This window comes from Populus alba, chromosome 12, assembly GCF_005239225.2.
Source record: "Populus alba chromosome 12, ASM523922v2, whole genome shotgun sequence".
NCBI lineage: Eukaryota > Viridiplantae > Streptophyta > Magnoliopsida > Malpighiales > Salicaceae > Populus > Populus alba.
In genome coordinates this window covers 9,082,194-9,195,479 of record NC_133295.1, presented here as the reverse complement: position 1 = coordinate 9,195,479, position 113,286 = coordinate 9,082,194, and the positions used below count along the sequence as shown (strand labels likewise).

Here is a 113,286-nt window from a genome sequence, read left to right as displayed (position 1 = left end):
GAACATCTGCAAAACTCATCATGGATCTTGAACCTATATATTGACACACCACAAGTCAAAGGCCATGTTTTCAATCAATCACAAGAGCTACATGCAGAAATCAGCAATCATTTTGGTTCAATTGATTTCCATCTTGAATTCTTAAAAATAAGAAATTATCAAGAATTCAAGAAAAAGCGGAAAAAACAAAAATACTATAGCCGAATAAGAAGGCATCCATTGAGCAAACGTTTAATAAAAGATAGGATATTTTACTGCAATCATATATAAAAAATCTTATAGGAGATAAATTAGAGAAATCTAATTTGATATTATGAGCATCAACGAGTTAAAATAATAATCATAAAAAAAAAATCCTCCCTACTCATCAAAAGATAAAAGAAAAACAAATCACCAAATTAAAAAGCAAAGAGAGGATGATATAGAGGTAATTGAGGTTCAAAAGACCTGAATTTTTTATTTATCCATGAAATCATAAGTTTGAAACACCAGGAATTAACAGAATTAAAAAGAAAAGAAACAAGAACCGTTTTTTTAATACAGAAAGTAAAGCAAATAGATAATTAGAAAGAATACCAAGAAAAGAAGGAGAAGAGCCAGAGAGGAAAAAAGCTTCAAGAGGTTGAGAAGCAGCACAAGGGCCTCTTTGGCTTTGAACTAAAACAGAAAAATTGGGGATTAGCACCACCACCACCACAAGCCGCCATGATTTTTCTAAAAACTTTCCTGCTGATACAGGTTTAATCAAGCTGCCATCGCAGCTATATTATATAAAGTATCTGGTCAAACACTGAAAGAACCAGATTCCAGGACTGAATGATCTCTATTTAACGTTTTTATCTTAATTAATCAGTCTTAAGATTTGTGGCGAAAGAAACTGGTGATGATGATTTCTGTGATGTGGGAAGTGTGGGAGCACCGGGAGCAGCTCACACCCATCACTCAGAAGAAGGAAAGTTTGGTTTCAGAGGGAGAAAGAAAGAGGAGAGGTTTGAATTGTTTTTCCAGTAGGAGAGGTGCTGACAGAGAGGGAAGCAGGAGAAGGGACACAATCAGATGTTTCACTGTTTTTTTCTCTTCTAATCTTCTTTTGAAGATTGAGGAGGGTTGCGAGACAGAGGAGACGGAGTAGAGAAATGGAATCTGAAAGAGAGACTCTTCTTTCTCTGCGGGGTTTGATGGGATTATAAGAGCCCAGAGACAGACATTGTGCGCTTTTCTACTGACATGTTTACCCCTCCCATCACTAAATCTTGTTAACCTTGCACGCTGGAAATAATTTTATTTTGGAAGGTAATTTAAATGAAAAAAATTAATTAAAAATTATATTTTAATATTTATTTATGCTATGAAAAATAAATTAAAAATAATTTATTAATATTTTTTTTTAAAAAAAATGCAGATCAAAAACTAATAAATAAAAAAATTAAAAGAGAATAAAATAATTTTTTTTTATAATTTCAAATAAAAAATAACAAATAAATAAATAAAAATCAAATCTGATAAATTAAAAAATAATAATAATAATAAAATAAAAATTAAAGATGTGAAAATCATATAATTATAAGAAATTATTTTTTTTGTCTAAAATAAAAAAATGTTTTAAAAAAATTAAGCTAATTTTTTTTAAATAAAAAAATATTTTGTATTAATTAATTGTTTTTAATCGTAAACAAGCACGACATGACAACGAGGGACATGGAACATTGTTTAGATGGGGACATGGAAGAGAATTGTGATCGTAGATGACAACGAGGCAGAAGAAGGCAAAGGGTAAAACCATACAAATAAAAGTCACTTTCTAATTGGCGGTGGCAAGCTTGACATTTTTTACTTCGAATAAAACCAAAAATTACATATTAGCAATTAATACAATAAAACATTTGGGAAACTTGAAGGTGTTCACTATATGGCACCTCTCATTCTTTCTTTCTTTCTTTCTTTTCTTATTTATTTAAATTATTTTATTTTATTTTTTAATATTTAATTAATTTCAAATTAACCTTCATAATTTATAATATTATATTATCAAATCTCATACAATAAAGTATATATAATTTATTTTGGTTACTTTTGAATTGATTTTCATAATTGATTTTTGTTTGTTTTTTTCACAAGATTACGTTATACTTAAATAAACGTGTTATATATTTGATTTATATTTTAAATATCTATTTTTATTATTGTATAATTAAGTAAAAATATTAAAATAAAAAAAGTTATCAAAACCCAATAGAGGTCCATGACACGAGTTTGACTAGTTAAATTATGAGTCCAAATCGATTTAATATATCATTATCTCAATATCTCTAAACACAACTTATTATTTAAACTGAATTTAAAATAATAAGTTGTATTTGGTGGTTTAAAAATTAACCTGTTAGATTGAATTTAATAATAATATCAAATAATTTCTTATATTTTTAATATTTTTTTATAATAATAAAAAAAATCAATCTAACTCGTATTGTAGCGTGCAGCTATAAACTGGTCTATAATATAAATCTCTTGCTTACAAACATATTTTTAAAGAAATGTCTTCTAAACTTTGTAAAACATAACCATATTTATATACTTCGGCTTGCAAACTGACCCTTTTTGCTGTAAAGATTTGTTGTTATATTGCGACATCATTTAACACACAAACGTAAATTATTAATTAATATACAACAAAAGACTTTAATTATATAGTTATTAATTGGATAGTGGCCTGCATTTCTATACGATGGGCTGGTCTAAATTTTTTCTATTATTTAAAAACAAAAGATGTTAATAGTGTTTTCAAGAAAAAAAATAGATATCCAACTAATTAATTTGATTGGGTTTAATAAGCTTGTATAATTTTGATAATATAAATAAAAAAAATACAAAGATAATAAATAAATTAACAAAAAAAAACTCGAACTCATTCAAGTTAATATACTAAATTAATCAAGATTCGTCTATAATACCAGGTTAACCTTATTAAAAACAAATTAATTAAAACAATGAAATACAATTATCAGATAATTTAATGTTCAAAGGCATAACTAAAAAAATAATGAAAAAAAGAAAAAAAAACTTCAATTCGACTTAGATTAACTCATTAACCCTGACGGACATAGAATTGAAATAACCCTGTAAATAGAAAAAAAAAATGAATACCAATTCATAATAAATTAAACTTTGAAGGATGAGATTGGTAAAACAAATCAAATTTTAAAAAGAACATAAAAGAAGATTGAAGCTAACTCGTATTAATATCCAAAACTTATAATCCTTGTCTTTAGCTCATGACTAATGTCGTAGAAGAAAAACTAAAAAACAATAACAATAAAAAAATACTAAGAGATGAAATTAGAAAAAAAAAGTAATTAAAAAAAATTTAAAACAAAACAAATTGTAATAAAAAAAATGGAGATCAAATTTATCATAAAAATAAATTGAAATCAAATTCTAAAGGATATAATTAAAAACAAAATTCATTTAGAAAAAAAGATAAAAAAGAAATAAATAGAAATTAAAAAATAAAGATGAAAAAAAATTGATATAAAAACTAAATAAAATCAAATGATGAGAGGCTAAATTATAGAAAAAAATTTAATAAAAATAAGACAAATAGTAATTAAATGAATAATAACCAAATTGGATATATATATATATATATATATATATATATAAAGACACTTTTGTGTTTGCCAAAGAAAAGAGAGAGAAAAGAGGGAGTAGAAGAAAAAAAAAATTCACTATAATCACATCATTAGTATGTTATAGGCATGCACTCATCTACTATGAAAATCTTAGTGTGCCGCTCCCAATGCCATTGTAAAAAGAGGTGTAGAGGTGCTTAAGAAGCCGACAACATTTCTTAAAAAGTGTGGGCTCCTTCTATTTGTTTCGTGTGTATAACGCACCAACAATTTTTTTTTTTCATTTATTAAAAGACTAGATTGCCTACTTTACTTTATTATAACAAAAAAAAAAATTGATGAAAAGACTAAAAAGCTCCTTGATGTATGTTAGGTTTTTGCTTTTAAGAATAATTTTGTTATTTTATTGTGCTTTTAAATAGGATAATCCAAAAATATCCTTGTCAATAGTTAATCAAATTGTTATTTTAAGGGTATTTGAGATATTATATTATGCAAATAATAGATTAAAAAACCAATATGTCCTCATTAAATATAATAATGACAAATAAAAAACGTGAGAAAAATTATTTTTTCTCATGGAAGCAAGTTTTTTGGGTTTTGCTGTGGAGGGCAAAACATTCATTTTATTTGTTGAATCCACAGTAAAATAAGTGTTTTTGTAGAGAAACATTTATCTTGTTTAGTATTTTTTATGGGTAAATGGCTTGATAGATTAAAATTAAAACTTATACATTTAATTGTTAATGTCCAAAAAATCCAAACATTTAATACACACTGAACCAATAAAATTCTAAGATACCTCAAATTCAAACCTCTAATATATAATAAAATATATAATTTTATGTAGGGAAAATTACATTTATCATTTAGATAATTTTTCATTTACCTATTATATTTTCTGAATTAACATAAACTCTCATATTTGATAAAAAGATGCTAAAGAAATCATTCCACCCATCCATTGCCGCAAATCCCTGTTCCGCAAGGACTTAATGTTGTCTCCACCTACAACATTCATGGTGACTGAACCATACCATGAGTCTTTTTAAAACACAGTGTAAATAGTGTTTTTTTTTTTTAAATTTTAAATTGTTATTTTTGTTAAAAGTTATTTTTTTTATTTTTAAATTATTTTAATGTGCTAATTTTAAAAATAAAAAAAGTATTATTTTAATATATTTTTTTTAAAAATATTTTAAATAACAACCATTACTATAATTACAAATAATATGGAGACAAAGAAGGAACAAGTGGCGGAGTCCAGCCAGCAGGAGGAATTATGGGTCGCAATTGCTGTCATTGTAATAGAAGTAAATAAAAAATGTATCTAGCTATAAAATACTTCTCATAAAAGATTGGTCCTCCACTCAAGGTGGATCAGCCTTGTCGCCTCCATTTTAATTTCACAGTTTCTTTTACTTTTTGTGTACAGAGGTGGCGTTGACCTATCACCGGCGAATTTGGACCGATCCTCTAAAAGAGTTTGTGGGTAGACTTGGTTTAAGATAAAACCAATCTCCATGTTTTGTTTTTTGGATGCTTTAAGGGGATAGACTTGTGGTTTTGGAGCAGGATCCGAGGCCAATTCTTATTTCTTTTAGAATTTACTAGTTACATGTTCCGCGCGATACCGCGGATCAATTATTTTTTGTATTTTAAAAGATCTAAAAGTGTTAGGTTTTTTTTGTAAAGTTATACTCACAAGTCTTAGTTTTGGTTGCATCGCCTGATCCAAGAGTAATGTTTATAATATTAATAATAACATTAAACCCTTAGCATAAAAGTGTCTGGACTACAATACCAGATCTAATATCATTGGACACGGGTCTGGCTGCAAGGTCGTGTCATAAAAGTGTGATAATTAAATAGATTAGTTAAAAAAAAAAACACTAACAGAAAGAAAAAAACTAATGAAAAAAAAAGAAAAAAAATATATGAATTAATTGGGTTAACCCTTCAAATCAATTTAACCCGCCATACCTTGAATTCACATCATGAAAGTTTGATAATTAAAAAAAAAAAAAAACAAATTAATGGGTTAATCCAAAATTAACAGCTAACTCGTCAAAACCAGGTTAAGTTGTCAAACCTGGAATCCGTGTAATGAAAGTTTGATAACTAAATAGAAAAAAAATTTAACATTAACAATTTAAATTAAACAAAAAAAATTAATTAAAAAAAAGGCATCAGCCTTTTCACTGTGGACTGCACTGTGCATTCCACAGTCAAAGGCATAAAAAAAAATAAAAAGGGATCAGCCAAAAACTACTTAGAAAAAAATTTAATATTAATAAACTAAATTAATTAAATAAAATTAATTAAAAAGAAAAAATAAAAGAAAAAAAAACCTCTAAGAAGAAAAAAAATACTAAATAGAAAGAAATTTAACATTAAAAAACTAAACAAAATGAAAAAAATAATTAAAAAAAAAAAATTCAGGTTAACTCGTCAAACCAAGTTAACCCGTTAAACCCGGGATCCGTGTCATGAATGTCTGCTAACTAAATAAAAAAAAAAAGTGAACATTAACAAACTAAACTAAACAAAAAAAAAATTAATTAAAAAGAAAAAAAATCTGGATTAACTCGTCAAACCATGCTAACCCGTTAAACCCAGGATCTGTGTCATGAAAGTCCGATAATTAAAAAAAAAAAATTAACATTAACAAACTAAATTAAACAAAAAAATTTATGAAAATATTAATAATAAAAAAGTTAACGGGTCAACCCGGAATTAACTGGGTTCACCTGTGAAATCAGGTTAACCCGTGAAACTCGGGATATGTGTCATGAAAATCTAATAACGAAATAGAAAGAAATTTAACATTAACAAACTAAACTAAACGAAAAAAATTAATTAAAAAGAATAAAAAGCAAAAAAAAAAAAAAAATCTATTTTAGCTTGTCAAACCAAGTTAACCCTTTAAATCCGGTAAACGTGTCATGAAAGTCTGACAACTAAATAAAAAATTAAACATTAATAAACTAAATTAAACAAAAAAATTTTGTTAAAAAAAACAAAGGAAGAAGCAAAAAAAAAAATCACAAAAAACATAAAAAAAAAAGCTAAAAAAACTAAGACAACTTTAAAAAAAAAAAAACGCCTAAGGAATCAGTGTTTTATTGTGGAAAATGAAAAAATTAATTAAAAAGAAAAAAAAATCTGAGTTAACCCATTAAACCTGGAATGCGTGTTATAAAAGTTTGAGATAGAAAAAAATTTAACATTAATAAAAAATTTTATTTTTAAAATATCCATTAAAAAAACAAAGAAAAAATAAAGAAAAAGAAAAGCAAAAAGTAAAAAAAAAAATCTGAATTAATTGGGTTAACCCTCAAAGCAAGTTAACCCATCAAATCAGGGATTCGCGACATGAAAGTTTGATAGCTGCATAGAAAAAAAAAATTGACAGGTTAACCCATAATTAATTTGGATAACCTATGAAATCAGAAAAAAAAATCGGGGTTAACCCGTTAAACCCGGAATGCGTGTTATAAAAGTTTGAGATACAAAAAAATTTAACATTAACAATTTTTTTTTTTAAAATATCAATTAAACAAAAACAAAGAAAAAAAAAACAAAAAGCAAAAAGTAATAAAAAAACGAAAAAAAAAAAAGACAGCTCAAATAAAAAAAAACAATGAAAAATATACTTAAAAAAAAGAAGAAGCAAAAAGCAAAAAGAAAAAAAAAAAACATGAAACCGCAGGGATCAGTGTTTTACTAAAATGTTTTTTTTTTAAATTATAGGGACCAAGTAACCAAATAACTTAAAAAATAAACACCCTATGGTAAAGGATAAAGTTTTTCTTTTGAGTATACCAACCTTATAGTATCGTGAAGGGATCTTTGATCACAAAATTTTATTTTTGACTTTATGATATTTTGCTACTTAAAAGTCATTCTCAAAACTCTCATTCTCTCTCTCGCCACCAAACTCCTAAAGCTTCATATGTTTGAAATTTTAACACTCAATTGACCTGCCTCTCTCTGAACAGATTAGAACACTGAAGAACTTGTTCTCTCTTTATTGAAAATTAGGAATAAGGTAGCCGATCAAAGATTAAATTAAAAACCCAGAAATTCCTCCCCCTATCCTTTTTCAATGACGACAGCGCTAAAAAAAACAATAATAATAAAAAAAAATCCTTCTATCCATCTCTTTCACCTGAATCCATCCACCATCGGACTAGGCACTACCTGTCACTGTCAATCTTCACTGGTCAACTCGCAAAATGGAAAAACACCACCAGACCACCGTCCTTTCCTCCACCTTCTCTTGTCCGTATAAATATTCCTTACGAGAGCATGACTCCATCGATGAGTTGCAAAGCCCCTTTCTACTAGAGTTGGCAAGAGCTTGACTTTATGGGGAGACCCAGTAACTCACTCCACTCTGTCCTCTGCTCCTTCCTTTCTCTCACTTCTCTAGAATCTGGACAATTATATAGGATGCTGGAACATGTATAAGAACATGATAATCTTTTTTTTTTTTTTTTTAAAAGGCTAAATTTATTATTTATTAATTTACATTAACATTAATCAACAAAAAACTAAAGAAATCAACATTTCAGTGTGATGTTCATGTAGATACTCTCACAATCACTTTTCACATGGCAATTTTTAGATTTGTTTTGTTTTGGTCAAAGGTTAATATTTTTTTCCTAGATTTTTTTCTTCCCTTCGGATTACAAGGTGTCGGGGATTGTTCCAGAATTAAATGAATGGTTGATTTTTCATAATTGAATTCTAATTATTGTATGAGCCAAAATTAAAACAACAAGGATCATAATTGATTTTGACAAAAATTAACAGCCTTTTTCCATGTATATTGTTCAAGAGACTCATAAAAATACACTTTAGTCCCTCAATTTTTATTTTTTAAAATATTATATCCCTTTTATTTTTGGATTTTTTGTTGTGATTCTAAACTGCATTTTATTATATTTTAGTTCTTGTATCTTGAAAGAGGAGAGAGAAAATTACTGATAATTTTTAAGAGAAAAAGCTCTCAAGCGGATAGATTCTAATTATAAATATCTTTGATTTAGGTGTATATGAATTTGGTTTTAAAAAAGGAACCAATAAATGTGGTTTCTACTTTTATTAATGGTGAAAAAATTGTTCAGAGCTCAAAAAATATTTTTATTTGATTGGATTTCATGTTTTCAAGTCATCATAGAATGTATTTTGCTTTTAAAAACATGATTTTAGATGTTTTTGGGAAGTTTTCTTCGTGTGTTTTGTGAAAAGAAGAAGAAGTTGGAACCGCTATTGATTTTCGTTAGATGTTTGAGATCAGATTTGTCACACTTTCAAGAATTGTGTTCGTGAACTTGCCAGGTAGATGGTCCGGAGCAATGTTGCTAAGAAAACAAGTCAATTTTTAAAATCTTATGACTTTATAAGTTAATGTGTATCTAATATGTTAAACTAGATTAAAACTTGAAAATTAGTATAATTGATCAAACTTATTTAAACTTAATAAAATTAAATTGATTTTACAAGTTTGAAAAAAATATAAAATTGTGCATTTGGATAATCTGTACCTTAACATTTTTATCATTTTAAATTTATATCTTACAAAACTTATGCAATTTGATAATTAAGAGCTTGATTTTGACTATAATTATTATAATTTTTTTAACGATACAAATTATTTATGGATTTTATTTTCGTAATATTAGAATACTTATTAATTCTTCATAATTTTTTATGTAAATTATTAACATATTAATTGATAAATTACTTTGTTTTAGCCGGCAAATATATAAAATAAAAGTTGTGAATTGGCATGCTTGACTTTTAGAGTAATTAATTTTAAATAATCTATCAAAATTTGAAGGGATTCATTTCTTGTAAGTAACGAAGTAAGTTGGTCCATTTGTCCAAGAAGTAGAGGAATCAATGCGAATAAAATAAAAATGCTTGGACTTTTCTATTGTTTATTTTATTTTTATTTTAATTGTGCTATATTATTAATTAATACTTGATTAAAATTGTTAATATATAATTAGTTAAAATATTTGACTTATAATTTTATGATTTTATAATTTAAATTTATAATTTAAGTTTATATTATATATTCCGTCTCGTGTCAAAAAAATATTTTTGATAACCTTGATCTGAAGCGTCAAATCTAATCTGCAACTGGCACCATGTATAAATCCATTCTTTTAGCCCATGTGTGCTTGACCCTTCAACCTTTTTATTGGATTATTTTCTCCTTTTCACATTTCACAATTGGATTATTTTTAAATAAATTTATTAAACTGATAATTAAATAATTATTCAATTATACTATATTTTTCAAATTGATATTAGTATTTTTATGGTAATATTAACAAATTACTTTTGGAATAATTATATATCGAATTTGAACATTTAACTCAGATGAAATAAATATTTTAATTTATTTTAATTTTTTTATTATAAGTTTTTTATATAATGTTTCTTAAGTATATCATTTTTATATATTTTTTTTAATAAATTCATGTTAAAATTATTAATTCATTAGTTTTTTTTTTATTAATTATATTAAAATCCCGATAAGCTTCTATTTTTAAAAACACTTCTAATAAACAAAATTTTCAAAAGAAATGCATTAATAAGGAAAAAATGGGTTTTGATTAAAGTGATACCTTCAAACCATTAATTGTTTCTTAAATATTTATTTTAACTGCTTTTAGTTCTTACACAATAAACAACATAGCTAAAAAAAAATAATTATTTTTTTGTTAAAAATATACATTAATAGGAAAAGGATGATTTATATTAAAAAAATCCTATTTTTCTATACAATTAAAATTATTAGTGTTCTTTATGAAAACTCAACACTGAAAAGATAAAAAAATTGAGTTGAGAGTTTTTTATGTCAATTTTATAATAAGAATTTTTTACCAATTTAGTTGAAATATTTTTGAACTAGTCAAGTTGACTGAATTACACTAAAATAACTCCTGTATGATTTAATGTTAACTCAAGTTGAGTAAAAAATAAAATAAAAAAGTTTTAAGTTTAATGTTAAACTCAAGCTTCAGATAACAATAAGGCTCAAGTGCATAAGAATGGACACGAGGATTATAATATGACTAATATCCATGCCTTTGTTTCTGGGATGCATCAAGGAGCCAAGCTAGCAGTAGCACTGTTTGCTCTTCCTCTCTCTACTTCTGGATTGATTTATCTACAAATTACAATAACTAGTCAATATAGTATTTTAGTTATGGAAAATCTTTATTACTATTAGGCATTATGGTATTACAAACATAATAAACTAGTTGTCGTAATAAATTTTTTATACTTAAAAACGAATTTCTCAAAAAATTTAAAATCCCAAACGAAGCATTTTTCATATAAATTTTCCATTTTTTTTTTTTCAAAAAGTTATCTATTTTAATGATTTTTTTTTTGAGATGTTTAGTATTTTTGTATTTTGTTTTTTAGTTTTAGACAACCAGTGAACAAGGAAAAAAAAGAGAAAAGAAAAAAAAGAAAAAGAAAAAGAAAAAGAAAGAAAATCGAGCATGAGCAGGAGATTAAAATCAAGAAGGAAAAAAAATAAAAGAAAAAGAACAGGTGAAATCTAAGAAAATAAAAGAGAAAAAGAATGAGAAAAATAAATAAGATGTGAGAATCATAATAAAAAATCCTACATATAAAGTTATCGATTTTATTTTTAAAATGAGAAGGCTACTGTTTTTTATGGTTAGAACACCGAGAAAGTATTTGGTATGCTGGACATGATAATCTTTTTATGAAATTGTTTGATGTAACATTGAACAAATAACCTCTTCTCTTCTCTTCTTTTCTTATAAAAAAAAATAAGAAATAGGGTCGCCAATAAAAGATAAAAAACCAACAATTCTTCCCTTATTTTTTTTTTCAACTCGAGACAATTGTAAAAACAAAAATTAAAAACCCCCCCTCTCCTTCCCTCTCACTTGAATTCATTCCCGGCGCGACCAAACACTACCTACGACAACCTACCTTCCTTTGGTTAGCTTCTTATACTCAAAGATAATTTTTTGTGGTTGTAGTTTTAAAAAAATAATTTTTTTAAAAAAATATAATTAGTTAGATTTAAATACGTGTTTGGTAAAAATAATTTTTGAAGTTTATGTGCAGCAAAAAACATGTATAAAATATTTGGTAGTTGTGTGGTTGCGGTTGCTTTTTAAAATGCTTTTTACTTAGAAATGCATTAAAATAATGTATTTTTATTTTAAAAAATTATTTTTTGATATCAACGCATCAAAATGATCCAAAAACTAAAAAAAAAAATTTAATTTGAAGCAAAGAAAAAAAATAAAAATTATCAATTTTTTTTCAAAAGAGCTTTTTGAAACGCAAAAAACAAACAATATTTTACAAAATTTAGTTAAAAAAATATGTAAAAACTGCTTTATGAAAATTGCGTTTCAAACTCAATTTTTAGTGAACCGCACAATATAAAACGTAATTTTTACAATTACCAAACACCTTACTGCGTTTTTTGCACCGCAAACGCAAAAGTAGGTGCAAAACAAACACACCCAAAATAAAAAAACATCACCAAACAACTGTCGTTTCCTCTTCCTTCTCTCTACTTTTTTTTTGCCCACCTACATTTCCTTTACGTTAACATGACTCTTTGAGTTGAAATGGCTACATACGCTTGTTTTCACTCTCGGGTGTACCTCATTTGTAATCCCATCTTTATTATCAATCGGTGGAGTTCTTCATAATTAGCAGTGAGTCATTTATATTTTTCATTAAGATGGGTTGTTTGAGCTTGTACTTGTTGGTTTAACATCATCGTGAACTCCAAAGTTTGAGTGCTTAGAATTGATTACGAGTATCCAATGGTCGAAGCAATATGAGTTGTTCGTAAGTTCTCAGCTATAGTGTTAGAAATTTCGTACACCTGATTTCTATTACGTCAAGTAGATGATTCTGCCTTTTACTACAAATCCAGATCAAGATCTAGATGGGTCAAAGGATCATCGAGCTCGGCTATCCATGACTTGTTGCATCCTTTTTTTGGCATTCATCACTCTATACATGCGTTTCAACAAAAAGCTTCATTAGGTTTAGCTCGTGTCCAAGAACTGTAGCCTACATGATAAAAATATTGTTTGTTAAATATATTTCTAAAAAAAAAAAAATTAATAAAAAAAATGATTGTGATAAAAAAAATCCTACCAATCACTTCATATACGAAACAAATGGAACATAGTTACTAGTGAGCGTGGTAACAGAACCGTAAACATGCCAGTTCTAATTTTCTGCACTGAACTGTGACCATTGCATGAAATGAGTCGAAATCCTTTCAAATTCAACCTAGAAGTTCTTTTCTGTTTTTTTTTTTTTTTTTTTTTTGTATATTTTTTGACTTTTTCTTTTCACCAAATACAAAAAAAATCATGCAACCTATATAGTACAAATTAATTATCTATTAGTAAATGAAAAATAAAATTTTAATATTTGGAATAAAAAACATTATCGTAAATTCAATCTTACCTAATTACAGCTTGATTCTTCCAAACTCTCATCGTAACATTATTATCAGCTTTCTTCCATTTAAATTTTTCCTTGAAGTAAAAATTTATAAAAGGAAAATTTCAATAATTTCAATAAACTAACCCAATTAACATAAAAATATTAAGTTAAAACTAACCTTTAACCTTGAAAACCATGCATCGCCCTGCGATTTCCATTTAGAATGTTTGAAAACTTTGCTTCATTGAAACAATGAGATTTCCATTGATGATTTAAAGGTCCATGTTATTATTCTCGCAACTTCAATGTTTGTAAGCCTGAAATTGTATTCGTTAAATGAAATTATTTTTTAAAACATTATTAAACATGTCATTCTAAAAGCAAAACAAACTTACATTGAAAGATCATCCTTTCATTGGGCCTCGTACTTGCGGATAAATGAATCCCACTATGAAGTCCCCTCTCAACATTTCGGCATCTCACTCAAAGAGCTTGCATCATGAGTCGATGCTTATGCCTTAAGTGTTTGTTCTTGGTTGGCATCTAATGACTCGTGACCATCAGCATCGCTGCTAGAAGAATTAGCAGTGATCTTGTCCTCACAACGTGCATTACACTTTCTCTTAAGCATTTCCATAAATTAACAGATAAAAAAACTAAATGATTCTTCTTTTAAAAAAAAATAATCAGAATCACCTCGCATATATAGGAGACTACCTAAAATTTTTAAACCTGCAAATACACAATATATGTGCCCCAAACCAAATGGTTTTATTCAATTCCTTCTAACAATTTAGCATAATTCAATTTCGTATAAAATTTTCATTTACACACACACACACACCAAAGACAGATGTAAACAAAGATAAAACAAAGACAAAACAAGTATATGACATTGTTACATCTAAAATGATCTTAAGATTTGATCACATATTTTTAGTCGATATACTTGATTTTAAAACAAAATACAAAACTATAAATAAATTTCTGATGCGAATGGAAATGTAAGTCTAGAAATGATAGGATCTTCTAGCAAATACAAATCATACTTAATTTTGTAGAAAAATAAATACAAAATAATGAGTAGAATATATATATATGAATCTTACTTAAGTTTATATAGAAACCAATATAGGAGATGTAAGTTATAAGGTTTGAATAAAAAAAATATGGACCTGTTAACAAGATAATAGAGAGCAACATAGAAGGTTACAAGGAATTACAAAAGAAGAGTATTGATGCCTTATACAAAGAAATTCATCTATATAGTTATGCTTTTAAAGCTTGAGAGGAGGCTCTTTATATAAAGGAGGTTGAGATTGGCTTTTTAAAAAATTTTCGTAAAGAAAATGATTTACTCTTTTGAAAATTGGAAAAATTTTCTTATTGCACTAAAAGTTATTTGTCATTCTTTGCAGGTGGAGGATCAACTTTTTGAAAAAGTTGAATTGGAATATTGCAAGTTTAACCACTTGTGTCAACATGAGGATCTGGGCAAGCAAGTTTTGAGAATGAGCCAAAATATTTCATGTTGAGTTTTTCTCATTTCAATTTCATCCTTCAATCAAAAATAAAATTTATTTTGAATTTTAATTATGAATCTTATTGTTTTAATTGTTATTTTTAGTCATTTTATATAATTAATTTTTTTTTTATCATTCAATATTTAATTGATTGAAAATTGAACTTCATAATTAATTTAAATTAGATGCTTCAGGTTTAATAACTAAAGTCACGAGTTTGAAAATTTAAGTATAGTTTTTTTTTTAAAAAAAATACTTTATAATTCTCTTTAGTTTTTTATTAGGTTATTTCAAATTCATTATCTAAATTGTAGATTTGACAAAAATTTTCTAGTTGGATTGATCTTGATTATCGTGGTTATAAATTTATCATGACTTATTTATTATTATTCTTTATCTTATATAAACATCTAATCATTATTTTTTAAAAAATAATAATTTAACCATGCGATGAAATGGGGACACTACGGCTAGTCTAGCTCTAATTAACATGTGAAAGGAAATATTTATGGTAGAAAAAAAATACTAATAAGTGACCATTAATATTTAGTAATGAGATGGCCACGTTGGGTCTGGCCACTGAATTCTATGTATAAGACCTAAGCCCATTTAGCAGTTTCCGGATTTGCCCATTTAGACAAGGAACATTATCATCAAGGGGGCTTCACTGTTTTTTTTTTTTTAAATATTATTCTTTTTAATAGTTTAAAAGAGAAAATAAAATATCAATTCTCATGGTTGGTTTAGTGGTTGTATATGTGATAATTTTCATTACTTGAACAAAATCTGAATTTCAATGTGATAATATTCTTATATAAATCATTACAAATTGTCATTCTATTAATCTTTTTTAATGCCACTTGAATGCTTTGCTTTTCAACCTGGTAACTAATGTATAGTTTCTACATTATAAAAGTTTTTTTTTTTTTTAGTGTTAATTAAATGGGAAAAGTGATTTGATATTAAAGATATGTTTTTTGAAAGAAAAAAAATTTGTATAATATATTTATTATTATTTTTTTAACAATATGCAAGATGTTATTATAAGATTTATTTTTAAGATTATATTGTATATTTTTTTTCAACTATGAATAAGAAAAATCTCTAATGTCATTTAAATTCATTTCAAGGTCTTTATGTTGTTTAATAGAAATTTTTTAATAAAAAAAATATAATCATGTACTATATATTTGGATTGGATAAGTCTATTGGCCTGGAATATGACGACCAAAGGGTAGAAAGAAAGTCAAGGTATGAGTATTGTTTTATCTAAAAAAATTATTTTTTAATATATTTTTACATTTAAAAAAGCATTGTAGAGACCTAAATAAACTATAACATGGCTTCAAACAACCTCAAAAATTATTCAAAAAACAAAAAATAAACCTAAATTAAAAAAGAACCCTTCCTATCTCCATATCTATTCCCTTAGGCAAGGTGAAAGCTAAAAATACCTTAGTGAAACTTTTTTTATCGAATAAAGTTTGGTAAACTATGAATGATTTTTTTTTTATAGATGGAATTAGTGCATACCAACTTTTTTTGTCTTCCATTCGAATCTAGAAACTCTCTCTTTTCTTTCAATCTAAGAACTGAAAAATAAAGTTGTGTATCAAAAATAAAATTTTCAAAAACTATAAGCAGCAAAGTAAATTTTTTATTTGAATTTTAAAAGCACAACTTATTTTCTTGAAGTTTTTCACTTTAGTCTTTTATCCTTGAATCTTATCCTTCTATTGTAAATTAAAAACAATTGGCTACTAATTTTGTTTCAAAAGGATCAAATCATAGAGAGAAAACTAGGTAGCTAGCTCGCGCTTCGCTACGAGCTAGGCTGATTTTTTCTGTAGCGTAAAAATAAGATGCCTAAGCGTTATTATTGGATTTTAAAGAAGGGAAAAAAACTAACGACTCGACACCATAGAAAGAGGGCAAAAAAAAATAATGATAATTAATATTCTATAATAAAAATATAGAAGGATGAAATTAGAAAAAAAATCAATGAAAAAAAAGTATTAAAAAAGAAAGTAACAGTAAAACCAAGTGAAGTTTGTCAAAACCTGTAAGCAGAACCAAGCAGACGACCATTATTTCTTAGGTGGCTCGCTCTATGTTGTGGACTTATCATTTTTTTTATCGTAGAAAAGATATTGAGACAATGTATTTTTTTAATAAAAAAAATCCAAGATTTTGATCCACTTGAGATCCAAAAATATTAAAAAGCAATTAAAAAAATGATTGAGCCAAATTTAGTGAACCTGCTGAATCCATGGCTCGACACATGATATTGTGTAAATAAATAAAGAATACTAATTTTCAAAAACACAATTAAAAAAATAAAATTCCTTCAAGTATTGCCTCAAATTAAATGTAAAGGATGAAATCAATAAATTTAATTTAATAAAAAACTAAAATAAGGCCAACCATATTTTTTATCAGAAAAAAAAAAACTAGAATGATACAAACCTTGTAAACCTGAAGGTTAAACTCCCAAATTCACAATCCATTAAATTCTTAACCCGGGTTCGATCTAAGAGCTCAACACCTAAAAAGTTAAATGTTTAATGATGAAGTCAATTAATTCAATTCAAAAATAAAATAAAATTCCTTTAGAAAATCTAATGTAACAAAGACAAAAAAGAAAAGAAAAGAAAAAACTAAAAGCAAGGCAACCTACGTAATTTCAAAATTAACTACAAAAATCTTATATAAAGAGAATTAAAAAAAATAACATTAAAAAAAAAACCACAAAAACCCTTATTTGTGTCAACTTTGTAAATCAGAGTTAATTTCTTAAATTTTTAGACCGTTAAATTCTAGACCCGGACTAAACTAAGAAGCTTAACAATTATTTAATTAAATATTGGAAGATAAAATAAAAAAAAATCAATCTAAAAATCTTGAAGATAAAAAAAAAATACAATAATAAAAAAATTAAATTTGACAGGAAAAAAAAATGATGAAATTAACAAAAAAAAAAAAAAATTGCAAAAACCATTTATAAAAATAACAATAATAAAAAAAAAACAACACCCACGTTAATTAAAAAAAAAATAATAATAAAAAAAAAACAGAACCACATCCGATAAATCTAAGTACTCCCCATTTCCTTTTGTCTACATGCAGAGAACACAAGACGACGAATGATCCGCGTGTGGGCGGAAGGCGAGAGACGTTGACATTGAGGTGGCATGGCTGGTTCGTCCAAACTTGATGGCGATGGCACACTGCATGATGGATCCTCTTCAGCTATTAGTGGAAAGGCAACCCATTTGAAGGTCACGATCGTTATAAGCTTATCTCGACATAATTTTCTAAAGTTGTGGTCATGTGGAAGGATAAAGAGCTAGAAAGAGATAGCTGTCATGAAATATTGAATGAGGGACGTGTCACTTATGGCAGTGCATGGACGGACCTCTATTTTGGAGGAGCATCTTGCGTTTCAATGGAGAATTTAAAAAACAGAAGCTAAAAACAGGGCGGGCCTCTATTGAGTTTTGAACAAAACAGACCTGGAGGTGTTTTGCAGCCATAAAAGCAGAGAGCCCCCGTTCAATTGCAGAGCCAGACCTGCATAATCAACCTCCATATGAAACTCATCACCCTGCCTAAAGCAAACAACGGGCATGCATGCATGCCTAGCACAACCAGGAACACAAGAACACCAAATTAGAAATAAATCACGAAGGCGAGCAACCAAAGAAAATAGCAGAGCACTTACACATGACCTAAACCTGAATCAACAAACCTAAAAAAAGAAAAAGAGAGACCAGAAAGTGCTGCCAAAAAAGCACAAAGACTGCAATGACAATGTCTCAGATAGAGCAACAAAGAGCAATCTAAACCGGAGAACATAAGGCGTTTGCCACAGAGAATAAAAGACAGAGAAACAGACAACCCGACCAAAGCAGCAGCAAGAAAAAAAAAAAAAATCAAAACTGGAAAAAACAGAAACCCTGAGAATAAACCGCATGAGAAAAAACTAGTCAGGAAAATGAATGACAATAGGATAAGAAAGAAGAACAACAACCTGAAACTTGTCAGGATTAACAGGATTCCAACGACAGCTGGACCGTTGAGAAAAAGATAGAAAACAGAGATGCAGAGGCAGGGGAAAAAAAACAGAGAGAAAGTGGCATATGAACGCTACTACATGTCTCCCAAATAGACAGTGACAATCTAATCCACTAGTATAAAATAGCCATAATCCCATTGCACAGGAGAGGCACAACATACCAGCAAGTTGGGTCAATATTATCAAAATCACAAGTTGAATGTTAAAATGGTATGATTTTATGAATTACAAACTTAAAATTTAGTAAAATTAGTCAAACTCGATCAAATAAATAAGCTCAGACTGATTTTACGAGTTTGAAAGAAGTATAAAATTATACAATCTGATAATTTGTTTCTTAACATTTTCATTGTTCCAAATTTATATCTTGCAAAACTTGTGTAATTTGATAATCAAAGACTTGATTTTGTTTATAATTATTATAATTTTTTTAACAAAAAGTTATATGTGGACTTCATTTCTGTAAAATGAAAATACATATTTATTCTTGTAGTTTCTTATATAAACTATTAACATATCAATTGAAATATTTATCTGTTTTAGCTAGTAAATATATAGAATAAAAGTTATAAATTGGCATGCTTGACTCTTGGAGTAATTAATATTAAATGACTTATTAAAATTTATAGGGACTCTTTTCTTATAAATAATGAAGTAAGTGGGTTGATTTATTCAAAAAATAGAGAAATTAATGTGAAAAAAATAAAGATGTTTTGATTTTTCTATTATTTATTTCACTTTTATTTTTAATTGTGTTATATTATTAATTATTACTTGTCTAAAATGATTAATATATAATTAATTAAAATATTAAAATTTTTACAATTTTGTAATTTAAATGTTGAAAAAATATTTTTTACCATCTTGGTTGATGCTTCATTTAATGCTCCATCATGACTAGGGGCGAAAGGAGGGGGGCAAGCAGGGGCCCGGGCCCCCTCTAAAATATTCCGCCCCTATATATATATATATATATATATATATTAGGTAATTAAGTGTGGATGAGGTTTTTTATTTTACAAAAGTAAGTTTTCTTACTGTAATTAAGTGTGATTTTTCAATTTAAATTTTTTTAAAATTAATTTACGTACCCTAATATAAATTCTGTAAATATAAATTCATTACTTTGCACAATAAATTTTGCAGTCGATCAAAAACAAAAATATAAATATAAATTATAAGTAAAATTTTTCAACGAAAAAAATTGAAATAGAGCCATCAATTAATTTATTTTTCATTAAACAAAACAAGGTAACTTAAATTTAAAATCTATTTTTATTTTATTTTGAGATGTTTGTTAATAATTTGATGAGGTTTTTTTTTTATATAATTCTACAATTTTTGCTTTATTTTTTTCTTAGATCTGTTAATTTTACTAATTGTTTTTTGAATTCTTGTTATAGTGTTTTTTTTTTTAATTAATTAGATATATTTCATTGGTTTGTTTTGATTATATTTTGATTTTTATGTTTTGTTTTTAGCAGAATTACCAAAATTATCAATTTTTTTCTCACGATATATGTTTTGATTTTAGGTTGAACCATGAACAAAATAAGAAGAATTTGATTTTTTTTTTTCAAAAAAAATATTGATAACTCGCAGCCTAGTGAACCAACTCCAATGTGTAATGTTAAAGTTATGATTGAGCAACTCCAATACGCCTCAGTTTACAAAAGAACCCGCGTTGATTAGTGAGAATAGTTTATTATTTTTTGCTTTATTTTCAAAGTTTATCAAACATAAATAATGTTTTGTTTTAGCTAATATTTCTTATATACTTTGTATGTTTATATTTGATAGATATAAAGACCAACATTAAAGTGATGAATATATTATGAAGATGAAATTAATTTCGTTGCTTTGACTCAATTTGGTATTTCTTCAAACCTTTTACCTCATACAAAGATCATTATATATTTATAGTAAGTTATTTGAATAAAACTAAATTATACATATTTTTTCATAATTCATGTATAATAAAATAAAATAAATGTTATATTTTATTATATTAATTATAATTATTCTTAACAAATAATTCTAGCTCCGTCCCTAATTAATTATGACCTCTCAAGCTACGTACAGTAATGGCCGAGCAAGCAACAGAAAGTACATTGCAATCCCTGAAGATGAGACAGCCTTTCTCTCAAATGGAACAATCAGCAGCACAAGCGAGCGGCAAACCACACTGTCCTCCGCTTCTCTCCTCTCAAACTTTGGTTTTTTTTTTTAATATACAAAGACTGAGAACTGCAATTGTTTTGCAGAAGATTCTGGACCTTCCACTAATCTAAATAATAATAATAAAAAAACATTGGTTGATGGGTTCAAACGGATACTAGCAATCATAACTTCAAGTACGCAGTGACTTGTGTTTTATTATCAGTAAAAACAATGAATAAAGGAGTTAATTCTTTTTTCTTGTGGACATTACAACTGCATGTGAATTGGAAAAGTTTTTATTCTAAAATCAAGCAAACAATGGTTAGTAGAATTACCAAAAATAGAACGCACTTTGAATTAATGGCATCCACAAACGTCGGTGGGTGGATGCTTCAATTAATGGCAGCAGTTATTACACTCTTTCTTGATGCATAAACACACTCGGAGTGAATTCATAATGTCAAAATTAACTAATATTCTTTATCATATTAACTCAAGTTCAATACTTATTTTTTAATAATTTTTATTTAATTATATAACAAGAAAAATAAACACTTATAAAATTAAAAATTAATTAAATATCTAAATGTCTATTTAAAATTGCGATAAAACTACACATATCAAACCAAAACAAATTATGTTATCCAAATAAAAATAATAAAATATTAAAAAATAAAATTAAACAAGAAAACAAATCAATAAAAATCTAATTGTTAATGGTCAGATTAAAAGAAAAAAATTTTCTAGATGCTCAAACCTAGTTTGCCTATCACGTCTTTATGGGTATCAAAGATGATGTCAGCGAACCGAAAATTAAGGTACAAGTTTTTAGATCACAAAACCTAGTTTTCTAAACTTTTTTAGCCTGTCTATAATGCAAGGCTAGGTAAGTGCACCTAATTTTTTTTTACAACTTGAACAAAGAGATAATTTTATATTCAAAGATAATTAATTAATGAAATATTAATTTATTATTTGATAACCTATTACTTATTATATTTAAATACTAAATAAAAAAAATCTTAAATATTTTACAGGGGTGTCTTGCAGGAGCCCAGCCCCTGCTTGCCACCCCTTGGTTCCGCCTCTGGTGGTGCTGGTTCTGTATTAGCAAACCACACAACGATTGTCTCAGGTATGTTATTGAACAAGAAGTGGTTCTCCTTATCATTGGGCAGTTTCTGAAATCCAAAGGCAAATTCTTGATTTGGAGAAAGCCATGAAGGGTTTGCAGCAAGTGAAGATAGTGATGAGCCTTTATGTAGGGTTCGGTAAGAAGAAGAGAAGCAAGGAGAGATTGAAGAAGATGGAGATTTGAATAAGCTACGCATTCCTTGGTTTCTTGCTCCAGATAGAATCTATAATCATCTTCTTATTTATTCTTGAAAGATTTGTTTGGTGTTGTGTGTGACTTCTTTGCGGTTTCTGAAATGAAAGAGGTGGAACTTCTCAGAATTTTGAATTGATCAAATGCTTGTACAGGAAAGTCTTGCAAGACACTTCAAAATTTATAAAACTTGATAGATTTAATTTTATTGATTTTGCAGGAATCCATCAAGTTTAATTTTATTGATTTTTAAATTTCTAATTTAATTTTATATACTAACTCGTAAATTTTTTAAGAATTAACTTATGATTTTAACAACAATGCAAAATATCCAATACTTTTTCCAAAAATCCAGCTAGTGCTAAACACAAAATCAGGATAAAATAACTTCTAAAATCATGAATAGAAACAAAGGGATTAAGAAAAGACACAAGAATAAATACATTCCAGGACGTTTCTAGTATCTAATCCATACAATGAATTTAGGAGTTATTGGTTTGAATTCTTTTTTATTATTATTTTGAAAAAGAATGCTCCATGGAGCTTCAGTAACTAATGTAGAAGACATTTTTGAGGGTTGGAGCGACTATGTATGCAACAGTTTAACATAATTAATGACAATAGTTACCCAGAAGAACCATATACATAGTACTCCATCAACTTTAGGAGCTGATAGGGTTAAATAGAATAGAACAGACGTAAATTTCAATATTCCCGTGTAATAGCCAGATTGGGATAACCTACAAGATGTGAGAATCAGAATTTAAGCTGAAATAAAGGTCACAATCCAACTTTCTCTCTCAAAAGGAGAGGCTAAACGTGATGAGGAATCTATGGTTTATTGGTTGATGCTAACCATCGTGTCTTCTAGCCACCCAATTTGGGGAGGCCAGAGATTGTGCACCCAAGGCTCTTTGAGAAATTGAATCCACAAATTCCAAAGATCATGAGAACAAGGAATAAACACAGGTGGCTCATAAAGAAAACCGACACCACCGGGCATGAATAGGCCATTACGACGTTCTAAGCTGACTCTTGTAGCAACGAGAACCAATTAATTCAATCCAAGTTGATGAAAGCTCTACATGAGCATGGGGCAAAGACAGGTACATAACCATGGAGAACGATGAAATATCTAATGTCTCTACTCTTACATAAAGAAATGGTGAAAATAGAAATCAAGTAGCCAAGCAGAAAAATCAATGAGTGAAAGGTATCTGCCATGAAGCTGTTTATTCATTGATCTCTATTGGCTAACACAACTTGGGATATTTGTCTTTGATTTTCCATGGAAGTATCGTGATTTTAACCTTGATGACATGGTATTCATACAAGTGCTTTCCCAGTAAAATCAAGGTGGTAGCATGATTACAGTTGGTAGTATCTTATCTAGCGATGAATATTGCCACACCCAATATCACGATAACCCATTTTCTTTCCTAGAAAAAGAAAAAGGCTTTTTAGTGTAAAGAGAAGAGAAATATTTGATAATTATAAAAAATATAAAGAAGTTGTCATTTAATATTATATTTATCAGAACCCTAACCGATCATTTTAGAGTTATAAGATAAGGGAATAATTATACTAAAGGGAAGATTCTATTATTCTAAAGCATTCTTTATAAGTTGTCTTGCTACTTGTCTTTTATTCTTAATAGAATATTGTGTCTAAAATGCCAGTGATCTTCATACATGGGTCTACTGCAATGAATGACAATCCTTTTTTAAGAACTAATGAATAACAAAATAAATATAAGTGCGGAAAACTTAAATGAATAAGTTATTTGATCATGAAGGGAAAATTTTTTGAAGAACTTTTCAAAAGATAAAAAAAAAACCTCTAGGGCAGCCGAAACTAGAATAAACAACTTTTATTAGTTTAGAAGATTACACGATTAGTATTTTTAGCTACAAATCCTTTGTACCTATATTACCTTACTTGTCAAGAAAAACACTTTTTTTTTTGTCTTCTATCACAATAGCTTGCAAGAACACCTAATGATCTTTAAGCTGTTGTCGTCCTAATTAGAACATCTAGTTGCTAACAGTTAATATAACAACTCCCTCTAGGATTGGAGTCTATAGGATATCCAACTCTTCAGTAAACAATTCTCTTTGAGATTTTCTTCACATCACTATGTCAGAGTATATGCTACTAAACTCTATATAACTCTTTAGCTGGTTGGGCACTCTTGCTTCTCTATAAGTGCTATTATCACAAATGCTTCTGATTGTCCTTATATACATATTCATGTGAAAAGGATATGAACCTTTGATAACTATTATCTTCAAGCTTCCTAGTTTGTTACATTATTAACAGATTGTTAACGTGTTTCATAAAAACACTTCTTTGATAGTTATCTTTGGAATACTTGTATTTATTTTCTTTTGATAAAACTTATCTAATCTTCCTATATAATTTATTCAAACAAAACAAAAACAATCACATTATATCCTATAAGATAAACTTGACTAATTCTCCATCAACGCAAACAATCCTTCACTAATCAAAGTCAATCATTTTGACATTTACAATCTTTATATTTGGCTAATTTGTGACAAAACATAATAAGGATGAATTGTATTAAAGTATACCTGCAAGCACACTTAAAACAATTTTATGTAGCATGAGAACAATTCATAATATTTATGCAACAACATCTTAATAGTTCTTCACATGTTTCATGCAAACAGTTTATAACATATTAAAATAATACTTCATGCAACATATTGCATTCTAATAATTCATAATATGTTAAAAAATTATCATGTATTAAATATTGTTATGCAACTAATTGCATTAAGTTTAAACTGCATCAAGTATTCAACATAAAGGTTCCTATACTAAAACAATATCCTAGTTATTACAGACTATAATATTTAATATTCATTACTAATTAAAAATAAGTGAAATTTCAAAAAAACAAAAAACAAAAAAATAATATGATGGTCAACTTCCTCCAACTTTTTTGCATCCTTTACATGTATCCTTGTCTCCCTCTTGGTTTAACACTAATCTTAGTCCTTATCTTTACCAACAACAAACTGATACACATGTTTGACATCCAAGGTAAGTTAAATAAGTCTGTCATTAACCTACACAGTATCTTGCTGCATACTTATTAGCAATTTGTCAATAACATCAATCTTTTGTTCTCACTTATTAGTAAAACTATCAAACTTGTTTGATAGTACTTGAAATTGTGAAATTATAAAAAGGGAGTAAGGGGTTAGTTTAAGGAGTTTCGGGCTAAGAAGAGATAGAATCTTTAGGATGTGACTTCTTTTTACTGACCACAACTTCATATATGACAATAGTTGCAAGATAGGATATCCTTACCATTGTTGTAGAAAGGTTAAATGCAAGATGAAGAGGATGAGCAAATGGTTTGTCTTAGAAATTTCTTTTGTATTTATCATAATATGTCAAGTAAAGACAAAGATTTTAGTGTCCATATCTTTGCTTTTTTTGCTGTTAGCTTTGGGCGAACTCTTCTAGGTAGGGATCTTAAAATCATAGTTTTAAAACCTGGCCCAGCCTTGCGGGTCGACCCTGCACCCAGCCAATCCGGGGCTGGAACCGGGCCGGGTTGAAGAAAAAGTAGGGGAAGGAAAAACCTGGTATGACCCGACGGGTTGAACCTGTATACCCAATTAAGACCTGGCTACAAACTTGTTGACTTTTTTGTTTTTTTTTACTAAAACGATGTTGTTTTGATTTAAATTTTTTTTTTGGACCCAATCGACTCGGTGACCTGATCAAAACCCGAAACCTAGGCCTTGGACTAGGCCGACCACCGGGTCGGGTCTTAAAACTATGCTCAAAATGTTCTTTACAATTCACGAGTACTCTATTTTTTCTCTTAGATTGAACTTGGAATTTACAATATCATTAAGTTTTGTGTAAAACTCATTAAAAGATTCATATTCCAGCATTTTTATCTCCTCAAATCTTAAGATTAGTATTAATAATTTGGATTTTTTTTGTCTTGGTTTTTTCATGAGTAATTTAAAGAATATCCTAAGCTTCTTTGGCTATTTCACATATGGAGATTCTTTTGAATTCATCAAGAGAGATTGGCATGAATATAACATTCAGGCCTTTATTATTCCAATTACAATCAGTGGATTCATCTCTTGTAGAATTGCTAAAAGGTGTTTTAAGCTTGGTTTATCAATACTCAACTAAGTGCTAAACTTTCTCGATTAGTGATGTGAGGAAAGTTGTCATCCTTACCTTCTAGTAGGCATAGTTCTCACCATTGAATTGCGGTGGTGAAGTCAATGTTGACATATTCAATAGGGAAAATAGATCTCACTCTAGAATGAGTGAACTTGCTTTGATACCACTTAAAAGTCCCATTTTTGTTCCTTGTATGTTAAGAAGCAATTTGCTAACACTGATTAGTAACCAAATAAATATAACTGCGAAACAAAATGAAATGAACAAGTTATTTGGTTATGAAGGGAAAACCTTTTGAAAAACTCTTTAAAAGACAAAAAAAAACTCTTTAGGACAGCCAAACCTAGGATAGACAATTCTTACTAGTTGAAAAGATTACAAGATGAGTTTTTTCAACTACAAATTCTTTATACCTTTACTACCTTGCTTGTAAAGACAAACACTATATTTTGTCTTCTACCACAGTAGCTTGCCAGAACACCTGGTGATCTTTAAGCTATTGGCATCTTAACTGGAACATATAGTTGCTAATAGTTAACATAAAACTCTTTCTAGAAGTTTGTTGGCTCTCTAACCATTGAGCGAAGAATTATCATTAAAAAATATATGCTATGAAACTCTACGTAACTCTTTAGCTGGTTTGACACTTTTTCTCCGCTACTAGTGTTGATCGTTTTTCTAATGTTTCTAATTATCCTTCCTTATATACACATACATGTGATAAGGATAAGAAACTTTGATAAAAAATATCTTCAAGCTTTCTAATTTGTTATGTTCGTAATAGACTACTAATGTGTTTCACAAAAACACTTCTCTAACAATTATCTTCGGATAACTTGTATTTATATTCTTTTGATAAAACTTATCTGATCATTTTATATAATTTATCCAAACAAAACATAAACAATCACGTTATATCCTATAAGATAAACTTGACTAATTCTTTATCCAATTTGAATAAACTAACAATCTAAACAAATTTATCTTTATCAATGCAAATAATCCTTCATTAATCAAAGCCAATCATTTTGACATTTACAATGAGATAAAAACTGGGTGCACGGGCTCAAGCCTATCCTTTTTATGACGACGTCATTTTTTCCATTTCTATTTACTTGGTGCGTTGACATATCTATAATTGACTACTCCTTATCAAGACCCATGACTAATAATAGTCAATCAGTAGATATTAGTTAATAACTAGATGGGCCTATATTAGATTCATTGAACCCAATCCAAATTTTAGTAAGAGTTGTTGCTAAACATATATTTATACAACCAAGTTCGTGGACAATGACCGATGAAGGTTTATTTATCCTAGGGTGTGTTGTTATTATCAACCACATTGATGTTTTAGTTTTAGATTTTTTTTCCCCTAATTAATATTTATGCACACTAATTAAAGATGACTCATGTATGCATAAGCATTATCAATGGATAACCATTCAAGGTCAAAATATTTGCATCACACATGAACAAAACACCTTGTCACCCATAATTGATACATAAAAGTAATGACTTTTAAGGGTTTATTTATTCTAGGAATTGTTGATGGATGTTTGACTTGTGCACTTTAAAACAAGGTTTTGATTTTGTAAGCAAAATTACAAGATAAGGGTACTACTCTCATTCAAATCCAAATTAATGACTTGTTATAAGTTCATTTACCTTTAGCATTTTAATTGAATAGTACATATCAAAAATGAAAAAAATATATTAGAGATTAAGCTAACATGATTTAGTAAATGAAATATTTTTTAAAACATTAGAATGTCGACCTTTGTTAAGCAAGGTCTTTTAATATGAATCGAACCCTTGATGGGTTTTATAAACAAGTTACAAAACCCACTGCAAATTTATGTATAAGTGTGAACATTATCCTCCTATGTAAAATTAAATTCATGTATAAATAACATAAGAGATTGACCAATATATTCAAATATAGGTAAGATGCAAATTTTGAAGGATTCAGCCTCGATGTGCACACAAAAACTTGAAATTACATTGAATGTACTCATAATGCACACAAAGCAAGTCATATCAAAATATCAAACACATAATAAATTCAAATGTCCAAACACATGTACAATCAATCTTAAAGTTTGTTCAATTCAAAAAAAATCTTATCTCAGTACACACTAAGATAAAAAATAAACTAAAATAATTATTCAAAAGATATTTAGGGTTCAAAATGGATCTTTTAGGGTGGTCAAAGTGGACTAAAAAAGGATGAAATAATGGTTGAACAAGAGGACAGAGTGATGACGCGTGACAACAATATTCTAGTGAGGGTTGTTATCGTTAGCATATTGTTCCACATGCCACTAATACTTGATTGATACATGAAAGGGCCAATAGGATATGTCACTCCATGGTCTTCCTTCTAGTGCCAACAATGTTATCCACCGTTACTAATTAAGAGAGATTAAAACCAATGAAATCTTGGTTCCTTTTTGTCTCTATACTAGTTTTTTCTTCTCTCTCTAACTACTCATATAAAGGTCATGTGGTCACATGATATATATGGTGTTTAGTACTTGTCAATGAGAGAAAAATTATGGTGGTGGTGCTTTGTTTAGAGGTTAGAGGAGAGAGAAATTTTAATGACTATTTTTATTTTTCCTTGATCTATAATGATGTAAGGGTTTTAGCTTTAATTGATGTAGGGGTTTTATGGAGGGCTCCAATATGAAGAGAATGGTGGTTGCCTTGTCAAAAATAGAAGTACGAAGTGAGGGAAATTAAAAAGAGAAGTTTTGGTTGTTTCTTGGTTCGTTACCACTATTAAGAGAGAAGGAACATCATTGCTATTATTGTCATGGTTTAGTTGTTGGCATCATGGTTCAATAAATGTTATCATAGGTAGGTTGTTAGCATCATAGTTAGCTTGTCGGTGTTTATGGTAGTGGAGGTTGGTGTTAATGGTGGCTAGGGTTTGATTGTGGAAGAGAGAAAGAAAAAGATGAATAATGATTTTTTTTTCCTTTTTTTTTTCATACAATAGTGGTAATTTTTTTTTTTTTTTTAATGGTAGCTCCCCCTTTTATTTTGGCTTAATATCTCTATTTATATACTACTATTCTTAGGGGTTTTATTTTTTTTTTATCCCTTATTATAAGAATATCCTTATATTATCTTTTTTTGGTTCTTTAATTTTTTTTTTATTTTGCATTTTAGCTTGTTCATTTTGCTCTATATTTTGATTTTTGATTTTCTTATTTTTTGTATTTTTTTTTTCAAAAAATAATGCTAACAACAATTTAATAAGAAAAGCAATCACAAATTATAAAATGGACATGTTAATGGTCGAGATGTGTCGAAAGCATATTCTTGAACTCTTGTTTTTATTTTAAACAAAAAGTGTTTTGGCATAGGTATAAATGACTAAAATGCATCAAAAACATTTCTTTTTTCTGATTTTGTTTTTATCTGTTTTGTATTTTTGAAATATATTTTGGTATTGAGAGTCAAATTTTGGATTATGCTTTTTCTTTACATTGCTTACAATACAAGGCCTTTTAAAAAATGTTTTTTCATGGACTTTATGTAGTAAGCTTGAAAGGAAAAGATAGTGTATGAAAAATTTTAAAAAGCTGTAAAGTCAAGAAACGACTTCACTAAGGAATTTTGAAATTTTCTGAAATGTGATCATTTGAAAAGATGACCTGCCTTATGGTCTAGCAGTGACTTATCTAACCATAGTTGAATTGAAGTCTTCTAATAGTAAAGTTAACTTCTTGATTGCAACGCTTCTACTTCTAATAACAAGGACGATTCTCCCACTATTAAGGCTTGACTTCTTGATGAAAATGTTAGTTCTTCTCATTACAGGGCTCTTCTTTTTCTTCATGATGGCAAGAATCACTTTTTCTTGATGGAAAGGCTAAATCTCCTTTTTTTATATATATATATATATATATAAGAGTAATTTGTATAAAAATAAAAGATTGTACAAAGACATGAGGGGTATACTCTAAGAAATATAAAGATTCATTGCTTAGAGTTGATAGACCTCAGGCAACATGTATAAAACAAACCAAAGAAAAAATAATCAAAAGGTCCAATACCTAGAATGCCTGAACAAGTTAGGTATCTAGTCGACCAATTCCTAGAAATCCCATAATCGATCGATCGGTTGTATAAGTAGAAACCTAGAAAAAAATTGACAAATTGGTTAATTGACTTTTAGAAGAGCTTGAAACCGGTTTACTGATTTTGCAAAATAGCTAAAATGCAAACTAGAGTTCAATGGACACCATGAGCAGCGGTACCTCATGATACTAGAAGGTGTTATATGGATCTGAGGGTGGTTGGGATCTGATATCATGGTGCAAGCTTAATTAACCTAGATCGGATAAGCTAAAAAATATCCTTCCTAATATCATAATTAGGTCGATAAGTCTATTAGAAAACCCAATTATTTTTCTCATACCAAATAAAGTAAACAATGGCTTAAAGGACTAACCAAGAAAGTAGATGAGTGAAATCCTTCTTTCAAAAGTGTGTATGAGCCTACTGAATCAAAGTTCACAATGTTATAGTAGGCCAGCCCATGAGAATCTTGCTCATGATGGCCCTCTAAAATACAATGGATAAAGGGCACTAAAAAAATAAATGGTTGTGTCTCAATATCCCACAAAAGATACATAACAATGAGGTGATGATCTAATATGTATAGTGTTTGTCCATAATATGAAGCCGACCTAAATATAGCAAGCCATTGTATAAAAAAATGTCTTGGGATGAGACCTGGAAACTAAAGAAGGTGATGAATAGAGTTTATGGGTTTATAATCTCTAAGAACCTTTTAAACAAAGTCGATAGTAAACTTTAATTATGGATAACCCTTCTAAACATAGTGATCTAGAACATCAATCAAGGGATGAAAATGAATTGAGTCTCAAAAGGGCTGAAGATCTTACAAATGACCCATGGGAAAAGATCCATTTGAAATAATATTTAAGACCTTTATGTTCCAATGTAATCTTGTAAAAGATAACACCTTAAAAGATACAAGGTCATAGAACTATCTCTCATCTAGAAACTAGTATTTCAACCATAGAGATGTACTCATATCGGTACCAATTCAAGAAACAAACTTCCTTATACACTAGTCTCTACTGAGTAGAATCTTCCTCTAGGACCATGAAGTGGATGATGTAAGTCTAACATGCAAAAAAATATCCCTCAATGAAAGTAGCTATGAACTTATTGTGCCCATACTGAGGAGTTGTTTGAAATGAGATGTCATACATGCTTTAGAACTATTCGAAGTGTTTACCTTTTTAATCCTTAATTCCCCTCCTTTAGAGAGTAACAAACTGAGGCCAATGCAACTTAGCCCCCGAGTAGGTAAGAAAGGAACCTTTTCAGATGACAAAAACTAGAACACTCATAGTCCTCCTAACAATAGAGCAAGGTAAGATGAACATAGTATACATGAATGAAGTAAAGAATAAATTTGATTAGTTGAAGACGACTAGTATAAGTAAGGGATGCTAATGTCCAAAGCTTGATCCAAGAAATAACCCGCTCCACCAAAAGCATACAATCATTGTAAGTGAATCTGGTTATGATTAAATAGATAGTATGATATTTAACAGACAAAGCTCTTGGCCTAAACTCTAGATGATCCTAAAAGGCAGTTTTTAGGTCCTCATCCACCCCTGATAAATAGCAAAACTCTTATCTTGGTTAATGTCTAATCCACAAAGCCTAGTAAAGGTATCTAAAGCTCCTCATAAAAGGCCCACCAAGTGCATATCAGCATGACAAAATAATATAAGATTATCAGCAAAATAAATATAGGTGATAGAGTTCTGTTTACATCTCCAGTGAAACCAAAACCTAAGATCATGAGTGGCCTCCCTAATAATGCCTCACAACCCTTCATAACTAGTATAAAAAGATAGAGAGAAAAGGGGTTACCTTGCTGAATGCATGTAGTAGACAGGAATAACCCATGCAATTCTCCATTCGATGCAATGGAAAAGGTAGCTGGAGAGAGACAAGCCTGGATCTATTTAACCATGTGATCTGGAATACCAATAGCCATAAGTCTTATTATAATGGAAAAACTAATGTTCTACATCACTAAAGCTCATTATAATGGCGAGACTAGGTACTTGAATATGGGAAAAGGTGGTCATTACCTTAGTACATGCATCTTGCAAGCTTAGCCTTGCTTCTAAGTGCACCTAGTCACTATCCTAACTAATCATTCCCCTAGATAGATCCTTCATAAACCATATATATTTAGATAGATGGTCAAATGGACATTGATATTTAGGAGTTTGGCTTACAATATCAACCTTGGTCGATCTTTAAAGCACAACAATTTATGGATTTTATTAAAGAATGCTTATTGAATAAACCATCCGTGAAAGATGAATTTTTCATGACATCCCTATCAGATAGATCCTAAAATTTATTTATAAATAGGGCCTATATTATTAAAGGATATGAGGTATGCATAATGCTTATTAGTCCAAACTAAAAAGTGCTTAAATATGACCTCTATTTTGAATTCCCCTTCTTCAACAATGTGGTAGAGTATAAGGCACTAATCATTAGAATAGGTTTGGCATAAGCTCTCAAGTCCCATCATTTTTTTGATTTATAATGACTTACAACTCATTCTTGGTTGATGCTAAGGGCAGTTTGAGGTTATCCTTTATAACCATATATTATTGTATAGTACAATATCATGATATAAGGAAGGGACAAGTGATCTCCATCACTAGTATTATAAGAGAAAACAATGAATAAGTTGATCTCTTATTTGGCTATTACCAACCCTACATGCATTTCCTAGAAGGGGTGGAAAGAAATTATAAAATGCCTAACATTAATAGGTGTAGAGTTTTCTAATCTTATCTATTAAAACTAATCCTAGCATAGCTAATCAAAGGAACCTTATCATATATCATCTAATTAGTGAAGAGCTGTTTTTAAATAGAATATAAGTGAAATAGCTTGTAAGAAAAGCATTTGGTTATTACTTAATGAATGAACAACTATATAGAAGATTAAGATCATCCTTAGTCTTTAAGTGTAGTCTCTATAAAGAAAGCCAATATGTACTTTAAAAGATACATAGGACAAAGAGCTTTGGTTGCCTAAACTATTCAAGTAGGATTCTATTAGCCTATTATCCTCTACATGTAGTAAAGCTAATTAGGAAGTATGACAAGTGACAAAGCTTTACTTTTGTCCATCACCAATCATCCCCTAAAATGACACCAATCCCTTTTATCTAGATATTCTCTCAATTAGGTATGGATATCTTAGACCTTTTTCCCCCAAAGCATCAAGAAAGAGATTGTTTATCCTTATGGTTCTAGATTAATTCACCAAACAAGTTGAGGTTGAAGTTATAGCTAACATCATAACTAGTAAGGTGTTTTTTTTTTTTTTTTTTTATGTGAAAGAACATAATATGCTAATTTGGGCTTCTAAAAGTCTTGATAATTTATGATAACATATGTTTAATTATAATAAAATAAAGAAGCAATGCTAAAGACTTCAAATCAACCATATATGTTTTTTTAATATCCTATCCTCAAACAAATGGAAAACTCATTTCATAAACATGATCTTCTTGAAAGGGCCTAATAAGAAATTAGATGGGGAAAATAGGGAGTGAGTCAAACTATTAGATGAGATTTTATAATGGTACAAGATTATCCAAAATTTGATGTTGGTAAAAACATTGTCCCTGCTAATGTCTAGTGCTAAGATCATATTTCTAGTAAAAAAATCAATTATCCCAACTGTCAAGACCAATACTATTTCACTTAGGCTAGTTAACAAGATTTGATAACCACCTTTGATATTTTAGAAGAAACTTGACTAATGACATCCATCAAGAACAATACATATGGAAAAAGACTATCTAATAACACAACATCCAATAAATAAATGGATGCTTCTATACATAAGATCTTGGGTTAAGGAAGATTAAAACTACATATAATATAGAAGGTAAGTGAAAGCTAGCATTAAACTTTGGTCATTTTAATTTGTACTATCAATAACTTACATGAATTATAAAACATTAATAAACTATTCTCTTTTATAAAAATCTTATTTTATGCATTCTAAATAAATTTTTAGGTTAAATCCCCCTACCCCACATATAAGGGGCCACTTTGTCCAAGTATAACGGAAAAAAAACCTTCACCTAAAAGAAGTTAGTAAAAGCCTATATTAGATAAGATCAAAACCCATATACATGACTCAAAGCTATTAGATTTAATAAGATGCTTCATAATGGATGCAATTGAATGAGTGAGACTTATATAAGCCCTTATCACTTAATAAGGACTAGATAATGGATAAATGGCATTGGACACTAAACAACAAAATTTGAGGATGTTGGATCCTAGGTTACGAGGGATGATAGGCATTATATCCTGGATAACAAGATACAAATATTTTAAAGACTTTTAATCCTATATTTTATAAGAACCACCCTCGGGGACTTGGATCCTAAGATATAAGGATAAAAGGGTCATCTAACCCTATATATAATATGCATTCCTCCATATTAACCAGCCTTGATATGTTTGAGGCATGTCCATCCAGAAAACGCAGACTCTTAAGCCATTTATAGACTAGTAGTTGTGCGTTTTTCTCTAACACGAAGCTTGCTCTTGGTTTTGCGACTCGTGACTCATCATAAACTAACTCTGTATTTTTACGGTTACAAAACATAGCTATATCCAATCTAGCCTTGATGTTGTCCTTTTTCTTCCCCTTCACATCTATGATAGTGTTGAAAATATTTTTAAATATGTTCTTTTCAATGTGCATGACATCAAGGTTCTTCCAATAAGAAAGCTTCTAAAAGATATTTCGCTTTACCTAATTATGGGTCAAACCAAAACCAGAAAACTTTTGCTTACCTGATTGAAGACCAAACACAATGTCACAGTACTTTGATACAACATTATGCAATTCTTCACCAAAAAGACGCGAGGATGCAACATCCTTTTCAACTCTGCCAAAAAAAAAATATTTTCCATTCTTTCTGTACATGTGATTAAGTGGCAAGAAATGATGGTGACAGTAAAAAAAAAAAAGAAGTTTTACCTCTGTTTGTTAGTGTGAATGCCTTGTTGTTTTCCATGTAATATGGATATGCTAGTTTCCCATACGTGCTCCAACTAGAAAGCATTTCATAAGCTAGAAAATCATTGATAGTCCACATCAAAATCGTCCTCCTAAGGAAATTTTGTTTCCTCAATATATCATAAGTCAAAGCTCCGGAGGACCATAACTGCATCAACTCAATCAACGGTCGAAGACAAACATCTATATTTTAGCCCGGGCTACTTGGACTGGGTATGACAATAGATAAAAACATGAACTCTGGCCTCATACACATTCCCTGTGGCAAGTTATAAACCGTGAGTGTGACCGGCAAACAAGAATAAAGAGCAACAAATAACTTAAATGGGTTGAATTCATTTTGTACACAACCCAAGACACACATTCCTTGATTCAGCTGAAAAGTAAGGATACACACTGTTAAAGTTTTTCCACGCTTCATCGTCAGAAGGATGCACCATCACTCCATCAACCGCATCATGTGATTGGTGCCATGTCATGTGCTCAGCAGTCCTTGGTGACATGAATAACCTCTGCAGTTTAGGTGTGATTGGGAAGTACTAAGTTTTTTATGTCCACTAAAGTCTTTCCCCTACCAGTTCTAGGTTTGTAACGGGAATGTAGTATAACATGCAGAAGTTAGGGCACATGTCAATTTTCTGGTATCCTAAATCGAGGGGTTTCATCATGGACTTCATAGCATATAAGTTCTCTTTTAGCATGTTTCATTTAGGTAAAATGCTTTTCGCCCATTCAATAATTTTATTATACCCGGCCTCACTCAACCTGTGATCTAACTTGATGGTGAACACTTATGTTATGGCCAATAATTTACTATGGTTTATGCAGCCATCCCATATTGGTTCGTCAGAATCTTTCAACAAATCAAAAAACCTAGTTGCATTCGCATTAGGTTCTTCTTCTACGATTGGACATTAACTGAAATTAACTTAATTTATTCTCATTGCATCCATAGCCATATTTATGTAAGGATTAGTATTGTCATTTACGCTTCATGCACGTTGCTAACACTAGAAGTTGACCCAACCACCCTTTCTATCATTCTCTTCTTACTAACAAATACTCCTCTATGTGCATACCAACACTGGTATTCTCCATAAACCTTTTGTGTAGAAGATGCATCATTACAATATCTGGATGCAAATACTTTTTATTTTGACACTTCTTGCATGGACACCTAATACCACCTCCAGTAAAATTTCTGGGAATAAATGTTGCGAAATTAATAAAACCCTGAACCCTGTTACAATAACCATCCTCCATAATCCTTGGGATGAATCTTCTTGATACATCCATGAATGATCATCCATGACTTATATCGAACATCTATAAAATTATGATGACAACATGTATTAATTAACTATATTCGATAAATAAACTTGCAAAAATATTGGTTTATCTCGAGATTATCCAACAAACCAATCACAACTTCTCACAAATATTAAATATTCATTATCATTTATCAACGTCCATACAAATTAATACATATAAATTTATGGAAATTACAACTCTACAATACCATTGATAAAACTTAAAACGGACCCATTAAACAAGCTTTTAATTCTTTCAAAACAGTACAAACAAATAAAGTTTTAACAATTTACAAATTAATACAATCTTATAAAATCTAAAACAAACCATAACAAGTATAAAATTATACATTCATATACTACAAGTTTGTTTGAGAAATAACAGTAAAACATATACATCTACTAACAAAATACATATAATAAAAAAAATCAATAAAATTGACATTTAAATGTTAAAATTTAAAAAGATAGAATTACTTATAAAAATTGATAAAATCCGTTGGTAAATCAGAACACGGATGTTGTGACCAAAAAACTTCAAAAAATATAACTTGTTGTGCTGAGAAGAGGGAGATTTTTTTTTTTTAGGGGGGGTTGGTTGTTTGCAGATAGGGAGAGTTGTGATGGGGAAGAAAAAAGTGAAATAAAGAAGGAGAGGGTCGGCAAAGTGGGCATTTATTAACTTTTTCTTAAGGTTTCACCGACGAACATATTCTATCGGTGAGTCTGTCGGCTATTCTGACCACAAAAGTGACACTTCATCGAATGGATCTAGCGTTTTGAATCCCTCTGTAATTTTGTCGGCAATTTAAACGGTGAACTGGTCACCTCATCGTATGGAGCTGCCATTTTGAATCCCTCGGTGATTCCGTAAAAAAAAATGACCCGCAAAAACCGCCACATCAGCTAATCGCCTTTTTTTTCATTCTAAACATTTTGTCCGTAATTCAGTCAGTAACTACGGACCAAATATTTCCGTCGGCATATACCGATGAAATGACGGGCGAAAAAAATTTCATCGGTAATTTCAACCTCAAATTACCGACAGAACTATTTCATCAGTAAATACGTTGGTATTAAATGAACGTATAGGGATTGATATCCATGATTATAATATTTTTATTTTAAAATACATACCTTCAATAGTTAACTCATTACATAATAATAATAATAAAAAAAATAATACTACAATGTTAGTAATAATGTATGATTTATAGTGTGTGGTTTTTGATACTCAAATAATTTAGGATCGTGATTTATTGAGTAACTTATTAGATTTGTAACATGTGTTAATTTAATATTAAGTTTGTGTGAAAAAATTATGTGACTTGTATTTTTGAAAAATAAAATCATGCATAATCTACTTCTTTGTTTGTATATTCTATTTTTTAAGTCCATTTTAAATTTGTTATTTTTAAGGTTTGAACAAAATTGAAGAATAATTCAATAAGATAATTTAAGTCTTTATACTAAATAATGACATTAGAATAGCTTAGAGTGTGCCTAAATAACTTAGTGGTCTTACATAAGAATAGTAATGGGTATTTACGGATCATGTTTTTTCTAATCATATATTATCCATTATTTATCGAGTAAAAGATTTAGATATTCATACCTTTATTCATTAGGTTTTGGCTATTATATAGATATGCATTGTATATTTTTATTTATTATTCAACAAAAAATAATATACATATTTAGATTTTATTTATTATCTATCAAATAAGATACTTATATATATATATATATATATATATATATATATATATATATATATAAAAACTTATTCATTTAAATTAGGTTAAAATCCAACGATTTAGGGTTAATCTTCATCTCTTATACTACCATTACCAGATTATATGATTGTGGGATGTGGGACGTCAGAAATGGACTCTGACATTTACCTTCAAACAGTGGCACCGTCCCATTACAACTTTAATTAAGATGTTACTGTAAGGGGCTGTGGGGCACCTGTTTGTTTAGTCCTTTATGACCTTGCGTACCTAGAAGCTTCAAGAATGGCCGACGAGTATACATTGTTTGCTGCAATGCAGGCAGTCATCTAGCATCACAGTTCATTCCGAGTTATACACCATATCCACCTTTAGGTTTACCAACCAAAACCAGGATACTATCTTCATAAACTGATAATATAAAGTTTGGATGGATCGATAAGAATAAGTTGGACAAAATTTAAATGGGAAAGAGGATTTGATTCTTCAATTCACTTTAGCGCCCCCAATACTTGTTTTCGGGTAGGATAAGTGATCCTGAGAAAAGCAAACCTTCCCTCCCTTTCTTCCTTCTCTTCAATATAGGATGAAAACGTCGACATCAACAACGTAAATGGAAAATGAAGAATCATTTTCATCGAGTCTAGACCTTTCTCCTTGGGTTGGACCACCATTTTCTCAGCCTATAAAGGGAAACCATACACCAAAAGTATTTCTTTAGCCAAGGGTGCATGATCCTATATATAAAGCTTCTCATAGCTGCAAAAATTTGAAAATAGAGATGGTAAGATTTCGTATAACTCTACTCTCTCTTGCTTTTCGTCTTAGCTTCCCTGCTCAGTTCACCAGGGTTATTAATTCCTTTTACCCATTGTTGTAGGATGAAGCACACATGTTGAATACTTGTGAAGGTTACGTAGACTGGAGGAACAGACCTGCCGTGAGAGGTCGGCATGGTGGAATACTTGCTGCCTCCTTTGTCTTGGGTAGTCACTCACTTACCTCATGCTTCTTTTTGTTACTGTAACTATTTGAGAACCTTAAGTGAACTAATAAAAACACGACTTACAGTCTGCCCTTATAGATGAATAACCAGTAAATATACATACATACATACATGTAGATATATACATACATACATACATACATATAGATATATAATTTCATGTATTGAAAATCACAGTTGTGGAGGTTCTGGAGAATCTAGCATTCCTGGCCAATGCAAGCAACCTTGTTCTTTACCTCTCCAAGTTCATGCATTTTTCCCCATCCAGCTCGGCCAACGTTGTTACCAATTTCATGGGCACAGCCTTTCTCCTTGCTCTACTTGGTGGCTTTCTAGCAGATGCTTTTTTACCCACCTATTACATCTATTTGATCAGTGCTTCAATAGAATCCCTGGTAAGATTCTTAAAAAAGTTTTAGCTGTTTATATTTGTATTGAATTTCCTTGCATAGTTTCATTTTTCAATAGAAACTAGCTAGTTTCTGCCATCCATTATGCAACATAAATGTTATCAATGGAAACTATATTGACAATCAACATTTTGGCTACCAATGAGTGGCGTCGCAAGTAGGGAACTGGTTGAGAGAGCATCTATCAATTTGCCTGTCATTTCCCTTTCAAGAGTACCATTTAGTGGAGGGTCAGGCACAAGAATATCTCCTGAGTTTTTCAAGGATAGGCCATAAAACGACCTGACCATGCCCAAACATGTGCCACTGCCAATCGTATTGCTTCAATGTTGTTAACCGGAACAAATCTATGCCCTACCGGATAATTAATGTCCTGACCCACCGTTGAAAAAATGTCCATGTTTCTTAGAAGAACTTGATAGTGCCGACTGTAAGGACACAAGAAAACTAGAATCGTCCAATCAAGCACCTACAACTGCAAGGCAAAATGGCAACTTGTACTCTAGTAAAGTTTGATTGATTTCTAGAACAGAAACGAACACTTCGGAAATGACAATAAGATAAGTGACAGTTTGACGCACGTATGTAATATTTTGTGTGATGATCTGATTGTTAGAAAAGGAAAGACGTAATCAATGATCCTAGCACTCTCTTCTTCAATATAGTAAATTGTAAGACCTAGTGAAAATAAGCCCTCAATCTCCTCGACTCCAGCCTACAAGTTGTTCAAATTCAGTTTCACAGCAGCAAACATAGCCAGACTGCAGACAATCTTTACATAGCCTTGCTAGTTTCTGTTATCAATCCTCACTCGTGAGTGCGTTTAAAGATTTCCACAACAATTCAAGATCTTTAACTAACTATGATCTGCGGAACAGGGTCTGTTAGTGCTTACAATTCAAGCTTGTGTAACCTCGTTGAAACCACCACCATGCTTGTCAGCGAGCACCAGTATCTCGTGCGAGCAAGTTGATGGCAGGAAAGCATTGATGTTGTTCGCCGGCCTCTACCTGGTGGCACTCGGTGTTGGAGGGATAAAGGGTTCACTTCCCCCTCATGGCGCTGAGCAGTTTGATGAGAATACTCTTCAAGGAAGAAAGCAGAGATCTGCATTCTTTAACTACTATGTATTCTGCCTTTCCTGTGGAGCTTTGATTGCAGTGACTATAGTTGTATGGGTTGAGGACAACAAAGGATGGCAATGGGGATTTGGGGTTTCCACTGCAACAATACTTCTCTCCATCCCGATCTTCCTCATCGGCTCCCCAGTTTATAGGACCAAAGTTCCTATAGGAAGTCCCGTCACAACTATATTCAAGGTAAAAATCCAGATAGAACACAGTATAATAAAACCCTTGCACGCTGCAAAATAAGAACTGGGCAATCTTAACCTTTTTCCCCTTTCTCCCCGTAGGTTCTCGCTGCAGCGGTTTACAAAAGCTACAAATCCAGGGATTCTAGCAATTCTGCCATTGGAATGGACACAAGCAGGACATCCTATACCACAGAAACCAGCGAGGGAGAAGATAGAAATACGAAACGAAAGGAACCAAGTCAAACTCCAACAGAAAGCCTCGAGTTTGTTAACAGAGCAGTCAAGAACAAGACAGTCAATCCAATGCTAGAATGTACAGCTGAGCAGGTGGAAGAAGTGAAGATAGTGCTAAGAATCTTCCCCATCTTCATGTCTACCATAATGCTAAACTGTTGCCTGGCTCAGCTTTCCACATTTTCTGTCCAGCAAGCATCGACCATGAATACCGATCTTGGCTCCTTAAAAGTCCCACCAGCATCTCTTCCTGTTTTCCCTGTTGTATTCATCATGATCCTGGCACCAATCTATAACCACATCATCATTCCATTTGCGAGGAAAGTGACAAAATCCGAAACGGGGATAACTCATTTGCAAAGAATAGGGACGGGGCTAGTCCTATCCGTCGTGGCAATGGCGGTGGCAGCCCTGGTGGAAATGAAGCGAAAGAGAGTAGCAGCCAATTCTGGATTAGTAAATTCAACAAAACCTCTACCCATCACATTCCTCTGGATCGCATTGCAGTACTTGTTCCTGGGATCAGCTGATCTTTTCACGTTAGCGGGCATGATGGAGTTCTTCTTCACGGAGGCCCCAAAAAGCATGAGATCTTTGGCCACATCTCTATCATGGGCCTCACTAGCCATGGGATACTACCTCAGTTCGGTGCTTGTATCTCTGATCAACACAATCACAAGTAAGTACCGAGACACGCCATGGCTCTTTGGTAGCAACTTGAACAAGTATCACCTGGAGAGGTTTTACTGGTTGATGTGCATACTGAGTGGATTAAACTTGTCTCATTATCTCTTCTGGGCAAGCCGCTACAAGTACAAGTCCATGAGAAAATCCCTTTCTCAGCCTAACAATTAGTGATGCAATTAATTAGTTAATATAATGAATTAGACTTTCCATTCTTGTCTGTTATTTTAGGGAGACGAGAGAGAGAGAGAGTCATGGTGTTTAAGATCCTGAAATTCTATTACTATGTATTAATTAATCAGTAATTTATCTCCTTTTGCAAACCACATTTGTCTCCCTATCCTACCTATACAACTGTTTGAAAATCCTCAATCGAAAATTAAAATGCAAACCCAATATTAAATAGATGACGACGACGCGACCTTTTTTTTTTTTTTTTTTTTTAATTACACGTAGTAAAGAGCTTTCTCAGGAACGAAAACAAAACAAATTGTCGTAATAATAAAATTCAAGTTATGATTTTTATTTTTTCCAACTATTTACATTGATGGATTGGTCTTATTTTTCACAAACATATATTTAAGATTTGAATTGTATTTATAGGGGAAAAAAATATATAACTTTCAAAACTTTGAAGATTTGTCAGAATTATCTTAATTTTCAGTTAACAATCATTGTGGTGATTTAATAAAGTGAAACCTCTTATGTACCTATTAAGTATTGTTATGTTTCTAATGTATAATTGAACTGGTCAGATCCTAGGTTTACTTTCTAGAAGTTACTAGTTCAAATCCCAAAAATTTTAAGGCTACTAAAAGCTTACATAGTCGTTAACTTCAAGGCCCATGGAATTAGTCGAGGTATGCGCAAATTAGCCCAAACATCCATGTTAATAAATAAAAAAAGTATTGTTGTGCTTCTAAAATATAACTGCTTTTTTACTCATTTTTAGGGTTGGTTTGTTTTTGTGTTTTAAAAGCGTTTTTGAAAAAAATTGAATTTTTTTTATTTGCTTTAAATTAATAGTGTTTTGGTGTTTTTAGATCATTTTGATGTGCTAATATCAAAAATGATTTTTAAAAAATTTTAAAAAAAATTATAATTTTGATGCATTTCCAAGTGAAAAGCATTTTGAAAAACAATTGCTATAATATTCTCAAATACACTCTTAAACAACTAAAAATAATGTCATGTTTTACTTTGAAATCAAAAGCACAAGATTTTTTTTTATGAAAGAAATGTATTTTGCTTTTAAAACTTAATTAAGCACCCCCATGCTTTTAATTAAAATAAAAGAAGTTTATTGTGAAGTTTACTATTTTATTAAATAAAATACATTTTAAAAAAAAAACATAACACTTTTGATTGCCAAATATTGCTTTTTTAATGCTATTTTCATCTTACAACACAATATTAAATAGCAATCAAAGCAAACCACAACATAACAATATTAAACAAATTCTAATCAAGGTTAGTGATACCAAATTTAATTTGGCAAAGAACCGGTTTTAGAATCGGGAATATAGAGCTTAGGGTTTTTTATTTGTATAATCTATCTTTTCTATTTTTTTTTCAATTTAAAAAATGTCATTTATTTACCTAATTGTTCTTGTTAAAGAATAATATAAATTATATTTTGGGATCTTATCTAATAGTTTAAGCCATTGGGTTGAGATCGTTTTTTAACATGGTATGAGAGCCTTGATGACAAAGTGATTATGTGTTTAAATCTCATCATCCTCATTTATTTGATAAAAATTAAACATAAGGTGGTGTGAACCTGTTAAAGTTTCAAGCTCAAAAGACTTTCACTTGAGAATGTGTGTTAAAGAATAATATAAATCATATCTTGAGATTTCACCTAACAGCTTAAACTATTAGGTTTAAATGGTTTTTTGACAGTCCTAACAATCAATAACAAAAATTGTTAATTAATTTATTTGCATTTTCAGATATTTCATATGAATAATTTGAAGATTAACAAAAGGTTACACTTCATTATCGAAAGCCACACTCATCTCTCACTTCATTTTGTTTACCCCATATCAATTAGTTCTTAGTTAGTGATGCACTAGACAATATGAATAGAGAATGTCTTGGTCTATTTTATAAAAACATACACAAGAAGAATAAAATTGTCATTTGGCTTAGGATATTGAGAAATAAAAAAACTTATCTACTTGATGACCATGTAAATATTAATACACGAAAGAAATGAATCCCAATATGGCTAAACAATGAACAAGAGTTCTTAGATTTGAAGCAAGGAGATATGACCAACCTGGAGTATGAGAGGAGGTTTCAAGACCCATCTGTTTTTGCATCTACATACCGTTAGGTTAAGCAACACTAGATAGAAAGACTGTAAAATGGACTCAAATCAAATTTGAAAAGAATACTAGTAGTCATGTAGTTTCAAATAGTGTGAGAGTTAGTATGATTTGCTCAGGCTATGGAGAGAGTCGCTAGGATTAATAGAAGGAAGGAGTTAAACGAGGACAAGTGACATGAGCAAATATGAGGGACTTTATATTCTCCACTAATAGGCCACCCCTCTTGAAGAAGGGAAAAATGAGCAATCATCTAGATAGTTCTAAAAGAGGAGAGGGAGTTTCACCCTACGAGAGAGTTCAAAAGGATTCATATAGATTAGTGGAGGAGGATCCTTAAGTGGATAGGCTTGTCAAGGGGCAACTACTACAGAAGGGTCTATTGAGTAAAAAGGGCCCATATATTCACTATTTGTTATGTGCAATTAGAGACACCCTAGGAACTGTTCATCTATATCAGGGAAGTGTTATATCTGTATTGAGAGGGACACAGGTGGGGAGACTACCAGTATTTGGGTAAAGGTTGCTATTATTATGGAGAGACAAGCCAGATTAATAAATAATATCCCTGTGATCTGTAGCAGCTACTTAGGGTCAGAGTACTACTATACAAAGTCGATAGCAATTAGTCATTGTTGATAGACCTATAAAGCATGCCCAATTTATAGTAAGTGCTAATAGAAGTCGACCTAAAATTCAAGAGGAGAAGACCTAGGATCGAGTGTACCACATGACACATCAAACTGTAAATCACTTGCATCTATTGCCTAATAGAATGGATATGAGAGTAATTGTTAGTACATCAATAAAAGAAAACATAGATGTTGATGACATCTATAAAAAGGTTATAGATTTTATATAGGAAGATTATAATTAAGGATAAACTTGATGTCTTTAAGTTTATATGACTTTGATGTAATATTGGGTATGAATTGGTTGAATATACATTGAACACAAATGGATTGTTTCACCAAAAATTTTGTTGTTTACTTGTATTTTTTTTTTTTGGCATATTTTCTAATTTAATATAGTAGATATTGAATCTTGTCTTATCAAGTGTGTCCATTTGTTGATCAAATAAAATATTTTTGGATCATTTATGTTACTTGCTCTTTGTTTATACCTTCAAACAAAATGAAATTACAACTATAAACTAACTCTTGAGCAAAAGCAAGTAGTAGCCTTGTAAAATCAAGTGAAATATAGGGAATTAAGATATTGAATCCTAAGCAAGGTATATCCATTTCAAGAAAAACCACACCCTAAAAAGTAGGTGAATTAAAGATATATATATATATAGAGAGAGAGAGAGGGGGGGGGGATGAATTGCAATGTAATTTAAAGGATAGTGGAATTAAAATAAAGCTTAAAGAAATCAAAGTAGTAAGAAGAAGAAAAGGAAATAAAATTGTAAATACAGAAAGGAAGCTAACTTAAATTGAATTGATGGTAAAAAAAATTACATAAGTGAGCCTAACTATCATTTCCAACTATTGGATGACCTATTTATATCAGTATAGAGTTTTAATTATATCTAAACATGTAATTCTAATCCTACACGTGTAACATATATTAGATAAGGAAGCATATTAAATTCTAATATAAACTAAACTTCTCATTTACTAATAATCACATGAATCCTAACTAAGCTAAATCATTTGGTTAGCTTAACCCATTAAAAATTCTTATTTTGAATATGATTGAACCTTTTAATCGTTCAATCAAATTCAAACTTCTATGATCGATTTTCTTATATCAATTATGACTCCTAATAATTTTGTTGATTAATTTCTAGTTTCATTAGTAGATTATGGCTGCTTGGTTGATTATTGTTCATGATTGATTTTATCATTTCTTTCTTTATTTAACCATGAGTAATTATTGTTTTTATTTGGTTGACATGTGGATGATTATTTTTTATGTGAAAAAATTATATTTTTAATGTTATCATATTAAAAGTTAATGAAAACTGAATAAAATTTTTATTTATATCGTGCATTTATTCATGTCTTGCATAAATTTTATTTGAGTAAAGGACTCTTTAGATGGAAAAAAGAAAGTTCTTCTTGAATATTGTGATACAATTGTAACTTTATATGATAAGAATTTTAATTTTATAATATTAAAAAATAAATATTGCATTAGAGATTCAATGTTTTATTTGTATTTTTTTTTGGAGTTGTTGCAAGATTTTCCAATCATTGATATTAGTAAATATAAATAATTAAAATAAAAAATATTTTAGGTTAGGTTAGGATTAGCATATTTTTAATTTTCTGTTTGATTATATTTATTTTTATCATATAGCCAAACTAATTCTATTTGTTTATAAAAATGACATGAAAAAGAAAAGATGATTCTCTCTCTCACAAAATAAAAGACATGAAACTTTATTATATAAGTATCATATGAAGAATATTATTTAAATATTTAAGTATAATTGTAAAAAAAATTGTATAAAAACTTCAAAGATTATTTTTAAGAAGTTCTTGTTATATATATATATAAGAATAGAAACTAATGGTTTGTAATTTAAATGGTGATCATCATCACAGCCAAACCATTTCTAAAGAATGGTTAATTCCTTACAACCTGCAATTTGTTCTTAGTACATGTACCATTACTCCATATTAATCCACATCCAATCACCTTTAATAAGCATAAATATACATTTAGGAAAAACATAGATATAATAATAATAATAAAATAAAATAAAATAAAAAAAACCTCAATCAGCTTCTTGTAAACTATCAAGAACAACAGACCCAACCAGCAAGCCGGCAGCACCAACCCCAAGTGCCCCTGCCAACACAGCTTGTACGGCCACCAGCCCCGCCGAGTCATCAGGTATAACGACAATCGCCACCACTGCTGCCACCATTATGGGCAGCGCAGCCGAGGCCAACGTAGACGGCGAAAAGCTCGCCGTTTTCTCCAGCAGACTCAACAAGCCCAGCTCTTCAGCTTTGGAAAACACACCCAATTTCTCTATTGACGATAAAGTGAACCCCAACTCCTCGGCTTTAGATAAAAGTCCTGCTTTTTCTACGTTGCTAAGGACTTTACGTTTCTCGAGCTTTTTGAAGACGTCAAATTCGACTTCTTCACTGCCTTCGTAAAATATCCCTGCACCGTACCATTGTTTCTTCCAGCTCTCATCAAACTTGTTTACCTGCATGTATATATAGGCATTGCTTAAGTTGGACAGAGAGAGAGAGAGAGGAAATTTGGATGTCTTTCTTAGCAATGAACCATGGCGAAGCTGTCGTAAAGGGTTTCTCGTCAAAGAACTGAATTACTTAATTACCTTCTTTTTGGGAGCCATGGCAACGATTGTAAGGGCCTGCTGTTTGGCGGGTGACTGGAGGGCAAAGCGGGACTTGGAGGTGTTGAAATGGGGGCGATTTAGTCCTCGAAGATAAGCAGCAGGAGATAATGGTGGTGCCGTCACCGCCATGGATGTTCTCTGATTATACAATTGAGAGGGTTTTTTTTCGATTCGTAACGAATGAGAGTGGTTTCTCTGTTGATGATGATGCAGTTGCCACGTAGGATGGTCTTTTGTGTAATCTTTATTCTCCACCAATCAAATCAGTTATAGCTTTATCCTCGACATTGCATTTGTTTTTTTATCTTTTAGATATAACTTCCTTGACCGTTCTTCGCCCATGGTGGATACATTCTATTTCGGTAAAAAAAAAAAAATATGTAGGTATTTTCAATGCAAACTATCTAAATCAATAAATACAAAAAAAAAATGTTAATGTAGTCCACTATTTTTTAAAAATATAAAAGATTGAATGTATAGGTATTGCTAACATAATTTTTAATATTCAAAAAGAATATAATTGTTAATTGAAAAGTTAATATTTATATATAATAAAATAAAACGAGAATCATATGTGTTAATAATTAGGAAAAAAAAAAAGAATTGTTAACGCAACCTAACATATAAGATCTTAAGTTAACTTTTAACGTAATAGAAAAATAAAAAAATACTATGAGTGCATTGATAACAAATAATTTTTGTTTTTATAAACACATCATAAAAATAAAGTTTATTTATATAAAACATAAATAAAAACCTATAGATGAATTAGAGTAATCTCTTTAAAGAATTAAATGCATAAAAATAATTTAAAAACAATTGCTATTTGAAAAAGGCTAAATAAAGACTATAACAAATTAGAATCAGGTTTTAATTTAAATATAAATTTAAAAAATTACTTCCAAATAAATACATACATACAAAAGTATCAATTAAGAAAAATAAATGAGAAAAATAAAGAAAGAGGTTAAGTTGGGACTAACAAGTCAGACCTGCATACTTACCTTATTTTGAAAAGGGCATACACGGGACTATATGGGTAAGCCCGTATGTTGGCCTTTTTTATTTGAAAATAGATCGGATAACATGTCGTCTATTCCAAATTGTTTTGACAAAAAACAAAGATAGGCAACGCATCGCATGTTTTCTACCTAGATTCTAGCCACAATGATAGCCAAAAAATTGGGGCTAACATTTTTTTTAACTTAGAAACCATTTCAAACTCATTTTTAGTCTAAAATACCTATAAAACATGTTATGTACCTTAATAAACTCATATATGGCCTCAAATAATCAAAAAATCGATCCATAAACTCTAAAGCAACTTGAAACCGAAAACTTTATTGAGTTCAGATTTACCATTTTAGACGATAGAAAGGCCAAAGAATACCTTAGTAAGACTCCTTTTATCAAATGAAACCATTTACACTAAGATTGTTTCTTTGTGGTGTAAGTTAATGTCAACCAATACTTTTTTTTTTTACTACTAGAATCTAGTGATTCTCTTTATCCTTTCAAATCAGGGGCTAAACAATAAGAACATTAAATCAGGGGCTAATTATGAAAAATCGGCTAACTTGTAAATTTCATAACCATGAACATAAAATTAGAATAATATCATAGAAAGAAATGCATGAAAAAAATTTAAAAATCAATTTATAATAAATCAAATAAGAACATGATAACTTCAGAAAAAGAAAAATGAAAAGAAAAGGTGATGATGGTGTTCGAAAGCAAATTAAATCAAATCATGAAACTCAATTATCAAACAATTTGATGTTGAAGGACATAAATGAAAAACAATATTTAATTTAAAAAAGCATTGGAAAGAAATATGAGTCAGCTCAGGTTAACTCGCAAATCTCATGACTATGAAAATTATAAAATCCTTGAACCGAGCTCAATCAAAAAACTTAATTCACAACCAATTTAATTTTGAAGGATAAGATCATGAAATATGAATTTAAAACATTTTCCAAAGAAAAAAAAACTAGTAAAAAAACAATTGGGATCAAATTAAATAGGAAAAGAAACTCATAGAGGATGAAATTGTAAAAAAATAAATAAATAGTATAACCAAATTGAAAGGAAATGAAAAAAAAGTATGAAAATCAATTTTTAATAAATCAAATGTTGAACAATTAAATTGAAATAATTCAATTTAAAAAAAAAAACTAAAAAAAAGTCAATATATTTTACCCTTTGAAAACCAGTGACTTTGATCATGAACCTGGGACTAACCTCATAGCAAAAAAAAAAAAAAAAAAATTGAGTTAACTTGTAAACCCTATGATTATGGGCATAAGATTGGGAACACCTAATCGAAAAGAAAGGAAAAAATAATAGGAAGATCAATTCAAATAAATTAAATGTAAAAGGATGAAATTAAAATAAATCAATTAAAAAAAAAGAGTCAACACACGTTAACCTTTGAAACTAGTGACTCTAGTCATAAACTTCAAATTAATCTCATAGAAGGAAAACTCTAAAAAAAAAAAAAAAAACAACTCTAAAAAAAGGTTAAAAAAAACTCAAGCAAACCCGAACAAACTTTCTAAACTAGTCTAATCTCTAAACCTCGCAACATATGAAATCCTTAAATCAGGTTCAATCAAGAAGTTTAATTCTCAATCAATTTAATTTTGAATGATGAAATCATGAAAAAAAAATTAATTTAAAAAACTTGCTAAAGAAAATAAAGATAGAAATAATAATAATAATAATAATAATAATAATAATAATAATAAAAATAAAAAAATCAAATTTGAAATGAAAAAAACTCATGGAGGATGAAATTATATAAAAAAAATGCCTAAAAATGATAACAAACAAAATAAATAGCAATGAAAAGAATACAAACCAAATTTAAAAGGAAAAAAAAAATGAAAAGGGTGTCTAATTTTATAGCATATTAAAATTAAAACATAACAATAAAAAAACATTTATAATTTCATGCTTTATTCAAAATTAAAAAATAACAATAAAAAAAATCATATATCATTTAGTTTTATTTTCAAGCTAACATTTTTTTTTTTTTTGGATTCGAGAAAACCTCACCCCCCGGAAAGCATACTTTATGGGCCCTTGTGAGTGAGTAAAACCTCGGTTGTCCTAGGCTCTTACAAGAGGTCACGCCCTGACTTGAACTCGAGACCTGCTGTGCAAATTTTAAGCCCTTTGCCATCACGTTACAACCCTTGGGGACTTTCAAGCTAACATTTTTTTTTTTTGATTCAAGGAAACCCCACCCCCTGGAAAGCGCACTTTGTGGGCCCAGGTGAGTGAATAAAACCTCAGCTGTCCCAAGCTCTTACAAGAGGTGCACGTCCTTACTCGAACTCGAGACCTGCTGTGCAGATCTCAAGCCCTTTACCATCATGCTACACCTCCTGGGGACCTTTCAAGCTAACATTGCTAACATGTTATTTTGATTTCTATAATAAAAATAAATTTTAAAGTAAAAAATAAAATAATCAAAATTATTAATTTAATTTATTTACATAAATATACTAGACGATATAATTTAATTCAACATATAATTTAATTCAAATAGATGATACAAAAAAAAGTGGTAGTGAAAAGTGATAATAAAATAATAATTTATATTCCTAAATGCTATAGAACATTGTTGATAAATCAGATTGGTAAATCTAAAGTCTTGATTACATGTTAGGTATACTAACTTAGATTAATAATTTTTTTAAAAGTCAACTTTAATTTTAATTTAATTATGAATTAAGTAATTAGTTAATCGAGTTAAAGCAATTACATTTTCCATTAACATTTTTGACATCCGAATCAGTCTAAGAAACAAGTTGACCGATCAGTGCTATAGAAATAGAATAACAAGAATAGACGTCGCTCGTCAACAGCTCTGTTTCGGCTTCCTTTCCCTTTGCTTAAAGCCAGGTAAATTTCTTATCTCTCTCCCTGCGATTTCAATTCATTATTGTTGTTGTTGTTGTTGTTGTATCTGAATTTCAATTCCTTTAAATTCTATACTTAATCCTAAGGTGACGTTATTGTTAAAAAAAATTCTGTGAACTTGTAATTTAGTATGGAAAGTCCTTTGTTTCACATCATTCTCTCTCTTAAATCTCCATTTCGTTTGCTTGTTAATTTCTAAGTCCCTTTCTCTAAAAAATACAACAGAGGTGATTGAGATTTGTGTTTTTCTCCCTTCTTGGTCATGCTTCAGATGTCTCAAAATGTTTCCGAAATTTTGAGATGGGTTTTGTTAAATTTTTAGACCCAAATTAGGATTCTTCGCAGTTTGTGCTTCTTTTGTTTTTTAACGTTTCCTATTTCCTGTGCGATTTTCAGTTTTTCTGAATCTGAAAAGGCATAATAACATAGACTGTAATCAAATCTGTATTAATTTTGCCTATCTTGTTTAAATCCCTTTTGGTTGGCTTATATGTTCTTTCGAGATGTCTTTGAGTGCAGAGAAGATGGGTAATCTGTGTTGTTGCGTGCAAGTTGATCAGTCCTCAGTAGCTATAAAGGAGACATTTGGAAAGTTTGAAGCAGTTCTTGATCCTGGATGTCATTGCCTTCCTTGGTTTCTTGGAAGCCAGCTCGCAGGCCATCTGTCTCTGAGGTTGCAGCAATTGGATGTTCGATGTGAGACCAAGACGAAGGTCTGTTTATTCACTATTCAAAACACTGTTAACCCTCTCTGTCCTTTTCTATCCTTTTCTTTCCTTTTTATTTTTATAAATATGCTTTTTCCTTAGAGTGGGCAGGACATATCTACAGCATGAGCCTAGTGAATCATGAGTATGCATATAAATCTATACTGGCTTCACTTTGTATCCTTTCTTGTCTAACTTTGCCTTCAATATACAGCTGTCCAGCTATCAACAATGGATGGTAATTTAGTTTTTATACATGTGGGTGCTTGCAACTTGGATGATTCATGGCACTCTAGTGGTAGCTGATATATACTGATCTTTGTTTTTACTTTTAGGACAACGTTTTTGTCAATGTTGTTGCATCAATTCAATATCGTGCCCTGGCAGACAAGGCAAGTGATGCTTTCTACAAACTAACCAACACAAGGACTCAAATCCAGGCTTATGTTTTTGATGGTAATAAGTGCAGTACAGTTGGATATTTGCTATTCTTGTTACCTTTGATTTCTGATTCATTTATTCTTCACATTGTAAGCTGAGCAGGTCTTCCCTGTATATTTGTTTTTTCTCTTTAGTAATAAGGGCCAGTGTCCCAAAACTTAATCTCGATGATGTGTTTGAGCAGAAGAATGAGATAGCCAAAGCTGTGGAAGATGAACTTGGAAAGGTAATCATCTAGATTAAGTATTTGGCCTTGTCATATTGTGAAAAGTGAATACATAGTTAGAGATCAAGCTTCCACAAATTTTGGCATTTTCCCCAATGGTCTAATGGCATCATCTAATAATTTCTTGCAGGCTATGTCTGCTTATGGATATGAGATTGTGCAAACGCTCATTGTTGATATAGAACCAGATGAGCATGTGAAGCGGGCAATGAATGAGATCAATGCAGGTAATGTATTGGTATCTCAACACTGAGTTGATTAGTGCAGAACCCCTTTTAATGACTTCCGTTACTGGGATAGGTGGACAGTTTAATTACAGGTGTTGAACAGTTATATTTGTAGACAGACAGTGTGCATTTCACCAGGTTGAGATTTGTTCAACTGGTTCTTGTAATTGCCCCCTTTCTAAATTGCCCCCTTCAATGTAGATTTTCCCATCATCATTTTTTTGTTTTGTATTTGGTATTAATCTTGCACTGCATTTCTTTGGTCCAGATGATATCCTACCCTTGTGAATTCAACATCTCCTGTAGTGAATAATGTCTATTAACTCCAGTCACTTTCATGATTCTTCTGATTGGATTTTTCTGTGATATCAACGTTGAGAGATTTCAGAATCTTTGCATGTGTCGCTCATCAGCTTTTCCTGATAAACCTGTCTCTTTCTCAGCTGCAAGACTGAGAGTGGCGGCTAATGAGAAGGCAGAGGCTGAGAAGATTCTACAAATCAAGAGAGCTGAGGGTGAGGCTGAATCAAAGTATCTCTCTGGACTGGGTATTGCTCGCCAGCGACAAGCAATTGTGGATGGCTTGAGAGATAGCGTGTTGGGCTTCTCTGAGAATGTGCCAGGGACCTCTGCAAAGGATGTCATGGACATGGTCCTGGTCACCCAGTACTTCGACACAATGAAGGAAATCGGTGCTGCCTCAAAATCCTCTACTGTGTTTATTCCTCATGGGCCTGGTGCTATTCGCGATGTTGCTACTCAGATTCGAGATGGACTTCTTCAGGCTTCGGGCCACAAGTAACTGTGCAGATTTTCAAAGCTTTTATAGGGTTTGTGTTTGAGAGGAGCTTATGCTTGCTATATATTTCTGTAAAGGTTTCGCATGTTGAATTCTGGGTTTTAGTGATTTTTTTTTTGTTTTCCATGTGAGACTTGCATGAATCTGATATTCTCTCAATTGTGGGAGTTTGTGAATGATAATTGAATGATGCTTTATAGTGTGCAAGTGGATGCAGTAGAAGGCAAGCATTAAATAGTACATACGAAAAAGTGCTGCTGTGGTTAAATTAGTAATATTTTTTTCCCCAACTATGATTGCTGGTATTCCTGATTTTCTACTTGCAGAGTTTAGCTCGCTGCATGTCTCTGTCACCTTGGTTTGTTAATGGCAGTTGATCCTTAAAAGTCTTAAATCAGTAAGTAAAACTAGCCAGGGAGCAGCAGGGCAAGGACAAAAAAAAGAGCGGCGACTCTCTCTTGATCTTATTGTGGCAAGTTCTCATCGTCCCCATTGCTTTCTCGACTAAAAATTCGCCCTAATTTTCAGCTCCTGTCTGAAGGTGAGAAGAATGTGCAGTTCTGATTGCCAGTTTGATTTTCCTCCTGATCTTGTTTGCATTTCCTAAACATGACTACTGATCTCTATAGTATGAGGATGAATCTGCTGACATTATGTTTCTAGAGATGACTTTCTGCAAATTTTGTTCGATCTTTTCCACAACATCCTAATTATCAGGTTTTCTCAAATCATGTATCTTTACAGATTTTCTTGATCAGGTCTTGCAGTCATGTACATGTGTTAAAAGATAGATTCTTTTGTCATAATAGCTCATTAGTAGCAGTTTTTTTTAAAAATATTTTTTACTTGTAAATATATTAAAATAATATTTTTTTTATTTTTTAAAATTTATTTTTTATCAGTACATTAAAATTATCTGGAAATATAAAAAATAAAATAAAATAAAATAATTATTTCAAAAATATTTTTAAAACACGAAACTCTTTAAATACATGAAAATTCTATAGCTGTTAACAAAGAAGCTGTAATAGTGTGCAGCCAGCAGAAGTATGCTTGGCATAATCTGTTGAGTGAAGATTACACCAACACTCAAGAGTGGCCAAAATACAGCTACGAAATCCCTATTTTTTTAACCAGAGCTATGAGGCCGATCTTCAGTGATGTGTACAGATACATATTTTAATAAATCAAAATCCAAAACAGCTTCTTAATTCGTTAAACACACCATGCTTAATATCTGGAAGAAAAAGAAAGAAAGAAAAACTTGAATTCCTGGAAAGGGTAAGATATTGAATTAAGCTGATGTGTATGTTTACCACCTTCAGCTACTTTAGAAACAACGTGGCAAAGTTCCTATTCTGTATTTTTGTTTTATTAGTTTTCTTGGCATTCAACTATTTTATAATATTTTATACAAGAATAGTATATATGAAGCTCCCAGCAACGATTGTGACCGGCAAGTTTGTACATGATTTGGATAATTCGGGGTCTAGAACAGCCTTTTGATGAAAATAGGTGGAGACTTGATGGTTGAAATTTTGGATTGATTCATGCCTTGATCAGGGAAGAAATTAAGTCAAAATTTATTGATTTTTTTAAAAAATTTATATTAAAATAATTTTTTTTATAAAATAAAAAATTAAATTAAGTTAACATAAGTCAAACTAGACTTGTAATTTGAGAATTACCACGAATTGATTCCGGATTGAATTTAAAAATTATATACTAAACTATTTGTTTTTCCTTTCATTTTATGCTTTTTCATGAAATTTTATATTTTATTAATTCTTCCTTTCCTTTCTACAAATTTTACTTTTTAGAAAGCATAAATAATTTTTATTTATGCATGGATTTCTAAAAAAAAACTTTCTATTATAATTGTTAGAACAAGTTTCAATTAAAAAAAAAAGAAGTTATAGCTTAATAATTCTTATAAGATTGTATGGAAAAATGACAATAAAATTTAATTTAGAAAAATTGTACAAAAATTAACAAAAAATTATTTTTTATTAAATATCCATGAAATTATTTTTTAATTACAAAAGTTAGTCATCAGATATTATTATATTTAAAATAAAGACTAATATTAGCATTTTATTTGAAAAACATGTTATTATTGAATGTTATTAAAAAATAATAATTTTATTTCAAGATAAGTAGTCTTAATTTCAATTTTTTAAAAAACATTTTTTTCTCTTCAACACCTAAAACTCAAGTTCAAGAATTGAATTATACTTTTCAGAAGTTTTTTTTTTTCTCGACGGTATCAAAACTCCGGCCATATCAGAACTCGTGGCCACTATCAACAAACTCCTCACCTCAGCCTGAATGGATGGAAAAAAAGATTAGTGATTATCATGGCTTGAAAAGACGTCAAAGAACTCTCTTGCTAGGAGCCAAAATGCAAACAGGTGAAATATTGTTCCTTAAACGTAAATATTATGGAGATTAGTAAATGAAATTTACTGAGATTGAAAACCCCTTAAAAGCAATCCAAAACTTAAAAATTGCCACTGCACAATGAATAAATACTATATTATGTTTAAGTGATGAGTGAATAAATAGTTCTTTATATCTCGGTGTATAGTTAATTTCTAATAAAGTCTATGATTTAAGTTAAGTTATTTCATTAAAATATCATGAAAAAATTACATTTAACCTCCTATGATTTGATTTATGATTTGATCGTTTTTCCATCACACTTTACATCCTTATTTAAAGAGAATTTTTAAATTATATGAAATTACTTTTAAATTATATGAAATTACTAAATCATCCTTATATATAATAGGGTGAGATGCTTGACAAGCGAAGCAAAACATAGAAAATGGACTAGGCTGACGATTACACAAGGTCACCCAAATTTTCATTTCCTCTCTTTTCTAATCCTACCTCTTCCATTCTTTATCTTATGCTACTTTCTCTCTCTCTCTCTCTCTCTCTCTCTCTCTCTCTCTCTCTGTGTAATTACATGTCTTTTTGTTTTCATCTGTTGACTAATTTCTTACTTTTATTTTTCTTTTTTTTTCAAAGATTTCAATTTGTATATGGTTAGTAATAAAATGTAGGAAACATGAGTGGTTTTCATATGATATGAATCATAGGTTGTAAAAACCTTAGATACAGATGTCTGATAAATGCTTCCTTGCATTAAAGCACATTGCAGAAGTGAAAACTCATAGAACTTGTACACACTCTGTATTTCTCATGTATCTTCATGGTACTAGCAGGATCATAAATCTCACTTTTCAAAGTTGGCAAAGTGAGGATGTTGGTTCTCAAAGCTAGAGATGAAGTATATCATTTCTTTTTGCTGCATTTTTATTTGTTAAACATTTTATTTAACAAGTTATATCTCCTCCCCCACCTTCTAATAAGATTAGAATTAAGTCAGTTTAGAGGGAAGTTGAAGAAATAATTCCCATGAAGCAAATGAAAATGGATTGGGTTCTTTGTATATCTTTGGAAAACATGTAGTCCAATGTAATTTCTAAATAATTTCATAGAGTTTTTCTATAATTTTTTTGTAACCAACATAATGAGAAGGCCTCTTCAGCATATACATTTTATCTCTTTTTACATATATTATTTGAAGAGATATTTCAAAGTAACAGGCTGAAGTATCGATGGAGAAGAATTAATTAATGAGGCTTTTCAAGCTGGTGCCAGGGCTCTTGGCTACCATGACAAAAGGAAAGGATTCTTCTAGTGGTCAAGGGGATGAGAATGGTAAGAAGATGAAGAGAATGGGGAGGTTTCAATAGAGGTAACGGAAGAAGAGAAAAGGGTTTGATGGAAAATTATTGATACATTTGAACTTAAAGAGAATGAATGGATACAATCACTGTATCAATAGAATGAGGGATGTCCACCGCATGTTTGATAAAAGTTCTCTTTGATTAGGGTTTTTAATATGATGAAAAAGTTCTAATACTCAATTTTAGGTGTAATAAAAAATAACAAAAACCCCTCGTAAGAAATAAACTTAAAATCATATTTGATAATTCAATGAATTTGAAGTAATTTAATTACTTTCAAATTTTAATATCATTGCTTTTTATTTGTTTGCTTTTTAAACACTTTCATAGTTTTTGTACTCAAATTAAAGCACCAATAAGGAATTAGTATATAAGTTAAGGGTGATTAAGATGCTTATTGATGTTATTTGGGAATTTTTAAGATTTAAAAATTTAAAAATAATGTGTAATTTCACGTTTTTTAGGTGTTAATAATTTTTTTCATCAATGTTGGTTTTTTTCTTAATTGGATGAGATTCAATTTACATATTAACTTCTACCCTAACATAAAAAAAAAAAAAAAAAAAAAACTAATATCAAATCTTTACCACGATTTCTGTCAGGAACAAACTCCTAAAAGCCACCCTCTCCGACTCCGACAGAGAACTCCAAACCACCACAATCTCTTCTCTAGCATCCAACAAAAAATCAATCCTCTTCGTCATCCCAGGCGCCTTCACCCCAACATGGTCTCAAAAACACCTTTCAAGCTTCGTGGAGAAATTGGAAAAGCTAAAGTCAAAAGGGGTCGATACAATCGCATGCATATTAGTGAATGATGTTTTGTGATGAGAGCATGAAAGGAGAATTTGGTATAAAAGATGATGATGGAGTGTGCTCTCGTCTAATGGGAATGGGGATTTTACAAAGGCAATTGGGTGAGAGTTGGATTTGAGTGATCAAACTAGTTGGGCTAGGAGTGAGGTCAAGGAGGTATGTATTATTGATGAAGATGGGTTTGTTAAGGTTTTTAATTTGCAGGAAGGAGGAGCTTTTACTTTTAGTGGAGCTGATGATATGCTTAAAGCTCTTTGAATTTTCTTTTGCTTTCAATTTACTTTGATTTTGGGTTCCTCTCCAGCTAATAAATTATAAAAACCTTGAATCCTTGTGTTCTGTTATACAATGGGGAGGAGTTTTCTTCTTGTCTTTTATCAAGTAATGATTTAAAAGGTTTTTGCCGAAGTTAGTGTTTTTAGTGGGCGAGTATGGTGCAGACTAGTGGTTAGGGTTTTATGTCTATTAAAGAGTAGGAGAGTTTTTTTTCTTTTGATTTTTCTTCTATTCTCTCCCTCTCTCATTTATGGTATGTAACTTGAGCGGCAATTTTGTAATTTTAACTTGAGTTCCTCTCTGGTTAAACTGTCCAAACTTTTTAGTTGATTTTTTTTATGCATGAAAATGAGGATTTAAATTATTACACAATTTAATTATAATTTCCAAGAAGGGTTGTTATATGTTTCCTTTGATCCATCTATTGTAACTTGCTAAATGTGCTAGAAGTTATTAGAAGTAAAACAGCTTAAATGTAGCAAGCACCCTCAATGAAATCCCATGCAATTGGACGGTGCTAACGAAATCACCTCTGCGCCTGTGATGAACAACAAATTAAATAAGCCAGAATTGATGAAGGCAAATTTTGATGATTGTTAGAGAGAGGATCACACGAAAGTGTTCATATGAAGTTGTTGGTGCTCGGTCGTGATCAAGAGGTTGTCTATGTGCTGCTTCACTGAAATTTTTAGAGAAGAAGACATTAGGCAATTAAGGTTAGGGCAGAATGGGCTAATACATGGGCGTAAAGTTTCTAACCATGTCCATGTAAGATAATCTGTTTCCTTACAGAATAGTTGGTGAAAAGTCAATGAATTAATCGAATCGATTAGGCCACCTGTGACAGAACTTGAACTTGAGGTTCTTGGAAATTTCACTTTTTTTAAATGTTGCGACAATCAGTACACGAGGAAACTTCCCCTTTGGCTTTCTCTGGACATTCTCAATATATTCTTTTCTTGCCAACGACAGAACAGGTTAAATGAGAATGTTAAGATTCCTCGATTGTTAACAACAAATGGGCGGGTGTCCTGGCTTATACTTCGATATTGGCAAGAAAGCCAGAGGTATGATTAATTACCACCTCCGGCTCTGACCCTCTTAATCTCATCTTTGTTTGTCTATTACAACTTCACTTCCCTCGATATGTGTTTTGCTTGTTTCATTTTTGTTCTTCTGAATCAGATGTTCTCTACAAAGATTATGCTCAGCAGCCACCAACATACTTCAATTACCAATGCTTCAAGTGGAATTTCGATCTTTCCTGTGAAAGTAATTAACCTGTCTCCCTCTTCATTAAGATTTTCAATTATGATGAGTTTCATCCTTACTTTTCATGCATTGTCTCGTGCCTTCATTACTGTCTTCTGAAGAATTGGATGTGTACCTTATGCGTGCCTGTTGCTTCAATTTGCATGAATGCGGAACAGAGTAATTAGAAATGGTGTTGAGAGTGTAGAAACTACACCCTGCATCACTCGCATCTAGTTTCTGACTTCTCAGGTTTGATATTCCTGCATTTTTTGAACTTTGATGGAGATTAATCTATATATGGTTAATTATAATTAAGTTCCTTTGTAACTTTGAGATCATCAGATAGATTATCTCATAGTTTTCACATTTACAGTCGGTTGTCATAGGTTTCCCTCCCCTCAGTGATCTGCATTCGATAGTGTAATGCATATGCTTCATTGCTCTGTATAGGCAGCCAGATGGGTAGAGCATACGGGCATTTCGTAGCTCAAATGAGTTTGAAAGAATGCATATAACCGGATCTGCCTGTCTTCTTTTTGTTCAACCCTGGAATCTGAACATGTTTTCCATCCAAGGTTGGATTTGGAAAAATAAAATATTGGGCTAATTATCTAATAATTGTCAACTTGTTGATTTTCATGATTCTTGCAGCTCAAGAAATTTTGCCAGGACTCACAACAGTTTTCAGATTTACAATTCCTGATTCTAGCAACGTAAGTAAGAAGCTGAGTCACCTTTAGCTACTCTTCTGAACATCTATTTACAGTCGTTAACGTCTTGAGACTGTTGACAACGAATTATTTCTCTATTTTCTGACATATTTTGGAGCATATTAAAGCATGACTCTCTGAGAAGTAGTCATCATGTTTAATGTCCTCTAAAGGCAATGGTGACTGCAATAACAGGTGGAAGTGAGATTCCTGCAAAACTATTTTGGGATTACATCAGGCGTTGGCGTGAAGGCATATCAACAAGGATCCTTCAAAGGAAATGGATATAACCCAATTGTAAATTTCTCTGGTGTGATTGGAAGCACTCTCTTCTCCCTTGGGACTGACATTAGCTTTGACATATCAACAAAGACATTTGACCAATTCACTGCCGGTTTAAGCTTCAACAGTCCCTTCCTTATTACCTCCTTGACATTGTGAGCAATCTTGTGCCAAAATTGAGGAACAAAAAGAAGTTATCTTTTTGCTGTCTAAACATTTCTTATACTGCAGGGATGATAAACTCGACACTTTAAAAGCTTCCTGTTATCGCGAATTGAACCCTCTCACCAGGACTGCCATTGCAGCAGAATTGAAGCATAGCTCGTTGTTGAATGGGTCAACAACACTGACAATTGGAGCGCAGCACGCGTTGTTTCCATTTACATTGATTAAGGCTCGTGCAAACACAGAGGCCAAAATAAATACACTTATTCGGCTAGAATTGTGGGAAAAAGTCCTCATATCCATGAATGGAGAGGTTGATTGCAGGGCCACAAACAAGATTTCGAAGATTGGACTTTCTGTGGCTCTCAGGGCCTGAATTTACATACAAGTTCATGTCTGTTTCTTAGCTAACAAGATGAATTTCCAAGAGTCTCCAGTGGGGGTGAGAAGCAGATGGATTACTTGAACTACTTCATACTTCGATATGTCATGTGATCTGCGTAACATGAAATAAATAAGCGAAAGCAAAGGCGACACCCAGATATTCCTATAATGTTATGACATGTCATTACTATGAGATATTTGCCATTTTATAGATTTCAAAACATTTGTTTGGACTTTTTCTTGGAATCAAATGGAGGGAAGATATAAATTATAAATTATAAAGGATCCTCCTTCAATCACTACAAACAGCTTCTCCATACAAGCACATGTCTGCCAAATTGTTTAAGCTTCAAGACTCCTTTCTCATACTGTCCTGGTTTACTATATTATGTGCGAAAGGCCGCGAGCAACGTAATTTTTTTTCTAGTAAGATGACCCAAGTGTTTTCAAAGAAGTAAAAAAAACCCGAGATTTTTACTAAACCACCAGAAGTTATTAAATATTGGCTTCTTGGTTTCTATATGGCTAATCAACTATATATACAACAGTTATTCACAACATCTCATTAATCCCTTGCCAACCCTTCTATAATAGTTGAGCATTAAGATAGTTTCTATTAATATCGTCGTAATGGGATTCATTTAAGTATTTTCATATGCAACAAAAGTTACAGATACCTCTAAACTAATTATTCCAGTGAGGTTTGGAAATTAGACAAACCTGAAGATTTCTAAAACAAGTATTCTGCTATTTTCCTATATTTCTTCAAAAACTTATCCTCGTGGATGCTTTTCATATTTGAGATAAGTTTTTCCAAGTCATTTTTGGAGCAACTCACATTTCTAATTGGTTGTAATTTACTATCATCCAGTCTTAGGCAATCTCTTTATAACAGCTGTAAGGATTTAAAATCCAACTTGTATTCAATAAAGGTCATCTCTTTAATGGTGGCCATTTTATCAACCCTTAAAGATGTTTTTTAGGGATGAGCATGTCTTAAAGCAACAATGCTTATTTATGAAACATACATCCTACAGACAAGTTCTATATCTTTTTATATGAGATATTGAGCTAGGCATTATCTAGTCTCAAAGGGATCTTTTGTTGTCCCAATGATTACCCTCATGAAATTAATATAAGGGGCTCAGTAGATAGTGGGATTGCACGTATATCAAATACTACCAATCAAAGTACTGAACAAAAAGTCAAATGATTTCATGAACATAAACCCTAACCAAAAGTCATAGGGTAAATCACAACTTCCCCACCTAACCTAAAGTTTCCATGTATGTGCATTCCAAAGTGATATATCACAAATAGACTAGTGATGCATGAAGACATTCATGTATATCCAACGTATATGCATGAGTAGGATAAAACATGTTAAAGTGTAAATAAGTAAAAAAAAAAAAAAAAAAAAGAAGTAAGCCAAATGTGAAAATTAAATCACATGCTATATAAAACACACAAAGTCTAATCCAATACTATAAAAAATAGAAGGTCCTCGATGAAGTCATTATTATGTTGCATGCGTGTGCGCGCACGTTGCAGCATCAGATCAAGGAAGTCACCACCTAGTAGTTTGATTCAGGGTTACTAGGAGACCCGGGTGGACTGGTCTTATCTGAAATTCCAAGTTAAGAAACTGATTGTGGCTATGGAAGATATTAACACCCATAGTACACCTTACTTGAGGTAACTTGTATTGTATAGTTTGGATGTGGTTTAAAAGTGTGATGGATTCCTAATCGATGGTTTGTGTATGGCTTAGAACATAGATAAGCTCATGAATAAATCTGGCGTTTCAAATTTATTATGGGCTCGTATACCCATGTAAATTCTTATTGGAATAATCTATGTAGGTGCCCTAACAAGGTTCACTTATACTAGAATGCGAAAGTGTTTTCTACAATTTATACATTGTGATGAAAAATACTCTCAATTAAAATTGATAAATAACCAAAATAATTATAAGAATTTTCTAGTCAACTCATGATACTTATATAACAGCCTACTGGTAGGTCCATCATTTATACCATAATATTGACCATTAATTTTTAGGAATTAAAATTTTTAGGAGTATTACAATATTGGTAAGATCCTTAAGGAATTTTACAATCTTATTGTAAATTGCAAAGAAAATGTAATATTGTCAAAATGGACTTAAAGGTGTGTTTGCTAAACATGCTTAAAATAAGAATAAAAACACAACAAACTCTACCAAAAAAACATCAGATTATTCCAACACCAAAATCAAACCAAAAAATACAAGATAAGCTCAAACAACATCAAAAGAGGTTTAAAAATTAAAAAAGCATAAATAGGCAAGCAGCATTGACTCCACCCTTGATTACATGGTTTTATACCTGCTTCAAGCTTGTTGGCTATGGACTGCTATTTTCCTTCTCTTTCCTTCCAAAACTTATTATACCTTCTATGTGAGGCTTTTGAACATTAACACCAAGATCTTTTCATTATATGTTTCTCCATGTTTTTCCTCTCTCTTTTCTTCATTTTCCAAGAGTTATTTATAGTGTTTTCCTAGTGTTCTTGATAGTTTCAAACATAGATTGATCAAAGCTTAGCCTCTAATAAAAAAGATATGGTTTTAGACAAATGTTAATAGCTAAAACCTTTGTCCTTCAATGGTTTTGGAATGGTAATTTTGTAACAAATCTACCTAAGTGATGTTTTTTTTTTTTTTTTTTTTGACAATGGCATGCCTCCATCACCTTTTGATTTTAGATGAAAGTTTTGTGACTCATGATAAGAACCCTTTGGGAATTTTGAAGTGTTAGCACATGAAAACATTAAGTGGTTTTACAAAAATAAGTATATTAGTTAAGGCCGACTGAGTTGATCAATTTTACAACTTCACCAAAACAAATCTAATGGATCTATTCTTGCTATATTTGGAGGTAAGTAACTTCACATTCATTCATTTAAAAGTGCAAACTTGATCAGCCGATAATTTGAAAATGTAATAATGACTTATTAGGGACAAAATGTTGTTGAGTTCATTGAAGAAAATGAGATGTAAACATTTGATAGGATTGGCTATGTTTGTAAAGGGAGTGTTTATTAGTTGAATAATGGTGATTATAGCTCTAGAGGTGGTCAGAGACGCCATATTCATTCGCTTGAAGATGCATACTCGATCAGCTAAAACTGTCATAGAAGAAGCTAAACAATTGTCAAATGACACATCGTCTAAGTTAAACCCTAGAAATTAGGGTTTTAATTTGGGATTTGACAAATTTTATTTTAGTCTCTTTTCTTTTAATTGTTTTTAATTGCACCTGTAATTGCCTCTCAAACTTTTAATTTCATGCAATTTCATTCATGTCAAACTCAATCATCAACCTGAAATTTTAGCACCATTTTCATATTGGATCCTTAATTGACCATCAAACTTTCAATTCTTCAATTTGGCCCCCAATTTGATCAATCTCAGCACTTGCAATCAGGCATCCTTTTCAATTTGGTTTTTAGTTTTGGATTTATTCAATCAAGCTCTTAATTACTTATCAAACTTTAATATTCTTATAATTAAGCCTCTGATTCATCAATTAAAACTCCTAAAAAACCAATTAAGTCCCCGAACTTTAATTTGTTTTAATTAACACCCAAATTGACTCCAAAATTGATTTTCCTTGCAATCAAGTCCTCAATAAGATTAATTAAGCCTTTTAAAATTCTTATTAAGTCTTTACTTATCCAAATTTATATTTTTTTACCCTAAATAAAAATATTTTCACCAACAAGGCCCTTTGTCAATCAGAATTAAGTTGCCAACTTTGTCAATTTATACATTTTGGTCCTCCAGCTTTTTCACTTGTTATTTTGGTCATTCACCACCAACTTCGTCAATCTTCTAGTCTTTCTTCATATATATCCTCTTGTACTTTGGATTTTCTTTTTTATTTTTTCATTTTTCTTTTCTTGATTTTTATAGGGTCAAAGTGGGTAACATCAAACGTATTTGAATAATCAAGAGAGAATTCATCACCCTGTGTAAATTAGAAAAAAAAAAAAATTCTTCTATTCTCAAATAGTATTGATTGTGAAATTCTTGGATATGGTGGAATGAGTTTTGAAAAGAGTTTTAAAATCTTACTCAAATAATCAATGACTATAATGTTAAGAACTAAAATGATTTAATAAAGCAAACATATTTAATGCTATAATATTTAAATCAGAACATTCATGATGAAGGGATAATAATTACACCAAGAAACTAGTTACTAAAAAGTTAAGTGAAGTCATTTATAGTTTTTCTAATATTTGAGAGATCATGACAGGTTATTAGACATTGTACACTTGATCTTCAAATATAAAATCAATCAATTATTAAATTGATAATATATTAAATTGTTTAATTTATTTAATATTATTTTATTTAATATTATAATTTATATTTGGGTTAACTTATTAGGGAACCTAATTTGTCACACACATAAGAACTATTGGTTATAAATTAAAATGAAATGATTAATTAAGTGTGACTTGATTGTATATAAATTTGAGAAATTAAGGACTGGAATATAATTAATACATGAGTCTTACAATTCTAGACTTGAAAACAATCAAGTAAGGATTTAATTGAATAAATTTCTAAAATTAGCCTAAATAATATATGTGATATTATTTAATGGTCAAATTGATATATATTTTTTTATTTATAGGGTTTTTAGGTTTCCTTATAAATAGAATATTATGTCTCTTATATCCTATGAAAGGAAAAAAAAAAAAGTGAGAAAAATACAATACGTTAACACCTAAAACATTTAAAAAAAAAAAAAGAGTAACACTCTAAGATATAGCAATCATTCTCTTCTAAAAGGGTTTAAGAGATTTTTCATTGCTAGTTCGTGTAGATTACTGTTAAATGTCGGATACTTGGATGACTCGTCATTCAACAACACATCCTTAAATCAAATATTCAACACCGAAAAGAAAATCCAATCTTCAAATAATCTTTGCATAAACCTTAAACAACTATAGATTTATCAAATGAAATACTTAAAACTCCTAAAACATTTTATATTTATCATTTTTACTAAGTGTATATCTTTATATAAACCCAACTAAAACCCCAAGTGAAAACCCTAAAACAGCCACGAGCAAAATTCCCTTGTTTTTCATTATCATACTCGAAGCCCTTTCTAATGGTGTAGCCTCATCCTCCTGTCCCCAATATTTCCTTGGAACAAGTCTGTAACAATCCCTGCTGTTACTACTACTTTCCTTCTCTTCTAATAATATTTCATTATTGTTTTTTTGGTCACCGATAGTGTTAGGCTGGTTTAGATCAGGCTCATCGGACGTTTCTTCGGACGTTTCTTCAGACGTTTCTTCTTGCTTTGGAACAGTTACATACAGAATCTCACCATCAAGTTTTCCAGTGATGTTATCAGTATCTGAATTCTGTGGAAGCTTGAACGTTTGCTCGAAATATATACATTTGCTGTTGTTCACCAGCCTCTCTCCGCTCACCGTTAACTTCCCAGGGTCATCTACTTGAAGCTTCACTTCTTCCTTTCTGAAATCTACAAATACAAATTTTATATATATATATATATATATATCAGTGAAACCGTTTTTAAAATGGTGGTTTAGTGTTTCGAGAGAAAAAGAAAGGCATTTATGTGATACAATTTGATTAATTTTGTAAGAAAAATTAATAAAATAACCTCGTATAATTTGATTATATAGCACTCTTAGCAGTATTATTTTGGTAGATGACTTTTGATACCTTTAATGTCTATATAATAACACTGTATTTTAACTTTTTTATATTTTAGACTAAATCTTCCATTTGTTCTTAGAAATGTAATTTCTTCCAAATATTCTTGAGTATGCCACCATTCTTCAATCTATCCATTTGTCATGTTTTTCTATCAAAATTAACATCAATACTCTCATGTGAAAAGCTCAAATCCCACTTAATTTATTGAATAAATAAATAAATAATCGAATTTTAATACAACATGCATGACAATTGATCAGTTCTTTTTATAAATTAGGTTGGTGCTAACATTTGATCTTATATATATGATGGATAAGAGTATCTACTAGATAGATTGAGAAATGATACAAATATTCAAGATTTGATTTAAAATATAAAAAAAATAAGTTAATTTGAGGTAAATCCTCCAATTTATTATTTGATCTTTTCTTGGAGTCATGAGTGGTCTGCAAAATCAGATTAGGATCACGCATTACGTAAAGGCATGCATGAACATAATCATAGATTGAGCCTTAATTACTTTAAAACAGAAGAAGAAATTATTAAATTATGATGATGATCAAACGAATGAACGGTCTTCATGAATTATTATAATTATAAGAGTATATACCAGGAAGATGAACGAGAAGACAGTGGCTATTCGGGTCCTCCGTCCAAGCCGAAGAAGGAACGTACTCTTCAACAAGGTGGTGACGCGAGCGTGTTCTCTCTGCAATCCCTCCCGGTCTCACTCCTCCAATATTCGCCATTGCAAGAAAAGATCAGGCTAGCTAACGGACGGAAGTAGTGTTGGCTAGCTAGCTATAGCTTGATAATTTATAAACGCAGGGCTGCTGTATATATATATATATAAAATGAACTTGGCCTCTTCCTTATGTCTACGCAAAAACGTCGTGAATCCAAGTTTATTATTTTATGTTCATACTCATACACAGCTTTCCTTGTGGGATTGTTCATCTGTTATTCCAAGCTTTTCCTGTTGGGGAGTTCAAGTGCAGGCGGCGGTTCTAAATCTGTAGAGTTTCTTAATTATTGCAAAGACGGAAAAGGATTATTCTTTGCTTTTTCTTGTGTCCAAAACCCTTTTCTTTCCCATGGAATACGTGTACATTAATGCACTCAAGCTGTTATTTAATACGCATGCTTGTGTTATTTTAACCATGCAGAATTAATTCTTCAAAGTTGGAAAATCGAGATGTATTTGGACCTTTTTTCCCTTTCTTTTTTTTTTTTTTTTTTGAGAAGTGATATGACTGACATTGCATCGTGTCACTGAATGCAGATTGGGTGTGTGTGTGTGTGTGTGTGTGTGTGTGTGTAGAGGTCGAATCACCTTGAGCACCTTAATAAATATAGATGCTCCCCTCCTTATCTTTTAATATATATATATATATATATATATATATATATATATATATATATATATATATATATATATTCTACGTACAACCTGCCTCTCTGAAGTGTTATTTAGCAAGTAACAAATGATGGAAGATGAATAAAAATGTGAAAGAAACTTAAACATAGTTTCATTTCATAGGAGGAGATGGATATAAAAATACTGAATGAAAATATTTTTTAGTGATGTATTATTTTAATTTATTAAATATTTAACTATTTCTACTGTAGTTATTATCTCACCCACTGTGGATTTATTATATATTTAACATAGTTTCTTTCCTTTTGGATTTGTAATTTCCATTCTTTTTTTTTCCTACTCTTTTTTCTTTTTTGAATCTAGAAGTTTTAATCTTCTTTCCTTATTGATCATGTTCCCTCTCTATTTGTATATTGGATCTTGATGAGCGGGATAAAACCGTTCAACCATGGAAATTTGTATATCCAATCTTGTGGCATTTTTTAAAACCAAAAAAAAAAAAATGAATATAGGTGTGATGTTTCTTAGGATTAACTAGCTTATATGAACATGATATGCTTCAATGGATCATATCATAATTATTTTTAAACGTAAAAAAATATATAAATCTTAGAAAAGTTTTTGGTATATATTGTCATTAAATCTAAAAATATAATTATTTTGACATGTTTTTTTATCAAGATAAATATTCTTATTAACTTGTCTCTTGTTTATCTTAATCATTACAATATTTTTAATTGGAATTGTTTCTATTTTATTTTCAAAAAGAAATATTTTATAATTGTTAACAATCTTAAAATAGTATGTTTATATATTATGCGATGAGAAGCAAAAAAAAAATAATAATGTTATAAAATCAGGTTCAAATCAATTTAAAATTTTTTATTATTATAAAACAAATTCAATCAAATTTTCATGAATAATTTTTTTATTAATAATATTATTTTAAGATCAGATACATAATAATTGAGAAAATATTATTAAAAATAAAATAAAAATTTATAATAGTATTTAAAAATCATGTTAAAATTAAAAAGCAGGTGAATCTAATAAAAAAAATTTGAAGTGACAAAAAAACTTAAGAAGAAAAAAAGAAAAAGAAAGAAAAAGACAACAAAGGGTCAAGCTAGGCCGGGCGTGTGGTATTCTTTATTTTATTTTATTTTAAATTAATTTTTTCTTAAAAGAATATGTTGCACTTTAAAAAAAGTTGCATTAACCAACATTAAAACACGTGACCTCAAGGTTGTCTCTCGCACTTAACCAACTAAGCTGAGGCTTGGACTTGTTCTTAAACGATTTAAAATATATATTAAGATGCTTATTATTCACATGATAGTAAATCACGGCTTTTATTCATGATCCTTCTAATACTTCATTTCTTAAATTATTTTCCATGAAATTTTTTTTTAAAAAATCAAATGGATATTAACATGGATTAAGGCCCAATAAAAACTTGAGGTACATAAATATAATTATTAAGAAAGATATGATGTAAGATAAGTGATTAAGAGGGTGTTTAGTTTTATGATTACAACTGAGGTTAGATTGAAACATATTTAGTTAGGTTTGAACCATCTTTTTTTTTTTTTTATTGTGTGACCAATTAAAAATTAAGGTTTAACCTTATAATATTTAGAAATGCGGTTGCAAAACGAGTTTCTAAAAAATTTAATTTTTTTATTTTATAAAAGATTAATTTTTTATATATATTTTAGATCGTTTTGATACGTTAATCTTAAAAATAATTTTAAAAAAATAAAAAATATATATTATTTTGATATATTTCAGCATAAAAAATACTTTAAAAATCAACCACAATCATATTCTCAAAACTCTCTCTCAACTCTCCATTGACCAAAAAAAAAAAACCACAAAAAATTCAAATGATATAACCATTGGAAAAAATCCCAAAACAACTCTCATTAATTAGATCTCAAATCTTATCCAACAGCATTGCTAAGCACTATTAAGCACCTTTATATTACTTTGAGATTTTCCTTGCAAGATTAATCATATAAAAGATTTAGTGATCTAATCTCATTCATAAAAAAATAAGCAGTCATTAATTATTATTTTTTTTAATTTCATATCTCATATCCTCTCACTTCCTTTTTCAATCTTTCTCAAATCAAATGAAATTTAACTTAGATTTGCCTATGATATTTCTGACAATGCTTTCATTTTTATTTTACTTTTTGCATAAATAAACAACATATCTATGTGGTGAAACCGAAAGTATAATAAGTAAGGGTGTTGGGAAACTTGTTCTGTTAGCAGCACAGAATGTAAGTTTCTACCTCTTCATCTGAAAATTTGTTTTAATTAACTATATATTTTAATTTCTGTGATGCTTGATTAATTAATTTGTATTCTGATTAATTGTTGGTGGTATTAATTATGTTTGTTTGTGTTTGTTTGGTCATGTTTGTCTTCCTTAAATAAAATATTGTATTTGCATGCAACCGAACATGTTGTTTACCACTGTGTTGGTATAATTAATTTTTATATTCAAACTAGTTCTTGAAGGCAGTTATTATTTTCTTTAGAAATTTTGATTTTTTTGCATTAACTAATGTGTGATGGAATTTTGAATGTTTGATTAGTTTATTAACCTGGATTTTGCTTCCTGTAAAATAGATGTAATGAAAAAGTTGCTCTCCCTCAAACCTACAAAAAAAAAGGTAATGAAAGATGTTGGGGAAACATTATCAAATTGTTAAAGAATGTTACACCTTCTCCAACTTGGTCAAAAATTAAAGTAAAAAAGGAAAAAGAAATTCTTTCATAAAAAAATAAAGAATAACGACCCAGTTCCTTGTCTGGAAAAAAAATCTAAGCTCTTGGTACTTCTCCTGCCAACTAAGCTTTACTTGATTCTAAGATCCACCGGGCCAAAAACTACCAGGTCATAGTGTGGAAGTTACAGCTAGTTTGCATCACAAGTGCCTCATAGAAACCAATGGGTGCAAACTGGTGATTCCAATTCAGGAGTCTAGAAATTACACTACAGGAATTTATGCTCTTTCTTGCTGGTCTTCTGAACACAATACATCGAGTGGTGATCATTTTATTGAACTCAGCAGCTAGTTGTCTGTTCGAGTTTTTGTTTTACTTATTAGCAGAAATCAGCAAGAGAAACTAACCTTGTCAGATGATGATTCCTGAGTTCTCTATTTTTTGTCTTGATGGACCCTCGAGTTTAAGCAGCTTGGTGAACTGCAAACAAATCAACAACTTCAACAGATTTTTCGACCATTATTGTTCTGGTTCTTATGAAAGGCGAAAAGAGTTTGATTCTTTGCACAAGCTTCGGCGTATTTCACCCTAAACTCAAGGGCTGACTTCTGAGTTCTTAGGCAAGAGATGGAAGATCACATGAATATATTTTTAAGGATGGAAACATACCTGAGATGTCTTTAATTCCAGTTCTTCCCATTCCAAAGACGGGTTGCTTCCTTTTACTATCCCCGTCCCGGCATAGATCAATGCACCAAGACCCTAGAATCCAAAAATGGTCAGCACCAAGATTTTTTCATGGCATGATAACAGATGAGATGGATAGTAGCAAAGATATTCACACAATTATGAGACTCTTTTCTTCTATTTATAGGGAAGCTAATAACGAGACTCATTCAAATTGCAGCCAGTGAGGAACATAGCTCACCTTTTCTACCAAAGCTGATCTAATGCCAACAGCAAACTCACTTTCTCCTCCTCCAAACCAACCAACAGGCCCAGCATACATCCCTCGATCAAATACTTCTGGACAACATATTTTGAATGAGTACCAAACAAACCTTAATCAAGCAGAGTCAGTAACACACCACCCAGAATTGATTAGTTACAGCATGTGTAGCCAGGTAAATAGTGAGTTTTCTTGTGATGAGAAGAACAGTTAATGGATAATTCAGAATGACGAATTGCGAAAAGCATATCATATGGTTCCGAGTTCTTTTTATTAAATTAAGAGAGTGCAAAAGCAATTCAATCCAAATACAACAATAGGAATGACACATGCATATACCAGTTTCTGCGATTAAAAGTCGAGCCTCTTCTGTGGGAAATCCACAAACTGCTGGAGTAGGGTGAAGAGAAGACAAGATATTAAACTGAAAAACAAATAGAAAATGGATTTATGATATATCCAAATAATGAGGATAAGGAATATAGGCAATCAATCTGAAACCATCTTCAGGATTGTTTTTAAGAACCAAACTTCATATTAATGAAAAAAATCAAGTCTGGAAACCAAGCATCAATCAAATATATTTGCTTATCCAAGACTGAGATGGATAGAACTGTGTTAGTCGCACCTCATCATCTTCACTTCTTAACTCGCCTGCCAATCGTGCATACAAGTGTTGAACTCTATGGAGTTTTCTTATAGCTTTGTTTGGTTCAACAACTATCCTGTCACATACAGCCTGCAATAGAATAGGGTAAGAGTCGTAGGATTTTCTTTTAATTTCGTTTTGAAAGGAATTTCAAGAATTGCAAAGAAGACCTGCTCCAAGTACCAAGTTGGAAATGAAAAAGGCACAGCAGCACTTCTTCACAATGCACTCTCTATAAGAGAGGTCGTCAGTTGGACTTGAAACAGTACATTAACTCTCCTTTAATACTATAATTTAACACTTCTTATTTTTATTCGATAGAGCAAGAGAATGTAAAAGTCAAATAACAACGATCTCATTCACTTCCTCTCTTATACTTTTCAAAATTAATTTCCTCCTGGGCCTTTTCCCTGTGGGAGCTTTCTCCCCATTTCAGAAGCCCAACATATCCAGACTGGTATCAGTGAAGAACATACTAACTTTCTGATGCATCTCATTTACATCAGTAGGTGTGAGTCACTGATAATCTGAGCAGCCTTGATCAACTACAATAATCAGCACAAAATCTCACTACATTGCTTCTGTCCATATCTGGTAAAGTTCTGACTACTTGAAAATTACAATGCATAGCTGAAACATTTCCAATTTTATCTCACTTATACGAGGGACTTTCACTTGCACTTAATGATCAATACAAGGGAAACATTTATCAAATTGTTCCTTGGTGGCAACCCTCAAGGACTAGGGAAAGAAGACTCGATAAGCTTGGCAGTAAAATTAGAAACATATTCTCATTATGGGAGGTGGCAATACTAAATCTTTGTTTCCACCAAATGAGCTCCAAAAACACAAGGAAAGATGCAAGAGAGGATTGAGTAAGAGATATATGTCCCGCAATCTTCCAGTGTCATAAACATAAAATGTTAGTGACAAGAGACCTAGAAAGCAAGCTCACCTCTAATTTTTTTCTTATGTTATCTCGTACTATCGTAAACTCGAGGTGGTCCTTGGGACTGGAAAATGAATGGTAAAAAATGCATCAGAACCTACAGATTGCCTGCTAGTTGGCCTCGTGCCATAATATTATACAAAATAATGATAGATCAATTTTATTAACAGCCTGGCCAATAAAATTACCTGGAAAGTAAATCAAGTTGTATTTGAAGATCTAAAGCCATGGATCCACCTCTAGCACGGGTTCCAGCCATAGCCTCACTACTTATTCCCAGGCAATTTCTGTGAAATAGTTGCTCTGGCTATTCATAAAGTTCGTACAAGTCAAGACTAGAAGAGAGCACTTCATCTTAGAATTGTTCATGGAAAGTTAATAACTTAAAAGAATGATAAAGAAATCTGAACAGTTAGAGTAGAGGACTCAAAAGGCATAACTATAACTTCAAAATCAAGAAAAATTTTGAAAAGTGTGGTTTCCAGAGGGAAAACAGAGGGCCTAATAAAGGCCAACCATACATGCAGATTCTGTAAGGAGAATGCATAAACAACTGAGAAACCTATTTACTATATATAAAGATTCATGATCAAACTTGCCGTGTTCCCAATAAATGCAGGGGCATTGGGCGGCTGAAGACAAAATTGATAAGCATTTTCCCCTTCGACCTGTGAGTACATTCCAAGCATTGTAGTTACTAATTACAATGCATTATAGAGTGATGATTCAATTAATATACAGAATAGTACAAGGATAAAGAGCACCTGCAGGCAAGCCAACCATGCTATAGGATCGATGTCATTAGCAATTACAATTTTGCTACTACGTGCGAGTACAACCTGATTTTCAAGTCAAGATTCATTGATCAAAGAGCAAGCTAGGATTATATACGGTTAAAGGGAGAATTATACATGAGATAAATTGCAAAAAAAAAAAACCAAGATATTCAATTAATATTATAGATGATCAATTAATGCCTGAAAAAAGGTTTTATATATATATATATATATGGAGTAGGCTCGTTCAAATACCTTAGCAAGTGGTGAGCTGCTTCGATTGATGATTTGCAAAGCTCTCTCAACAGCAAGATCCCAGTACATCTTGCTGGGAATGTGACTAGTGCTTATAATGAATGATCTAGTTACTTCTTTACTTAACTTTACCACATTTGAAGAGATCTGCATTGTTTCAGACAGGTTAATTACTTAATATTGTGTGGTTGAAGAAAGAATAAATTAAGCATGCAAATGTATGGTAATGGTACGCAGCAGAGACCTGAGTCATGGTAGCTTCAACAGCATCCACAGCCTGTTCCCATGTCCATGAAAATGCATTATCCCATGCAATGGTTGTGGCAAGCATGGAACACCCATCTAGCTCGTCCAACTCAACCTGTCATTTTCAGCACCAGGTCTTATAACTACTGACAAGAAGGGGGAAAAGAAGGACTCTAGGCACAGAGATTATATATATATATATATATATATGGAAGAAAACAATTGCTAGCTCTACCTGAGGAATGATGAAGTAAAATGAGCCAAAAGGTTCCCATTCAGATGATATGTTAGCCCTTGCATCAAAGCGGATAGCTCCATAAGCACGAATCAGTGGACAATTGGCAGAGAGGAACCTTCATTTTTAAGAAAACAAGCTAATTAGCAGAAATATATATGACTGCTTCAACATTACATGTATGCATACCTCTTTATGGACTTCCAGTCATTGTAACAAAATGGATGATCATTCCTGAAAAGGACAGCAGAGCCCACACCAGCCACACTGACCACATTATTGGACTTTTGATAGCCATTTCCGTTGGTTACCTCCGTGAAATCTTTGCTTTGTCTTCGACCAGAGAAGAAACAGCGTGGATGAATCTGGTGCTGAGAGTGTAGCCAATCAATTGCTTCAATCTGCTGTTGGATTGGCACCTTTTTTTCAATCACATCGTAAGATATTAGCTTTAGGAAGAAAAATCCCATTTACCTCCTTCCAGATTTCAACCCAAAACAATAATATGATAAAAACCGAATTAATTGCCACATACATATGCCTCAATAGTCTTTCTTGCACGTACTATTTGTTTGCAATATATAAACATTCGCCCCATTAACTCGATATTTAAGTTGCTACCACAGTATCCAACACCATTACTGAATGTAAGCGATAAATTAACCCAAGTAATTCTAAGCTTTTCTGTTCTCATAACAAAATGATGTTCTCTATGCGGAATGGCTGATACATGAAAATTCTAGCATATCTTATCCTTTTAGAAAAAAGGTAAGAAAACGTGTGATCTTTTAAATTTTATAATTTCTCATTATATTTTTGTCATAAAACTTATCGATCTGATACTTAATCATAAAACGCTAAGATGCATGCTTTCGCTGGAAAAAAGATCATTCATTTTCAATCAGACTGTGCAAGGGAGCATGATGACTTTTTAGATACCATTCCCTTCCGCCGGCTGCCTGGCTTATCACTCTTCTTCTTCTTCTTCTTCTTCTAATTTGAGTTTATTTATTTATTTATTTCTAAAAGCAAAAGGCAACACAGGATAAGAAGCAATGGCAGTCAAGTCAATGACAACCAACCACGTGGCACATAAGTAAGAATTTCCCCAGCAACGGATCATCACCCCTGACCCTATCCCGTTAGCCCATGTTCATTCAGATAATAAAACACGCACCTTAATCTCCATTGAAGAACTACTACTACTACTACTACTCTCTACCCTCTTTACACCATATTATGCTGAAGCAGAGATAGTGTAGAGAAGAAATGAGTTGAGTATACCTGGAGACGTAAGATTCCTGAAGTGAAAAGAGGAGGATTGGCTTTCATTTCAGAAATCGCCAAATTGAGGGTGTCCGTAGCCAAAGCAGGGGATGTAACTGCTGGAAATGTACGAGTCTCGATGCTGCCAATAGGGACTCTGTCTCTGGGGTTTCCTTGGCAGCCATTCATGGATGCAACCACTGAACATGGCTTGTGATGATAGCATCTCTGTACAATCAAATATGATACATAAAGTAACAACATTTCGAGATTCTATCTTGAAATAAGCTTGCAAACAACTTAGCGGCATTATAATTCCATCAAGAACTACAAATCATGCTTTAGCTGTGAAGAAATGATAGTGGACCGGGTGGCTTACGTGGTAGAAAAGATGAAGAGATTGCCTTCTGGAAACTGGTTGGGCTGCGATGCTGTACTTAATTGATTCCAGATCCATAAAATGTGCAAGGCTGTGCCTTGCTAGAGTAGCGGTTGCCATGAGATGGGAGATGGACAGGGAGAGGTTTAGCGATTTCCACGGGACCGATACTTACCAAAAAAAAAAGATTTCCACGGGACCAAGCAGTCGCATGCTTTGTTCCTCTGTGAAAGATAGGATTTTATATTCGGATTATATATATATATATATATATATATATCAACACCTATATATTTTTATATTAAAAAAATTAATCTCTTAGACATAATAATGCATGCAAATAATAAACTATTAGATATGAACTATATTTATTTTTGTGTTGTAAAAGTGTTTTTTAAAAAAATTTAAAATTTATTTTATATTTTTCTTTACTTTAAATTAATATATTTTTAGTGTTTTCATATTATTTTAATGCATTGATATCAAAAATAATTTTTAAAAAAATAAAAATATATATCATTTTAATGCATTTTCAAGTACAAACGCTTTGAAAAGTAACCACAACCACATTTTCAAATAGGCTTATGATGTCAAATCTTTGTTGCAGGCTGAGCAAATGATTTTTTTTATATATATAGTAATAGTGGTAATAAAAAAAATGAAAAAAAAAACAATATAAAAAAAAAATTCATGTCTGAGCTTATCCTGATTTTCAACAACTCAATGTTAATTAATAGAAGAACAACCATAAAAAGTAAAATTTCAAAAAAAAAAAAAAAAGCATCATCTTAAAAAAATGAGGGGAAACTAAGAAAATTCAGACTAACTTTCTAGACCTAGTCTAATCTTAAAAATTTACGGCTCATTAAATACTAGACCCAAGTTTAATCAATAAGTTTAATTATCAATGAATTTAATCTTCAAGGATGAAATCATTGAAAAACTATTAATAAAAAAACAACAAAAAAAATGAAGAGAAAATTTGAGAGAAAAACATCTAAGAATGATGACATTTTAAAATAAAAATAAAAAATAAACACCTGAGGGTTATTCTAATCATATAATTCTTTTTATTTGTAATCAAATTATTCTAGTCATATAATTTGAATCGCGAGTTGAAGAAATATCTTGTGTTGACTTAGCTCTAAAACAGGTTTTTATATTTTTTATTTATTTATTTTCGGTATCCAAACATTATTTTTTGTTTAAAAAAACAATCCAGCTTCACAGCAAAGTGAGAGCCACATATTTATATACATACACATACAAACAAGATAATTGACCCATGCCAAACTCTTTCTTAACTTGAATAATAAAAACAAAAACAAAAACAAACCAAGAAAATAAGATCATTTCTTAACATTAATCTACTTTTTTAGACAAGATAAAAACTTGAAAGGATTTCAATGGGACTTTCCTCATTGAATGATTTATTAATATCAAGATCAATTTTTATCAGAATGTGATAAATCAAAATATTTTTTTTTTCATCATTGTAGTTTAATTATCTTTTCTTTTCTCTCTCAAATCTAGTGACTGGAATGTAAATAAAATAAAGTCTTAAACTAAATTGTATAATCTTAAAAGTAAAGGGATAAAAAAAAATCTGAACAAATTTTAAATCTAAAGGTGTTGACACCAATATTTAAAAAAAAAAAATATATATATATATATGTCATTTCACCAGATTTTTAATTTTAGTCCTTTAATTTCTAGTTTTTTGCAAATATATATATATATATATATATATATATATATATATATATATATATATAACTCAATGTAATAATATTTTCTTGGACTTCCATAGCATGAAAAAAAGCAAAAATCATCAAATCAAATTCCTAATCAATTCAATCTTGATCGAATTGGTGGGGGGTGAATAAAGGAGTATCCAGTACCTTAGGTCCGATAACTAAAGACAACATATTTGTTTTCTTTGCCACACCTACTGAAAACCCTGCATTGCCAACCCGGACACCTGACAATTTCAGACATTGATAGTGTCCTTAACGACAGGAAAAATATATGGCCAGCCAGTTCATAAATATATATAAATGATATAAAAATTGAAGCAATGAAAAAAAAAATTTGTAAAAATTCTATAAAAAAAAAAAGAAATCGAAACCTCTAAGTAGAGGTTATTATTTTCGGTCCAGTTTGGTTTGATTTGATTTTTATCAAAAAAAATAACCAAATCAAATTTTTTTAAAAAAAAAAAAAAAAACGAAACCAGTTTAAATCAGTTTGGGTCCGGATGAATTTTTTTGATTTCAGGTTTAAAAAATCAAAACCGAACTGAACCAATCGGTTTTTTTTTTTTTTAATTTTGATCGTTTTTTTTCACGATTTGATTTTTTTAGTTATTTGTTTTTCCGGTTTTCTTGATTATACTCTCAATTTCATTCTTGACTTTTTTATAGTTTGATATAGTTAAAATCAAGTCTTTATTTTTTTTTTATTTTTATCTTTTTCTTGGTTCTCTCCATATTTAACATATAAAATCATGAAATAACTTAAATATCCTTAAAATCAATAATCTTCAACCTAATTTATTATCTCTTTACTATAATTATTTTTAAATATTTAAAATAAAATAAATAAATTTAATATTTAATATTTTAATTATCTATAAAAAAAATTTAAGTTTTTTTTTTTGAAGGTTGATGGCTAATTGTGGCTTTCAGGAGTTGATATGGGCCTAGATGCAATGGTATCAAAAAAAATCAACGGACCACAATCAGGTTTTTGACCGGATTTTACCAGGTCAACCAAGTCGCCGGGTCATATTAGGTTTTTTCTTTCCCTGTTTTTTTTAACCCGATCTGGTTCTAGCTTTGGTTGACCTACCGGGCCGAGCCGGGTTTCAAAATCATGGTTTAAAGTTAAGTCCAATTTATTTTTATGTTTCAAAAATATTTTTAAAAAGATTTGAAATTTTTTATTTTTAATTAATATTTTTTTAGTATTTTTAGATTATTTTGATGCTCTAATATTAAAAATAATTTTTTAAAAATAAAAAAAATATTATTTTAATATATTTATAAGTGAAAAATATTTTGAAAAGTAACTATAATTACATTTTGATGTTTAGTGTGAGTGGTGTGAAGATTATTTTTCAAATTGATTTTTATTTAAAAATATATTAAAATAATATATATATTTTTATTTTTTAAATTAAAAAACCATAAAAAAAAATTAATTTAAAATTAAAAAAGCCTAATTTTTTTAAAAAAGAAGTTAAACCACAATGCCATACTAACTCCTCCCTCTGCTCTCTGGCCGCCCAGCAACCCACGTTACCCCTAAATTCCAGCGTGGCACTCGTTCCTGCTTCCTCACGACCCACCCTTCACCGTTCACCTACCTCCAGCGCCAGTTATTAACGGCTCCTATTTTTTTTTTTTTTTTTTAACGGCTCCTATTTTACATACTTCTGACCGGTGCGTGAATTTAAATCCTATAAAGGAGGGGTATAACTGTAATCTCATAGAATGCTTTGAAATGAAGAAGCTGTGACTGTGACCCTGCTGGACACATGTTCCCGAAGTAACTGCCCCGATGCAATCGCTTCAAGGAATTATCCAGAGTGGCTGGCGCCAGATAAGCCCTCATTGTTACTGTCACGTATCCCAATCAATTGGTAGTCATGAGAATATAGCGAATATTAAAGTGAGCGCTACTGTAGAGGATAAGAAACCGTTATTTTATCCTTTTGTTTTTTAATTTGTTTTTGATGTGCTTTTTTTTTTAGTAAACTAAATTTGTGATATTGTACTTCTACCCTTTTAATTTAGATTTTACCGATATTACTACCATAAGTTAAAAAGCATTTCAATCTCACCTTTTATTACAAAGGGTGTTTCATGGTTGTTTAAAGTATTTTTTTAAAAATATATTAAAATGATATTTTTAAAATTATTTTTAATACTAACACATTAAAATAATATAAAAATATAAAAAATAATTTTAAATAAAAATAAAATTTAATTTAAAAAATATAAATTCAATGTGTTTTCAAATACTGTCTAAATTACTTATGAAAAACAAGCTCTAATTCATATTTATTTCAGTTTTTACAATTTTTTCTGAAGTAATACAAATTTCTTTATGATATCATAGTAATGGTTAAGGGTAATACTGAAACCAGAAGTGTAAGTATCAGGATAGATGTATAATATTGCTTAAGTACAGGGAAAAAGCGAAGTTTATCCCTGTTTTTTTTTTTTTTTTTGTTTTGAATCAGTAGTTCATCACAGAGTACAGACTGGAGAGTGTCAGGAGAGAGAGTAAAGAGTAGAGAGAGAGAGAGAGGAGGGAGAAAGGCAAGGAAAGGAAAATAAAAAGAAGCAGCCGGCTTAGATAGATCACAGACGCATCTGTTGTTGCTTTATCCGGTGTCTATACTTGCTGAACAGACGGGCGGTAATCTCTCTCACTTTTTTTCTTACTTAATTTAATTCAATCAAAGCTGAAATTGATGATGTTGGAAAATGGTAAAACATGTTTGGAGAAAAAGGAAATGATAGATTTAGGGTTTTGAAGAAGCACATTTGAGAGGTAACATACAGATCTGGTTCAAATCCTTAATGTTTTCTCGCTATTCCTTGGAGCACAACTTTTAGCTGCTTCCCTTTGCGGGTGTGCTCTAACCTGTAGGGTTACGTAATAATGGATAACAGTGGTGGGTTTCTGAATTGCACGCTATCATTTCATTTTCTTAAAGAGACATGGTGGGTTTCTGTTCCTGTTTGTTTTTGCAGCAATGGGGAGAAAATCACCTGCGAAATGGATAAAGACTGTTTTGTTTGGAAAGAAGTCTTCCAAATCTCTTATTGTCAAAGGAAGGGAGGTAATTAATTTATTTTAATGCCAACTTACTTCTTTCTAATAGCCTTCTGTTTGACAACCTTTCAATCTATCCATCAAGCTATGGGATTGCTTTAGCTCTCTCTCCCCCTCTACTTAGTCTGTTAAGCTATAAAAGGCTGTCTTAACCTTAAGCTTATTCAAAAACCATTCAATCCATAAGCTTAAGTTGTGATAAGCTTTTATGTTGGAACAAAATCATAGGTACTAAATCCTGTTTTCTAACTTTGATCATTATGTGCAGAGAACTGTGAATGACAAAGAGACATTGGTTGCTGTCAGAGCTGTGGAAGCTGATGTGACCTCAGTTCCTCCGGTGATCATAACAGCCCCCACTACCACTAATATCACTGAAAGGATGTTAGAGCCGGAGAGCAGGGAAACTACAGAATCACCACGTGATGGAGGTATATTGTCAACTGGAAATCAAGATGCAAATCATTCTCAATTATACACTCCTGATGCTCCTCCATCTGATGCTGACAAAATAAGGCTTGATGAAGCTGCAACAATGGCACAAGCCGCATTTAGGGGTTACTTGGTAATTTTCTCTTATCTTATTATCATCGCCATGGATATTTATCTAGGTCGTTGCAACATTATTAAAATTGCGTCTCTTGCTTTTGGCGATGGTTGTGCGGTAACTGTTTTCAAGTGATTGTGTGGGATAGGATAGATATCTGTTTCTTATAGTGGCTGTGGCAGTTTTGCCAGCTGCACAAGCACAATTGCCTTGAGATTAGATACAGTTTATATGGATCCTTTCCTTTGGCTTATCATTTTGTTCACATGGGTCTTTGCTTTGTGAAAAAAAGGCTATTGAACCTTGCAAAGCTGGCTGGGTTGTAAAGCATTAGCTTGCAGTGTGCAGATAGGTGCACTACTGGGGCTGTTCTCATGGACCTTGAGGGTCCGACTGACTTGGTACCAGGTATGCATGGTTGCTCAGTTACCTGCAGTTTTCCTAGTCCAAGCCCAAAGGTTGATGGCTAATTGTGGCTTTCAGGGAGTTGATATGGGCCTAGATGCAATGGTCTCATGCCCTAATGTGTTGTATAGCAAGCATGAGGGGTGGCATTAACTAAATCTCTAATTGATGTAATGATTCTCAGTTGATATTCTATCCATTTCATGTTGTAGCTGTTGCAATATGTCTTTTTTTTTTTTTTTTTTCTCCCGGACTCAAGGCATGTGAAAGCATGTTTGTGTGGAGGTCATGCAGTCCCTGATATAAGTTTGTTTTTGTGAAGGCTCGCCGGGCATTTCGGGCTCTTAAAGGCATAATAAGGCTTCAGGCTCTTATCCGTGGACACTTAGTTAGAAGGCAAGCTGTTGCTACTCTCTGCTGTGTGCTCGGAGTTGTCAAGTTACAGGCTCTTGCTCGAGGAAGAATGGTTAGGAATTCAGAGATTGGCTATGAGGTTCATAAACTATGCAGCCAAGTAAAACTGCTGGTAAATTCTTGGAAAACCAAATCGATTGTTGCTTCTTCTGTCTTATGTAACGGCCCTTGAAAGAGCTCAATTGCACATACCCCGGTCATTTAGGAGGAAGGGCCTGAATAAGCTTTTTGCCCGATAGGACTGAATCAATCGCAACACAGGGGAGTCCTTAATTGAGTATGAGTCCCCGGGTATGCTTTTCCAAGTCCAAGTGTTCGAAGGAGGAGAGCTCCCTTTAAGAAAAAGGAGAAAATATCTTTCTTCTTGATTACCACTTTTAGAATTATGGGTTTAGGGCACCCATTTCAGTACCTCTTTTAGAATTATATGGTATTTGATCAAGCATATGAATTTAGTTTTGTTCTTTGTTTTTGCACTTTGGGTGGACTTGTAATGCTTCTAAATGGTGTGTGCCTGTAGTGTAAGCTCAGAGTTAAAACCTCTTTCTTAAAGAATGTATATAATTAGTAATAACAAATAATCAGCCTTATTGTTTAAAAATTTAGACCATTAAATTACTGTAACTTACAACAATTTATTATTGTAAGGTTTCACCCATTCTCAAGGCTACAAAAGTTTCAGGTTTTCAACTCTGTTTATTTCGTCACTTATATCGTGTGGAAATCTTAGATTAGACTATTGTACCCATGCATTCCTTTTCAAGTTTCATGAAAATATATAATGCGCAGGACACAGTTGTGTAACATGACAAATGAATACAAGTATGGTTTGTTTTGATTGCAGTTCTTCCTAGTGTAGTGAACTTAACAAGTTTGGAAGAAACTACACGAGGTTTAGTGAACATATCATCATTTAATGACATTCGGAATCATATTGCTTACTGTATTTCTGAATAATAATTGTTGAGGCTTCAATTCCTTTAATTTTCTTATTTATCCCGTAACTAATCAAATTATATTGTTGCTATTTTTGCTTGTTCTGCTTTTCATCATTAACTCTTCTTCCATCCATGTATCAGGAGGGCAAGCTTGCAGATTCTAGTGGAGTTGGTATACAAATGGCCAAGCTGTCATCAAATGCTTTTGTTCGCAAGGTATGAATAGAACAATGATTTGATTATATTTATTGCATAGTGGCTTAGTTGTGTACAGAAGAAGCTTCTCACCTAGGACAAATTAAGAATAGCCCCATGATGTACATTCTATGTGTTTGTGATTTTATTTATTTGATTGTCATTCCAGTGATAAAGAGCTCCTTGTGGCTACAAATAGAATCAACAAAAACCTTATTTAAACCAGATACTGTTAGGACTTGTGTAAGTGCTTATTCTTGTTGATAACAACCGACTCTTCTCTAGGAGATATAAGAACAACCACCTTGATAAGTTAATGGAAGGAACTGTGATTTGGTTTTATCTATCCACTTACTTCTGATACATGAAACATAAATCAGCAACATGAGCACCAAGGGTGCAGCAGCCAGTGATGAAATGCAATGGAAAATTCCAAATTCATTTCCTATACATCAGATGAACCATAATTCATGCATAATACTTAAGCATTCATGAGTAGTGAAAACTATCCATAATGCCTTGGATATACAGTTATAACTTCCAATCCCTCGGAGGGTTGAGAGTATATTCTCCCCTTCAATTGCTCTTTCCTTTTGCCCTCCACTAAACCCAAACCATTGTGTATAAAATCCCATTTTTCTTAATTTTCTGTAATAAAACAAAAAGGCCCAATTTTCCTAGCATTAAGGTCATGATTCACTGAATCTCATTTATTTGTGATCTTATAAAGATACCTGTAAGAAATGGTTTACAATATTTTCCTGAGAAACTCTTTAGTCAGGGTTGACATTCACATAGTTTTTGTAATTATATCTGTCAAGCTTTGTTTTCTAGGCATGAAAATATTTGATTAAAGGGATACCTATCCTCAAAATTCAATTGTTTTCAAGGCTGTTATTTGCAAAATTTGGGAATTTCAGACACCATCTTTAGTGATATAAAATGTCATGAATATCATCAATTCATCATGCAAACCTTTTTTTCTTTTGTGAGATCCTGGAGGAACAGTTCATTTCTCTCCTCTGTTACATGGAAAGGGGAAAAGGGTTGCATCTTGCATGTAACTTGATTTTATCTGCATGCAGTGCTTTCTGTCATACAAAAAATTGAAATAAACATGAAAGGTCCAGTAAGAATATTTCTGGTGCTTGCACTGGGATCAGGGATATTTAACAGTGATCAGTTAGAAAACATGCATGAATTTTAATAACACCCTTTCCATTTGATCTCTGATGGGACTGTTTTCCAGCTTCTTGCTCCATCACCTACTGTAATGCCTTTGCAACTCCCCTATGATTCCATGGAACCAAACTCAGTTGCAAACTGGTTAGAGTGCTGGTCAGCATCCTGTTTCTGGAAACCAGTTCCCCAACCAAAAAAAATTACGTGCTCAAAAACTCAGAGAAAGCAGAGTAATGGTCAAATAGTGGAAGCTGAAACTGGTAGGCCGAAGCGCAGTGTTCGGAGGGTCCCTGCTGCAAATGTTGACAGTACCTCAGTACAAGCAGCCTCTGAATTTGAGAAACCCAAGCGCAATTTGAGGAAAGTTTCAAGCCATCCAGCTGATTCAGCAGAAAATTCACAGATTGAGCTTGAAAAGGTAAAGCGCAGCTTAAGAAAGGTTAACAACCCCATTATAGAAAACTCTGCTCATTCAGAGGTTGAAACTGAAAAGCCAAAGCAAGGTCAGGAAAAGGTATCCGGCACTTCAGGTGATAATGTTTTGGGATGGAGTGTAATTAATTCAGCTGAGAAGATGAAGAAAGAAGCTACCTTGACAACATCCAATGTACCTGATGTGGTGAAGAATGATCCAAACTTGATGTCCAAGTTGCCTGATGCAGAGACAGCTGATGAACCTGTAGAAATGATCAAGGCATTGGAATCATCACATGACGATCAAGCTGTGGTAGAATCTAAAGCTTCAGTAGATACTGGTGGTATAGTTGAGAATATGCAAATAAATGGGAAGTCCAAACACCAGGATGATCCAACAATCAATGAAAATCACAAAACTGCCAAGAAACCTTCATTCACAATGAAACCAGAACGTGCCGAGAATGGCCTACAGAGCAGTCCTGCCCTCCCTAGCTACATGGCAGTAACTGAATCTGCAAAGGCAAAGCTGAGAATGCAAGGCTCCCCAAGATTTAGTCAAGATCGAGTTGAGAAAAATAACATTGCCCGTCGTCATTCTCTGCCCTCTTCAACTAATAGAAAAATCAGCTCCGAGTCCCCGAGGACACAAAGAGCAGTTCATGGTAGTGGCAAAGGAGGGAATAAGAGTGACAAGTCTTTATTGTCTTCAAGAGATGGAAATGGTATGAAATGTTTGCTTGCCCCTAAAATTACCGTGTCTTGTTTTTTCATGGATGCACGCTTGATTTTGTTGTGAAAATTATCGAGCAATTGTTGTGCAAGTTTTGGCCTCTGAGCATTAGAGTTTCTTTTTTTGGGATCAATCAGCTTGTATATCCTGTTTCAATGCTCCGAGTCCCTTTAAAATCTAATGCCATGTGAAATTGCACATCGGTTTGAGAAACTTCAGCTTAACCTGGAAGCTTATCTTATTGCTTTTTTATATATTTATATTTGGTAACTGTCCAATTTGTTATCAGAAGTACTAGTTAAACATTCTGTTTTCTATTTGACATGAGCTATTCCCCTTTTTTCTGAACTCTCAAGAGCTTATTTTTTTTAATGTACACTATGAATCTTAAGTATGATGTTCCCCCTCCCTTCTTTTTTTGTTATGCAGCTAAGGGAGCCCAACCAGAGTGGAAGAGGTAATTGTGGAACATTGGTCTTTAAAGGAAGCATAAGGTCTCTTATTTCATCAGCGGTTTTTCTTTTTATATCTTTGGTGCAAGATCATGGTGTAGCAGTGAAACGTGGTCTCTAGCCGGAAGGGGTGTGTTGGCTCTGAATTCTAGTTTTCTGCTGTGGCTGTTTGCGAGTGGATGTACATCATAGGTTTTTAATTTTCAACCTTGCTAAAATCGTACATTTAATTCTAAATTGTGCCTGGTTTTGACGTGATTTCTGGCAGTGCATAGTGTAATTTTCTATTTTTCTGTTGTTTTCTTTACAAAAGGCTTCTGTACCAAATTTTCTAGTGGATTTCTCTATCTTTAATACTTAATCAGAACTTTTCAAAGATCATTTAAATCTCTGCCTTTTGCCTCAACCAAATTCACACTTTTGCCAGATGTCAAATATCCATTTTAACTTGAAAGCTTAATGTGTTTGGTGCTGTTGTAGAGTATGTGGATTAACTAAATATTTTTGAAATTATGATTAGAACAAAATGCAATTTTAATCTCACTGCATGATACTCCTAAACAAACTATAGACTGAGAAGTATAAGTGGTTGGGTGTTTTAAAAATGATTCTATAAAAACTCATTTACATGTTCTCTAACGCAAGAGCTTTTTTAACATTTGATGCTTGTATAGGTTTATGTGGCAATTCTTCTATTCATTTAATTAGACATGGATGGTAGGATTTAAATTTATAGCCACTTGATTATTAAGGTTATTATCAAATAATTAACTCCTAAGTATAAATTGTTGAACAAGTAATCGATTCTATATTAAATAAATAGACTATCAAATAGTTGTGAAGCTTTGTGAAGTATGTAATTGATTATTCTTTAAAAAACGAAAAATTAATGACATCCATTATTATATTTGATTGGAAGAATGCTCATTGAAAGATATTTTAAAAAAATAAAATGGGACAAACAATGTAGATTAATTTCTAACCTATTAAATATGGTAGGATGAAATGAGATAAAAAAAGGATTTATAAGAAATTGGTCTTAGTCAATTCGAATTAGCATGATAAACTTGTGACTTCAATAATCAAGATTGAGTTAACTTGGGTTATTTTGTCAAACTTGTGGCTTAGATTATTGAATCAGAATAACTTGATATAAAAAAATATTAAATCATATTAACTATTTAAACTCGTGAACTAGATTATTAGATCTGAAACATTCTATTATGAAAAATCACGAAACTTAATGTCTAATTAATCAAATATTGACAGATGAATTTTTAAAAAAGAATTTTAATTATACAAAAGGATTCATAGTAGAAAAATAACAATGAAAAGAAAAACAATCAAAATTATAATAGAAAATAAAATTTTTATTTTATTGAAGGGTGAAATTGAAAAAAAATTCATCTAACAAAACAACAAAAAAATTCAAAAGAATGAGGATCAAAATTGAAATATAAAATAAATTTTATATTTAATTGAAAGGTAAAATTGAAAAGAAAAATAAATTTAAAAAAAAACAATAAAAATCAAAAGAATGAGGATCAAATTAGTGAAAATAATATACCATACTATGGACAGAAGGATGACATTGAAATAAATAAAAATTTTACAAAAAGACCAAGAATAAAAATTAAAAATCAAATAATAAAGATGGAATTTGAAATACTAATAACAAAGAGTACCAACCTATTATTTTAGAGGGAAAAGAGAGAAAAAAAGGAAAAAATTAAAGCCCACCAATGACAGACCAACCACCTAACATTGACACGCATCACCCCAAAATGAAAAGGACGTGATGATTCTTGCAATGACACGGTATACGGGTATTTTTGGACTCTAGAAGGTGTTGAACGCGTTACTTTAAAGGTGAGGGTGCCTTTTACATGTTGACGCGTGCAACACATGCGCCCCTTACTTTTTTATTTTTTTTATTTACCATTTTATTTATAAAAAGACCCAATTGTCTTTAAGTTGACCAGATAATAACAAAAAAATATTTGTAAAACGACGAAAAAGCTTGAGGTCAATTTTAATTTTTTGACTTCCAAAAGCATTTTGGTTATTACACTATGTTTTGTTTTGTAATTATTTTTAATGTCTAATCAAACACTACAGTGTCCCTCATTTAACATGATAATTATAAAAAAAACCATTAAAAAGGTATCAAATTACCCCATAGAATTTAAGGTTTTCAAGTGTTCATGATAGTTTTGGTTTTTTAATAATAATTGTATGTGTTATTATCTCGAAACATTAAAAAAAAAAAACGATTATTTTTTTTGTTAAAATTTGTTTTTACTCTTGCATTTGGGCCATACCTCGCAGTAAAAAAAAACATATCTTTGCATCCATTTTAAAGTCCATGCATATTGCAAATTATTGATGTTATTTTTGCATTTTCATTTTTACTTTAGCAATCGTAAAAGAAAAAAAGCAAAAATATATGTTATATCATGTACATCTATTTTGAGGGTTTTCATCACTTATTTGGAAAACTCGTCGAAAAGCATTTGAAATGATGACATTTCAAAATCCTCTTAGTTTTTTTCTTTCATTTTAAAACTGCGTTTTAAATAAATGTCTTGTTATTCATTTATAACATTTGAGATAAATAGACTTATAACAAGCTATTATCTTAATTATTAATGAGAAGAAACACCTTTTCATTGATTTTTAAAAATTTTCTTCATTTGAAGCCTTTTGATATAATATTCATATCAAAAGCATTAATTTCCTTAGGGAGTCTTAAATGTTAATGTCATTAGATTCTATGTTCAAATAGATCAACTCAAAATAGTTTTCGCTTGGTTATTTAAGGATTGAGGTATATAGTCTCATTAAAAAAAATTACGAGTAAATCTCGATACTATAGAATAAATGAATGTAAAAAGTCATTATCCAAGAACCATTATTACATAAATAAAATGTTAGCGATAGCTATTGATAGAACTTGGGCTAAGTTTAATAAGTTTAACATGGCTTGATAGACTATTAATAATCATCGATTGTGATTAGGAGTAAATGTACATAGAAATGTCAATTCTAATATCATTACTATTACAATTATCATTATTAACACTTAATGCAACTATATTATTTGATAGTTTCACCTATATTTAACTAGTGTTTTACCTATGTTTTATATATAAAATACATTGATATTCTTTGTTTTATGTTTTGAAGGCACTTTTGGATGAAAGATGTAAAAAGGAGTAAATTGGAGGTAATTGACAGGTTTGATCTTCAGTCGATGTTTTGTGCAAAGCGTGAGCTCCAGAGGTTGAAATGAAGTGATTCTAGTGGCATTAAAAAGCTAACATCCATACCTTTCTGGACATCTAAGGCAAGAAAATAAAATAAGGAAGAGCATGGAAATCGCAGCCTTCAAAATCAAATCTCGCAATCTGCCAGTGTTGACCTTTGTCTATTCTGACTTGAATATCTGGAGTTACAGAAGTTCAATTGATGAAAACTTAATTTTGGTGGATTCCTAACTCAAATTCCTATCAACGCTCCAAATGTTAGCGCAAACCAATGTCATATGAGGGAGATATGATTTTTCAAAAATGATAATTGAATTCTACCAATAAACAGGTTTCGTGAAGAAACGAGTCCAAATTAAGTTACGAAGCATATAAACCGATATCCAAGTTTTTATTTCAACAATTTATCTCCTCTAATTCAAAGCTTTAAGATTTCATGCAAGGCTATTTCTTCTTTTTTAGGAAAATAGTTATTGAAGTATTTAAATGTAAACTGTCTATTTAAGGGAAGACTATTTTGTAAAATAAAGACTAGGGTTTCCTAAGATATAAAAAGAATGAGAGAAGAGAAGGGGGGTATCTAGCCAAGAGGAGAAAAACGCCCCCCTCCTTTAAGAAACCCGAAATCATATATTCCTCCTTCTTTTTTATTAGTTGTTCAACAAATATGTAAGGCTAAACTCGTTTTCTTGGTTGTAAGGATACGGAAACCTTCGGATTTCAAGAACTGTGAGATTTATTTTACCTTTTCTTTTCAGTTTATATGATGAATATGTTTATTCTCCTATGCTTATTTTTTCTATAATTGTTTATTTTAATTGCTAGAGCAGACTTTAAGTTATTATTGTAGACAATCTATTGCTAAGTTTGATATCAAAACCGAAGTTGTGGTATATAAACTTGTGAAGTAATTGAGTTTAATAATTATGGAAAATCTACGTTATTAATCTTAGGGATAACATTCAATCAAATCAAACATAGACTGTAGACAATTATGTTTTCTTGATTAATCAACTTATCTAGTTTTTAAAGCTGCCATTGAATTAAATTACTAGTGTGGACACTATGGTTGTTTGATAGTTAGAGTTAGTTATACGGCAGATCCGTTAACTAACCAATGTTAAGAAGAGATAAATATTTAGAATAAAAAATTAATATTTCATTTCCATGATCAGTTCTGATTTCTGTAGGTGGATGTGTACTTGCGACCAAGGTTTATTCTCTTGATAATTTTCTGATTTCATGAAATTTTTTTTGATATTTTTTCTGTTTTCTTTTGCTTTAGCCTAGATAACGTCCAAACCCCCCCCCCCCCCAAATTGCATATCATCTAGCATAAAAATCTGACTTGAACATACCTCGTGGGATCGATCCTTTACTTTTTCTATATTATCTTATGTGTTGTGTTTGAAGCTAGGTAATAAATTTGTGAAATTGAAAAAAAAAAATCAATCATACAAAAGAATTTTAAAAAAATAATAATTCAAAGAATGAATATCAAAATTACTATTACTATTAATTTTAATAAGTAATATCATTATTATTACAATTATCATTATTAAAATCATTATTATTGTTAATACTGCTACTGTTATTGTTGTTGCTATCATTACAATTATCATTATCATTACAGCTATTATCATCATAATAAAGTAATTATTATTATTATTATTATTATTATTATTATCATCATCACAACTATTAATACCATCACCATTATCATCACTATTAGTATCATCATCATCATCACAACTATTACTACTACTATTATTATTATCACAACTATTAATACTATCACTATTGTTATCACTATTATTATTATCATTACTATCACTATTAGTAGCAACAACAGTATTATTGTCACTACCACTACTATTATTCTTATTATCATCAATAATTTTTTTTTTATTATCATCATCTTTGATACTATCAATATTATTATTGAAAAAATAAAAGAAATGAACTTGATTTGAAGGATATAATTGAAAACTATAAAAACTTTGATAAAATGACAAAAAAAAACAATTAAAAATCAAAAGAAGAGGGACCACATTGGAATCATTAATATCATTGAAGAATAAAAAACTATAAAGTATAAAATTAAAAGTCATAAAAACTTTGATAAAAAAGCAAAGGACAAAAATAAGAAATTAAAAGTAGAAGGACCGAATAAAAAAACATTATCTATACAAATTAAAAAATAAGGGTTAAATCGAAAACATATATCTTCACAATGTCCCAAAAAAGGTTATGGTTATGAGAGAACATAAAGAGATTGAAATTGAAAATGATAGATATGAAGATGATGAAATGCCACCATTTGAGGATAACAGTGATGAGAATGTAGAGTATCCAGTTAAGGAAAAATCATTAATAATTCGGTATGTACTTAATTTTTATATCAAGAAAGATGATGTGGAGCAGTAAATGGAGAATATCTTTCATACAAGATGTCATTTCAGTAATAAGGTATGTAATATAATTATAGATAATGAGAGTTGTGCTAACATTGCTTACTACACTTGTTATGAGCCCTGAAATATCAACTTAAAAGGATGAATATGAGATTTGATGAGCGGTTTAAATGGAAAAATAAAAAAGATGTTACATTACAAAAGGGACAATCTAAAAAGGGTTCTTAATACTAGGAGGCAAGAGAAATTCAGGTTTCAGGCTTCAAAGGATGATGGTGAAAAAGCTTCTATGAGCTTAGTAAATGAGCACAAAGAAATTATAATGCTATTTACAAAAAAAAAAAAAACTAATCAATGATTATAAAACTTTAAATTAGTTTTGAAAGGATGAAAAATGGGAGAGAGAGAAGTTGCACATTGAAAGGATGCAGAACAAGAGAGAGAAGATGTTATATTTATATAATGTTGTTGGAGGCAAAAAAAAAAAAAAAAGCTTTGAAGGCTTAAACAAAAGGTTGATGATGTGGGTGCTACTGTTGCTCCGAATACTATTGTTCTTATTAGTGATTTAAGGATAAATTCTTTTGAAGAGAAGGGGAATTATACAATTCATGCAAGGGATGGACAACTAGATTCGATTTTTGGCTTAATGTTTTTCTAATATGCCATTGTTCACGTAGAGGCCATGCATTATTTTTTTTTTCTCTTCCTTTCTTTGTTATTTATTTATTGTCAGCCAGTAGCCAGCAACTAGCATAAATTTTCTTGTTTTATTTATGCTATGTTTCTAGCTAATTTTTCTAGGAGTATGCCTCTCATAATTATGTAGAGAATATTTCTTTTATTTATATACATCTTGAATTTTTTCAAAAATAAGTTTTTTAATATGTGGTTTTACGCTAACAAGCATTACTTTCGATCTAACTGTTAGGTTAAGTTGAAATCTTACCATAAGTCCCTAGAGGCTATGTTTTATATAGGTTCATAATCTTAAGTCAACCATGGTTTAGAAGGCATATTTAAACAAGGCTAGTAGTTATTGTTTCAGACTTGGGGTTTTCATTATTTTTCATGTTTTGGGCTTGTTTTCAAGTACTTTGGGTTTTATTTAAATTGGACTTAACATCAATCCACTAGTACATTAGAGCTAAGTTTATTTTTGACATTATAAATACTCTTTTTATAAGTTTTACAATTCAGAATATACATATTTTGATTTCAGAATAATAATTATATGTGTGCAAAACTCGTACGTTTTTATTCTTCATAAAACCATCTTGACTTATCAAAGAATAAATATTTTTGTAGCATTTTTTTTATACTTTTCATTTGTGATTTTCTATAATTGTTAGGTGGGGGTTTCATTCCAATATAATTGATGCTTCGGTTTAGGTAATCGTTATATCAAACTTTTATAAACTAAATTTGATTTTAACTTTCTTGAGTTTGTTCTTTCTTGCATGTAGGCTTTAGGGTTCTTACCCTATGCGTTCACATCATATAAAAGTCACCAAGTCAATCGTAAACGTATAACAATAATGCATATTAACAAGAAGTAAATGAGGAGGGGAAATCACTATTCCCCTTCTCATAAAGTATTATTCATTGCAACAATACTTTGTTTTTTATATATAATTTTTTTTTAATTTTATACTTTAACATTAGATTTATTAGGGATTAAACTTTATATTTTATTTTGGTTGGTTTTTTGTGAGGTTATTCTAGTTTTATTGCATGAGCCACGAGTTTCCTAGTTGACTAAGGTTTTTGGGGTTTTTTTTTTTTTTGTAATTGAGTTTTTTATTTCAATTTCATCTTTCATGATTTGGGTTGATTGAAAATTAAACTTTATAATTTGTTTTAATTTTATTTCTATGAGATTATGCCAATCTCATGACCTGGGTTAAGGGTTTGGATGACTAAATCGGGTTAACTCGAGTTTTTTTTAATTGATTTTTTTTTCAATTTTATCTTTTAATATTGGATTGATTAGGAATTGAATTTTATAATTTTTTTAATTGATTTCTATTGAATTATCCCGGTCTCATGATCCAGATTTGACAGATTATCCTAAGTATTATTATTTTTTTAATTTAATTTTTTCTTAAAAACACGTTACCCATGCTTAAATATTTTTTTAAAACTTTTTTTTTTTTCGAAAAAAATTATGCAACCTACTGCTTAGCGTGAGTAAATAATCTGATACCTAATTATTATGACAAATACCCACGAAGAATCTCGATTTCTTAGCATAACAAATGTATTTATCCGAACTAAACACATACATTTAATGTCATCTTAGAAGACCAAATCACTTAAAATTAAAATAAAAAAGGTTTATAAAAAGTTTTTAGTGCTAATTACAAACACACAATAAAAATAGAAGATATTTCACACCAACCACGATTAATGATCAATGCTCTCTATTCAATCAGATTTTCTTTCCTTCGTTGTTGCGCTTAAATCTGAGAATTCCACTGCATGCATATGATACAGGCTGTCCTCCATTTTTCATTACATGTATAGATTTGTATGACTGTTGCTGTTATTTCTGATACCCACAAATTTCAACAGCAATTTCTTAGAGTTTCCAAACTATTATAGATGTTGCCTTCCGACATGGAATGCCAACCTTTTTGTTCTTGTGCTTGATAAAAAAAAGAATCTATAATTCATTCATGTGAAGATAAAAACAACCTCGTGTTCTTCGAAGCAGGAAGATAAAATCAATACCTGTGATATTATTTCAAAATATTCACACAAGATTACATACAAAAAATACTCAGAAAGAAAAAAAATCAAAATGAATATGCCTACCACCTACTGTTACTAATCAAACACGCAGGATTCAAAAATATATGGGAGTTCACAAAGGAGTGGTGCTAGTAAGATTGAGCAGCAATAATGTGATTGGGATCATAGACAATTCCATAAACTGGCCCTCCCCTCTGGCCTAACACATTGCTTCTGTCCGACGGTTGTGGTGCAGAAGGCAACGGCTGAGCATTATAAGGTACAGGCATTTCATCAGAGTGGCTAGAAATGCAGAGTGAACCGGAATCATCTTGCTCCCAGTATACTTCAACCATAACGCCACTAGGATTCTCTGGAGATTCTGTTTCTGGGATCCCCACAAATCTTGCTCCCACAGGTATCTGCATTTTCGTTTAAGCAGAAAGATTAGGCTTGATTTTTTTGTGCCTGTTGCACAAATGAAAAACAACAAAATGACATATAAATTGTTCCTACCTGAACTGATTTTCCAGAAGTTAAGGCCAGAGTAACCATCTTCCCCTCGGCTGCAGCACTTTCTAATTCTGCTTGCTTGGCAATGTTTAGGAAAACTTCTTCAAGAGTTGCAAGGCCAAGCTGAATGTCTGATACATGGAATTCTCTCTGTCTCTCTTGAAGCTCCGCAAAAAATTTCTGTTTAAAGATTTTAAATGCCAGAGGAAATGGAAGGTCAAACTAGTGCGCGCTTATGTAAAATAGAGAAATGTATGATCCCCCACCAGTCTATTATTATGTTCATGTATATATCTAAATAGAAATCTGAAATTCTGAAGGAAGAAATCTGGAGAATAAAGAAACAAAATAGGATTTTCAAAATTGCTTACCGTTAAAACCCTCTCTTTATCATGAGGAATGACAAAAGTCAAGAAGGATCTGGTCTCCTCTGTTGGCGTTACATCCAAATGCTGTAAAACAATTTCCAAAATCAGAAAAAAAAGAAAAAAAAAGAGAAAAGGTTTCTGAAAATTAAACGAATTTGTTGAATTTGGCCATGCATTCGACATACGTATTTAAAGAACTTCTTCACAGCCTCATGATGAACTGAAGTATCTGCTGGCATGCGTGCAGGAGTTTGTCCACCATTGTTATCACTAAAGCTCACATTAGCAATAAAGCCAGTGCCAAACTTTGACTTCAACCTGATCGAGTTTCCAATGCATCGGAGCCTGCCCTTGGCCATAATTCCTATACGGTCACTTAGAATGTCGGCTTCTTCCATTGAATGAGTTGTTAGAACAATTGCACGACCTTTCTTTGCGTTCTGTATAATATCCCACACATGCCTTCTTGATATTGGATCCATACCAGTAGTCTGCAGATCAGCAGAAGTCAAACAAAATGAATTTTAACAAATACATCAAATAAATGTATCAATGATTCGAAGTATTTGAATCTCCATACCGGTTCATCCAAAATGACTAACTTAGGGTCACCGAGAAGGGCTATTGCAACACTCAAACGACGCCTCATTCCTCCACTGTAGCTCCTGGATCTTACTTTGGCTGATTCAGTTAGTTTCACCTTTGCCAATGATTCCTGAGCAACCTGCAGTCCATATAGACCAAAGAATTATTTAGAATATTTAAGTGAGAACAACAAGCATGGAGGTACTTAATTCTGTCGTACTTTTTGGTCGGAATGTCCAATCAACAAATTATGGCTACGAGATTAGGATGGGATATTAAGACTTCAGGCTCATATATCACATACCGATTTGATTGAAGCTGGGGGTAGACCTTTGATACTTGCAAAGAGGTGGAGGTGTTCTTCACCGGACAATGCATCCCAGAGAATGTCAAACTACACAAGGATGTGGAAATGTTAGTCTCTATAGACTAAGTAGCAATAGCACATGGGGCATGCTTGCATACTGGTGAAAATATGCAGACAAGCGAAAACAAACACTCGAGAGAGAGTTCACCTGTGGACAAACTCCTATAATTTTCCGAATGCCTGACATGCCAACCGTGCTTCGAACAGAATGTCCATAAACCAAGGCTGTTAATACAAAATAGTTGGGAAGTCATTATTATGATGCTTCTAAACCAATCCCAAAGTATCGGAACCGTGAAATGAGAGTATATTACCATCTCCACCGGTCACAGGTGTTATGCCAGTTAAACAATTCATTGTTGTAGTTTTTCCGGCACCATTGGGTCCAAGCAGACAAAATAACTGATCCTTGGTGAAGTTGACCCATAAGCCCTGCATATAACAAATATAAAATGGATATTCTACCACATCTAGACTGCAATCCAAAACCAGCATGGTACTCAAGAGTTGGATAGGAATTGCTTACCCTAACAGCATGGTAAGATGAAGTCTTCTTGCATTTACAACAACTAATCTGTGTGGTCCCAGGATATGTCTTTGCAAGTCCTCGTACCTGAACTGCAACATCTGGGTTGACTGTGCCTTCTTTTGCATCATTTTTTACGACATTCTCCTCTTCAAGCACATCTTCATCATCTGGAGTAATATGCTCTTGTTGTGGGATTTCACCCGTGCAACTACAAATGCCACCCTCTGCGACAATAGAGGAAGAACATAGAACTCTAATTAGACAACAATAAGACCTAGCTATGAGAGACATGGACTGAAGTAGAGTGCAGCAAGATTATGTCCTTGATTACACGTTCTTGCAATCAATAAATGAAAAAAAAAAAAGACCATTACCTTCGACCTTGTCTCCACCTTTCCCTGTCCAATATCCACGGTTTATGAAGTAAAAAGGAGATTTTCTCACACCGGATGCATTTGGGAATATATTATCAAAGTAGATTGCCAAAACAAACCAGAGAAAGAACAGACATATGAGCCATGTGTAAACATCATTCTGCCAAGAAAAATTAGAGTTATAAACAGCTCAAACGAAGATCGAAAACAGAGGAAACTAAAAGTAAGAATAGAAAGGCAAAACGAGATGAAAATTAACTAAGAAAAAACTAACGCGAAGGCAGAAGGGAGTTCTCAGTAGAATGTATAATATTGTGTGCATTTATGTGTTCTATTCTCGGTGAGCATAGTGATTACGTACAATTGTGATAGCACAGTCATCAGCGTCAGGTGGACACTTTGATCGTCCTTTCCAGCTGATTCCAAGATCTTCAGGAGTGTTACTTGCATCGGAGAGCAGCTTTACTGCTATTGCGAGAAGATTTGGTGGGAAGAATGACCAGATGAACCGTAAGAAACCACTAATGCTTTCCTTGTATGGAAATCCGGCTATTGTAATAATCTGCAATGACAAATGAGATCAATTACCACAACAGAATCAACCATATCCTCACATCAAGATATCGGAGGGTTTTTTTCTAAGAGACGATCTTAGATTAGGGGTAAATTTCATTTATAGAACATTTCCTGTTCCTTGATGTTTAGCTGGGAATCTTGCCTGAGTCATAAATCCGATTATAAATATGGAGAAACCCATTGTTGTGCCTGATGATGCCTTGCTGATGAAGGTCGACAGCATGAAGGCAAAACCCATCTAGCATCACAAGTGAGGAAAGGTAGTAAAGGGTTAATATGAATAAGCTTATTAAAAAAAAAAACATGACACCAGGCATTGATGGAGTAGAAGCGATCTTACCATGTTGATCTGGAAGAGGAAGAAGACGAAGAACAGAACTCCGAAATTGTTTTTCTTGAAAAAATCGAACTGGAACATCAATCCGAAGAGAACCAGGAAAAGTGAGGAAATGAACGTAATGATTCCCTCCCATGAGATCCATGAGGCCCAGTATGCAGATTCGTAAAGACCAGTCATATTCATTGCCTGCGAAGAAGATATAAATGAACAAATAAATAATCTATAATAATAAATATAAAGAATTCATCAACAATTATAATCTTGTTTAACTCTAGACAGCAGATTTGCGCACATACCTGGCGAAGTTTGAGCTCTTTCTCTGCAACCAAATTACTAATTTGCAACACAAATCCAAACATGGTAAATGCCAGGAAAAAAGCCGGTCCTACTGTAGCCAATGCAGAGAAAGCAGGCCTTGCGGGATGCGCAAATTCCGTAAGTCCAACCTTCCAGTTAAAGGTGGGAGCTGAACATCCAGGGTTTCAAAACAAGCGATAAGTTAATTTTACATGAACTAAAAAGAAAAGGGAGGCACTCTTATGTATCCAAAACAATTTCTACAGAACAAAACCGAGAAATTAAGATTTCAGACCTCTCATAATAGACCGAGCAATCTCACGCTCTGCCGCAATTTGAAGTGGAATTTGAAATTTGAAGGTTGGATCTTCATAATGGCCTCGCCGAGCAATTGGAGTAGAGTTAGACTGTAGACCATAGGTGATCACAGTGGAGCTCACTTCCACAAAATGCAGTGCTGCTGGTGCTTGCATAGGTTCGCTTAAAAGCCAAACATCGACTTCTTCTTCTGTTCTGAATGATCTCACCTGCATAAGCAAAAGGCACAAACAGATTGGTTTTTTTTTTAATGATTTATCCACTTTCGAGTTTTTCTGCTGCAGTATTAAGAACCTAATCCGTTCTTAACAATATTCAATTAGTTCAGAGCAGAAAAACACAAAAGATAGGAGGACTCCACCCATTGGATTGCCTCCTTTCTTTTCTCAAAAGGATTTCCATTCATTCAAATAAACATCATACTTCTAAATAATAATAAACAGCCCAGGAACTTTAGATTTGTTTCTTTTTTATTCTCTTCACTTCACTTCCTGAACGAGAAAATCCAAACTTCCCATAACTAACGTCCTTCTCTTTCAGTTTTCCAAGAACCTACTTGAGACTAGCATCACATGACGTTGGAATCAGAGTAAGAATTAAATACCTTGTCAGAGGGAATTGGCCTGTTGGGATTATTCTGCATGATGGCTGTAACAATATTGGTAATTGTTGTGCTGCCATTTCCACTCCAAACGAAGTCATAACAAGGCTTTTTAACGTAGAACTTTTCCTCGCAAGGAGTGATCGGAGGCTCCCACATAGGCTGTGGATTCCTCACCGTGTCGAACCCTGCCGTTGTGTTCGTGCGAGACTCTGTTGCCTTTTCGATGCAGAACAACAAGAACATGAAAAAGAAAGAAGCAAAGAGCTGCAAGAATGTTGCGCTCTTGTTTCTTGATGACAACAAGATGTTTTTCTTGAACAACGAAGTGAACTGTTGGTACAGTAACGGCAATCCTTGTACCAGCTCCATGTTTTTCCCTCTTTTCTTTCTCCTCCTGTTTTTTTCTTTTTTTTCCCTTTTTTTTTCTTTGTTTCTCCGTTTCTAAATTCTGAAGTGAGAGAGAGAGAGAGCCTGCGCTTAAAAAAGCGCGGTCTGGAGGTGGAGTGCAGGGGCAATCCGGTCACACGAAGGATAACAATTGGGCTTGTGTGTCTCATGAATTACAGGGCCTGCCACTCTGACTGGACTTTTCATATGGTGACCGAGGGTAGGGTGGGAAGACGTAAAGGGCGAGTGAATTTGGGCTTGATAGGCTGCTTAAATTACCAGACGTGCCCCACATCTCTTGCGGGGGAGTCTACGTCGCATCTAGAAGCTAGAAATCCAATTTTTTGATTTTGATTTTAAATCTCACGGACAAAGTATACGCCTTCACAGCAATTTCCACGAATGGAATAAAAAATAATTATTTGCCCACCCCATTTGGATTTTATCCTAAAATGCTGCCGAGACAAATATTATTTTTCAACTTCTAGAAGGCGAGAATCCCACCAGTCAAAGAAGACTTTTTTTATTAGCCAATGGCGTAACAGCCACCGATGCTGGCAATTTGCTATTGGAGGAGGTTGACAGGGAGGACCGAATAAAAGAAGTGCGCGGAGTAGAAATATACGAGTGGATCATCTGTACAGCCAAGTATATTAATATTAATTGGAGGATCGATTATACGAATATTTGGATCATCTCTCTTCCGGCAATAATGCATCGCCCTTAGTCACAAGACCTGGTTCAATTTATTAATTAATCTTAATTTAACCAAGAAGATCGGAGAAATTCAAAGTCACGCCCGCCAGTCAACATACACAACTAAGAATATATGTAAAATAATGATGTATTTGCTGTATATTGTAAAAACAATATTATTTTGCAAGGTCTTTCGTTGAGAATTTCTAACCCAAGTCTTTATTAATACAAAAAGAAAAAAAAAAAGAGTTTAGATGTAAAATTAAGACTATCATTACCATTGGTTCAAGAAATATTAAATGATAAATAATTAAAGTATGGAAAATACATTAATGTCCTTACACCAATATGCATGGAAAAATATTGTACAACTTGCTCGTATTAGTATTCATATATATTGTACTTATAATATAACTAAATAGTAAACTATATATATTCGTCTAACAGCTTAATTTATTCCTTGTGTTAGAGTGACACAATCAAGACTGAAGGTAACACTTTTAAACATGCCAAACGCTTACCTTCGCCCTCTTCTCAAAGTTATAATTATTATTATTATTTTTTGCTGGAACATGTTTTTTACAAAAACAAAATTGACTTTATTATTTTAAATTATTTTTTTTAATAATTTTAATATGCTAATATCAAAAATAATTTTTAAAAAATAATAATAATAAAATATTATTTTAATATATTTTCAAGCAAAAAAACTTTGAAAAGTAACCGCTTATCACAACGTCAAACATTAAGTATCTTCAAAATATAGTCAAAATCGAGTCCAAACTCATTGACTATTTTCCTTTTTTTTTTAAAAAAATAATATATTATTTTTATTTTTTTATAAAAAAAAAACTTTGTTTGACTTGGGTTCACTCGAGTTAAGCCATCTGACACGTGACTCAGGTAATTGCCCTAAATTGACTCCCGAAAAATGAGAGTTCAACCTTAAATTTTGAATTAAATAGTAAAATTAAAAAAAATGAAATTAACTTAAGAATCCAAAACAAAAAATAAAAATCAAGAGAAAAGGACCACATTTGAAAAAAAAAAAAAAAACCAAGATTATGCATCAAAGAATGATATTGAAAAGAAATTAAAAGTTGATAAACGGACTAAGAATCAAAATTTAAAATCAAAATATTAAGGGCGTAATCTTAAATATCATCAAACTTTGAGTTGAAAGGTAAAATTAAAAAGAAAAATAAAATTAACAAAAAATCTAAAACAAAAAATAAAAATCAAGAGAATGAGAATGATGACCAAATTTGAAAAAAAAAATAAAAAAACCAAGATTATCGATCCAAAAATGAAACTAAAAACAAATTAAAATTTGACAAAAGAGCTAAAAATCAAAACTTCGAGGGCTTAACATTAAATATCATAAAACTTTGAATTGAAGGGTAAAATTGAAAAGATAAATCAAATTTACAAAATAATCCAAATAAAAAATAAAAATCAAGAGAATGAGGACCAAACTAAAAGAAATTAAAAATCAAGATTATAGATCCAATGATAAAATTGAAAACAAATTAAAACTGATAAAAGGGATAAGAATCAAATTTAGAAACCAAAACATTAAGGGCTAAATATGAAATGACTTAAATGATAAAAATTCTTAGATAAAACTAAGAACAAAAGTAAATTTGAAATCTACAAAGAACAAAAGTAAGTTAGATAAAACTTAAATGATAAGAATTCTTCAACAACATTTTAAAAATAAATTAAATTTATGCTTCAAAGTATAAAATCATCAAAATCTTGCTCAGTAATGCACACATAAATTCTTATTCTAGCAAGGTATAAATCTTAGTTTTATTTCACAAATAAATCAAGTTATCACAAATCAAATTCAAGAAAAGGTTAGGAGAATTGTTTATTTTTTTATAAAAAATATTTTAAATAAAAATTATATCCAATTATATATTTTAATAAAATTAAATACTAATATACGTGTGCTTATTTAATTACATATTCTAAAAATTAAATCTAAAAACATTATTCTAATAACCGATGAATTATTCCAATGATAAATTGACTTGTATTGTCCTTTTATGGGTGCAATTAAAGTTTAAAGAATTTTAGTGATATCAATAATGCAATAAGGCGAACACGAAAGGCGGCTAGACTGTATTTTAGCACACATCAGTTCATCTGCTCTTGTCCAAAAAGGGAAACTATCCTCTAAAGTCTTACTGCTCATTCGCAGCCACCCGTCGAATGGAATAATTAAGGGCATGGCAAATTGGCAATCACATCAACGTCAATTCTTACATGGACCACCTGCGCGGCTGCGCAGCCTAAAAAAAAAACATTTGATTTTTTTAATTTTATTTTAAATGATTTTTTTTTTTATAGTTTTAATGTACTATATTAAAAATAAAAATTTTAAAATAAAAAATATTATTTTAATATATTTTTAATTAAAAATATTTTTTAAAAAATAACCTAATAAACGTACGGAGGGATATAGAAAGCAGAGTTAATTCCCCGGCATTAACGGTTGTTTTTTTAACTATGCTCGCCAAGTGTTTGACCAGAAACCTCAACCAGGTCAAAACTCTCTTAGCGCAAATTACTCTAGTAATTAACTCTGCTTTCTATATGCACTAAGCTCAGGGATCTGAGATGGGACCGGAGAATCTGACAGGATGGAGAGGAGTGGTATTGCTGCATGGAGTGCAAAATGGTAATGCCAAGATGTGAGATCCAATGAGACCTTCGAGCGTTTCAAGTGTATGAGGAGTGAGCAGATTAAAACTACTGATGTCAGTCACTCTTGTTAGTGTTTTATCGAACATGGAAACCATGTTCAAACTTCTAATGTATATGCAGGTATAGGCAGATGACAAGCAGCTTTGCTGGTCCTGAACTTGCTGAAAGGACAAGAGAGTGCAGAGAAAACAGCAGCATGTTGCTGGAAAACGAAGTACATAAATTCTGAAGAAGTCGATGCCACAATATTCCATCCCGCAACTGATGAGGTGTCTGTACGTGGTCTTTCATGGATTGGCAATGCAGTCAACTTGGGCTGGCCATGGTGTAGAATTATTAGGGTTCTTATTGTAGAAATGGGTAACTTTTTTAGTGGATTAATTTGTTGACTACTCAAGGAGCTTATATATAGATTACTGCGGAGCTCGATTCAAATTGCAGAAATAGTCTGGCAACCATTTATTGTCTTTGCCTATCCACTCAACAGATCAAATTGACTTGTGTCGAAGCTTTAACTATTCTTCTGGTCTAGCAGAAAAGTGGCGGTTCCTTTAATTCATTTCCTCTAATCAAGACGTTAGAAAACGAAGTTTGAAAGCAGCTGCCTCTTGGTATTACGTACGATTACCAACTGTTAGCTTGAACTTTATTGTATCATCAATTTGGATCCAGTCTTTCAATCTGTTCTCACGTTCAAAAGGGTCCTCTCCCATTTTTATATTTTATTCTTCGAAATAAAGATTGCTTAGCTTGCCTTGTTGACCAGCTACTTCTTACCAAAGTGTTGGAAGCATGTCATCCTACGACCGATTGATCAGGAATGAAGCAACCGAGTAACTTCCAGTACTGTTCGAAAAGTCTAAGAAACCCTGTACGTAGCTGCATAATCATCCCTCGGAGGGTTTAGAGAACATCTCGTTTACATTGACACTCGAGTTTTCTTGAGAATAAAGATTCCTGCAACTTTTGAATTATAATTATATTTAACCAGAGAATATCAACGGAGAATTAATCCATACATTTCCTTTGACAGCTGCGATGATGCTGACATAAAAGGAAAACAAATGGCGCTTATCATGGCCATGGGTCTCGTGTCTCTACTCCTACTTTTAATATATTTCTTTTTTCCCTCGCCTTCAGACATTTTCCATGACTAACATCATAATTTTCTTCGAGATGGCTTGACTTGTTCAAACATAATTACCATTATTAATCTTCCCTTGCACTTATTTCAAATATATTTTACTTGTTTTTTCTTCACGCTATATATATATATTGACCCTATCTAGTTTCCCACTAAGCATTCCATGACATTTTTTGAATAACTTGGCGTGCACCTGGCTCATAAAATGATATAATATCTGTAGATAATAGAATCCAGTAAAAAAACCTAAAGAGCAAAGTTATTAATTTTACACAAAAAGTGGATCGTTAACCTCAATTAAAAAATATAAATATAATTCATGAAATTATATTTATTTAAAAAGACGAGGAAGAAGATGTTCTCAATCCATTACAGACTGTTCACATGTTTTTTGGGTTATTTTTTATTTAAAAATATATTAAAATAATAAAAATATTAAAAATTAGTCTAGAGCTAATAAAAAATTTAAATCTTTTAATGGTCGTACTGCCTCCGTATTTTGACTTGAATGCATCACCACGCAACGCATTTGACCAATGACCCGTGTCATCAGGCAGCTTAGCTTTCTGTTTAGCCTGTTTTCATTAATTAATAAAAATAAAATAAAATTCAAACCCCCATAGGCAAGCAGTTCATCAGTACTGTTCCAAGTTCGAATCAAGTACCGGGGCAGTCTTGGCATTTCACGCAGCAAACCGATTGGTCAAAACGCGTGAGGGGCACTATGGACATCTCAAACGAAGGGCAGTTTCGGCAGTATGCCAAGACGTCGCAGCCCCGCTATCTCGGTCTTGAATTCCGAACGCGATGTTCGATTAATAAGTAATTGTTTAGTAATGCGAGGTCAAAAAAGCCAGAAAGTCAACAAGAGCCGACTTCATTAACGATCAAGTAAATAGAAGATGTATACGGGGGCAAAGTCGTCAAATGGGAAATGAAGTTGTGGCTTGTTGCCATGACGAAACACATAAAAGGGAGGGTTCTGCAGCTTCATTTCATTAAGAGCTGGGCTGTTCTGCTGGTTTCGTTGCTACTTGCCATTGCCACGAAGAACACATAGCTTATACATATAAAAATATATTCTGTTTTGTTTAAGGCAAAAATATTAAAAGAAAACAAAATTTCAGCTGGTTTTTGGCGGGAAATAAGTTGTTGTTTTTCTGGTTAATTCTCGATGGCGGATTCCGATGCATCGCCTCACACGGCAGCTTTCTGGATTCAGGCTGATGCTTTGCTCAGGAAGAACTTAACTTATCAGGTACGTACACGTATAGAAATACGTATTCACTTTCCTCTTTCCAAAACAAACAAGTATTCTGTGTTCGTTTCCAAGAACCGCAAATCACACCAAATGAATGGTTGTGATGGGATTTTCACCTTTTGTTTTATTTTGAATGCATGGTTAATTAAGTAGTGGAATAGAGATTATTAATCCATGTGTGTTCTCGCAGAAACGAAACATCAGTGCGAATTGCAGGCTAATCTCATTTCCATTCGTGCTCTGTATCCTCCTTATCATCACTCAAACACTGGTTGACAATCAAATAAGCAAAGACAGTAACGTGTGCGGTTGTCGGTGTATCAATACAAATGCAGATGGAACGTGTGAGAGAGTGTGTGATTTACAATACTCAGATTTGGATCAAGCCCCTAGTTGTTCTGTTCCTAGTCCACCCAAGTGGCCTCCTCTGTTACAGGTTCCGGGTCCTCAATATCGTGCCGTCAGAAGTGCTTCTGATCCTCTTAGTGATTTGCCGGACGAGTCTTGTAGACAAACCGGCAGCTGTCCTGTTTCTCTTTTTATCACCGGAACTAATAGGTCGCTTGGACAAAGTAAGTAGTGAGGATCTCTCTCTCTCTCTCTCTCTCTTCCACCTGCCTAGGAGAAGGATATGAATATGTCAGGTTTTATCATGATCTTAACCTCGATCTTTATATATTTATGTATCTATTTTTTAGGTTTGGCTGAGATGATGTTCGCAGCTCCTTCCATTCTTAATTCCACCAACAGTGTGCTGGTTAGTTGTTTTTCCTGCTTCATACTTGATGTATGTGTGTATTTCATCTTCCTCTCTTGACTATGCATCTAATACTTTGACCTTTACAAAATGTTCCAGGGTTCAAATTCAGAACCTAAACAGGACAATTTTCTTGATCCTGCTTTCGCCGAGGGTTCTCTCTATAACATTCAGAGTCTGTGCACATCGAATTCTACATTCACTGTTTCTGTTCCCTATCGGTCTACTCCCTTCCAAAATGGTACAATTGAACTTCTACCCACGCTTACCATTGCAGCTTCCAAAGTCACGCAGTTGATGCTTATCAGAATCTTTGCTTATCCTCTTCTTGTTTTGAAACTCAGTGACCACATGTGTTCAAAGTCAAAGTTTGTGGCGCAATAGTTCTTCGGAGATAAATGATCAGATATACCGGGGCTATGAAAAAGGAAATGCAGAGAGGAAGTATAACGAGATACTTGGAGGTTAGCCTTCCAGATTTCAACACAAATCTAGCGTGTGATTACTGTAGCTCCGTGTTAGGAGAATTCTTACCACTTCATTTTCCTGCAGCCTATGATTTCTTAAACTCCGATGCCACTAATTTTAATGTGAATGTGTGGTACAACGCCACCTACAAGGATTCTAGCGATGGGGAAACCTACTTGGTGCGGTTACCACGTGCAGTAAATCTGGTATGTAAAGCACCTGAAGTGCTTAATTCTATCAAATCCTTTCCTTCCCCCCCTCAAAAGAGCAAGGCTGTGTTCATGATTATAATCAATCCAAGCAGAGGATATTTTTCTATGTAGATTATTTGTCTTCCTTCTGGACTACTCACCGCCCACAACAACTGTTACTGGATTTCATTTCTTACAAAGCCCTTGTTTGCATGTTTATTTTCTCTGCTTTCTTAGCCTTACACCATCCTCATCAAACAATAACACAAGCTAATGTCTCTATCTTCACAGGTATCGAATGCCTACCTTCAGTCGTTTCGAGGATCTGGTGCTAAAATGATATTAGACTTTGTCAAAGAAATGCCTAAAACTTCAACAAAGCTCAAGCTGGATATCGCATCTCTTCTTGGCACTCTCTTCTTTACATGGGTTGTCATACAACTGTTTCCGGTAAGTGTGTGATCCATTTCTTGTCAGCAGTTGCTTATTTTGAGGCTAGCATTTAGTTGCAAATTCTGTTCAAATCATGGCTGGTGTCACCCGTTCAAGACAAGTAACTTGTCTTCTTCTTTTTTATTTCTTGCACAGTGGGTTAGAGTAGCTGAGTGTTTGATCACGACAAGTTTAATATTAGAGAATTAAAATTAGTTAGTCCAGTTTAGTTTCTTCCTTTTTGCTGAAGTTATGCGATCTTATTTCTTTTTGCTATAGGTGGTGTTGACAGCACTGGTTTATGAGAAACAACAGAAACTACGGATCATGATGAAAATGCATGGGCTTGGAGACGGGCCTTATTGGATGATTTCTTATATGTATTTTCTTGCTATATCTGCACTATACATGTTCGTTTTTGTGGCATTTGGGTCAATAGTAGGTAGGCATTACTCCAATCCTCAATGCTTTCTAATTTTTGCCTTTGCTTCAAGTTACTCACATGGCTAAATTGCAGGTTTGAAATTCTTCACACTGAACGACTACTTCATCCAATTTCTGTTTTATTTCCTCTATATAAACCTGCAAATTTCCTTGGCGTTCCTGGTCTCCGCATTCTTTTCGAATGTCAAGACTGCTACAGGTCTGTTGTTAGCAGCTGTTTGATTTGATTGTTAAATGATTTTTCCTTTTAATATCAACTGGTCTTGTTCCTGATAGTTGAATTTGATTATTGCAGTTGTAGGCTATATATGTGTCTTTGGAACTGGGCTTTTAGGTGGCTTTCTTTTCCAGTCCTTCGTTGAAGACACTTCATTCCCAAGTAAGTAGAAGAATCTGTGAAACCACAGTACTTTCTACTCCCTCTCCTGCCTTTTAAATTCCCTAATGGTGTTAATGGGAAAGAATCCCGATGTTCAGATTTTATGCTACTGCATGTGTTGTTGCAGTTGTTTCAGTTTCTGAGATTTAACAGATGTGAGGAGGCTAATGATTGCTTATATAATTTGTGAATTTTAGATACTGGTAATAGCTCAATTGTGCTGGGAAACCTATTATGTAGGTCTACAAGTGTTATTTTCCGCAAGTTGCTGCTGTTGGTTGTCAATGTGAAATAGCTGTCTAGGTTTTATATTGATTGTCTGTTAATTTCTACTTTTCGCCAGCCTTACTCTTATGGGACTTGTTTCTCTTGTTACAGAGGGATGGATCATATTCATGGAGTTATATCCTGGTTTCGCTCTATATCGTGGCTTGTACGAGTTTGCAGAGTATTCCTTACAAGGCAACTCCATGGGGACTGATGGCATGAAGTGGGGGAATTTGAGTGACAGTGAAAATGGGATGAGCGACGTGATGATTATCATGCTTCTTGAATGGTTGGCGGTGCTTTGTATAGCCTATTACGTGGATCAAATTTTCTCATCTGGGAGTGGAAAAAATCCAAAATATTTATTGCAAAAGTTTCGGAAGAAGCGTCCATCTTCTTTTCGGAAGCCTAGTTTGGGCAGGCAGGCATCTAAAGTTTTTGTTGATATGGATAAACCTGATGTCATTCAGGAGGTAACTTTCCCTAACCCAATTCTGATGAGTAATCATTCCCTGCTAGAGCTAGGTCTATCTGCTGCACCTGTGAAGGTGGTCATTATGTTCTAATATCTGTGGACTTTGTAGGTTCTATAATAAAACGTCAGAATATTTTCATTTTTTTTCTTCCATGGCATGCTATATTTGTCTTCTTTCCAAAAGAATCAACAAGGTGGTTGTGTAGAGCACTTGTCAAACAATAAATTCTAATCATTACTGTTAATATTTCCATGATTTTTTATGAACTTCTTCAATTCATGTGTTTGTCAAGCACTCAACCTTATCATTTGATCTTGAAATACTTCTGTGCCAATAATCTGCAGTCAATCGTGTGTAAATGTAATTTTGTGCCCATCTTTTTAAATGCAGAGGGAGAAGGTCGAGCAGTTGCTGCTGGAACCAACAACAACTCATTCAATCGTCTGTGACAACCTGAGAAAGGTGTATCCAGGAAGGGATGGAAATCCAGAGAAATTGGCAGTGAGAGGATTATCTCTCGCAATACCTCGAGGGGAGTGCTTCGGCATGCTTGGTCCAAATGGTGCAGGGAAAACCTCGTTTATTAGTATGGTCAGTACACTTTGCTCTGTAATTAATATAATAGCTTCCAATCATTTTCATTTTTCCTTGTTCTATACTGGAAATAGTAAATATGTTGAGGAGAGGTATTGACCAAATAGTCAATCTTGCTCAGTACATCCAAGTGTGTCATCGAACACTTGAAGAATCTTGGGAAAGGGTTGTATACGTGGTCATTGTTATTCTTGAGATGATTTTAGGTTTAATTAGTCTTCTTGAGAAAATAGAATTGAATATATACTCATGCTCCTCTTGTATTTATGACTTTAGATGATTGGGCTCACAGCACCCAGCACGGGGACAGCATATGTCGAGGGCTTAGACATACGGACTCAAATGGATTGGGTATATACTAGCATGGGCGTTTGCCCGCAGCACGAGTAAGTTAATTCGTGGCTCTGTTTTCTTCTAGAATACATCTTCATCCTCACCTGGAGTTCTGCTAATTTTTCTTGGACATCTTTTAGCTTGCTGTGGGAAACTCTGACGGGAAGAGAACACCTGCTATTTTATGGCCGACTAAAGAACCTAAAAGGCGCTGCTTTGAAAAAAGTAGGTCATTCTCATCTCAACTTTCAGCTTGTCACAGCTGGTTATTTACTCTTTTGTGAAATAGGTGATTGCGAGAGAATTCCCTGTTGGGAATTCTTGCAAACCCATTCCTTGTTTTTTCCCTGATTGCAATGCATACAAATGCCTTGGCAAATTCTTCCGGATGAAACCAGATTTAAATATTAAAATTTAAGAACTGCAATTTATAATCTCAACGGTTTAGTTTACTGGCCCTTTTTACTTGGACAATTTTTAAGCTTCTCTTTTTTTACCATTCTGCTTCTCTAGGCAGTGGAAGACTCTCTTAAGAGCGTCAACCTATTTAACGGAGGGGTTGCTGACAAACAAGCTGGGAAATACAGTGGAGGTATGAAGAGGAGGCTTAGCGTTGCCATTTCACTGATTGGAGATCCCAAAGTATGTCATTGTCTCTCTCAAAATTACTTTTCTGCACGAAATCTTGGGATTTGTTGTATTCTTCCAATGCCCTTGCTTATCCAGATTCTTGGATATTTTGCAGGTTGTTTATATGGATGAACCCAGTACTGGATTAGATCCAGCTTCAAGAAGCAATTTATGGAATGTTGTGAAGCGTGCAAAGCAAGACCGAGCAATTATTCTGACCAGTACTACTCTACCTCTACCTCTAATGATTTTTAAAATGAAAACCTTCTCCTTTCAGTTTCACTCACAATTCTTGACTTCTTGTTCTCAGCACATTCAATGGAAGAGGCAGAGTACCTGTGTGATAGGCTGGGGATTTTTGTTAGTGGAGGCTTACAGTGCGTCGGAAACCCAAAAGAGGTAACTATGAGACGATTGCTTGTATTTGCTTAGAGACCTCGCATGATTCTTTCAGAAATTCATGCAACCATCTCCTTCGAAATGCATGCTAGTTAATTTCAACGACTATAACATGCTTATTCTTCGTTCACGTCTGTAACATGCATTGTTTTTCAAATTATATCTTAAAGAGCACCTATTTTTACTTTCTTCTAATCTGGCGTTTGCCTTCCTTCTCTTGCTTTGGTGTGTAACAGCTGAAGGCTAGATATGGTGGATCTTACGTGTTCACAATGACGACATCTACAAACGACGAGCATGAGGTGGAGCGCATGGTCCGGCGTCTCTCCCCCAACGCCGAAAGAACATACCATATGGCTGGAACCCAGAAGTTTGAGATGCCAAAACATGAGGTGAGCATGGCAGATGTGTTCCATGCAGTCGAGGTTGCAAAGAGCAGGTTCCCGGTTTATGCATGGGGCTTGTCGGATACCACCTTAGAAGATGTCTTCATCAAGGTGGCGAATTCAGCCCAAGAATTCCACACGCTTACATGATTAGATTGATATATGTTGATTGTTTATAAATTTTCACGCTATTTCCATATATATTTTGATTGATTTTTTTTCAGAAGCAATGGCCTACGTACTACTGTATTGTATGTAGATATGGCGTCAGATTTTGAGCATATATAATATTGATTGTCTTTTTTGGCATAGCGGGAAGCTTAATGAGTCTTGGATTACAAAATATACAGGGACCGTCCCCTCATTATATAAAATATAATTGAAACTCAAATATTGTTTTATCAAGATAAGTTACAAAATACAAAACTACTAGGCCGAACGTGCTTACCTTTTTATCGCTTTAAAATAAGTTTATGAGCATATATAATATGGATTTTTTTTTTTTGGCGAAAATGGAT

At 31.7% G+C, this 113,286-nt stretch overlaps 8 protein-coding genes, 2 long non-coding RNA genes, 1 other non-coding gene and 1 pseudogene across 14 annotated transcripts; 6 read left to right on the top strand and 6 right to left on the bottom strand.

Moving 5' to 3' along the window:
• Positions 1-12,240: 12,240 nt before the first annotated feature.
• On the bottom strand, positions 12,241-13,940 carry LOC118029011 (uncharacterized). Of its 2 annotated transcripts, XR_004684129.2 has the most exons (4): positions 13,508-13,940; positions 13,291-13,429; positions 13,134-13,204; positions 12,241-12,728 (listed from the first exon to the last, which is right to left on the bottom strand). It is a non-coding gene; the product is annotated as an uncharacterized lncRNA (long non-coding RNA). The 2 variants fall into 2 exon arrangements; XR_012171329.1 differs by having other exon boundaries at positions 13,291-13,940.
• A 3,741-nt stretch (positions 13,941-17,681) lies between these two features.
• Positions 17,682-18,847, bottom strand: LOC140956195 (uncharacterized). The gene is made up of 2 exons (XR_012171317.1): positions 18,666-18,847; positions 17,682-18,273 (listed from the first exon to the last, which is right to left on the bottom strand). It is a non-coding gene; the product is annotated as an uncharacterized lncRNA (long non-coding RNA).
• A 20,352-nt stretch (positions 18,848-39,199) lies between these two features.
• LOC118028983 (protein NRT1/ PTR FAMILY 4.6) lies at positions 39,200-42,526 on the top strand. The gene is made up of 5 exons (XM_035032740.2): positions 39,200-39,338; positions 39,435-39,540; positions 39,738-39,955; positions 40,849-41,289; positions 41,385-42,526. The coding sequence occupies exons 1-5, from the start codon at positions 39,336-39,338 to the stop codon at positions 42,372-42,374; spliced, it is 1,758 nt and encodes a 585-aa protein (XP_034888631.1). The 5' UTR covers positions 39,200-39,335; the 3' UTR covers positions 42,375-42,526.
• Positions 42,527-47,084: 4,558 nt separating this feature from the next.
• Positions 47,085-48,094, bottom strand: LOC118028984 (uncharacterized). Its single transcript, XM_035032741.2, has 2 exons — positions 47,841-48,094; positions 47,085-47,705 (listed from the first exon to the last, which is right to left on the bottom strand). The coding sequence occupies exons 1-2, from the start codon at positions 47,988-47,990 to the stop codon at positions 47,262-47,264; spliced, it is 594 nt and encodes a 197-aa protein (XP_034888632.1). The 5' UTR covers positions 47,991-48,094; the 3' UTR covers positions 47,085-47,261.
• A 3,519-nt stretch (positions 48,095-51,613) lies between these two features.
• Positions 51,614-54,390, top strand: LOC118028985 (hypersensitive-induced reaction 1 protein). The gene is made up of 6 exons (XM_035032742.2): positions 51,614-51,770; positions 52,308-52,501; positions 52,831-52,951; positions 53,071-53,162; positions 53,293-53,389; positions 53,833-54,390. The coding sequence occupies exons 2-6, from the start codon at positions 52,313-52,315 to the stop codon at positions 54,189-54,191; spliced, it is 858 nt and encodes a 285-aa protein (XP_034888633.1). The 5' UTR covers positions 51,614-51,770; positions 52,308-52,312; the 3' UTR covers positions 54,192-54,390.
• A 4,129-nt stretch (positions 54,391-58,519) lies between these two features.
• On the top strand, positions 58,520-59,340 carry LOC140956231 (peroxiredoxin-2E, chloroplastic-like; annotated as a pseudogene).
• Positions 59,341-59,487: 147 nt separating this feature from the next.
• LOC118028986 (mitochondrial outer membrane protein porin of 36 kDa) lies at positions 59,488-62,066 on the top strand. The gene is made up of 5 exons (XM_035032743.2): positions 59,488-60,105; positions 60,224-60,310; positions 60,944-61,005; positions 61,198-61,439; positions 61,516-62,066. Exons 1-5 carry the CDS (start codon positions 60,057-60,059, stop codon positions 61,823-61,825), a joined length of 750 nt encoding a protein of 249 aa, XP_034888634.1. The 5' UTR covers positions 59,488-60,056; the 3' UTR covers positions 61,826-62,066.
• A 4,745-nt stretch (positions 62,067-66,811) lies between these two features.
• LOC118028987 (uncharacterized) lies at positions 66,812-68,393 on the bottom strand. The gene is made up of 2 exons (XR_012171328.1): positions 68,193-68,393; positions 66,812-67,382 (listed from the first exon to the last, which is right to left on the bottom strand). It is a non-coding gene; the product is annotated as an uncharacterized protein (transcript).
• Positions 68,394-71,645: 3,252 nt separating this feature from the next.
• Positions 71,646-77,641, bottom strand: LOC118028988 (isochorismate synthase, chloroplastic). 3 transcript variants are annotated; one of them, XM_073412881.1, is made up of 17 exons: positions 77,605-77,634; positions 77,404-77,569; positions 77,043-77,252; positions 75,948-76,177; positions 75,759-75,876; positions 75,522-75,638; positions 75,278-75,424; positions 75,011-75,085; positions 74,842-74,914; positions 74,435-74,549; positions 74,253-74,310; positions 73,277-73,387; positions 72,988-73,072; positions 72,628-72,725; positions 72,369-72,461; positions 72,107-72,179; positions 71,646-72,000 (listed from the first exon to the last, which is right to left on the bottom strand). In XM_073412881.1, exons 2-16 carry the CDS (start codon positions 77,521-77,523, stop codon positions 72,111-72,113), a joined length of 1,719 nt encoding a protein of 572 aa, XP_073268982.1. In that variant the 5' UTR covers positions 77,524-77,569; positions 77,605-77,634; the 3' UTR covers positions 71,646-72,000; positions 72,107-72,110. The 3 variants fall into 3 exon arrangements, with proteins under 3 accessions (XP_073268982.1, XP_073268981.1, XP_073268983.1); XM_073412880.1 differs by having other exon boundaries at positions 77,404-77,641; XM_073412882.1 differs by having other exon boundaries at positions 71,646-71,997; positions 77,404-77,641.
• A 3,985-nt stretch (positions 77,642-81,626) lies between these two features.
• Positions 81,627-87,909, top strand: LOC118028989 (protein IQ-DOMAIN 31). The gene is made up of 7 exons (XM_035032747.2): positions 81,627-81,828; positions 82,167-82,255; positions 82,517-82,813; positions 83,523-83,726; positions 84,694-84,768; positions 85,997-87,068; positions 87,506-87,909. The coding sequence occupies exons 2-7, from the start codon at positions 82,169-82,171 to the stop codon at positions 87,535-87,537; spliced, it is 1,767 nt and encodes a 588-aa protein (XP_034888638.1). The 5' UTR covers positions 81,627-81,828; positions 82,167-82,168; the 3' UTR covers positions 87,538-87,909.
• An 8,020-nt stretch (positions 87,910-95,929) lies between these two features.
• On the bottom strand, positions 95,930-101,263 carry LOC118028990 (ABC transporter A family member 2). The gene is made up of 16 exons (XM_035032748.2): positions 100,813-101,263; positions 100,186-100,417; positions 99,890-100,059; positions 99,594-99,779; positions 99,396-99,491; positions 99,039-99,239; positions 98,678-98,837; positions 98,301-98,527; positions 98,089-98,206; positions 97,923-97,999; positions 97,712-97,801; positions 97,403-97,546; positions 97,008-97,313; positions 96,826-96,906; positions 96,458-96,634; positions 95,930-96,363 (listed from the first exon to the last, which is right to left on the bottom strand). Exons 1-16 carry the CDS (start codon positions 101,179-101,181, stop codon positions 96,091-96,093), a joined length of 2,907 nt encoding a protein of 968 aa, XP_034888639.1. The 5' UTR covers positions 101,182-101,263; the 3' UTR covers positions 95,930-96,090.
• Positions 101,264-106,742: 5,479 nt separating this feature from the next.
• Positions 106,743-113,079, top strand: LOC118028991 (ABC transporter A family member 7). Its single transcript, XM_035032749.2, has 18 exons — positions 106,743-107,009; positions 107,203-107,584; positions 107,711-107,769; positions 107,869-108,010; positions 108,114-108,233; positions 108,322-108,443; positions 108,720-108,878; positions 109,140-109,302; positions 109,378-109,503; positions 109,600-109,683; positions 110,062-110,423; positions 110,817-111,017; positions 111,297-111,406; positions 111,494-111,578; positions 111,867-111,995; positions 112,099-112,204; positions 112,294-112,382; positions 112,619-113,079. Exons 1-18 carry the CDS (start codon positions 106,926-106,928, stop codon positions 112,916-112,918), a joined length of 2,823 nt encoding a protein of 940 aa, XP_034888640.1. The 5' UTR covers positions 106,743-106,925; the 3' UTR covers positions 112,919-113,079.
• The last annotated feature ends 207 nt before the right edge of the window (positions 113,080-113,286 follow it).

What these genes read in the sequence shown, in the direction of transcription:
- LOC118028986 (XM_035032743.2), top strand. Translation starts at nt 60,057, where the DNA reads ATGGGCGGGTGTCCTGGCTTATACTTCGATATTGGCAAGAAAGCCAGA. An exon ending in TATTGGCAAGAAAGCCAGAG is followed by an intron (nt 60,106 to 60,223) that starts GTATGATTAATT and finishes CTTCTGAATCAG; the next exon opens with ATGTTCTCTACAAAGATTAT. An exon ending in CTTATTACCTCCTTGACATT is followed by an intron (nt 61,440 to 61,515) that starts GTGAGCAATCTT and finishes CTTATACTGCAG; the next exon opens with GGATGATAAACTCGACACTT.
- LOC118028991 (XM_035032749.2), top strand. Translation starts at nt 106,926, where the DNA reads ATGGCGGATTCCGATGCATCGCCTCACACGGCAGCTTTCTGGATTCAG. An exon ending in GAATGTCAAGACTGCTACAG is followed by an intron (nt 109,504 to 109,599) that starts GTCTGTTGTTAG and finishes TGATTATTGCAG; the next exon opens with TTGTAGGCTATATATGTGTC. An exon ending in GCGTCGGAAACCCAAAAGAG is followed by an intron (nt 112,383 to 112,618) that starts GTAACTATGAGA and finishes GGTGTGTAACAG; the next exon opens with CTGAAGGCTAGATATGGTGG.
- LOC118028983 (XM_035032740.2), top strand. An exon ending in TGCTGCCTCCTTTGTCTTGG is followed by an intron (nt 39,541 to 39,737) that starts GTAGTCACTCAC and finishes TGAAAATCACAG; the next exon opens with TTGTGGAGGTTCTGGAGAAT. An exon ending in GTGCTTCAATAGAATCCCTG is followed by an intron (nt 39,956 to 40,848) that starts GTAAGATTCTTA and finishes TCTGCGGAACAG; the next exon opens with GGTCTGTTAGTGCTTACAAT.
- LOC118028988 (XM_073412880.1), bottom strand. Translation starts at nt 77,523, where the DNA reads ATGGCAACCGCTACTCTAGCAAGGCACAGCCTTGCACATTTTATGGAT. An exon ending in CATGGTTGGCTTGCCTGCAG is followed by an intron (nt 74,915 to 75,010) that starts GTGCTCTTTATC and finishes ATGTACTCACAG; the next exon opens with GTCGAAGGGGAAAATGCTTA. An exon ending in TGGAATTAAAGACATCTCAG is followed by an intron (nt 72,180 to 72,368) that starts GTATGTTTCCAT and finishes ATTTGTTTGCAG; the next exon opens with TTCACCAAGCTGCTTAAACT.
- LOC118028989 (XM_035032747.2), top strand. Translation starts at nt 82,169, where the DNA reads ATGGGGAGAAAATCACCTGCGAAATGGATAAAGACTGTTTTGTTTGGA. An exon ending in GCAGCCAAGTAAAACTGCTG is followed by an intron (nt 83,727 to 84,693) that starts GTAAATTCTTGG and finishes TCCATGTATCAG; the next exon opens with GAGGGCAAGCTTGCAGATTC. An exon ending in GTCTTCAAGAGATGGAAATG is followed by an intron (nt 87,069 to 87,505) that starts GTATGAAATGTT and finishes TTTGTTATGCAG; the next exon opens with CTAAGGGAGCCCAACCAGAG.
- LOC118028985 (XM_035032742.2), top strand. Translation starts at nt 52,313, where the DNA reads ATGGGTAATCTGTGTTGTTGCGTGCAAGTTGATCAGTCCTCAGTAGCT. An exon ending in GATGTGAGACCAAGACGAAG is followed by an intron (nt 52,502 to 52,830) that starts GTCTGTTTATTC and finishes TTTTACTTTTAG; the next exon opens with GACAACGTTTTTGTCAATGT. An exon ending in AATGAATGAGATCAATGCAG is followed by an intron (nt 53,390 to 53,832) that starts GTAATGTATTGG and finishes TCTCTTTCTCAG; the next exon opens with CTGCAAGACTGAGAGTGGCG.
- LOC118028984 (XM_035032741.2), bottom strand. Translation starts at nt 47,990, where the DNA reads ATGGCGGTGACGGCACCACCATTATCTCCTGCTGCTTATCTTCGAGGA. An exon ending in CCATGGCTCCCAAAAAGAAG is followed by an intron (nt 47,706 to 47,840) that starts GTAATTAAGTAA and finishes ATATACATGCAG; the next exon opens with GTAAACAAGTTTGATGAGAG.
- LOC118028990 (XM_035032748.2), bottom strand. Translation starts at nt 101,181, where the DNA reads ATGGAGCTGGTACAAGGATTGCCGTTACTGTACCAACAGTTCACTTCG. An exon ending in TGCTCGGTCTATTATGAGAG is followed by an intron (nt 100,060 to 100,185) that starts GTCTGAAATCTT and finishes CTGGATGTTCAG; the next exon opens with CTCCCACCTTTAACTGGAAG. An exon ending in TTATAGGAGTTTGTCCACAG is followed by an intron (nt 97,802 to 97,922) that starts GTGAACTCTCTC and finishes ATCCTTGTGTAG; the next exon opens with TTTGACATTCTCTGGGATGC.